A 144,179-nucleotide genomic window follows, 5' to 3' on the forward strand; every position below is an offset into this window, starting at 1 on the left:
TTCCTTGAAACTGAAAATAATTTTGGGAATTAGTTGTATATAAACAACTAGTATATCCAATCATACAAAAATTTTCAACCATATGGTAGACTAGTTTTAGTTCATTGATATTTTTAGAACATTATTATAGCTATTCTTATATATAGGGCTTTTGAAAAAAGCTTGACTGGGTTATAATTGATTTTTCAAATAATTACACATATTCAATGTATACGATTTGATGAGTTTTGACATATGCAAACACCATTAGCACCACCACAGCAATCTATCCATTATCTTTTAAACTTTTCCTGTTTCCTTTGGGGTTTTTTGAAATTTTGGTTTCATTTTCTTGTCATTTTAATACAGTGACTTTTAAAACATTTAGATGCAAGTATGTTTTCCATGGGATAATTTTCCCCATTAATAATTTTAATAAAGATTATTTGACCATAAAGTTGAGGGTCCATTTCTGGGTTTTCTATTCTGTTCCATTGGTCTACGTGTCTTTTTATTTTTGTACCAGTACCATGCTGTCTTGGTGATCACAGCTTTGTAATAAAGCTGGAAATTGGGCAACATGATGCCCCCAACTTTGTTTTTTTCTTTTTCAACATGTCCTTGGCAATTTGGGGTCTTTTCTGGTTCCATACAAATTTTAGAATTGTTTATCCAAGCACTGTGAAAACGCTGTTGTCATTTTCATCAGGATGACTTTGAAAATATAGATTGTTCTGGGCAGCATAAACATTTTAACAATGTTTATTCTTCTGATTCATGAGCATGAAAGGTTTTTCCATCTTTTTGTGTCTTCTTCAATTTCTTTCATGAGTGTTCTGTGGTTCTTAGAGTATAGATCCTTTACTTCTTTGTTTAAGTTTATTCCAAGATATCTTATGGTTTTTGGTGCTATTGCAAATGGAATAGATTCTCTAATTTCTCATTCTATAGTTATGTTATTAGTGTATAAGAAAACAACTGATGTCTGTGCATTGATTTTGTATCCTGTCACATTACTGAATTGCTGTGTGAGTTCTAGTAGTTTGGGGTGGAATCTTCTGGGTTTTCCACATAAAGTGTCATGTCATCTGTGAAGAGAGAGTTTGACTTCTTCTTTACAAATTTGAATACATATTATTTCTTTTTGTTGTCTAATTGCTGTTGCTAGGACTTCTAGTACTATGCTGAACTATAGTGGTGAGAGTGGATATCCTTGTTTTGTTCCTGATTTTAAGGGCTCTCAGCTTTTTTCTCCATTGAGAATGATATTCACTGTGGGTTTTTCATAGAAGCATTTTATGAAGTTGAAGAATGTTGCTTCTATCTCTATACTATGAAGAGAGTTTTATTCAGGAAAGGATGCTGTATTTTGTCAAATGCTTTTTCTGCCTCAATGGAGAGGACCATGTGCTGCTTCTCTCATTAATTTTTTCTATCACATTGATTGATTTGTGAGTGTTGGGCCATACTTGCTTCTCAGGGATAAATTCCACCTGGTCATGGTGGATAATCTTTTTAATGTACTGTTGGATCCTATTAGCTAGGATCTTATTGTCTGAAATCTCAATCATCTATATTTTTATACCTACATAGAAAGCTTTTTTCTACATTGAAAATCTGAAAATAAAAATGCAATATTTTGGAATGCCTTATAATCTTATTTCCTTTTAAAAACTACCTGGAGATATTTTCTTATAATTCACTTTGCTAAGTTTGCTAATGAAATCAAACATCATTTTCATCTTAATTAATCATTTTTATTTTCCCAGATTTGGTTTGGCTCCAGCTATTACTTCTAGAGGACTTAGAGTGGGTGCAGGGAGAAGGGAGATGAAAAATAAAGTGATATTTTGACATGTGGTTAGAATACAGTGGAGAGAACAGGATAGACTTAGGATGTGATTAGAATAGAGTGAAGAGACAGTCACTCAGATCTTCCTTTGAAGTTGCCTCATTTCCTTCCCCTATAAGATTCTATGACCAACCTCCCCTTAATTATTTCAGGACCACATTCATTTTTAAAGACAAAGTACTTTTTTTTAAAAATTTTTTATTTTTTATAAACATATATTTTTATCCCCAGGGGTACAGGTCTGTGAATCACCAGGTTTACACACTTCACAGCACTCACCAAAGCACATACCCTCCCCAATGTCCATAATCCCACCCCCTTCTCCCAAACCCCCTCCCCCCAGCAACCCTCAATTTGTTTTGTGAGATTAAGAGTCACTTATGGTTTGAAAGACAAAGTACTTTTAATTCTAAAATGATTTATTCTGCACCTGGGTGGCTCAGTGGGGTAAGCCTCTGCCTTCAGCTCAGGTCATGATCTCAGGGTCTTAAGATCGAGCACTGCATTGGGCTCTCTGCTCAGCAGGGAGCCTGCTTCCCCCTCTCTCCCTGCCTGCTTGTTATCTCTCTCTCTGTGTCAATTATATAAATAAAATTAAAAAAATAAAATAAAATGATGTATTCTGAGGGGCACCTGGGTGGCTCAGTCAGTTAAGCATCTGAATGCATCCTGAGATTGAAAATCTACAGTTATTTTGTTTACTTTTGTGTAATGAAGTTTCATAAGCTTCCATTTTCAATGCGTATTTGTATATGATATTTTTATCTCTTTTTTTGTTTAATGAAGTATTTTTATAAGCTGTACTTTGCATTTTATTTTAATGACTTTAAAAAAACTATCAAACTTTGTTTTTAGTTTGCTCTCAAAAATATTCAAATTAGAATTTGCATTTGCCAGTTCACTGTGTTGGTAATAATCAGCAGAATGAAATGGTAAATACAGGGAAATGCATCTTTTATGGTTGGATAAACCCATCAATAGGAACAACAAAAAAGACTGCCTATCTTTTTTTAATAAGCTTGAGAAAGCATCTGTCTTACTATAAACAATATACTTCACCAACCATGTAAGAATTTATTTCCATTGTCATGATTTAGCTAGTTGAAAAAAATGGCTTTTACCAGCTTGCAAGTTACTTATTGTTCTTAATAAAGAGAGTTTTTCTTTCTAGAAGGAACAGACTGGTGCTATTTTATACAGTAGAGATTCTTTCTTCAGTGCTTAAATATCATCAACATAAAACCAGATAAGAGAACCAATGACATAAAAATTCTCTCAATATGCAGCATGGAACAAGACTTAGAATTTGAAATCTAGAAATATGAGTTTTTTGTTATTGCCAAAGTTGAATCAAACATAGTGTTAATTGCATGATGGAAAGGAAGAAAGAACTTTATTCTGCATGTGGTAAAAAGATATTATAAGAGAGTATGATTATGTTACCAAGAAATGTAGAAGGTTTCACGCAAAAGAATTCCTTTAACCTTCTGTTCAAGTAGAGATATTTTATTGACACTAATTCAAAGGTTAGGAGTTCAACAAACTGAATGTTCTTGTGAAAAGTTACCAGACAGACAGAGATGATTACCAATATTTTGGCTATATTTCAATATAGGGATAGGTTACAAAGTCAGGAAAGACTTGTAGATGATGTGACACAGCCACATTCTGAAGAATAATCTTTGAATGATTGGATAAGAACATATAGGAAATAAGTATGACAATGAACATGGAAGATTACTTGAAATATTAAGTAACCCTTAAATTTTGGAGGGCTATTGAGAAGAAAAAAGAATACAGTTTAAGGAAGGAGTAATATAAATGTGAATCATTGGGCATTTGACTTATGGATTTAAACACTTAATCACGTGTGAAATAGTACAATTGTACATTATCTGGTGAGTAACTGCATAGTAGACCATCCCAAATAGTGACTTCAAAGAAGAGCCATTTTTTGTTTTGTTTTTATTTTTATTTATTTTTTTTTAAAGATTTTTTTTTTAATTTGTTAGAGAGAGAGAGAGAGATGCAGAGAGCGAGCACAGGCAGGCAGAGAGGCAGGCAGAGGCAGAGGGAGAAGCAGGCTCCCTGCCGAGCAAGGAGCCCGATGTGGGACTCGATCCCAGGACGCTGGGATCATGACCTGAGCCGAAGGCAGCCGCTTAACCAACTGAGCCACCCAGGCTTCCCTGTTTTGTTTTTATTTTTGTTCACAGTTCTCTGGCCCTATAATTTAGGCTGTGCTCTAACTCTTTTTTTTTTTTTTTTTCTTCTTTTTGAGTCTGTCTGGGGTCATTCACATGGCTATAGTCATGGCTCTACCAGTTGACTAAGGGTGTAAGCTGGGCCTTTTTTCCTGATCCTTGCACTCTTGCACTCCGAGGGTTTCAGCTGAGATTCTCATCAGGCAGCCCTGCATCCCAAGAGAACAGTGAACTAGAGCATGACAGTTCTGAAATCCACAGACACAAGGTACCAGATTCCTCTCTCCTTTAAGGAGAGGGCATGTTCCATAATGAGGATGAAATTCTTATCATCTGGCATGTTGCTTAATTTCTGTATGTGCATTTTTTTGTTTGTTTTGTTTTTTTTAACTCTTGACAAAGCATGTGGCTCTTTGCTGTGGACTCTAAGACATTTTTTTCTTCATATTTATAAGAAATGATCTGTATTTCTTTAAAACTAATTAATCTTTTCAGTCTGTTCCCATTTCATAGAGGCTTGAAGAATTGAAGTCTTCTTTTTATTTGGGAGCTTACTTGTTCTCCTTGAGTACAATTTGCAAAACTCTTGCATAAACAGTAGGGCCATTCTATTTATCAGGTTATCAGTCATTTCATTAGACCAAACTTAGATCAAGAGTTCTTTGGAAATTGACATCTCTCTACTTTGGTTGATGTGTCTGTATGAGGTGGAACAACATCCTTAATATTCTCAGAAGACTTTCACCCAGTTGAGAATGTCTCCTGGCCACTACCTTAAACCCTTATGAGGTCTCGACTAAAACTTCTCACAGCCACGCCTTGGTTTTTATCTTCACAGAGAAACTATTTCTTACTTTGAAATTTTCTTGCACCCTGGAGTGTGTAGTAATAAGAACAGTGTTATTTTCCAACCTAGCCAATACTAGGACTGTCCATACTTCTTTTGTTCTGTTTAAAAACAGACTTTATTATTATTGTTGTTGTCATTATTATTATTACAGTTCCACACTCATTGTACATTACAGTAAATGGAAGCACACATTGGCACATTCTACATTGTGTCTATGGATCTCCTTAGCTGGGTTCTTTTTCTTTCTTTTAATATTTTATTTATTTATTTGAGAGAGAGAGAGCATGCACATTTGTGTGCACAAGCAGAAGGAGGAGCCAAGGAGGAGGGAAAGGAAAGAGAACATCTCAAGTAGACCCCACAGTGACCATGGAACAAAATGCTGGACAATCTCATGACCCAAGACCTCAGCAGAAACCAAGTCAGTTGCTTAATCAACTGAGTGACCCAGGTATCCCTCCTTAGCTGGGTTCTTGATGTAAGCTACTACTGAATACAAAACACAGGTAATCCTGTCTCTGAACTTCAGAAGTCCCTTTGCCAGCTTTCATCAACAAGTTGGATGCCATCCTAGCTTTGGCTAGTGACATCCAGTTGCCACCAATGCCAAAGGCAGTATCAAATTTTAGATTTTTATTATGGCAACACCTATTTATAAGCATGAATTTCAATATCACTTCCACTTCTAGGTAAAAGTATACAATTCTTAGTGTTTTTAAACAATAACCACTGTATTCATTGATGATTGTGTGGATAGCAGTTTTCCCAGGTACAGCTGGATGGTCCTTTCGTGGGCTTACTGGGGGGGCATACATTCAGCTGCACTGGGATGGTGGCTCACAATGAGACTAGTTGATGTAGAAGGCTATGGTTGGGTCAGTCTGTCTCTACTCCATAGGATTTCATGCTACAGCAAGCTGATCCGGGCTTCATATAGTCATGTCATGCTCCAAAAGAGCAAAAGCAGGAGCTGAAAGCTTTCTTGAGATATAGTCTCAGAAGTTATGAAACATTAGGGGCGCCTGCGTGGCTCAGTGGGTTAAGCCGCTGCCTTCGGCTCGGGTCATGATCTCAGGGTCCTGGGATTGAGTCCCGCATCGGGCTCTCTGCTCAGCGGGGAGCCTGCTTCCCTCTCTCTCTCTGCCTGCCTCTCCATCTACTTGTGATTTCTCTCTGTCAAATAAATACATAAAATCTTAAAAAAAAAAAAGTTATGAAACATCACTTAAGTCAATAAGTCAGCCTCCATACAAGCCTTGAAGAATAGAACCCTGATTTAAAGAGTGATAAAATGCTATTGCTAAAGGGCTACACACAAGGATGAGAGGAATCGTTGCAAACATCTTTGCAAGTAACCTACCAAGAGAAGTAATTTCTTTTTCAAGATGCAACAGTGGGACATATAGAATTGAAAGAGGATAGAATAGACATAAGGATGTCAGTGAGAAATGAGGGCAGTAAGTTGGGTGAAAAGTAAATAGAAGCTCAACTAGGGTAGTGAGAATTGTAAAGAAAATGACAACATCGATGTTAAAGAAAAAAAAAACAGAATTAATTACTTGACTTTAAGGAGGCATATGCCAGATATCAAGTATTGGAAAATGTTTGAATATTGATCCAACAAGGCAAATTTCAACTTAGTAGGTTTTCAGTAGAGATCACGGAGTGTATTTAGGATATGAGGAGGTTGAGACAGATTCAGTCCCACTGACACTGATGGAGTGCTGTACGGTTGCTTCTCTTTACCACACGCAGAACAGAACAGATAAAGAACACTTTATCAGAACACACAGATAGAGAAGACTTTACCTTCTAATATCAGAGTGCTTGAATAAACATGCCAAATGCATTGGATAGGGTAACATGGATAAGTGGGCACAGAATCAGTAAAACTGTATTACATATCCAGAGAGAAAGTGACTAATTTTGGAGAGAATATAAATTTTACTGGCACCATGATATATCTAAGTGTGAAAAAGTTACAAGTTCTAAATTGACAAGGTAATTTTGTACAATTCAAAGTTGTTAGAAAATTTTTGAACTCAGAGTTTTAATGCATGCGTGTGTTTAGTAGGCTGACAAAAATCTGTAAATGGGACTACATACATCTATAAATGGGACGTAAGAGCTAGAGGGCTAGTAAACTTTTATATATTTCATGATGAAAAAGAAATTCAGTGTTCAGCAGTATTGATTCTGCTAGATACTATGGAGATGACTTCATTATGCCCCACCATAACTCTATATTACTATAGTTTTTAACGCATTTTTTTTTCAAGGTGAGAAAGTAGAGTATGAACAATTGACACTAACTTGTTTAGTTCAGTCAGTATCAGAAGTGAATTAAAGAGGCACCTGGGTGGCTCAGTCAGTTAAGCTTCCACCCTGGCTCAGGTGATGATCTCAGTGTCCTAGGACTGAGCCCTGCATTAGGTCCCTACTCGGCAGGGTTCCTGCTTTTCCATCTTCCCTTCTCCCCCTCACCACCCTGATTTGTGTTCTCACTCACTCTGCTCTCTCTCTCAAATAAATAAATAGATATTTTTAAAATGGGAAAGAACTGAATTAGCATCTAGATGTGGTAAACTAAGTAGCCTATGTGATATCTAATACCTAGAGTTAGCACAGTTTTCAGGCTCAGTTCAATGGCCACTCTTTATTTTATAAAATGTAATAATAGTAAAAAAGATATTTGAATGTTTGTAACCATGGTTTTTATATTAGAGATTCAGTGAGAATTAGATATTGCAAACGTAGAGAGAAAAAAATTCTACCGAAATACTTATTACTAAGCGTGAATGGGGCGCCTACGTGACTTGGTCTGTTAACTGCCAACTCTTGATTCAGGCTCAGGTCATGGTCTCAGGGTCATGGGATTGAGGCAGAGTTGGGCTCCAGGTTCAATGTGCAGTCTGCTGTCCCTCTCCCTCTCTCTCTCTCCCAACTCCACACAGGCACACCTACTCTGCATCTCTCTGTCTCTGTCTCTCTCTCTCTCAAATAAATCAGTAAATAACTTTAAAAAAAGTGAAGGTTGGGTCCCAGTTCAAACCCAAACAATATGTCACATACTTGAAATAAATTTTGGATGACTTTGAATTACTATTTTATTTAAATACATTAAAAAATGTTTGGAAGCAGATTTTCTCCCGACCATGGCTTGCCTTGTCCTATCTTCACCCCATGAGTCTATACAATAAGTTTCACTTGACGCCAAAAACGAAACACAACAAAAGAACAATAATTATAGAAACTAACTTCCAGTAGGGAAATGAACATTAAATGTTTTATTATTAATAAATTTTAAAAATTAAATTGAGAAAAGCCGTGTAAAAAATCCAGAGGAAAACAGCACATTACTTATTGGGGGGGGGGGGGGACAAAAAACAAAACCATGGTTTGAGTGACAGTGAGGTGTTTTTTTTTTAAGATTTTATTATTTATTTATTCGAGAGAGAGAAAGAGCATGAGGCGGGGAGAGTCAGAGGGAGAAGCAGGGTACCCACTGATCAAGAAGCCCAATGTGGGGCTCAATCTGGGGACTGAGCAAAAGGCAGACACTTAACTCTCTGAGCCACCCAGGTGCCCCTGACAGTGAGTTTCTTATCAGAAACCATGGAAGTCAGAAAGAAGTAGCACAATATTTTTCAAATGCTGAAATAAAAATAAACATAAATCCACAATCTTTTTTTTTTTTTTAAGATTTATTTATTTGACAGACAGAAATCACAAGTAGGCAGAGAGGCAGGCAGAGAGAGAGAGGAGGAAGCAGGCTCCCCGCTAAGCAGAGAGCCCAATGCAGGACTTGATCCCAGGACCCTGAGATCATGACCTGAGCCGAAGGCAGAGGCTTTAACCCACTGAGCCACCCAGGCATCCCATAAATCCACAATCTTAAAGCCAGTGAAAATATTAGGAATGACGAGTTAGTGAAGACATTCTCAGAGGAAGGAAAAGTTAGACAATTTGTCACATCAGACCTCTCCTAAAGAATGTCTACAGTTCTCTAAAGAGCAAGAAAATTATTTTTAATAGAAAATTTGAAACTTCAGAAGAAAGAAAGAACATTATAAACAAAAATCCTGTGCATTAGGCTTTCATTCTCCTCTTGAGTTTTTAAATTATGTTTGACAGTCGAAGTAACAATTATGAAGCTATATAATGGATTTTATGTAAGTTGAGAAAAAATTTAAAGCAATTATATTATACATGGAAGAGAGTAAAAGAATTTAAGGGGAGCAAAAGTTTCTATGCTTCATTCAAGATGGTAAAGTACAGACACCAGTGGCCTGGGACAATTTATGTAATTATAAGGTAGCACTTGAGGCAAACAGTAAAAAGCTGTACAAAGAATTATAATCAAGCACACTACAGATAAATAAATTGTTCAAGCAACCTACAGAAGTTATGGAAAGCAGGAGAAGTAAAAGGGAAAGAGAACAAATAAAACAACATACTGAAACGGTAGACTTAGGCTCCAGCAAATCAATGATTACTTTATTACTCAAAGATAGTGATCGGCAGAATGGATTAGTAAACGCACCTTTACAGTAATGCCATGTACAAGAAACTTCAAATGTAATGATATAAGCAGGTTGAGAATATAAGATAAAAAATGATAATCATGAAAATTTTAATAAGAAAAAAACAGAAGTGACTCTGTTAAGATTAAATAAGCCTCAATTTAATTAATAATTAAATAGATAGACCATAGAGTGAAGACATTTATTGAAGTAAGTCAAGGGCATTATATAATGATAAAGGATTAACACAGAAGAAACGTCACTAATCCTAAATGTGTATTCACTAAACAGAAGAATTGGAAATTATATGACATAAAACTATAGAGCTAAAAAGAGAAAGAGGAAAAAGCCACATTTATAGTTAGAGACAACCATAAATTATCTCTTCACAACTCATGGATGAACTAGAAAGAAATTTACCAAAAATATGAAAGAACGCCACAATATCATCAACCAACAAAATATGCTATTCTAATAAAGATGTGTAGTATACTACACCCAAACACAGCATAATGCATATCCTTTTCAAGGGCCAGACAAGTATATCAAGATAGACTGTAATCTGAACAATAAGGTAAGCCTTAACACATTCAGCAGAAATGAAATCATGCAGAGTATGTCCTCCAATGACAGTAAAATCAAACTAGAAAACAATCATAAAAGGATAACAAGAAAATCTCCAAACACTTGGAAACTATACATTTTTTAATAGCCTATGAGTCAAAGAGGGAGGAAATGACCATTCCATGGAACTGAAAGAAAATAGAAACTCCACATATTAACATTTATAAAATATAGCTAAAAGCAGTGCTGAGAGAAAAATGATTAGCAGAAAATTCATATATGAAGGGGGAAAAACCATTTGAGATCTCACTATAAGAATACAGGAAAGGAAAAAAAATTAATTTATATAATAAAGACCCAATACAAATTGGTGAGAGAAAAACACTGACAAACATGGGCATAGGGTTACAAGCAAATAATTTTCTCTAGATCACAATCTAATGACCACTATGCATACAGGAAAATGTTCATCTTCACAGCAGTAATTAAATAAATGCAAATTAAGAAAAAAATACAATTTATTAAGCTATTGAAATGAAGATTAAAAAAATCAATTTAAAGAAACATAGACATGTTGGAAAACCATACTTACTACTGTTCTTTATCTGAAGAAATGGACACTAAAATGCTTATTATACTTCTGCTCAGGTCATGATCTCAAGGTCCAGGGATTGAGACCCACATCTAGCTCTCTGCTCAGCAGGGAGCTTGCTCCCCCCACCTCAGCCTGCCTGCCTCTCTGCCTACTTGTGATCTCTGTCTATCAAATAAATAAATAAAATATTTTTTTAAAAAATCCTTATTATAAATTTGTAACTATCTTATTCTTTTTTTTTTTAAGATTTTATTTATTTATTTGTCAGAGAGAGAGCGAGCGAGAGCGAGCACAGACAGACAAAGTGGAAGGCAGAGTCAGAGGGAGAAGCAGGCTCCCTGCGGAGCAAGGAGCCCAATGTGGGACTCGATCCCAGGACGCTGGAATCATGACCTGAGCCGAAGGCAGCTGCTTAACCAACTGAGCCACCCAGGCATCCCATAACTATCTTATTCTTAAAGTGAATTTGGCAACCTCTATAAAAAGCTGGGAAATACCTATACTTCTTAGCATAATATGTCTTCCTCCAGGCATCTTAATGAAATAACCCAAGGATAGCAGAGTTTACATGTAACTGTATTAATCATACTGCTATTTATAATAATAAGAGCTAATATATATTGAGTTTAATATAGGCAAGACTTTACTATTAAACCTTTATATGTTGTGGAAAGATAGTTAATGCTCCTCAAAAGCATGGGAACATATGATTAGTGACAACATAGAAGCATTACAAAATGAGACAGTCTGTTTCCTGAAGGTAATGGAGAGAAGAAACTTCCAGTGATGCATGTTAGATTTGATATGAGTAAGAAATACATTTTTCATCTGCAAAGTCCATGCAATTTGGGTTGGTGTGTTACTCCTGCATAATTTTACCAGACCAATGCAGTGTACCAACTCATATAGTCCAACAGAAAACCCTAAGAGGTAGGTACAATTATCTCTTCGTGTTACATTTGAGGAAATTAAGATATCCTGTGATTTAAAAAGATGACCAATGGCACACAAATAGAAGAAAAATCATAACCAAGAGTTTGGCCTTAAAAATAGTCTTCTTTTTTTTTTTTCTTCAACTTTATTTATTTATTTTTTATTTTTTTATAAACATATAATGTATTTTTATCCCCAGGGGTACAGGTCTGTGAATCTCCAGGTTTACACACTTCACAGCACTCACCATAGCACATACCCTCCCCAATGTCCATAACCCCACCACCCTCTACCAACACCCCCTTCTCCCAGCAACCCTCAGTTTGTTTGTGAGATTAAAAGTCTCGTGTGGTTTGGGGCGCCTGGGTGGCTCAGTGGGTTAAAGCCTCTGCCTTCAGCTCAGGTCATGATCTCAGGGTCCTGGGTTCAAGCCCCGCATTGGGCTCTCTGCTCAACGGGGAACCTGCTTCTTCCTCTCTCTCTGCCTGTCTCTCTGACTACTTGTGATCTCTCTGTCTCTGTCAAGTAAATAAATAAAATCTTTAAAAAAAAAAAGTCTCCTATGGTTTATCTCCCTCCCTATCCCATCTTGTTTCATTTATTCTTCTCCTACCTCCCTAACCCCCCACGTTGCATCTTCACTTCCTCATATCAGGGTGATCATATGATATTTGTCTTTCTCCAACTGACTTATTTTGCTAAACATAATACTCTCCAGTTCCATCCATGTTGTCGCAAAAGGCAAGATTTCATTTCTTTTAATGGCTGGATAGTATTCCATTGTATATATACACCACATCTTCTTGATCCATTCATCTGTTGATGGGCATCTAGGTTCTTTCCGTAGTTTGGCTATTATAGACATTGCTGCTATAAACATTTGGGTGCACGTGCCCCTTTGGATCACTACATTTGTATCTTTAGGGTAAATATCCAGTAGTGCAATTGATGGATCATAGGATAGTTCTATTTTCAACTTTTTGAGAAACCTCTATGTTGTTTTCCAGAGTGGTTGCACCAGCTTGCATTCCCACCAGCAGTGTAGAAGGGTTCCCCTTTCTCCGCATCCTTGCCAGCATCTGTCATTTCCTGATTTGTTCATTTTAGCCATTCTGAGTGGTGTGAGGTGATATTTCATTGTGGTTTTGATTTGTATTTCCCTGATGCTGAGTGATGAGGAGCACTTTTTCATATGAAAAAGTTGTTGGCCATCTGGATGTCTTCTTTGCAGAAATGTCTTTTCATGAAAGACAGTCTTCTTAACTATTATAACAACTACTATTGTGGAGAATATTTCAAGTTCAATAGATAAAGGAATTAATACATAATCAACGTCTATCCTCTGTATTGGAATCTTATGCAACCATTAGAAATTTCTCTAATTTGGTTTCGATACATTTTGAAAGAAAAATAAATTAAAAATCTAATTAGAAAGGCAGATGTTCTCCACATAAAAACTTTGTAAACTATAAAAGTTAAGTTCCAGGCTTAATAAAAACATATATATATTGAAATTACTCCTGCTAGAAATACCTAGAAAAGGAAGTTAACTTATTATAAACATTGTTTTGAATGCATACCTGAGCTCAAAAGAAAGGAGAACCATCAGCCCAGAAATAAAAAGAGCAGTTTTCATCCACACAGCGGGGTTATGAGTAGGTACTGTTCCTGCCGAGTTGATATGATTAATCACCAAGAGCCTTTGGTATTAATGCCTTCATAAGGAGAAGTGATGGGATGTGTGTCTCCAAGTCAGGGGGTATGAACTGAGAGATACCTCTCAAGCCAGGAATTTTAAAGGAGTAAATCTGATTGGACCCGTGAAAACAAAAACAAAAACAAATAAACCTGAAAAAACTCATCATTCTGCAAAAGTAGAATACATGTCCTTTTCTACTTCCAATCTGACCAACAAAAAAAGTTGCTTCTAAATATATGAAAGCTTAAACTTTAACTTCGTGTGGAAAGTGGTTAGAGATTTGTAGCATATATGTGTGCCGAAGATCTCAAGACGCAAAAACCACACATGGAACAGGTTGGTGAAACTCAGGTAGCTGCTAAGAAATAAAGGGAAGTGCTCCGGAGGCTCCGCATGCATGACGGGACGGATTCTCACAGGGAAAAGTGACAAAAATTGCTGTGGAATATACAATCTCAGGCCACACATAAACAACAACAGCAACAACAAAAACGCCTACAAATCACACGCAGGAGTAAACTTCCAGGAGCATCCGCAGGTACACTGTGCTCACGATAGGTTTCACATGTTTATAAAATTCAAGAACAAGGCACTGTGGAAGAAGAACAGATACTTTTGAAAATGGAATAAATTACACAAATAGAATGAAATAGCCATTAAAGACCCCCCCCCCAAAAAAAAAACCTCAAATAAATTAAGCAACAGATGAAATACATTTAGTGAGAGAACTAGTGAGTTTGTAGAACGATAGAGGGAAATCGCTAAGAATGCTGGTAAGGATTAAAACGTAGAAGAAAGGAAGAGAGTCTCTTCAGATCTTACTGGATTTCCATACATAGGCAAAGGAGCTGGACAAAAACATACTGAGATCATGGCCCATTTTTGTGTGGTAGGATGTGATAAATAATTTCTCACATCCAACCTGCTTAATATATCCTTAGCAGAAAAAGAAGAAGTGCACAAACAGCTAGGTAGAACATTGTGACATTATAAAATACCAAAGAAGACATGAAAAGTTTGAGGACATATAAATGCACTGATAACAGACTTCTTAAGAAGGCATACTGAGGAAATGCTGGGATAAAGTATCTCTTAACCCACAATTCTATAAACTCATTGAAGCTAAAATTCAAGTAAAAGGCTCAAAAAGGGTTGGGGGAAGGCTTGAGATGATTTGTTATTAACAGAGTCTCATCAGAGAGCAAGTTAATAGGTCCTGGGGCACCTGGGTGGCTCAGTAGTTTGGAAGACAGACTCTTAGTTTCAGTTCAGTTCATGTTCCTGGCATCTAGCCCTGTGACAGGCTCCCCACTCTGCAGGAAATCTGCCTGGGGTTCGCTCTCCCTCTCCTGCCCTCCCCCCACTCATGTGTGTGCTCTCTCTCTTTGTATTTCTAAAGTAAATAAAAAAAATGTACTTAGAAACAGGGAAACTGAACCTAGGGCATGCTCTCTCTCTTTGTATTTCTAAAATGAATAAATTTTAAAATATGTACTTAGAAACAGGGAAACTGAACCTAGGGCAGACGAGATTGAATTTAAGAAGCAATTATAAGTTTTAAAAAAAAAGTGATACATTTGAGGGGAGACTTAATAAGCAAAAGTGATGTAAGCACCACCTCCATATCAATAGTGACTCAGTGAGGGGGGCACAGAAACAAGAGGAGTATAAAATACTGTCTTAAAGTAACACAAGAAATGAGGAGAGGGTAAGAGATATTTGAGCTTACCAAGGTCTGCAGTGTTTTAAGGAGGCCAGACATACTATAATTGGTGGATTTTATTAACAACTTAGTTATCATTTAGAGACAGAATATTGAATGGGACATTAGTGTGGAGCCTAGCCTTCAAGCATACGTCATGGTGAGCGCAGCATTTCCTATGGATAAAATTGGTGGTGCAGAAAATTGCTAGTTTGGCCTGCTTCTGGCTTCCCCACAAGATAGCACAGCCGGACAGCAGGAGTTGTGCCCAGAGACTCCCCCATCTCCCCTCACAGGAAGGGCTCATGGGTGAACACAGTATCTGTCAGAGAGAGAGTGCCACTAATGGCAGAGCGAAGTGTGCCTGGACATTCTGATAAACTTCTAGTCTGAGGGTGGGCACTTTTAGCTAAAGAAATATTGCAAGAACCTCCCTAGAAGTACACCTGTGCTTATCTCTTTACCTCTCCTGACTTTGTGTGCTCTGATTTGAGAACACGGAGATAGAGCAAAAGGAGCCTATGACAGGGTCTGTGAATACAACAAACTATTCTCGCATTCTCTCACTGTGGTGTCGGAGACAAGTGAGTAGAGAATAATTGGGTTTGACATGACATCAAAGCTTTAATGTAGAGTGAATGGATTTTTAACACTTGAAAGTGAATAGTAACTCTCTGAAAGACATAACTGAAATTCATAAGAAAATTATGGGTTCTTCCCAAAATGACATCTTTGTAGAAGAAGGCACTTGTTACATGGAGTGTTTGTAGGATCAAAGGGAGGAACTTTCATTCATTCATTCCACAAGGAGACATGTTCAGGGCTCTAGAGTCTCCATGAAAGGGAGTACTCCAAGAGTTAAAATATGTGCAATCTAAAGAATAATGTTTAATTTTGTAACTTAAAAAATAATATGTAGCAAATTAAGCTGCAAAAGGATACATGCAGAAGATCCTTAATATAAAAACTTAAGTACAGGGGCACCTGGGTGGCTCAGTGGGTTAAGCCTCTGTCTTCAGCTCAGGTCATGATCTCAGGGTCCTGAGATCAAGCCCCGCATTAGGCTCTCTGCTCAGCAGGGAGCCTGCTTCCCTCTCTCTCTGCCTGCCTCTCTGCCTACTTGTGATCTCTCTCTGTCAAATAAATAAATTTTTTTTTAAAAAGCAAACTTAAGTACAAAATTATACACACACACACACAGGTAACTAATTCTTGGTAATATGGGCTAATACATTACTATGTCTACTATAAAATCAACTCCAAAATTTAGCTATTTGTATTATTTTCTTTAACATTTTAATATTCACAAAACATAAGTAATAATAATTTAATATATGCATTTTCACAGGATAAAGTGAATTGAAATTCTTGATCCTGACTTATGCATAGTTCTAATGATTTTAGAAAATGTCTTAATTCTGTCTTCAACACAAGATAGGTTTTGCAGTCTAATGCATTTTAATAACAGAGCAGTGCATCCACCTATGGCCCATTCCTTCATGCATAGGAGGAGACGGTGATCGTCATATGCCATTAATTTAAGTATTTATCAATGGAGTGAGTGTAATTATCCACAAACATTACTTACCTATCCTTAACTTTGTTGAAATCAATGTCATATATATTTATAATCTTTTTATCCAAAGGAACTTGTTGATAATAAAACCCACTCAAACAAATCACATAAGATCCAAAAAGGCAATTCTAAAATACTTTATTTTTGAGATGAATTATCAAACTTGATACCTGTCTAAGTTTAATACATGATGAAGTTTAAATTATCAAAGATTTTAGGTAATAATTTGTTTTCCTTCCACGTTGTGGAGACTGATTTTCATTCTTACTTACATCTTTAGAATGAGCTTCTATCCTTGAGGTAGCTTACTACATGGAGTAGTGTCCTTTGTATTTTAATGATGACATAGGATCATAAATATTTAAAATTGCAAGAGAATGAAAAATATAATCTAATTGTCTTAAATATGATAGAAGTGATTCAAGAAGGAAAATTGATTAAAAAATTACTATAGAAAATTAACAAGTGTTTTCCTCATAAATGGAAGTCCTTATGTATTTCATTAATAATAGAATCGGTAGGAAATGAAGATTCTGGAAGCCAACATAAAAATATAATTTTATGAAATGGCTCAGTTACTGACTGCCTTTATCCAAGGTCAAACTTCCCTGAAAATTTAAAGACCTGAAATTCTGAAGTTAATAAATTTTGAGAGTCATTTGCTCCTGACAATATGCCACCTCTTAGTTCAAAGGGAACAAAATACATAATACATACAAGAACTGAGGGATAAAGCTCAATAGAGTGTTTAACTTTATACAGCTCTTTAAAATGAAAAATTTTTATGACTTAAGTGCAAGCTAGTAAAAAAGTAATAAATTAATTTTTCTTTACCATAGACTTGGAGCTTTAAATGAAAGTTGAAAGTGTTCATAAAATATTCTATTGGTTTCAGGCTTTCCAAAGCACTAAAGTAAAAAATATATATATTGGCAATAGTGTATATGTCCAACTGTGGACTTGAGTTGAAGAGAAAATAAAATATGAACATTAACAACAATGTTTATGGAATAAAAATAAATCTTTTGAAAGAATTGTAATCCAGAAAATTAGTCAATTTTCTAATTTTTATTAAAATTAAAAATTTGGTTAATGCTTTTTAATATTTTATCTTCTCATTGCATTTATAACATAATTCACTTAAACAATCACAGGATCCTTTTCTTCCAATGATGAGCTGACAGATTGTCTGTATTGTCTTGTGTGTGTTGATTGGTTTCCACCCAAATACTATATTATGGAAGATCCTGCCTGAAGATGCTGGGTAGGAGCATGTTGATTCCACATTGTTTTATGAGAACATGTGTGAAAAGACTTAGGTGTTCTGAAGTGAAATTAATCACGACAGATGGGAACAATTTTATCCCTATAAAATGAATGCTTGATAAAATTGGCCTAATGTATTATTTTGGCACTAAATCCAGTCACAAAATTTGGTCTTGTAAAATTTGAGGACTATAATACCTTCCTTCATGTCTCCTTCTGTTTATGTTCCTCCATCATTCCCTTAGTCTAATAGTTCTTCCTCAAGAAAAAAAAGTGTGAGATGCCTGGTATAGAGAAAAATGATCCAGCTCATACAATTTTGAGTTCCCATGCCCCAAACTTTTGTGTATCTTTTGATTCCAAAATTTTACTTCTAGGAAATTAGAATAAGAACATAATCATGAAGGTGCCTAAGATTTTGTCCCCAAGTTTGTTTTTGTTTCATCTAGGAAATTGCCAATAATTGATAAGCAATTATTTAAACAAATGGTAGTATATGCAGATAATGGGATTCATTGGCTTTGCAACCATTACAAATACGATAGAAGTCTATCGACTAACATGGGAAGATACTAATAGTATTTTTAAAAATTGGCAATAATTAAAATTATTATTTATAACAAAGATGCTCTTGAATAGGTGGATGGATAAACAGATATCAGTACAATGGACTACTACCAAGCAGTAAGGGGAACAGTTCATTGATTTATACAACAATAACGATGAATCTTGAGTATGCTTTGCTATGTGAAGAAAACTAGAACCAAAAGTTTCTATACTGTATATGTCCATTTATGTAACTATTTGGAAAAGGCAGGGCATGATGAAAAGCAAGAAATATGCTTGTGTAGTGGGTTTTGCATCCTTCCTTTACCCATGTAAAGAGCATGTCTAGTCACTAGTTCTAGGATGACCTTTGTACCTTATTTAGTTGGATCCAAATTCAGCTTTGTTCAGTCATCATTTGAACCCTGGCTACCTACAAATGTAAAAACTGAGAAATAAACACTCACATGACATTAACCTTACTCATGAGATCCATGATATTAAGATCTGTGGCGATTTGTCATAGAGCAGTATTGTGATAATATCAAAATGATAAAGTTTGGCTACATAAAAATATGGGTAAAGTAAATACAAAGAACATTAAAAACAAATAAGACATGAGAATATACTTATGGCAAATACCATATATGGTAGTCTTTTCTGTAATATACAGAGAGTTCCTATGTGTGGGATATAATCATTAAAATCATCAAAATGGACAAACAGTTCATTAAAGACGTTCATAAAGGAGTTCATAAAAGAAAACGTACAAAATAAGAATATATTACAGTGTTTTTAGCTCTTTAAAGGTAAATTCAGACAAGAAGAAGAAACCACTTTCTGCATATTTCATGATTTTATTCTATTTGCAGAATGAAACTGTGGGAATATGAATCAGTACAACAGTCTCTGAGAATGCTTGATGATATGGATCATATTTTAGACACAGTAATTACTCTTCAAGCAATAAATCTGAGGTATGTGTCCGTCTCTAAAGGAACATACATTTGTACAGATAGTACATAATGTACAAATTTTTTATAAATGTACCCATTATTACACAAGTAAAAGCACTTCAGGTAAATGTTCAATATATCTTTCTTATAGCAACAGCAACAAAACCCTATATATCTAAGTAAGGTGACTTTCTGTTACCAGATGCTACATCTATACCTCTATTAAATAATTGGTTAAATTTTTATATTTAATATATATGAAGTTCTAATATATATGTATATATATATATATAAACATGTATGTAAGATGTATGTATATAGTAAGATATATGTATAAATTTAACTGCAAAAGGCAGGTTGCAAATACACAGATATACATACAGACATGTATTTATACATAATACAAATATATGTTTTTAAATTGCATGTATTTTTAATGCAAACTATTTTCAAATGACATAGAAAAAAAGACTAGGATTGATTGTGTCAGAATGTAAGAAAAATTTCAGTCACTAGTTATGAAAATTTGTGTTGTGTGTTCTTAAAAATTGCAGAGGATCAGGAGGGCACCTGGCTAGCTCAGAAGGTGTAGCATGCTGCTTTTGATTTCAGGGTAGTGAGTTCAAGCCCCATGTTGGGTGGGAATTAAAGGAATTATGGAGGATCCCAAAAAGCTTTCATTTATGTTGAACATAACTATTCATATTTATTTTATTATACATTTAAACTGACAACTTCTTAAAATACAAGAATACACAGACATACTTTACAATAAATGTCAGAACAATGACATACATGTAATATACCCTCTACAAAGAGTAGGCATGAAAGAATGAGAAGGAAAAGGCAAATACTGGCTTAGTATTATTATGAAAACAGCTGCAATCTAACTGACCTGAAAGTCTCTTGGGGATCCTAGGCATTCTTAGACCACACTTTGTGTGTTGATTTTCAGATAGTGTCATTCAGATAGTGTGAATTTAATTTTTTATTAATGTATTTTTTTTCATTTAAGAATAATATAGTTAAATTATACATGTTATTTTAAAATTGGAAAAATTGAGCCAATTGTTAAAAAAATAAAAACATTCACTAGAAAAGTAGTCTCTGGTCAAATTTTCTCATATTCTGCATATGATGCTGGAACATTTTTTCTTGTTTTATTCTTTCCCTCCCATTTGTTCTTCCTTTCTCCTTCCAGCCCTTTGGCACTACATTTCCTTTATCTTTTTCTTTTACATAAAACAAATGACTATTACAATGATATTTATTATTATATATTTAAAAGAAAGTGACAAATTGCCTGTTGCTAGAAGCTCATAATTTAATGAGAAGTAATACGTAAGTACAATAATCGTGATTGTCTTTCCTTCTAGTCTCACACTTGGGGACCCGGATTTGGATTTCTTTTACGACACAATTTCTAAATTATGTAAAGCCTCAACTTTCCAGGTATTTCCTCAATCTTTGATGCCCAGTTCAAGTCCTGCATGATGAAGGACAGTTCTCTAAGATTTCTAGCATGCAAAGCTATGTCCCTTCTTCACGAGTCAATGGGAGATCTTCCGCCATTACAATCATGCTTCTCTTCTCTTCCCAGACACATTTAAGGAACTATACGACACAGCAAATGTGGTTTTTTTTTTTAAAAGATTTTATTTATTTGACAGACAGAGATCACAAGCAGGCAGAAAGGCAGGCAGAGAGAGAGGAGGAAGCAGGCTCCCTGATGAGCAGAGAGCCCCATGCGGGGCTCGATCCCAGGACCCTGGGACCATGACCTGAGCCAAAGGCAGAGGCTTTAACCCACTGAGCCACCCAGGCGCCCCAAGCAAATGTGTTTTATAGTTGATTTTATTCTCCAGAGTATTATGTATCTTTCTCAATATTTGCATGGTGCTAACTAAAGGGTTTTCCAATTGTGTATGTGTCTGATACTTTAGAAAAAAGACAACTGAACTGCCATACATTGATAAATGATGCCATTATATTCATTGGCAGGAAATAAAAACTTTTATTGTGTTTAAAAAGAGATGACAAAGTGTCTTGAATAATTTTTTGTTAGGATATAAAGTCCAAATTGATGTTAGTGTAGATGCAATCTCAAAGGTTATTCAAATATGATTTCACTAAGAGGTGTGTTTATAAATTATAATGAATAAGAAGGTATATGGAGAATTTAGGTATTGAGCCTGGAAATATCTTCAGCGATTACCCTTTCTTCTTTGTCTACAGCAGAAGTCCTTTAATTTTAAAACAAAACATTATATGTTTACTCATAATCATAGTTTCATCTGCTGATTTCTTTAAAAAATACATTATTACTATACTTTTATGTGATAGACCAATGTTGTCATAAGGGCCAGAATAAATTCTTATATATAAGCAAATTAGAATGTTATCAATTTCTTATAAAAACCCTATATTTTAACTGCATAATTCATTAATTATAGTGAATCATTAAGTGTAAGAATAAATAGAAAGACTCATTTATAATGTTTTGTGGACATTACTACTATTGACATTTCATTGCATTTCATTCATACATATGTAAGTTTATATATCTCTGCCATATCTATAACTATGTATATATGTGTATATGTATATAGGAAGGGAGAGTGTGTTATAGATATAATTTGAATGTTTTTAGATAACGTCTGCAGCATAACATGACACTTTTTTATTAATTATTTTTATCAATATATAATGTATTATTAACCCCAGGTCTGTGAATCATCAGGTTTACACCCTTCACGGCGCTCACCATAGCACATACCCTCCCCAATGTCCATAATGCAACTAACCTCCCCCTCGCCTCCTCCCCCAAGCAGCCCTCAGTTTGTTTGGTGAGATTAAGACTCTCTCATGGTTTGTCTCCCTCCCGATCCCAACATAGTACTTTCTTATAATTTGAGAAACAAAATTATATATTTTCTGGTGATAATTTGAATTCCTCTTTTAATTTTATTAAGACATTTTTAATATTTTACCTAGTTATTAGTAATTTTTATTTTGTTCCTTTGAGAATTTTTGGTTCTGTCCTTTGTCATTTTGTTGATAGACGTTTGATGGTATTTTTATTGATTAATATAAACAATATTTTGCACCAGTACCAGTGGCCATACATTTGGATTGACAAACAGCTCACATCTACAGTGTGTCTTTCTATGTCCATGCTAGAATTTTCCTGAAATATAAACCCAGGAGCAGAATCACTGGATAAAAACATGTGCATATACTTCATTCAACTAAATGGTGCCAGATACCCTCATATTTGTAGTAAAATTTCTCTGGTGTCTGTTATGTATGTGGATGAAGAAGTAGAAGTATGTATGTATGTGTGCAGTCTTCATGAATTTCAATAAGAGTTTCTGATAAAATTCATTTTTATTGTGTTCTAGGTTACTCAAAATCACATAAGAAAAGCAAAAATAATCTGGTCTAAGTTAAAAAATGCGGCTAGCTATTTTATTTTTTTTTTTAATTTTCTGATGTCTTTGTATTTAAGATTTATTTTTTTCATAAATTATTTCTAAGGCTTTCTATTTTCTTTATTCCTGTTGTCATTTTGATAAATTTATTTTGCCTTGCTCTGTTTTGTTTAATCTGTTCCATTAACAACTTGAGACATAGTTTAGCTCATCTATTTTCATAATTTTGTTATAGGCCATTATTTTATATGGAAGACCATCATTTGTTATACTTATAAGATTAAAAGTTCAAATATATAGCATTTCATGCTTACTAATTGCATGATTGATTTTATTGTTTTATCAATTTTTTCTGTCAGAGAAGTCTTAATTATTCACTATCGTTATGAACAGTTTCACCCAGAAGAGTCCTGGTTAACTATTATTTTTCTAGGTATAATTATTAATAATAGTTTCATTCTTAAAACATCAGTTTAGATCAAAGATTATGTGTTCATTCTGACAAAAATATTTTCTATTGATCTGTCATATTAAGGTTTTCTTTACATGAGACAATATAATAATGCTACATTATGAAAAATAGTAATAGGGAGTGGGTGCTGTTTGGGAAAGTTTCAGGGAGTCTAATACCCAGAGACACCGGGAGCAAGAGTTTGTAGGTGTAAATGCATACAGTAGACCATCTAAGGCCATAAGGAGCTACGGCAAGACTCTTCAAAGTTCAGACACTTAAAAGCAACCATGTAGAAGGGGGTACCAAAAACTACACAGATCCACATAAGACACATTTTCCAGAATGACTTGAGAACTTACAATTAAATACAACCACATGTCGTGTATTAGATCCTCAGAGCTTACTCATCTTAAAACTAGATCCTCACGATTTATTTATCTTATCATTAGAAGTTTGGACTCTTTGACCAACACTTTCCCATGTCCCCAGCCCCAACCCCTTTCCCCGGTGCTTAGTAATCACCATTCTGTTCTCCTCTTCCATGAGTCCTGCTTTTTTATGTTGCACGTATAAGTGATAACATACATGATTTGTCCAAGGTATGATTTATTTCACTTATCAAAATGCCCTCAAATTCTATCCCTGTTGTTGTAAATGGCAAGGTTTCCTTCTTTCTTGTTTCTGAACAAAAAACACATATTTTTTATCCATTCATCCACTGATAACAGTTTATCTCCATATGTTGGCTATTGTGAATAATACTGCAAAAGACATGCAAAGTGGACATACACTCTGAGGTCCCATTTTTGTTCCCTTTGGATATGTACCCAGACGTGGCATTGCTGGATCGTATGGTAGTTCTAATTTCTAATTTTTTTGAGTTACCACCGTAGTGTTTTTCACAATGTCTGCCCCAGGTTGCGTTCCCAGGAACGGTGAACAAGGGTTCCCTTTTCTCCACATCCTCAGTAACACTTGTTATGCCTTGTGTTTTTTATATTAGCCATTCTAGTAGGTGGTATCTCATTGTGGTGCAAAGTAGTATCTCATTGTGGTGTTGATTTACACGTCTGTGATAGTGAGGTTCATCTTTACATGTACCTATGGCCTTTTGTGTGTCTTCTTTGGAAAAATGTCTTTTTAGAGCCTCTGCCATTTTTAAATTGGACTCTTCATTTGTATGAGTTACTATATATTTTCATTTATTTGGAGTTCTTATATATCTTAAATAATAACCCCTTATTAGATATATGATTTGCAAGTATTTTCTCCCATTCTGTAGATGGCCTTTTATTTTGTTGATTTTCTCTTCTTTTTAGGTAGTTGTCAATTTTTATGAGCTTGTGCATTATGTTGGCATAAATAAGAGGAAATTACGCTATCCAAAGTTGAGTTTAAAAATAACCTAATAATCTTATGAGTTTTTAAAATTATTATTTCCTCAGACTATATATTTCTGCATTAAATCATTGATTGTTACAAACTCAAAATCCTCTATTTGTAATTTTCCGTTGTCTGGAGTTTTTAAAAATTGTGTATCTACCTTCAGCTTGGGTCATGATCTCAGGGTCCTGGGATCAAGCCCCACATTGCGCTCTCTCCTTAGCAGGGAGCCTGCTTCCCCCTCTCTCTCTGCCTGCCTCTGTGCCTACTTGTGATCTCTGTCTGTCAAATAAACAAATAATAATAATAAATCTTTTTAAAAAAGTGAACAAAAATTGTATCTCTCACATAAATCCTATCTTTTTAGAGATTGTATTTACTATTTATTTATTCATTTACTTGACAGAGAGGGAGAGATCACAAGTAGGCAGAGAGGCAGGCAGAGAGAGAGGGGGAAGCAGGCTCCCTGCTAAGCAGAGACACTGATGCGGGTCTTAGACCCAGGACCCTGAGATCATGACCTGAGTCGAAGGCAGAGGCTTAACCTACTGAGTCAGCAGGCACCCCACACAAATCCTATTTTTAAAATACTCTTTTCTAATTTTAACAGAAAATATGATTATTCTTATTGGATTATTCCTGTTTAATCAAATATATTCTGTAGATTGAATGCTTTCAAAAAGATTATACATTTAAAGTTTTCAGTTAAGTTATTAAAATATGCTTACATGATTAAACAGACTTGATACTCACTTTTTATTTTGAGGATACTTGGAAAATATATTTGCATGTCACTGAGTAACAACATATTTGACTACTCCTATATTAAACACTGTGAGAAATAAGAAAATATTTACTACATTATTCCTGATCTCAAGTAGTACACTGCAAAGCTTGTTAAATAGTACTAAAATTCTTGGAAAAAGAAAATGCAAATGTGGTGCCTGGGTGGCTCAGTTGGTTAAGCATTTGCCTTCAGCTAGGGTCATGATCTCAGGGTCCTGGGATCAAACTCCACATCTGGCTCCTTGCTCACTGAGAAACCTGCTTCTCCTTCTCCTCCTCCCTGCTCACTATCTCTCTTGCTATCTCTATCTCTCTCAAATAAAAAATAAAATAAATTTTTGAAAAATCAAGAAACCAATAAACCCTTACAAAGTTTGCCAACATGACATATACTCTCTTGTGGGCTGAGAACTTTAGTTAACAGGAAGTAACTGCTCAGTTATCCACCAAAATTATAACATTTATGTGAGAAAATATAATAATTAATATTAACCTGTTTTCACTACCTTCTAAACTCTAGCTTTGGGCACTTTCACACCATTTCATGAAACTGTGCTTATGAGTCCATTTTTTCTAACATATTAAGGCTAAGAGTACTTAAATAAATTGCCCATATTCTTCAGCTATTTGTCTAAACAGAGCTCTGACTCCAAGGTCCAAGACCTTTTCACTGTGCCATTATAATTTGGGCACCTTTGTGAAGACAGTAAAAAGCACAGACTATTAGCAGAAAATGAACTGGGGACATGGGGAAACACACGCACACACAACCACACAAATACACACGCTGACTCTGAAATACAGTTTTATTTGAGTTATACAAAAAATAATGCTAGAGAAAGAAAGAAATGAGGAGTGATATGGTCACAGAAAATGTATTTATGTATGCCCTAACCATCTATGGTCTGTGAAAATATGAAATTCCTCAAGTTAAACAATACAATTTATTTGCAATCTAAAGAAACCCTCTTTCCAGATCACTCTTTCAGACATCTTCTTATTGTCTTAAGATTTGCAATATAGGCAGAGACTGTAAAACTGTATTTACTTTGAAAAGCAAAATATTTCAATTGAGCAATGCACACTACTCAGGCTTCAACTTCAACCTAAGTCATCTCAATGGGAATTGGCAGACAAAACAATGTTAATATTCTCCAGGGTTGCCATGCTGTGTCTGCTTTCTCGTTCACATAGAACTCATTCATCTTCTTGCATGAGGATGGCTTTATGGCTTTTATAATGCATGTATGTATTATTAACATAATTTTCATTGGTAGTGTTCAGTGAGTTTTAACCTGGTGAGTAATAAAAAAAACAAGAAAATAAGCAAATAGTATTTGTTCATATTCAGATATTGAAGAATGACAGAGTTCTTGTGTTAATGACTGTAATAGAAATAGACATCTTGCTGCTCCTTTCTGTTTTGCTGCAAAAACAAAGTACACTTTACTGAATGATAGTGGAAATTGCTATGATATCAGTTCTTTCATACTGTGGAGTTCAAAGGCCTAAATAACTGTATTAAGTACAATTGCAGGTAATCCTTCCAAGCATTTCTTTTTAAAAGTTCTGAGAATAATTGATTTGTACTTCCAGGATATACACAGGTAATAAGAGTGCAGATTTTAATATCAAAAATGCACTTTTATATTTATGTCAAAAACTCCCCCACAAATATCATATCTTCTTTCATACTTCTACTAATTATTAAGGATACTATTCAATTGCAAATGTTTACTCACTAATGACCCTGCCAACCATACAGTTGTCACAAAATACACTTTAAGCACATTCTTTTAGAAACTGATAACTTAATACAGACATTAATGTCAATCAACTCATAAAAGAAACTAAAGCAGTAAAGTTAAACATTAAACTATTACATCACAAGGTTGATGGAGACAGATTTAAATACAAAATTTGAGTATTGACCCAAAAAATGACATGACGAAATAGAGAAAATATAGGATTGATAACTGATTTGTTATACTCCTCTGAGTTTTAATGATACGTTTTATATAATGAAACAATATTATAATGCTATATGAACATCTTCCCAATATATGGTTAAATGAAAAATTATTAAATACCTATTACAATTTCAGAGATGTAAATTTATGGAATAAATTAGAATACACTGTTTCACAATATACACTTTTGTCTACATTGCATGGACAGGCATGAATGTTCTTTATTCATAACTCTATAAATTTTCTAAATTTGTCTTTGACACTTCCTTTATTTTATAAAAATAAGTTAAAATATTAATGTGTTAGAAATAAGTTCTATTTTCAGCATTTCCTATGTAAGCTTTGAAATATGCTAACAGAAAACAAAAGATGGAATATATAAAACAGTGTTGTTTTAAAATTGTTTTGTTTTCCTAAAAAAGCAATTCATTTGTCAGAGACAGAGAGAGAGCACAAGCAGGGGAGCATCAGGCTGAGGGATAAATAGACTCCCCACTGAGCAAGGATATCAATGTGGGCTCCATCCCAGGATTCTGGCATCATGACCTGAGTCCAAGGCAGACCTGCGACCGACTGAGCCACCCAGGTGTCCCCAAAACAGTGTTTTTCACAAAAACAGAATTCCTGTACTTCTATGATTTCTTCTAGTTATGGTATACTTCCAGATTTCTTACAATAATTAGAAATCATTAACTTTCTTTGTTACTTAATATACTTTAATATACTTTGTTACTTAATATACACATAGGTACATATACGTACGCATGTATGTTTTCTGAACATGTAATCAAATGTGAGTATTGACATTTCAAATATTTTGAACATTTAGTTTTGAGAAAAATTGGCGTATTCCCTATTCTTCTACATAGTGATTTATAAAACTAACTCCCAAGACTGTCATGATTATACAGTAAGTTTTGAGAGTAGGAAAAATAAACACTGGGCATCTGAGATCAATGTAAAGTATAAGATTCTGATTAAACCAAATGACCTAGAGTGACCAGGCTGGTGGTATTGAAGATATGGTTTCCTTCCTTGATATTTGGAACTAGAACTTCATTTATTTACTAAAGGATAAAATGTTAGAATACAATTATATAAGATAAATTGTATAGTTTTTTTTTTCCACCTGCATGATACTTTGTTTCAGTCAAAGACAATTTACACAATGGTTAAATAACATGTAAATCTGGACCTCAGGATTATTAGTAATCACATTTTAACTCATAAGACTATTATTGATGATCTCCAAACTGTAAAATTTCCATTTGATGACATATGAATGTGTTCATACACCCATATACATGTACAGAAACTTGGAATTTATCGTGTATATGATTTTTTATAGGTAATAATGATGTTAATTAAGTGTCCACTTAGATTTGGAGAAATACAAATAATTTTAGAAAGATATAAAACTTCAGCTCAGGTCATGATACCAGGGTCCTGGGATTGAGTCCCACACTGGGGTCCCTGCTTAGCAGAGTCTGCTTCTCCCTTTGCCTCTACCCTTGCTCTTGCTGTCTCTCACAATTTCTCTCTCTAAAATAAATAAATAAATAGATAGATGATAGATAAATAGATAGATAGATAAATATCTTTAAAAGTAAGACTCCAGAGATTTACCAAAACACTAGACATCAGTATTACTCTCAGAGCAAGGATTTATCTTTGGAACCTCACTTTTCACAGCCTCCCTGACATACTGGGAAGGAGATAAGGCTGAGAAATTACCCATGGTGACTACCTTAACCGTACACCTTCACCAGAAATCTGGCACTAAGATGGGATTAGTTTCAATAGGAGTGAACTAGAAATAAGTCAAAATGAGAGTCAGGAAAACAAACTGTCTTAACTTTTGGTGCAAGGTGGGGAATAAAAAGTCATCTCTGAAATTTTGTAATCATAACATTGCTCGAATAAAGATTTTCATTTTAAACTACCTATCTACTACCTATGTAATATAAAAACTTCAAATGAGCTAGAGAATCATCCTCGGAACAGATCTCAAAACATTCTGACAGTAAATAGTTTTATCAGATTTGTGTACTGTCCAAACCCACAAAACACATGAGGCCATCAGAGCACAAGAAAGACAAAGCAAAAACAACTGTTATCAAAATCATATCCACAAAGATTTGTTACTCATAGACTACCAGTAGTTAGTTTCTTTTTAATTTTTTAATACTGAGTAGCATTCCCGGTGTAGATGAACCAGGGATTGTTTATGCATTCCACCACTAAGAACATCTAAGTTGTTTTAATGTTTTGATGACCAAACTTAAAAGTGTTATGCATATTTGCATACAGGTTTCTGTATACATATATGTTTTATTTTTCTTTAGCATATATATGCATGATTCTGATTGCTTTTTAAGTGTATGTTTAGTTTTTTATGAAACTATCAAGCTATTTTTAAAGAGTTACTGTACCATTTAGATTCCCAACAACAATGTTTGAAAAATCCAGTTGCCCCTTGCCCTCATCTGCACTTAGTCCTGTCAGTCTTGATCATGGTATTTGTATTTTAAAAGGTGTAGAATGAAGTGTGTCTGGGTGGCTCAGTTGGTTGAGTGTCTAGCTCTTGGTTTCTACTCATGTCATGATCTCAGGGTTGTGGGATGGTGGGAGTGCCTGGCTCCACACTCAGAGGGGAGTTGCCTTGAGAGTCTCTCCCTCTCCTTCTGCCCCCCTCAAATAAATAAATAAATCTTTAAAAAAATAAATAAAATGTGTGGAGATACCTCATAACTCTAGGTAGCATATCCCTAAAGGCTAATGCTACAGAACCTCTTTCTCGTGTGCTTCTTTGTCAACGTAGATACTCTCTTTAACTGTCCATTCAAGTCTTTTGCACATTTCCTAATTTGGTGTGTTTTCTTACAGTTGACTTTTGGGAGATCTTTACATATGTATGACTTTTAAGAATCCTATCTCCTCTTACCTGAGTGTATTTTCATTTTTACATATCTTTGAGTAAAATTGAATGTCTAACTAATAGTAACATAGAAGGTCTAGATAAAATCAATTTGGGTATGGTTTTCAAGAGTTTAGAAAGGGACTAATTAGGTGATTGACAAGTGAACAATTTTGCAAATCAGTTGAATTCAAATTTGTTTCTTTAAACAAAAGTGAAGAAATATTTGTTATCTAGATACAAAATATATCAATAAGATCAATCAAATTCTCAGATCCAAAGAAGTTCGAATATACTGCATTTGATTGAGTGAATATTAATAATCAACTTGAGGTTTATTGCTCTTTCACCATGTTTATGGATTTCCCCTTGAAAAAAAGTCTGCCTTTATGATAACATATTAATTTTACTAATGTAATCTATAAAATAAAGCTAGAAAAATAGAAATAGGCACAATTTCTATGAAAGTACATGTGATCCTATTAATAAAATCTGAGATATGTGGAATTATAGAGAGGGCATAAAAAATAAATTCTAAAATAAAGTATATATACAAAATAATAGCATCACAATATATTATTCAGTTTTTCTCAATGTTGTGTTTCAATTCATGTGAATAATCTGCTTAGACAGTCCTTACTGGTTCATAATTCTTCTTTGAACTTCTTTCCTTGAAACTTCTCATATATATTCCACTTATATAAAAGTAGTTTTTTAAAAATATTTTATTTATTTATTTGACACAGAGAGAGAGAGAGCACAAGCAGGCAGAGAGGCAGGCAGAGAGAGGGGGGAAGCAGGCTCCCTGCTGAGCAGAGAGCCCAATGCAGGGCTCGATCCCAGGACCCTGAGATCATGACCTGAGTCGAAGGCAGAGGCTTAACCCACTGAGCCACCCAGGTGCCCCTATAAAAATAGTTTTTGTCTGTGTATTATTATTGGTAAGAACTTTAAAAACTGAATATTTCTGATATTTTACAATTATACTTGAAGGAAAAGTCTGCTTGTATTTATATATTTCTAAATATTTTAAATAGTTTCACATTTATATACTCAAATTTAATGGTGAATTCAAAGGATGCTATACTTATACCATATAACTTGGAAAAATATAGATATCTAATATTAACTTTTTTGCTACTTAATACAATTTGATGACTTCAACTTCCTAGTTTCTAGAAGTACAGATATAACTAAATTAGCTTTATTCTTCAGGAAAATATATGATATATCAGACTACTTTATTTTTAATTGTAAATTCTTACTTCAGTTTTGTTATACTGCATTATCTCTGTATGTGCCTTCATGGAAAAAGTGATTTGAATACTTTTAAATAATAAGTATTAACATAGTTCCCATCATCAGAAATAAAACTTAGATCATGGAACATTTCAAGGTAACTAGAAACCACAAAAATCATATCTTTTCAAAGGAAATAACAAATTCAACAAACTCAAATTAAAATGGAAAAAATTATAGTATAATAATTTCCATTGATTTAAGGGCATGAGCTTAGAAATGGCAAAATCTATGTGTAGTATGACCCATTTTATTTTACCGCTCAGAGAAAATTAACTGCTCTGATTGAATACATAGAACAACCAAGGCCACACAATCTGTCGCTTTGTATACTAGCAATTTTATTCTTAATTTTCCAAAATATTTCTCCCATCAATATTTTGCTTGTCCTGGAGGATACTAAGCTACAACCCTTCCAATGCTTTACTGAAGAAAAAATAAAACACATAGAAAACAAACAAACAGAAAACACCAGAGAAATTGTTCTATTGAATGGGAAGAACAAGGATTGTTTATTCATTTTTCTCTCCTATTATAGAGGAGACATGAAGTTTGTTTCTGTCCCTGGAGAAAGTTCATGGTATAAGCTTTGAAGTGAAAAGTATAATTAAGACAAAGTGTGTTATATAGCCCAACCAAAGAAATATATCTTTCAAAATAACTGTCCCTTAAAGTTAGAGAATACAGTCTATCTCAGTTGAAACAGCTCACAGTGTTAAATCAATTGTCAGCTTCAACTTGGCTCCAACTTGGTATGTCATTTCGCCGCATATTCCCTCACTGTCCAGCATGACTGGTACTACCATTGGTACACTCACAGCACATTTATAAAGTTCTGACTATTCAAACAGAGGGAATCCAGATGCCATGAGTCATAAAATATAAACAATATGAATTTGCTCTTTGACAGAATCAACTCACGTTAAAATAGTAAATCCATGAAGAGTTGGGAGAAAATGTGTAAAAGAAAAGTAGACTAAGCAGAGTTTGGCATTTCAGTGAAATTTCTCATTTAGCTGTGATGGGTACATACTATATTTTAGATATGGGAGAGTTCATTTCTTCAGAGAACAGTCATGCAGCACATTTATATAGAAAATATACAATTCTCTGTGATTTCATGGATGATTTCTCATGTATATTAATATAACACAAAAATACGTGTAAACCATATTGTAGGAGATTTTTCAAGGAGTAAGCTTATGTTTTGTGCTAGCTGGATACAATATATTATTGAAGCATTTAAAATTTCCTATGCATATTTTTTTCAAATAGAAAACAAGCCAGTGTGCTTTTATGAATAAATATTTTATTATTGTTGTTATTTTTCCTTATGAACAATTAAGGAGAATTCCCAAAATAGAGTTGATGGACTTTAGTCTTAGATTTAGGAATACCAAAATTGCTAAATAAATAGCCACTAACAGATTGTATAGCTTCAGCAAATAGTAAATGTCCTCATCATTACAATTATTATTTTATTAGGTGGTGTGTGTCTTATGATTAAATAGCAGTTTTCATTCATTGTGATTTCTAATTCTGTCAAATGGTATTCTTGAAATTACATGACATGGACTATATTTTTGAAAGTTTGGAAGACAGGTTCTTGAAAGAAGGTATAGTTGGCCTAATTTCAGCTTCATTTTGCAGTTTTGAGTACTCTCTTTTTCCTCATACTGTTGTTGCTTCTACTCTATATGGTGTTGTCTCATTTTCTCTCGGCAGTCTTATCTGTTCTTCAAGGCTAACATCAACCGTGACCTCATGAGCAGAGTATTCCCTACTACCCGAAGAGATATTAATAAACCTTTTTCTTTATTTTGGGGATGCACTGCTATTGTATTCATTATAGTCTTTATTCCATTGACTTAGGACAGATTAAATATGTACCTAAATTCTGAGCTATATATCAGTTTTTCAATGATAGAGAATATGTCTTATTTATTTTTAATTCACTTGTTTCTAATAACAAGGAAGAATTGATAAAATACTTGAAGTGAATTTAACTCAATTTGAATACCATTCTCAGTATTATAAGTCTATGTTATTGTAATTACAAAACTTGGAGAAAATCAAATCATATTGTCCTCATGACTTTGTTTATATCTCTTTTGGAGTCATATCCACTTCTCACAGGTAAGCAATATAAGCTGGACAGATTATAGACAAAGAAATAATACCAAGAGTGCTAAGGATTTAGGAGAAAGAGAGTTTATCAAAAATTTATGTTTATCAAGTAAATGTGCAATATATTTTAAATTTGATCCTCCTTTTCAGAAAAATGCATAGAAAGACTTCTTCTTAGACCCCCCCCCCCAAAAAAATGTCACCAGGCTATTTCTAATAATTTTGAACTTTTCTGGGAACTCCAAGGCAGGAAAATAAGCCCCAAAAAGCAGTGAAGAGAGACGGACAGCTCCTTTTTTTAACAGAGAAACTGAGCCTCAAGGTGGCTCCCCCCCCCCCCACTCATTACATACTTCATCATCCTCAAGCGGGTACTCAATAGAAGTCAATGACTTCAGGACCATGGATAGATACAAGCAGTATACCTTGTAACTGACACATATGTTAATCTATTTGGATAAATATATACCAGAGTATTTTATTTATGTTTTATTTCATTTTGTCTTCATTTTAATTTTGTGAGATGAAGATGAAAAAATTAAGGCTCTTAGAATTTAAGCTTGGCATTTAGACGTGATCTTAAACCTATGCAAGCAGAAACCTGTGATTAAAAATGCTTTCTGCTTTCTTAAAGGAAAGCTCTTGATGATTATTCCACATTAATGATGGTTATGCTAAAATATGTTTTTGCCAGTGTGTTAGAAAAAAATTCCATTTGCCTTAAAAACATATTTTTAAGTATAGGTTGCTAAAAACTGGCTAGTTTCCAATGAAATACTGTGTTGGTCTATGATATAAAACAGGGATGATCAGCTAAAATGAATAATGCCAGAATATTTCAAAACTAAGATAACTGATGACCATTAAAATATCCTCAATAAAAATAATAATTTGGTCTGTTTCCTCTTGGTCTTGTATGTGATCATAATTCCATATGATAAGAACCATGTGAGGAGGATGACTCCCTGTTAAAATTCTATATATAATTTTCCCAATCTGGACATAGATAGGCGATTCCTGAAGCTTTATCTGACAGGCGTTAATGAGGAAAGCTGCATTTTCCACACCAGATCCAGTGCACTGGTGTCTCACCTGGAGTTGCAGTTAAGAAATTGGCCCATTGGCAAGTCATGCTTTTTCATATTTACATCCCTAGTCCTGATGCATTCATTACTAGGTTTCTATATCTGAGGCCATGGCCAGAGGTCTTCTCCAGGCCCCTATGATAAAACCTTATTATGGGGGAATAGGAAGCCCTCAAGGCACTTTTCCCCACTCAGTACCCAGTACATTTCCACACCTAGAACTTCCCTCTCATGCTTTTCTTTTCTCCAGAATTGATAAAACTACTGGGTCTTTTGCTCAATGTTATCTCAGCAATAAGATGAGCCACACATCTGCTTTTATCTGCTTGGCTCTCCAAAGTGGGTTTTTCCATGCAGAAAACACAACAGGGAGAGTTGGGCTCTGGTTTCAGCCTCTTGCTTATTTCATTTTTGGCTTGTTGCTTTTATGGGCTATCCTGACACCTGACAGCTCATCTCTCACTCTCCCTGCTCAGTTGAGCTCCTGACAGCACATAATAAAGAGTCTGAGTCCATTTCTCGATGTTTGATTGCTGACAGCTTTTAAGCCTCATTCCTCTCCCCTTCTGTCTCACATCTGGTCATGCTTATGAGAAACCCAGATGTTCCATCATGTGGTTCCAGGGAGATATTCAGAGCACTCAAACCTGTGTGTATGTGTGTAGGAGGACATCCATCACTGAAGCCCCACTTCATAACCACGATTAAAGTCCTTTCCTTCTCTTTCAAGCCATTTTAAGACTGTTTTGAGAAGATTGACCTTTTCTCCAGAAAGTCTCTTTATATAAGTGGTAACTTATTAAAATACTATTTCACTGAATGTGTGTGTGTGTGTGTGTGTGTGTGTGCGCGTGTGTGTGTCAGTTTTTTATTTAAAGCAAATTTTGGGTGGAGGTACATCTGCTTTTGGAAGAGTGGCTGTAATATTAGACTATAAAAGGAAGCCAAATGATGAACTTCGAGTACTGAGGAAACAGTATCCTAGGTGGAATAACTATATTTGAAAAAGCAGAAATAAAGCTTTAATTTTCCAAAATATTTGAAATGCACTTTAAATGCAAGATACAGGGAAGTTGAGTATTTTGAATTATATGAGTTTATTGAGGATAGAAAGGAGAGAAAGATGAAACCCAGAGTTCTGGCTTGGATAACTTGCTAGCTGGTAATTTTACATATATGAGGTATGAAGTACTTTAGACAATTTAATGTAAGATATTTGTGGGAATAGAGCTGGATTGTCTTATGTACCACTGAATGAATCTGACACTCTGGGGAGAGGGCAGGCTAGAGATAAAGACTCAAGGATGTGTAGAATATAAATAGTAATTGAAGCTATAGGAGGTTAAGGCCATTCAGAGAGTGAAAATAAAAGGGTCTGAGGAAAAACAAAACTGAAACAAAGCCCAAAGAACTAGCACTAAGTACATGGAGAATGAAGAAGCAGAATGGTAAGAGGACATTAAGGAATTTGATCTCAGATAAGCTACGAGATGTCATGAACTAAATTATGTTCCTGTAAAGTTCATATGTTAAAATTCTAACTCACAATGTAACTGCATCTGTAGACAGGGCCTTTAAGGAGGTAACTGATGGAGGCACCTGAGTGGCTTAGTGGGTTAAGCCGCTGCCTTCTGCTCGAGTCATGATCTCGGGGTCCTGGGATCAAGTCCCGCATCGGGCTCTCTACTCAGCGGGGAGCCTGCTTCCCTCTCTCTCTCTCTGCTGATTTCTCTCTGTCAAATAAATACATAAAATCTTAAAAAAATAAATAAATAAATAAAAAAGGAGGTAACTGATGTTAAATGAGGTCATAAGGATAGGACCCTAATGCAATGGAGCCGGTATCCTCATTAGAAGGAGAACAGACAACAGTGCTCTCTCTTTGCTTGCACAGAGAAAGTCATATTAGGAATCTGTGAGAAGACAATCATCTACAAGCCATGAGAAGATGTCTCTTTGGAAATCAAGCTTGGAGGCATCTCGAGTTTCCAGCTTCCAGAACTTAGAAAAAATAAACTTCTGTTGCTTAAACCACCAAATCTGTGATATTATATTATGAAAACCCAAGCAGAATTAGTGAGATGCACTTGGTTCAAGAAGTGATGGGGAGGAGGATTTCAATAAGAACTAGGTACTATAGAAATGCTAGGCAAATTAAGAATCAAAATATCCATTTGCCTGAGAAAGAAGTATTTACCATGTAAACTAGGTAGAGGGCAGTTTAAGGGCATAGGTTAGAAGTGGAGTCAGATTAGAGTGGGAAGAAGAGTGAAAGAATGTGTCAGTTACGAAAAAAAGGGAAGATGTTATGGAACATAGAAACAAGGCTGGAAGAAATGGGAGACAGAGGAGATGGAAGCCTTCTCTTTAGTATCATTGCCTTGAGTATATTAAATGGTAAAGAGGATTAGCCCTGTTGGAGGGAAGTTGTTGAGAATATAGGTGACAGAATGACTAATAAACAGAAAGAAGCTCAGAAAAGGGATTAATTTGCAATATTTTTATATTATTTTTGGGAATGGACCCAGCTTTAACTCCTACATTGTCCAAAAGCTGACTCTGAGAGTCTGGTTCAAGAATAAGATACAAATGATCTATAGGGATAACCTGTAAATTTCACCCTATTTAGCTTTTACCCTTTTGTCTTGTGCCAGTAAGTATATGGTAAAGTATTCAATAGTGGTACTTGAAACCTTATCATTATTACCCTATAACGTATACCTTATACCCTATAACAAATGTAAATGTGAGTTTTAAATCTAAGAAACAGATTTTGTGTACTTTAGAACACTGAAGATAGGAGAATCCTATAGTTTTTCCTGTCAAATGGCTATTACTTTATTACAGGTTACCCCAAAACATAGCTTCTTAACACTACAACTATCAAGTATTTGGTACAAAATCTATAATTTGGGCAGGGCTTCATGGGACAACTAACCTCTTCCCCAGCTGCCATCAGCTATGTTGGCCAAAGTATGAATTGGAAATTCCACTTTTAAGATAACTCAAATGACTGGCAAGTTGATGATGACTGTCATTTGGAAGCTCAGGTTGGGTGGTGGGCCATGGTCCTTAGATTCTGTCCACAGGGCTATCGTCCTGAGAAGCTGGAATTCCCCAGAGTGTGATGGCTAGATTCAATAATAAGTCTCAAAAATGACAGCACTGAATTCAGCCAGTTTATTATGGATTGGTACTGGAAAGTGTACATCGTAGTTTCTATTATATACTATTAGTCAAGAAGTTATAGCATTCAGGTCTAAAGGAGAATGACATAGACCTCTCTTTCCAATGAGAGGAGTTCCAAAGAATTTTGCAGACATGTTTTACAATTGCCACAATTCACAAAAGTCAGCACAGAAGTTTAAATAACTTATCATTTTAACCCCATTATTGAGAAGATATCATTGGAAGAACAATATGTAGGTTAAATGTTAAGTTGAAGGGAGTAGTATATATCTACTGTTAAAAATATAACCATCCATGTGTACATATGTGTAAGTATCTGTTTCTATGTGTGTGTGTGTGTGTGTGTGTATACACAGTTTTTGTGGGTGTAACCATTTATTTCTTTTAAACTATAGTTTATTGCATGTTGGAATGTTTAGTGGATTATATTTTTCCCTTAATTATCAATTTAAGAAGATGAAAAGAATTACAGAATATAAATAATAAAAAACTCTTTCTCCACTTGCCAGTCATCCATCCATAGTTTCATGTCCATGCATCAATATAAATATATTGTGAAAAAGAACAATTTGATTTAAGATATCTTTGGTGAGCTACAGGAACACTTTGTCAAAATCTGAAAGCAATCTTGATTTGCACAGACATTAAAATGGAAATAATTAGGTAAAATAAAGTATTATAGATATAAAGTTACTATAAATATATCCTACTCCATTTTATCCTTTAACAATGAATAGTGAAAAAAAATTTTTAATCAAACTAGTCTTTGAGAGATACAGCTCATTCTTTAACAAATGGGGAAAATTGCCATTTATTCTATCAATTTTTATTTCATGGAGATTTATAAACTACAGAAGTAAAGAGCTCAAATTGCAAATGATAATCTATTCCAACTGCTCACAGAATGATGTTAGATATAATCAATACATGTGACTTTTTAAAAGATCCTTGCTTTGATGTATCTTATGCTGTATGTACATTTTTTTTCTAGAGACTAGAGAGTCTATGATACAGATATTTGCATCAAAATTTGGTTTTAGCAACTGGAGCAATTAGAACGTTGAAACGTGAACAATTTGGGACATGATGTGAACTATCAAGGGCAATAATGGAAACTCCTCTAAATACTGTTTTTCATAGAAACAAGTATCTTTTACAGTTTCTTGCCATCATTATTTCCATTACTAGGGTACATACACTGTCATATATTTCTTATGGTTGTTTTTAGGATTTTTGGAAAACAATTTAACAATACATCCTTTTAGCTTTATAGATGCTATTTCTAGAAATGTATCATGAAAAATAATTTTAAGTGCATGTGGAGAATTAACCACATAGATATTCAATATTTACTATGATGAAAAATTTTCAAATACTTTGAAAGACCCCAAATAGTGAAATAATTGAATATATCACATCTGTTAGAAGAAATACTATGGAGACATTAAAAATAGTAATGCTAGGGGCACCTGGGTGGCTCAGTGGGTTAAGCCTCTGCCTTTGGCTCAGGTCATGATCCCAGGGTTATGGGATTGAGCCCCACATCGGGCTCTTGCTCAGCAGGGAGCCTGCTTCCTCCTCTCTCTCTGCCTGCCTCTCTGCCTACTTGTGATCTCTGACTGTCAAATAAATAAATAAAATCTTAAAAAAAAGTAGTAATGCTAGAAAATATTTAATGGAAGATGAATACTCAATAAAATATATGTAATAACATACAGATGAGTGAAATAGCATATTACATTGCCAAATCTCTAGTAATATTTCACTGTTGTTTTAACACATTTATAAAAATAAGATACCATGATGTTGACAATTTTCTCTGCATGTTGTAATTTGAGCTTAGATGTATTTCCCAAATTTTCTTTACTAAACATACACTAGATTATACCGGGAAAAGGAATGTGTAAAATATGAATATTATTGTGGTTTGCAAAATTTATTTCCACACATATTAATCCTCTCTGCTTTTGGAATCAAGTAGTAAATGTAGAAACCTATTTATTTAAAAATTTCTTTACTGAAATCTTACTGTGCATTTCGATTTCTATATTGTTTTTAAGAAACTATCTAGCTTCCTTTTTTGACAATGTGTTTAAAAGGATAAAGGCCAGAGCTTATATTGCTTCATCCTTTTTTATCAATAACTTGAGGATTACATAAAGGATATCATAGCAGATCCATGATTAACACAAGAAAGGCATTCTTGTCTCCTTAGTGTTACAACTTTTAATGATGACTTAAATGGAATTTATTGTATCAGAATTAAAGTTGGAATAATTTTCAAACATATATTACTACCTTCTCCCTTTGAAGTTCTTTTAATTAAGTATTTAATTTATTTATATGTATCAATATATTCACCCCTTATCTCTCTCCTGAGGCCTGCTTTTCAAACAAGTCAAGATTAAAGCTTCCACATCCAAATTCAATATCTTCATCCTCCTAATCTCTCTAAACATCACTCACATTCTATATTGCTAGTGTAATTAACATAATAGTGTTATTTCCAACTGGGTGTCAGTTAATCTCTTTTGGGTCTCATTTTTCTCATTATAAAATTATATGGTTAACTTTGATTGATTTTAGTTGTTGCATCCTTTATTACATGTGTGAGACAGGAAATGCCCAAGATGAACCTGAACATCTTGTCACATTTGGAAAACAAAGAAAGTATAAAAAATTACTGAGTAGGGTCAAAAGGACACAGATGCCAACCCTGAAGGTGCTCCCTCTGGCCAGAGAATGGAAAACTGGACATCACTGAAGGAAGTTACCGTGATAAAATGATTTAATACATTCCTAAATAATGATAAAATATCACCTCTAGAGGGTGTTAAGGAATCAAGTTGTTATTTTGAAAACTGGTAAATGAAAGAAATTAATTACATCCCTAGTAATATCTCAAATAATAAACAAAGAATAAGAAATTCAGATGTAATACCATTAGAAGGCCACTTTTTCATAACCCATCAATCAAAAATTAATTAGTGTCTAACATTACCCCAAAAAAAGACAAAAAGAATTATATGCTTCCAAATAAAAATATTTGACAGCATCTCTTATGCAGTCCTACAAAAATAATTTGAAAATCCGCCCAATCTTCTAGATCTGACTACAGAAGTCTAAAACATGTTAAACAGTATTTATGACAATACAATAAGAGAAATGCAGTCTATGGAAAGCTTATGGGGCAAACAACCAGCTTCTCTACTTATTTTCAAAGTTAAAAAAGAAAAAAAAAAAAGAAATAGATGAGGAGCCAAGATAAAAATAGACTAAAGAAATATAAACACTAAATGAAAACAAAGAAGATGGACCCAGGATACTTGAGGATAAATACATGATCCATGCATGGGCTATACCTTTGTCATAATTCTGTTTATCTCTATTCCCTATCTAAAAGAAGTGCTGTATTTGTGGAGCATTTGACTTATTTTTAATGTTATTTAAGTGAATTGAATTTACTTTTAAATGTAGTCATGTTAAAAGAAAGCATTCTAAAATGATCGAATTAGTCAGCCATTGGACTACCATGAGAAGGCAGAAGATGTAAAGAATAAATAGAAGATGTCACAATAAAAATACTCTTCCTCATCACCGGAAATACCTTGGAAATGTTGGGTATATTATGGTTACAGAATTTTTATATTACATGATATTCTCAAAAAAAAAAAAATAGTCATGGTCAGGGCTGACAAAGAATGTTACAGCAAATACCATTTTAATTCTAATGATCATGATACCCAAAAGAGGTCTAAAAAGGTATTTTGCCTCAATTCAAAAATAAATACTCTTTAGTAATATGCTTATGATAAATGTCCAAATAAAAATCTGGAAGCACTTTGTAAAGCCGCAATTCTGGGTGGATGTGACAGGCACCAGTATTTGCGTATATCCCATGATCTTTCTCGGCACAAGAACCCTAATTTTGTTCAAGTCAGAAAAGTTCCCATCTAAAAATACACAACATTCAGACACTCTTGAAGCTGTAAGTGTTAAAATGTTACAGATGTGTACATGATGTCTTGGCAGAGATCCTTGGGGGAAGATCTACATGCCTAATAAAGAGATAAAACTCCAGGAGGAGAAACAATTGCTTTCTTCAGCATTCTTTCTTGGAACTAGACATCATTTCTGAAGATAAAGCAAACATCCTTTGATCATAAAAACAACAGGCAAATTAAGACGAGGAAAGCAAAAATAAAAATTAAAAAGAATGGACACAAACAAATTTTTTTTTTTTAAAGTGAAGTCAGGCTTCTTGATGAGCTCATTGAGCAAGTCCACAGACCTTGGAATGTTAACATTCAGACTTCTCAGTAAATGGGATAAAGAACCATGTCTATGTAAGCAGGGCAATGCCTTTCATATACAAGCATTCCATCCAGTTAACAAAGTACTACTAATGAAATTAAGAAAACATTTGTTGTATCTCTACTTTATGCTCCTGACTTATGCCATGGTCTCCCCAACAGTGGGTGAGACAGACATGGGGTAAATCAGATTCTTTCTTTAAGCAGATGATTAAATTTTAAAAAGTGATAAACTACTTTTCTTTACCTCCTGGTCTTTGGTCTTTCACGGAGAGAACAAACTAATATCTCCCTTTGAAGGACAGCATGCAGGGTAATTACTGATTTGGAAATATGTTTTTGAACACTAACAGCGAGGAACATCTAATTCCTTCTGGTCTGGCAACAGGGGAAATATTTGAGGCTATTGGGTGTCTCTTTGCTGTGTCAGCCAGATGTGCCACAGTTGTGCTCAAGATTGAATGATCAACCAGGTTTCTAGATAGTGCAGAGAGTGATAAATGTGTAAAATTATGGGAGCAGGAGACAGGAGCTGATGATATTCCTGGCATAAAAAGGACATAAGTCAGGGAATGGCATGCTTTTCCTATGAAGGGCCAGATGGCAAACATTTTAGTGTTTGAAAGTCAAGAGGCAGGACCAAGAATACTATGTAGGCATTTATATAACAAAAACGAAAACATATTTCCACAAAATTTTTATTGGCAAAACTCAAAATATAATAATACTAGGTGATACAACTTTATTGTTATACAGATCTGTAATAAAATGGAATCTATTCATGGACATTCAAATTTGATTTTTCTATAATTTTGTGTGTCACAAAATACTCTTCTTTTAATATTTTTAAACCAGTTAACAGTATGGAAATCATGTGCAGTACATATGTTGTGATCCTTACCGCAGTGGTTTGTCACTTACTGATTTTTAAAATCTAAACTATTTATATTACCATTTGACAAATATTATTTAATTTTACACTACATTTGTGAAAGCAAAGTTCTCAAAAAGACAGAAATGCATGTTTAATGAGAAGTTAAGTAGTGGTAACACTAATTCAAAAGAAGAAGACACACATTAAATGAAGAGTTAAATATTAGGATCCAGTTCAAAAGTTTGTAGTTATTTCAGGAAACTATTCTGAAAGCAAATTGTTTAATTTGTTTAATAGTTTAATTTTTTAATTAATTTTAATTAATATGGAGCAGAGCTGTTTATCTCAGTTAATTTCACTTTTGGAAAAAAAAAGTGTTTTATGTATGTATAAAACGTCAACATAGCTTTTAAGTCCTTTTACAGAACAATTGCATGCTCAGAAACTGCGATGGCATTAGACGCAAATTAAAAAAATATATATGCTGATAATGTTTCCTGTAATAACTTTTTAAATCTAAGTTACAAATTTAAAGTAAAGCTTTGGGAAGTTTATTCTATCAGAGTAAAACCTTTGACAATGTTGTGAATGCTATTATGTATTCATTTAAGTAGATGTTTCCTTCTGCAGGGAACTACGGATTAAAATATTAGATGCACAGGCATCCTGATAAAAGTGATGTTCTTTATAAACAACTTAAGTATCCAGAAAGGTTACTAGATTATTTCTGTCATGGCTTTTAAATGATTTTTTAGCCTTTCATTCAGAAATAATTACAGAGTCACAGAACATTGCAAAAAAATATATATATAGTTATGTCCTATACTCTTTGCCAGATCTTATCCAATGTTAACATCTTGCATAAATATAGAATAATACTGAAATTTAGATCAAAAATACCAAATCAGGAAATTCATATTTATAGCATCAACTCAACTTATTCACATACCCAGTTATACATGTGCTCATTTGTGAGTGTGTGTGTACAATGTGTGTACATATCATCACATGAGTACCTTCTGCTAGTTACAAACACAATCAAGATATCTATCTGTACCTCCTGGTACTCCCTGATAGTTACACTCACCCTTTATCCCATTCCTAACCTCAGATAACCTTCCTGACAGGTGTGTAGTGATTCACACTATGGTTTTAATATGCATTTCCCTAATGTCTAGTGATATCGAACATATGTGTTCCCATATACACTTTTGCTAAAGTATCTGTGTAAGTCTTTTGTTCATTTTTACTGTTTTGAGGATTCTTTCATATTTCAGATACAAATCTTCCATCGGGTATGTGGTTTGCAGATATTTTCTTGCAGCATATAATTTTTTTTAAAATTTTATTTATTTATTTGAGAGAGAGACAGTGAGAGAGAGCATGAGCGAGGAGAAGGTCATTGGGAAAAGCAGACCCCCATGGAGCTGGGAGTCCAATGCGGGACTCGATCCCGGACTCCGGGATCATGACCTGAGCCGAAGGCAGTCGTCCAACCAACTGAGCCACCCAGGCGTCCCTGCAGCATATAATTTGACTTTTTAATCATTTTAACCGTTTTTCAGAGAGCAAATGTTTTTGTTTTGATTTGTTTTTCCTTCAATTTTGATTAGGTTGTATATAGGAGTTTTTTCTTTGGTCACAATTTTGATATTAAGAAATCTGGGTCTAGTACTCTGCTCTAAAGATTCTCTCCTTTTTACTTTTCTTCTTGAAGTGTTATACTTTTTGTTTTGACATTTAAATCAGTAGGATGGCCCTTTGGGAATTTTGATAAGTCTTTTTTCCCCTTTTGCCCAGACTTAGCCACATGCTCCAGAGTCGTTTGTCAAAAAGGCTATCCCTCCTCCATTAAATACTTCTCTGTTAAAAATTAATCGGGTATGCTTGTATAGATCTATGTCTAAGTTCTCCATCTGTCCCATTGCTCTGTGTGTCCACCTCTTAGCCAGGGCCACACTGCATTTATTACTGTAACTATATAATAACCCTTAACTTTGTGGAATAACATTTCCTCCTACTTTTTTCTTCTTTTCCAAAATTATTTTGACTATTCTAAGGCCCTTCCCTTTCCCTATAAATTTTGGGATAAGGGTAGTAGATTTTTTTCATAAGTAATTCCACTAAATTATAGTCGTATTTTGTTCAAAATTGTTTAGAAGGCTTTTATCAGACCCATTCAGTCAGTGAAGTCCCCCAAATGACAGCCTTTGACTGTCCTAGCAGATTGTAGTTATTCAAAATATGACTCAGACATAAAAGGACATTGAAATATATCTGTATACAACCGAGGATACACTATAGAATTACATGATGAAAGCTCAAAAGGTGTGCAAGATTTAATCTGAATTTTTTAAATTGCGATGTACCACATTAGAAATGTGAGAAGAATGCTTTTATCTAAAGCATGTTTAATTGAAAAAAATGTATCATGTACTGGAATTGAATAAAATTAAGAAGGCCCACTATATGCAGCATCTAGATTAAATGAAACATTCAAAGGGCACTATATATTTTATTTGATGAGTATGTCCAGAGAACATATTTATCAAATGCAGGTAATTGGAATTAAAACATGATAGTACCTGTGAAATGCTATAGGTTAGAATCTATTTGCCATTTACTATTAAATATTAGAATTTAAAACTGTGTCCATTCAGCAGAATCATCTCTGAGTTTTCTGTAAGAATGATTTCTCAAATAAAAATAATAAGGTATAATAGAGATAAGTCAGGTGTCAAAATTTTATTAGTAACAAAAAAATACAACTTTGAAAGAGATTACAGCCAATTTTATAAAGCAAATGAAAAATAATAAGACTATAGTAAAAAAAATTATTTGAAAAATACTAAAAATATATTTTAAAATGACCAAATTAAGTGAATATGTACCCAAAATAATCACTCATCTTACACAATTTAAATGTTAAAACAATTAATATAGTTTAATTTTCTCTATATAGGTATAGATTAATTTTATTTTAGAACTAGCATTAATTTCAAAAATCTGTATAAGACAAATTATGAATCAATAAATAATTAGTCAAATATATATATATCAATATATATCGATATATATCAATATATATAATCAATAAATAATTAGTCAAATATATATATTTGACTAATATAACTATAATATTTGACTAAATACATATATATATAATCCAAATCTGCTACAGGAAGATTACCAGTAATTTTAGCTAAGCCCATTTTTCCCAATAATCTTGACATCTAAGAAATACCTACTACAATTCATTCACTAGATATCTTAGTTTTACTAGAAACTTGCAGATCTTCATACTGTAATCTTTGAACATGAGGAATTTAGCATCATTGTCAAGAACCCAGTTTTTGAAGTAAGAAGGTTTAACTTACTACTAACTGACTCTACTAATTTACTAACATCTCTACTCCTCAATTTACCCATAGGGAAAAAGAAGTTTGGAAACTACCCATCCATTAAGACTCTTTTGAAAATGCAGTAAGAGGAGTGCCCAAGTGGTACGGTTGGTTAAGTTTCAGACTCAGGTTTCAGCTCAGGTGGTGACCTCATCCCCTGAGATGGAGCCTCACTGGGCTCTGGGCTTAGCATGGAGTCAGCTTGGATTCACGCTTCCTCTTTCTCTGCACCCCCCTTCTCCCTGCCCTGCTTTCTCTCTCTCTCTCAGATAAATACATCTTGAAGGAAGGAAGGAAGGAAGGAAGGAAGGAAGGAAGGAAGGAAGGAAAAAGAAAATGCAATCAGAAAATTTCTCTAAAGCATTTCAAAGTTGTCTCTACGACATTTACCTTAGTGATTAGCACATAGCACTCAATAAGCCTTATTATTTTTATTGGTAGGGTTCTGTTTAAAATGGATTAAGTTCCAATGTTCCTGATACAGCATCTACCAAGTTGTCATTTATTTATTTGTTTTATTTTATTCTTAAATAAAGAGAGGGAGAGAGCATGTGGAGAGGGGAGTTGGGGGGAGGAGGAGAGGGGGAATCACAGAAGTGATTAAAAGTGACTTAATCTCACAACCCTGAGATTATGACCTGAGTTGAAATCAAGAGTTGGACTCCCAACTGACTGAACCACCCAGGTGCCCCTACCAAGTTGTCATTGAAATAATTTTGAGAGTAACCAAAAAAGATGAAAACTCATGAGCTATTAAAAAGCTTATCTGTAAAACTACATAGTGTCATATTTTTAAAGATCTCCGCTTTATTATACAGATGAACTTTATTTATACTGTAAGAAAGGAAACATTATTTTTCCTCTCCTCTTTTAGGTTCTTGCTTGTGAACCCCTAAATTAAAAGAGAGATTAGCAAGAGAAAAACAAACAGAAGTTTAATAATATATAGACCTTCTGCATACATGGGAGAGACAGAGAAAAACTGAGTAACACCTGAATAATACCTCCAAATGGCCCACGTCACCCCCTTACCATCTCCAGGTAAAGACAAAAGAAGATGGTGGAGAGAAGAGAGCCAGTTATGGGAAATCCAGGAAAAACCGTAAACAAGGTTAAGTTTGTTATATAGATTTATGTGGCTGCCTTCTGCACTGATTAGGTTTCTAGACATTTAGTCAACCTTCTCTTCTAGGTACAGAGAAGGAGACACACTAGAAAATGAAAATTTCCCTTATAAATGCAAGTATCTCTTACAAAAGTATAACTTCTACTTAGTTTTCAAAGCTTTTCCTATGTCTGCTGTTTCTTAAAAATAATCAGCCTAAAATAATCCTGACACCAAAGAGATATACGTGGAGGTGACACATTCTGCCTCCTTTCGGTATCCACACCCGTACAATTCACTCAGTGGCTTATTGAAGATCTATTTCTTGTAAAAGAGACTTCCTGAAAAGAAGTTAAAGATTGCACACCTATTTTGTACTTTCTAAGCCTTAATTCAGTCATAAAGCACAGACCTCCCCTTAAAAAAAAATTATTTATTTTAGAGAGAGCGTGAGCAGGGGGAGAGGGAGAGGGAAAGAGAGAATCTCAAGCAGACTCCCCATTTAGCATAGAGCCCCGACGTCTGGATCCTAGCACCCGGAGATCATGGCCTGACCAAAATCAAGAGTCAACTACATGTGCTTAACCGACTTTACTCTCAGAGCCCTGCCCCCAAATCTCTATTCTGTATTCCTTAAAATGGAAATCAACCTGTAGGAACTTATAGCATCCTTGGAAATGCAGGGTTGATTTTAAGTAAAACAAGCAAGGTTGAAGCAAGGTGACTACCCTAGTTTTGGTTCATGCTGGAGCTAATATTTAAAGATTTAAAACATATGAAAACTAGGCCATGGATGCAAGACCATATCTCTCAACTGGAGTTACAGTAACAGACATGATTCTTCAGGTGAGAACTTGATAGGAACTGTACACCTCAAGCAATGGAATATTTACAGAACTAAAGAGGAATTGGGGTCATGCTCCAAATATGGCGTGTAGACAAGGCTACAAGTCAATAAATCTTTGAGAGAAATCTTGGCTGGCCAAGGGAAATATTTAAAGAAAAAATAAACAGCAGGTGTCATTGGTAAATCTATGGCAGAACCAGATTTTAAAGTGTATTATATGAGTACTCAGCAGCAAAATCTGTTTCTAGAAATTATCTGTTAGTGAGTTCAGGACACAATTTTAATTTATTTGTCATTTTTAATGCTATGCTCGTAGAGATAGCTTCTATAATAAAAGCCCTGCGATCCCACTGAGAAAATCAAGTTGAGCTGAAAATTCAACAGGATCCAATTAAAATTTAACAGAACATGAAGAAAAAGTAAAAAATTAAAGAAAATTGGATGATCTATGGCAGGATTGCAGAAGAATTTAAACCCAGTGACAGAATACATTTCTATACTTGAGGTAATAAAAGGCAGACTTTATACTATGGAAATCAAGTTTCAAAGCTCTGTTAGGATGAGAGCTTGAGCTGACATTTGCATGTCCCCCTCTCAATACAAACACAAAGAAACATGTGCCTGGGGAAGCTTCAAAAAGAATCGGAAATTCTGTTTGGGAACAGAAACAAGGCAAGAAATAAAGGACAGGAAGTGGGAGCTGATGCCACCTCAGTGTGATGGGGTTTGTCTCTGTTTTTGGGCCTGGTCATGGTGCATTGCATTCTAAGGGCATGCGCAGCTGGAGACCACACAGGTAGGAAGCAGAAGCCACTCCCCACAGTAATCCCAGAGCCTTGAAATACCGCCAGCTATGTGAAAAAGAGGCTAGATTTGGTGTTTCTTCCCAGAATGGCAGCTTGGGTGATTTGGTCATTTTTTGCTGAAGTCAAGTAGAAGAGCTGATAAATATTACAAAACATTCTGACGGGATCCAAGAGCTAACCAGGAAGTGAAGAATAATAATGTCAAGGAACAGGACAGGTTAACCTAGAGATAGGAGCATGGTATTTTATTTTATTTTATTTTATTTATTTATTTATCTATTTATTTTTGCATAGGCACATCCATTGATTTCAATATGAAGTTTAGAGGAAATGATAGATAATCTGAGAAAGATAGCTGATTTAATCACATTTGGAAAGGGGAAAAAAAAAAAAAGCAGTGGGTTGTGGTAGTCCTAGGAGGGCCTGGAAAAGAGTACAGTCAGCGTGTAACTACTTGAGTTTGATTTGTGTTTTTAAATTCTCCAAGGTATGAATTATTAATTTGGTTAATTTGTCAATGAATAAATAAATAAGGAGTGAGGGGAAAAAAAAGAAAAAAATAGATATATACCAAAACAAAAGTAATGGCTTTGGAAAACCTAATACATAAAAGAGATATCACTTGGTGGTATTTTTCAGCTCTACATAGATTGTATAGGCATTATGTTGAAATAGTTTTCCTATGCATAGTAATCTTAATGTTATAAAACAGAGAATCTGTTAAAAGTTGTCTTTATCTTTAATTTACATTCCAAAATCTATTAATATAATCCCTTAATGTTTAATATTTATTGAAAAAATACAGAAATGGGTGCGATATAACACCTATCCCTTTTTTCTGGAGAAATTGATATGCCACATGACAGAGCATGTCTTTCTGCCTCTCTTTCTCCTCCTCTACACATTCACACACAAAATCAAGATTATAGACCTACTGAGCAGATGGCCTTTGACTTGGAGAAAATTGGATCCACGGATAACTTTCTGAATTTATTTTAGATTCAAACAGTCTTTAGTATGCACAAGTCATTAAAGTACCAGTCTGGGCCTGGAGAGGTTTTCCTTCAATATTTTATAGGAAGGATTTTGATCTATGATTTATCAGTCAATTGACAGCACTAAGGGCAGAGAGGTTTTCTTTCTTTTTTTTTTTTTTTCCATTAAGAATCAATTCTTCTGGTAGATAGATTTTTATTTCCATCCTCATTCTGCCCATTGAAAAAAATCTGCTTTGGTGCATGTCTGTCAATTTGAGTGACCAGGCACATAAATGGTATAAAATGTAGGCATTTTCAAACCATGAGAAGTACTGCAATGTTGCAAAATACATAAAAAATGAATAAATAAAAACTACTACCAAGCAAAAACTACTACCAAGCACCTTTCATGATTTGTAGGTGCTTTGAATGCAGGAACCATTAGAGAGGAATGCATTTTATTTATCTAAAGGTCACCGTTAGGTTTTATTTCTTTATACATCTTGTCAGCTCGTACATAGATAAAGAAATTTGATGGACAAATGCAACTATATATTTGCGGGAGATCTGTAGTTCTTGTCTTTGCAATATTTGTTGAGCGTCATTTATTTCATTATATTTTGTGATTGATTGCAAGTCATGTTAGCCAGTATATTTTTCATTCCTCCACTATGAATGAATTTCAAATACATTTTTCACTCAGTTTACATTGGCTTGAAAAGTTAATACTATGGAAAAGAAACTATCAAGTATTATGAGAAGATATATTGTGCTACTATTTATTTCTGCATACAAGGCTGACTACAAAAAGCTAGCAGTATAGAACTAGGTGGAGGCTGTTGGGTTTTAGATGAATATCAAATAATTTGAAAATAGTTTTCTTAGAGTAATATTCTCTTTTCTTAAGAATCATGAGCTTTAGAAGCTCTTCAGTCTTTCAAACTGCTTCCCTGAGAAGTTGTTCGGTTTTCAAGGAGGTTCTATTATAATGATGCATTGGAAATACAGTGGACTTCCACCACTAGTGTCTAAAGACACTGCAAATAGCCTATTTTATCAGGATTTTCCCATTGATTAAATAAAGCATTTCAGAGTCTTTATTCATGTGATACATGAATATGTTCCTCCTAAAACTGTAGTAAATATAACCCTTACATTTATAAAAATTATTGAGATGTCTTACCACAGTTCATATAAAGAAAAGATTATATATATGTTTTAATATGCTACATCATGGTCCTAGTTTATTAGTCCCCTCCCCCACACCATGATCTTCCTAAAACAGAGCTTTTTGCTGTTAACTTTTGAATCGATGTATCTTTTGGAATTGAACCTACTTGAAAGTATGCAGTTCATCATTTTATTGTTAGGATCATTAATTGGAATGTACCCACATGTTAGCTCAATAGCTTTAACCAAATTCTACTCCAGCTTTTAGAAAGTTCTTTTTCCAAAAGCATCTGTTTCAAGGCAGGACATACTGCATTGCTGCTCTTCTTTCCTCCCAGGGGATACAGAGGTAAAACAGGGTATTGTGTCCTGTATCTTTGAACTGCCACTTTGTGGCAAATCCCCATGTTGAGGATTACATGTGATACATGTGCTGTGCGTGTTTGTATTAGGGAGTGAGAAATATTAATATTTAATATGTATGAATGGATGGCTCTGTGTTTCCCCCAGGAAATGCCAGTTGGCTCCAAGTTGAGAAAACAATGCTCAAAAACATCCTAAGATAGAGGCAGAACCAAAGTGTTACGCAAAGAAGATAATACTTTAAAAATTTAGAATATCTTGTGGTCTCTTGAGGGATACACTTTTCCAGTAACCATGGGGATTTGATTCAGCTGGGGCTATTTTGAAAAAAAAATAGAAAAGAAACATATGGTGATATAAAGAAAACAACTAGGAAAATAGGAGAATAAACTGTGGATAAAATATAAGATGATTTGATAATATTCAGCCTACTGTTGGAACTCATTAAAAACATCTTTTAATATTGACCTGGTTTTTACTTTAGATGTCTGTAATTTCATACTGGTGAACAATTTTTAGTGTAAAATATTGTTATTATGAATTTAAAAAAATACTATGGTACTAAGAAAACACTGCCACATACCACTGAGTTATGAATTATGAGAGGAATCACTGCAAATTAAGGAGACTGTATTTCTGAGACATGAACTGTAAGAGAACTATACTCCTTCCAAAAGTGGCACATTTTACCAAGTTATAGTGCCAAAAAGTATTCTGGTCATGTCATCAATCTTTTAGTCCTCTGATCATTTAAGTGTTCCCCGTCACCTTCAAAACAAAATCTCAATGTCTTTGTAATCTGATTCCATTTATTTTTACTTTCTCATCTCTCACCACGCCCCGTCATTCCAGGGCTCGTTTCGTCTCCTACAAAGAGACTAACTTCTGCCTGGGGAACACAGAACAAGTTGTATTCTTTGGGGATCCCTTGGTCCATTCACCTGCTGCCCTTTTGATTTGTACTGATTTATCCTGGCCCCTTTATTTTGAGATCCACGTACTGAGACATGGTTTAGCTGACAGTGCTCTCCAAGGTTTCCTCAAATACCGAATACACCGGGGTTATGTCTTCTGTGTGCATAGTGATGTGGACATGCTTGTTTCTTAGAGTCTGACACAGTGGTAGTTCCTTAGGGTTATCCCCCATGACTTTAAGCTTCCTGAAGGCAATGGCAGCTTTTACTGGTCTGTATTTCTTTAGTGACCATCCATGTGCCTAAGGCAGAGTGGAAGACAATCACTTGATGAAGGGAGAGAAAAAGAGAGGAGCAAGAAGAAAGCAATGAAATATGGATAGGTATAGTAAGGGGGAAAAATCTTATTTCCAAGAAGGAGTTTAATGTTTTTCAAAGATTTATTTATTTGAAAGAGCGAGACAAACACAGGGGGGGTGGGAGGGAGAGTGAGAGAATCTTCAGGCAGACTCCCACAGAGCCGGAAGCCAGATGTGGGGCTCAGTCCCACCATCCTGAGATCATGACCTGAGCAGAAACCAAGACTCCAACACCACCCAGGTGCCCTGGGAGCTTATTTTAGTTTGAGAAAAGAATGTTAATATTAAGGAAAGAACACCGGCCTTGACGATTGCATGGGCGGCATGTCTTCCCTTCCAGTGCTTATTGGTCAAGTGAACTTAGTCCCCTGAATCCTCGTGAGCCTCAGGGTCTCTGGAGAACTGAGGGAGCAGCGTGTGTTCATCCTTCTGCTCCTTGGTGCATCAGGTTCACATCTAATGACATCTGTCTATGTGCTGCATGCATATTTTTAATAAAGAGAGCAATCACAGGGCTTTATTATTTCTAAACATATTACAGATTAAACGTAAGATGAGAAAAATATAAATATTTAACTTCTATGGAGCCTATGTGTAAAAATTTTTAGATGATGAGTCATTTTCTAATTACAAGCAGTCTTAAATGGAAGTTATAAATACTCTGTAATTAAATATTTTTTGTGTGTTCTTGAGCGAGCACTTTGGGCAATTACAGAACAGTTATCAAGAAGAGTGGTTCAGCACAGAGCTGCGTTTGCCTATCCGTGTCACAGCCCTCCATTTCTGCTTTATTAAGCATAATTCGTTTTTGTCTGGGAATCCAAACAAATACTTCAGACATGTAGCCATTAATTATAAGATGAAGGGTTTGGCCAGAAGTTATATTGTAGAGCATAACAGGACTTTTTTTAAAGATTTTATTTTTAAGTATTCTCTACATCTAATGTGGCATTTGAACTTACAACCCTGAGATGGAGAGTGACTTGTTTTACCAACGGAGCCAAACAAATGCCCCCAAACTTATTTTTGATGTGCAGTTTTTAATATCACAAATCTGAGGTGACCTGGGACTTTGTCTAGAATATTCTATCCATTCAAATTCATCCATCTCAAATATTTTCTATTTCTGAAACTATCTGGAAGCCTATACATTCAAAATGAAAAACTAATTTGTGATGTTCCTTAATACTTCAAGGAATATTCTTTTATATCTTGGATAATTGACAGTGTGTATAAAAGCAAACAATTTAATTTGTTACACTGTCTTTGTCATCTTTGTTGCAGAAACAAATGACCAAAAAGTTTCTAAAGATTTATTTCTGATTACATAGAAGTTTTGAGTCTGTGGTAGCTCCACATTTCTTTTTATTTCAAAATCGAGGTTGGAGAATCTGCCCACTCATATGGGATATGGTATTTTTTCTGGGAGAGGAAAAAAGAGCAAGAGCTCTGGCAAAACCACAAGGTAATTCAGGCCTTAAGCACTACATCATGACTGTAAAAGCTGCCTTGAGGAACTGGCCTATTGGTCCTTCTGCTCACATATTTATGACCCAAGTAAGTCAAACAGCCAAGTTCATGTCAGTGGGGTAGAGAAGTACATTTCTTCCACAGGAAGGCACTGCGGTTGCCTGGCGACACAGTGATATATACTCCACTTAGAGAAAAGAGGAAAACAAGAGTAATAATGCCAAGAACCATGTCCTTTCTCTCACACAGATATTTGCTTCTCTTTGGCCACATGCTAAATATTACCCACTCTTCCCCAAGGAAGATGCCCCCAAAATTCAATCCAGGCATGTTTATTAGATTCAAATTTCAGAATTCGTTGATAATCTCTATATCAGGTCTGAGTTGGGCTTTCTTATTCTGGTGGCTTACAAATATGGGGAGTGTGGATGTGTGGGGACACACACACACACACTGCAGTCCGATACCTACATACTCAATGAAATAATGGAGTAAGGGTCAGATGGCTACACTCAACGGTGTTATTCAGAAAGGTGGTAAATGACCGGCATATAATCATCACTGGTCACAGTAAATTCTGGATTTTTGTTGGTTTATTTTTCAAGGAACATAAAAACACTTCTTCATTATGACCTAAATATGTTTCCTGGAACCTCCCCAATCTGTTCTTCCTGGTGGCTCTTGCTTCTACCTTCCGGACTCTCCTTCCTTACTCATTATATAAATAAACTTGGTCATATCTGAAGAGGGCACTGAAGATCGTGCCTACATCTTGCTTGGTGGTTGTAGAAATGTTCAATCCCAGAAGCTGCCTTATACCTCAGATGGTGACCATCTCTTTTCATTCATGTCGCCAGTTCTGTTGACAGTGTGGCTCTCTCAATAACTCTATTTTTTATCTTTTTGACTCCAGTCATTGCCATTTGCAAGCCAGCACACTCACGGTGCCTTCTGAGGTTGCCCCTCCCCTCTTTTTCTGTCTTTCATTACTTACAGTTAGTTTGGGTTTATCAAACTTCACTGCGAAGACACCCTTTGGTCTGTTTTCTGTGACACATTTCGTTCAGCTGGAATGATTCCCTGGGAGCTACCTGAATCTGTCCAGATTTTTTAAACAAGAGCAAGATGACGATCATCTTAACTTGGTCTTTGTTCTTGCTTAATTATTAATTAGTCTTTGTTGTTCAGAGTACTTCCGAGTTTTGTGCTTAATTGACAGCCTGTTAGAAATAGTTGATTTTTTCAAGCCTCCAAGATCTTCATTGTCCGGATTACCTCATGCCTCTTTTACTCCTCGCCAACTAGTGAGTTCTCTTCTGATCTCGTCTCTTTTGACAAATTCAGCTAATAACAAAGGCACACATTATAAGTTCTATGTCTTATCCTTTTGCCAACAGTCACAAGTTAATTAGGTATATTAGAAGGCTTAAATGTTATTGTAGAAACACCATTACCAATTTCATTAATGCATAAAATTTTGTCAGTTTGTAAAATGGGTTCCCATTTTCCGTCCTCTAATTATAGTTTATCTGATGCCCAAAGCACAGCCCAGACCCCAGTGCTATATACTCTGAGCCTCTTTGTTTTTCCATGTGGCAATGCTTCACTCCTTGTACAATTTCTGAACTACTCACCTTGGTAGTGCAAATACACCATCCCGGAGTATCAGAGGCTCCTACCAGCAACTGTTTGTTCCCCTAATGTTGACGGGAATTGTGACCACTCTGCCCATGCTCCATGTTTGTCTTCAGTTCAGGATGGTCTCACACGTATTTATACCGTGATGCTGGAAAGGCTCATTAATGTTTTACAGTTTTCTGTCCCCGAACGGTATCATACAACTTCAATCGTTAGCCCTGTGTTTGTCCTTGGTATCTTCATTTCCATCCAGTTGCATAACGTTCCAACTTTCTATATAGGGGCTCAGCTTTGCCGAATTATGTTAGCCTGGCAGCATATCAGGAGCCAAATTTAGTACATTTCATCTGGAAGAGGCTTTGATGCCCTAGTCTCATATACAGTGTAAGTGAGTTCCTGTCATTTCAGTGGAAATGAAGTCGGATCCTGAACTCCTGGAGGTTTAGTTAAGGTTCCAATTTCCTGCCTCGCATTTGCCATCTGTCTCCCATGGAGCCTGGATCCTATTCTTTTCCCTTGTGGATGGCTTAGTTTTCTGAATCGACAGGGCACTTGTAACAGTAGCACTACTCAAATATATACCCCAAACTCTGCAAAGTTCTTTTTCAAGCCCTTCCAGCCTATCTTCATTAAATCTCATTATTTCAGAGAACAGAGATAGACTAAGTTGAGATTAAGTTTTCCATTCCCCATAAACATTACAGCTTCAACCCTGATCAGCCCATTAAAGGCAAGCTTTATTCTAGAAAACTCTATTCCCAGTTTACCCTGAACTTGTTATCCCACTTAGCATATGCTTTAGATAAAACTGTATGGGTTCTAACTTTGACGCAAAACATGCTTGTATTAATTTCAGTCTGACCACCCACAGCCACTGGAATTCTTGTAAGATATTTAGTTTTCAATAAATGACTTTTTTTTTTTTTTTACTAGCATAACTTTAAGACTCTAATGAGGATACATCTGAGAATGTTCAAGGGTTCCCCCAAAGTGGGTGGAATATAAAATGGTTTGTATATGTTTGTGGGTGTATCATTTGGGCCCAATGGTTTTAATAACTATTTGACAACTAGCAAGCTATACTTTTGTAAAAGCATGACATGAAAGCTTGTATATTATGGAGCTTACAAGAAAGAGTGTAGTAATCCTACTTGATACTCTGTCAATAATGATCTGGTGTCTTGAAATCATGGGCCACACCAAATGTCACGACGCTCACATCTGTACCATCTTGTTTCGAAGGCATGTGAAAGCGTGTTCTGATCTCCAACCACAAATCAGCATCTGTGCTCCCCTTCCTGCACGGTAGGGGACATTTCGACTTAACAGGTTCCCGACCCTAGCGTAAAGGGCACTCTTCACTGTTTTCCCTTCAGTCCTTCTGCCTCCTGATCAACCCTGGTGCATGGCATGGCATGCCCCCTTTTTGGAAACTGTAAATCAGAAACTCCTCTGTCAATGGCATTGACTCTCCATGTCATCCCTCAGTCGTGTCTATAAATTAGATCCTGGGTACGTTTGAAAACAGAGAATTATGTTGTTAGCGAATAAGTTTAGCTGGCCATATTTAGCTGAGCAGAATAAATAAATTTAGCTGGCCAGAATTTGCATATTTATTTGGGTTTGCAGCTATTTGCCATAAATTTTAGCACATCTCATGAAGCAGTTGAAAATTTAGTTTTCAGATACACATGAACATTAAACAGGCCTGCTCTGTATAAAGATGTAAAGAGGAAATATATGGATCTTGATAGAGGTATTAATTAGGAATAAACTAAATCACTGAAATAAATAAAATGAGATAAAATTAAAATAAAAGTAAATAGCTATTGCAACCATTTCCACACTTAAATCTTGGAGAACTGTGAATATTTGAAGTGTACATTCCTCACAGATTCTCAGGGTCTTTTGCATGTTATTAGTAATATCAGTTCTCTGGAAGTTTAACAAACATCAGATCAGTAAAGTAACACACACGACATGAAGAAGAGTCTCTCCAGGTAGCTATCAAGTGACATGCATGACATCACTCAGGCCATTTTTAAAGGTTTAATTTTCTATCAAAAGTCTCAAAGCCAGACACACGGATTTATAATTTTCAAAATTCCAAAAGTTGACCTAAATATTTTGTCTCGCTGCATTTTCAGTATTAGAATTGCATACATGGGGTCCCCTGTCTGACTCAGTCAGTAGAGCTTGCAACTCTTGATCTCAAGGTCATGAGTTCAAGCCTCATGTTGGACATAGAGCTTATTTAATAAATAAACCAATGAAAATTTTAAGAAATTGCATATGAGTAAAGCTAAATTGTAGTCAAGTTGAAAATATAACCTATCATTTAGCAAATCTTTAGTTCCTCGAGTATGCATTCTATGTCTTCCGGTGGATCATGGACCTGCTTGTATGCCCAAACTGGAAAATACCTCTTAGGAATCTGCATTTGGGGAGCTGGATGATGTAGCTCTGTGTGTGTGTGTGTGTGTGTGTGTGTGTGTGTGTGTGTCCGTGTGTGTGTGTGTCTTTGTGTGAGATTTCCATACTTCTGGACTGATGAGAAGATCTTTGTCTAGATTAGAAACATTTAAGTTCAGTGTTAGTACTCTGTCTTTTCTCTCTCTCACCTGAGATTTCCTACAAATGAGCTGTTCTTACTTGCCCTCATTTAATTGGTCGATCTCTCCTACAAGATTGACATATATTTACATAATGAAAAGAATAATGCTACAAACTTCGCCCTCCGTGAAGTAAAGTGCTAAAAAGAAATCACAGGTTAATAATTTATCACTTCTGAATATATTTGTTTTAATTTACGGTTTTCATGTTCATCTTAGAAAGGCCTGTCATATTCATTATGTAAAGCACATCTCGAGGTGACAGTTCCCGTAGAAAAATATTGTCACAGGTGGATCGACTAAGTACTGAAGACAGAACCGTCTGCCACACTGGGGCGTGCAGCTCTAGCTGTTCATTAAGCTCTCTCTGTCTCCTCCTGCTATTTCCCCACCAAGCTCCTTGAAAGGGGCTCCATGTGTCCACTTCCTCAGCTCCCGCTCATGTTTTAAATGATCAATACTCAGCTTCGCACTGTGCTCATGGCATTCTCATCAATGACCGTGTTGGATCTGGATGATAACTTGCGAGGCACAGTTCATTTTACCGGGCATCTTAATCTGCGCTGTTGGAATTACTCCCGCCGCCAGGCTATCCCCTGAGACATTTACTGACTTCTGGACCCGACCTCCACCTGTGTGAGCAAGGCTGTCCCGACCCCCCGCTAGCAGCCGCAGCTCCGCAGGGGAGAGCACAAACACATCATTGCCGCCACAAACCTCCGTGGCCTTCCCCTACTTTCCAAATCACTCGATGGCATAGCCGTCTGCCCACTTCTTAGAAGAAAATGCTTTACGGTGAGTTTCACTCTTTCTCATTCCCAACCAAAATTGGGGTCGTCGGTTCAAGTTTAGTGTCTGAGACTTTCTGTTCGATGGTGTCTGCGCTCCCCTCTTACTGCAGGTGTCCTGGTTCTCGCGGTCTCTCATTTAGATGATTTCAGGACCTTGGAATCCTGCCACACATAGCCACCAAATTTACTATTTTAAGAAGCAAAATTCCTTCCATTTTTGAACAGCCAAGTTCTTTACCCCACAGATAAAAATCCACGCTCCTTAGCCTTTCGCAGTTTGACTCTGGTTTTCTGTTTAAATATCCAGCCACTAACCTTGTAACCCTTCTACTTCCCAGCCCCATTAAACTTCTTCGAAACCCTTTCCCTTTGTGTGTTTTCTTCTTTGACACTTTGCTTTTAATGGCACTAAGCCCTCTGCTTTTCTCAAACTTATCTGTCACCCAATTTAAATATATGTTCATCGGGTGAAATCTTGCACGATCCCTCTGAAAAATCGAATTACCTGACTCCTCTTTCTCCCATAACATTTATGCCCTGGGCAGGCTGGGTTGGGTCTAAGCTGCTGAAGTAGAGCACTCCCTCAGCTAGCTACAATTGTAAGCTGCTTGAGGACAAAGGACCTACTGATTCATATTTGCCTCTTCTGCTCCAAGCACTTCAAATGAGCTGATTAAAATCTTTACTATACTGCCTTCCGCCTAATGCCTGGACCCACGTTCTGGGACCTCTCCTGTGCACGCCCCAGTGCATCCTTCCCACTCTGATCAGCTAGAGGCACATTCTCAGCCGGCCCCTGGCTCACGTCCTAGTTGGGTGGTGATACGTGAATAGCATTACATGAGTGTTGCCTTGTGCCAAAGTCAGACCAACTAAGTCTTCAGATTAGCATCTTATTCAAATCACATCAGGTGTAACTTTCTTAGAATATCTATGTCTCACCTTAAAATCATTCTTTACCATACACGAATCTGAGACGTGTGCTGGCGGCAGCTCCTGAGGGCTCATGTTAAGTCTTTGGGAATTTTGTGAATAAGCTATAAAATTCAGACATTATTTACAAATAAAATTATGTAAAATTAAAATTAAATTATATTGAAAACAGAAGTAAAAAATACTCAAAACTTTATTTTGTAGTCATTTTACTATTACATGCTTTTGAGGTTATTTATATCTATTGCAGGAAAACTATATAATATTGTGCTCCTGTGTTCCTGTATATCCTAAATATTGCCTCCAATCGTGTCCCGCAGCTTGAAATCAGTCATAATGGGAATATCTATATCACAGTACATGATATCTGAAAACTGCAAACCAGGCCTTGAATTATTGTTTCAACAAAACAAAACAAAAAACAGAAATGATCTAAACTGCAGAAAATGATGTAGAAAATGTTAATAATGCAGTTTAAGTGTAAACGCGTGTTGTGTCTGTAGCCATTGCTTTGAGAATAACAGAAATTTGAGAATATATACTTCAAGTTTTAAAAACTGTTTTCTGATTCAGGAAAGAACCTATTCATTTCATTGTTGAATGAGTATATTTTCAACCCACAACATCATTGTTTCTCTCTTTTTTTTTTTTACAGTTATTAATTAATCAGTGATTTCCTTTTGCACTCACTAGATGAAAATACCAAATAACATTCATATCGGAGTGATAGTTTTTCATCAATGGAAACCATACTCAGTTGGCTACTCATACAAAGATTCAGCAAAATCAATGAAAGCATTCCTTGAGAGTCAATTAGCAGATGGAAATGGTAATATAAATCATTGTATATTAAATTAATTTCTGAAGAAATGTGTGCTACAAAGGCTTTCCCTTTCTCTGCTGTTTCTCTACTCCAGTTATTCAAATACAATCATAGCGACTCCCATAGGACTCTCACTGCCTTAAATCAACACCCCATAATGCCATAAGATGACCTTATTTTCTAGTGGGCAACCTAAACCTTCCTTTGACAAAATGTTTATTGGCCCCATTTGAATAAAGAGAACCCGCTTGGTTCCGTGAGTTAGGGGGCCAGGTCCTACTCAGGCAGTTCTCAGAAAAGGAAGTAAGGACTTGGTAGCTATCTTGAGATTTTTCTTATTAAATTCTACTTATTTTTAAGCAGATTCAGTATTTAGCCTAAAATATGTCCCATACTTATTTGATTAGAAGGAAAGCCATAATAAAATAATATATATTTAGGCCTTTTAATCTTACAGTATTTAACTTGATCCATTTTTTTTAAAAATGTTTATTTATTGGGGGGCAGGGATAAGGGGAGGAGCACAGAGAGAGAGAGAAGACTCCCTGCTGAGCGCTGACCACTGAGCCCAGAGCCTGTCTTGGGGCTCCCAATGGGGCTCCAGGAGGGGCTCAATTTCCCTCCTAACCCTGAGATCATGACTTGAGCTAAAATCAAGAGTCTGAGGCTTAACCGACTGAGCCACCCAGGTGTCCCTAAATTGTTCCGTTTCTGAAAGCATGACCCTTACAGTGAAGAGGTGCACAATGGGACACTTCCGAATGTACCACTGTGGCATAAAGGTATTTCAAGTTAAAAGTAATCAAAACCCAGGGGCGCCTGGGTGGCTCAGTGGGTTAAAGCCTCTGCCTTCGGCTCAGGTCATGATCTCAGGGTCCTAGGATGGAGTCCCACATCGGGCTCTCTGCTCAGCAGGGAACCTGCTTCCTCCTCTCTCTCTGCCTCCTCTCTGCCTATTTGTGATCTCTGTCAAATAAATAAATAAATAAATGTTTAAAAAAAAAAAGTCATCAAAACCCAGCTCATGCAGGGAAAGCTCTCTGCCTCCCCAGCAACTGTTTAAATTTACTTTGGAAAGTAGAACCTCTACCAGGAAGAGAGCTAATAACAGACACTCCTCTTTTCCTAAGAAAAACATCTCCATAGGGCAATCTTAGTTTTTCAAGTCCTCTCCTTTCATCTTCCTGTTAATAGCCTTCTCCCCTTTGTATCCCCAGACATTTCCACCTCCTTAGCTCAGGTCAGCTTCATGTTGCCTCCTTGTCTTTGGTCTCTGTGGATGCGCCATAGATACACTTACTAAATTTGATTTTCTCCTGTGAATTGTCTCATGTAAGTTTGGTTCTAAGTCCAGCTAGAGGGACCACAGGGCAGAGGAAGGTCATCTTCCCCAACAACAGAATCTTCAAGGCCACTGTGTATTACATATAAACCAAATAAAATGTAAAATTTTAAACCACCATTATTTGTTATAATAATTTGTCTATAGTTTAAGGCAATATCTAAATGGAAATTCTCACAATGGAAAAGTCAACTAATAGCAGCTTAGGTGCTCAATGAAATAAAAAAAAATGTTTCTGATTAATTTTCATAATGACAAAATTCTTAAAATCATTATTTCTTCAAATAAGCATGAGGAATAATACTTTATTGTTCTGGAGGTCATCAAGGCATGAGAACTTCTAAGCAAATATAACCACCAAGACTAAGTAATAATTTATGGTCATGAGTATATATATGAGTCATGAGTATGTGTGTATATATATTCCTAATTTTATATATATATGCTGTATATATATATATACATACATATATTCTTAATTACATTTGAAAACCAAGGTACACTGTTGATATTGACATAAAATACAATTCATTATTTTTAAAATATTGGTATGTAAGAAATAAAATATTATTTTCAGGGAGAGGGTCAGAGATGGTTGGTTTACTAATAATTCTCAATATGTCAAAAAAAATGGAGACATTTTAATATCTTTTCCTCTTTTAAAATTTTAAGCACACTGAAATGCTACAGATTTGTCCTAACGACCAAAGTATGTGGATCAGGTACCTAGTTTTCTAATAAATACTTACATGCTGTCAGATATTCTTGTCAAGATGCCACACTTGTAAGTAAAAAGCCATATCCTTCAGATAAATAGTAGGTATCTATAATGAATACTCAGGGACAGCAATAGTTACTGTCTACTAAAATTACAACCCAACTGTTATTTTACAGTTTCAGGAAGCACCATAGCTCATAATAGCAGTAATTTACATGCAAACAGACACAACTGTGTTATTTTACTACCAATTACAGTCTTATATGTATTTCCATGTCACTGTCTACATCTGAAAATGTAATTAATTTGGAGGTTTAAAGAATACAAACTAGTACACCACAAGAAAACATGTTAACAAATGCTGGATTTCTAAAATGAGAAATTAATGCATATTTATTAAATTCATATTAATTATGAATAACATTACAATCAAGTGTGGTGAGGATACAGCTTGCCTTTCCACTATCTAACACCATTGATAGAAGATCATGTGTTAAGAGAAATGAAAGGAATGTTTGGAGTCATGTAACTTATAATACATTCTAGCTCCTAGGCTGTTGAAGAGCTTAGCTTCATCTTTCGCGACTTTTATGGGAAACGCTTTCCTTCAATGAAGCTAGTCCACTAACTAGTCTGGATGATACATAGATGAATACCTCAATTTTTTTTTTTCTAAATGAGTAGAGAACAAGCACACAAACACATATCAAAAGAAAAGAAAAAAGAGTATAAACCCTCACTATGACCATCTTCCGTAAGGAGGACTATGATGACGATAAAGTCAATCTCTTGAAGTTAATTTTGTGATCAGCTACCCATTACTTTTCAGTAACTGGGTAACATGGGCACAAAATTTTCTGTAAATATTCCCTGCATATCTGAGGAGTGGTATTTCCAATTGTCCCCACAGACACCTTTTCTTATAGGGAGGAACATGGCAAGAGGAGGTTCAGGATGGGGTTAAAGTCCAAGGGGCAGCTAATTACAGGGCCCAGGACAATCTTTTCTCCTGCCTGAGTCTAAGGGGGTGCCTTGTAGTTTGAAACTGCCAGCTATTAGGCTTAGTACTTGCTGCATGGTATAATGTCAACACTGTTTATTGTTTAGTTTGGACCTCTTTTGGAGCAATGTATTAAATATAAAACATGCATTTTTAATGAAAATTAACCTGAATTTTCTTTCATCAATAAAGTTGAACATAAAATTTGCACAAAATTATTTTTAACATTTACAACCCAGTATAGAGGTCCTAGGGATATTACTAAGCATATGAAAATTAGAAGAGAAAAAAAAAATACAGAGGAAGCATCAACTTCTACTGCAAAAATTAATGCTAGGATGCATATTGCTCTGTGAAGCATAATTTTTTATATAGATCAAATGGTATCTTATCATAATTTTAACTCATCTGCAATTCTAAGTTTTGTTGTATATTCAGGAAAATTGAGATAATAGCTTTAAAGGTGCTGGTTCTATTAGCAATAGAAGAATTTAAAAATTCAATAATATAATTCAAGAAATCTAGTTAATTTCAATAATGATTGATGTTTTTCAATCTAGTTCATAGACTCAAAATAAATCTTAGTAAAGTTCATCTCCATAGGGTGAGATACCTGATATTTTATGAATGCTACTTAAATTTAGTTAAAAATTAAACAATGAATGGGGCGCCTGGGTGGCTCAGTGGGTTAAAGCTTCTGCCTTTGGCTCAGGTCAGGATCTCAGGGTCCTGGGATCAAGCCCTGCATCGGTCTCTCTGCTCAGTGGGGAGCCTGCTTCCTCTTCTCTCTCTGCCTGCCTCTCTGCCTACTTGTGATTTGTCTGTCAAATAAATAAATAAAAATCTTAAAAAAAATTAAACAATGAAGATAAAACTGTTTATTTCAAGATGATAACACTAAGAAAATATTCCATGAATTATTATATGGTAGGAAAATATATGCTCACCGAATTTTTAAAATCTTATAATAAAACAAGAAAATGAAATTAAAAGACTTACAGATTGTAACCCATAACTGTATGGTCAATTAGTCTTCAAGGAAAAAAGGAATATCCAATGGGAAGAGTCTCTTCCACAAAGGGTGCTGGGAAAACTGGACAGCAACATGGGAAAGAGTGAAACTGGACCACTTACTCATACCATGAACAAAAATAAATTCAAAATGGATGAAAGACCTGAATGTGAGACAGGAATCCATCAAAATCCCAGAGGAGAACACAGGCAGTAACCTCTTTGACATTGGCCAAAGCAACTTCTTTCTAGATATGTTTCCAGCAGGGAAATAAAAGCAAAAATTAACTGTTGGTATTACATCAAGATAAAAAGCTTCTGCACAGCAAAGGAAACAATCAACAAAACTAAGCTGCAACCTATAGAATGGGAGAAGATATTTGCCAATGACCTATGTGATAAAGGATTAGTATTCAAAATATATATAGAACTTAAAAACTCCACACCAAAGATAAATAAATAATAATAATACAATTTAAAAATAGGCAGAAAACATGAATAGACATTTTCCAAAGAAGACATCCAGGTGAACAACAGACACATGAACATCTACTCAACATCACTGATCATCAGGAAAATATAACTTAAAACTACAATGAGGGACGCCTGGGTGGCTCAGTCGGTTAAGCATCTGTCTTCAGCTGGGGTCATGATCCCACAGTCCTGGCATAGAGTCCCATATTGGGCTCCTTGTTTCTCCCCCTGCTTCTGCTTTCTCTCTCTCTCTCCTCTGTCTCTCTGACAAAGAAACAAATAAAATCTTAAAAAAAAAAAAAAACTACATTGAGATATCCCCTCACGCTTGGTGTCAGAACATCTAAAATTACCGCACAACAAAAACAGGCATTGACAGGGCTGTTAGAGAAAGGAGGGCCTTCTTGAACTTGGTGGGAATATAAACTAGTGTAGCCACTGTGGAAAACAGCATGGAGGTTCCTCAAAAGGTTAAAAATAAAACTACCCTAGGATTCAGCAACTGCACTATTAGGTATTTACCCAAAGAATACAAACATTTAATTTAAGGGGATACAGGTACCCTGATGTTTATGGCAGCATTATCTACAATACTCAAACTATGTAAATAGCTCAATAATCCAAGTGTCCAATGACTGATGAATGGGCAATATATATATATATATATAATTAAATTATTATATTTTATATAAGTATATATTATGATTAAATTACAGTCATATTATATATAATGATAATATATTATTAAATATTAAAATTATAATAATCATATATAATATAATTTTATATACTATGCAATAAATAATTATATAATATAATCATTAGATTATATATTATATTATGATAATATTATCATAATATAATATTATTCAGCCATAAAAGGAATAAAATCTTGCCATTTGCAATGACATGGTTGAAGCTAGAGAGTATTAGGCTATGTTAAATAAGTCAGAGAAAGTCAATCATCATATTCACATATTCACAATCATCATCATTCACATATAGAATTTTAGGAACAAAACAAAGGAGTAAAGAGGGAAAATAAAGGAAAGGGAGGAAAACTAAGAAACAGACTCTTAACTGTAGCGAACTGATGGTTCCCAGAGAGGGGGTGGGTGGGGCGATGGGATGAGGGAAACAGGTGATGGGGGTGAAGGAGTGCACTTGTCCTGATGAGAACCCCGTGTTGTATGCAAGCGCTGAGTCACTGTATTGTGCCACTGAAACTGACATTACACTGCATGTTAACTAACTGGAACTTAAACACATTTTTTTTAAAAAAAGACATACAGATTGTGAAAAAAAAAAAGATCTTAAAAACAACTATTTTCAGATATGATTATCTATGTGTAAAATCCCATAGGATCTGTTAAGAAGCTACCACAGCAAAAAAGTGGGTTTAACGAGGCCTTCAGAATACAAGATAAATATACAAAACACAATACTATTTCTATACCCTAGAAATGAAAACTTAGATGTTGAATATGAACATTTACAACCACACCACAGATATTATAAACCCTACAAAACATGTGTAAGATTGGTCTGCCACGAAGTGCAGAGATAATCAATATATATGGTTAATTGATTTTCTGTAAAGACCCACAGGAAAAATACTATAAACTGAAATATACTTGGAATTGATTGTGATGCAGACATAATTCATAAATACTTCCAAATAAACTACACTTTTCACTGCACTAATTGAATTAGAAACCATCATTCTCAAAATGTGTAGATTCTGTGTGCAGTTTGTTGTTACTAATTTTAGTGAGGAAAGTTCTATTGAACACAGAAAGATGCTTTACCATGTAATTTATTTCCTGCTTTCTGTTATCAATTGCAAATTTAACATGTAAGGGCTTGGAAGTCAACTAAGTGTCTTAAAAATGTTTTAATTTTTATTTTAATGCGTTCTCTGGTTTTGCCATTTTGCTGACTGTTAAGTTCTTTAATTAGTTAATAATTTTACCTCCAAAAAATTTCAGTTTTTAAGATTTATTGAAATATAACTATTTCAATAAAAATTAGGAATATGAAAATATTGAAACTGATCAGTTTACTATCAAGGGCATAACTAAAAATATTAAATGATGAGTTATAAACTGTACATAAGCATGCTTCATCTAGCAATCATAGATTGAAGAAAACAGAAATGTTAAGCAAAGCACAAATGCCTAATAAATAATGCTATATTAAAACAACAACAAAAACTGAGTGCAATATTCAATTTTTAAGTATCACAATTGGGGAAAAAATCTTTCAAAAGAGATCCTTCTTGAAATTGGATAAAATTATATTTTATAGCATCATGGAATTAATATGAGCCCTACACTTTTTATAACATCTAAATTTGACAAAACATGCAAAATAGTCATCTAATTTAGCAAGTTTTTTTTAATTGAAATACTATTTGTAAATAAAATGCAATCTAATGAAAGTGAAACAGGCTACACCTGTGAAAACACTTCATATTAATAATATTTACACATTTCAAAAAAAAAATATATATATATATACTTAGAATTTCCTCTGACTTTACCCGCTAAGCTGTAGAGACAGTGTTTTCTTAATTAAAAAATTATGGTCTAAGTAAAGAATAAATGTGTAAGTTATTTAAAATTTGTTAACCATAAAATGCAACTCTGAAGACTGTTGTAGGCGATTTTGTAAGAAATAAACAATAAGACAATTTAAAAACATCATTTTTACAAAGTACTAGTGTAGAGTATGAAAAATTGGGTCAGAAGAGACTATAAATTTTAAAGTATGGAAATATAGTTCAGATAATAATTTTATTAATCTATTTTTAAAGCTCATATAATCAAAACATTCATGTAATTTCAATTTAATAAATGCATATATATGTTAATTTATAGAAGAAATTTATTTTTAGTGATGTTTTTGAATATGACTGTGTTTATAATGAATGTTGTAAGTCCAACATTTTGTTCAATAAATATTTCACAAAATTTTATAAATATAGAAATTCTATTTTTGAACTTTCTTCCACTCTTTCAAGTGTCTAGTTTCGGATTATACTTTTTTATTTTTAAAAATCCCTTTACAACTCTAATACTGTACTTAGGTCCAGAAAAGATTTTTAGGATAAAGATTGAAGTCCCTGGTTTTGTTTGTTTTTAATTTTCATTTTCATTTTTTAGAGACAGAGTGCAAAGGGGCAGAGAGGGAGAGTGAGAGAGAAACCCTCTAGCATGCTACAATGAACACAGGGTACATAGGTTTCTGCAGTTAGTGTTTTCATTTTCTTTTCATAGAAGTGGAACTGCTGACTCACATAGTAGTTCTATTTTTAACTTTTTGAGGAACCACCACACTTCTTCTCATAGTGCCTGAACCAATTTATAATCCCACCAACAGTGCGCAAGGGTTCCATTTTTTCTAAGTGTTTGCCAGCATCTGTTATCTCTTACCTTCTCAATAATAACCACCCCAACAAGTGTAAGGTGATACCTCGTGGTTTTGGTATTTCCCTGATAATTGGTGATGTTGAGCAACTTTTTTTGTATCTGTTAACCATTTCTATATTTTCTCTGGAAAAATGTCTCCTCAAGTCATTTGTCCATTTTAAAATTGGATTATTTGAGTATTTTTTGTTTGTTTGTGGTTTTTGCTATTCAGTTTTATGAATTCCTTATATATTTTGGATATAAAACACTTACCAAATATATGGTCTGCAAATATTTTCAGCTATTCTGTAGGACGTCTTCTCATCGTGTTGATTGTTTCTTCTGCTATGAAGGTGTAGTTTAACATAGTCCCACTTCAAATATTTATTTTTGTTCTTTTGCCTGTGCTTCTGGTGTCATATTTAACAACGTATTGCCAAAACCAGTATCAAGGAACTTTCTCCCTATGTTGTCTTCGAGGAATATTACAGCCTCAGGTCCTACATTTGTCTTTATCCATCTCAAATTAATTTTTGTGATTGGTCTAAGACTGGGATCCCATTCATACTTTGTGTGTGGGTACCTTGTTTTCTCAACACCATTTTTAAAAAAGCTGACCTTTTCTTCATTTTGTATTCTTGGCATTCTTGTCAAGTTTTAGTTGAATGTGTAGGTGTGAATTCATTGCTGGACTCTTGATTTTGCTCCACTGGTCTTGTGTCTATATTTAATGCCATCATCATAGTTTTTTAATTATTATAGCTTTGTAGTATAATTTTAAATCAAGAAGTGTGAGCCTCCGGTTCTGTTCTTTTATTTATTTTATTTTTAAAGATTTTATTTATTTACTTATTTGACAGAGAGCGATCACAAGTAGGCAGAGCAGCAGGCAGAGAGGGGGAAGCAGGCTCCCTGCTGAGCAGAAAGCCCCGATGCGGGGCTGGATCCCAGGACCCTGAGATCATGACCTGAGCTGAGGCTTAACCCACTGAGCCACCCAGGTGCCCCCAGTTCTGTTCTTCTTTAATAAGACTGGTGTTTGGCCATTTGGGATTTTTGCTTTTGTTTGAATTTCAGATGTTTTTTTGTTTTGTTTTATTTCTTTGTTTCCTGTGAAAAACACCACTGGAATTTTGATTGAGATTGCATTGAATCTATAGACAGGCTTTAGAAAGTACGAACATTTTATTAACATTATTAACATTTTAATACTTTAATCCTTCCCATCCATGATGATTTAATTGTGTCTCTCTCAATTTCATTTCTCAATGTATAGTTTTCAGGGTACAGATATTTCCCTTCCTTGGTTTAATTTGATAAATGTAATCTGGTTCAGCTGCTGTGTTCATCTTCCAGAAAGAATCTCACAGACATACTGAGGAGCAAGAGTGCCAGACTATGTCACTATATAATGTAGATTCCATTTAGATAAAATTTAAAAATTGCTAAAAATCCATCCATCAATCAGTCGATCAATCTATGGTTCCCTTTGGAAGAGATGGGCTAAAGGTATCAAGATTGTGGTTTGGAAGACTATTCTATATCTTGATGAGCAAGGGGTGTCTTACATGGAGAATGGGCAGATAGTAGCTTTTTGGAAGATGAGAGGTGGGAATCTCAAAGCTGGGCATTTGAAAATTAATGTAGTGCATGTTAGCACATAGGATGGCAATTTGAGCGAGAGCTGTGGTAAATGCATTTGATGAGGTTTGAGGAACTTGGAAATTGAATATAGCAGTTGTGCTCAAATGTTTAAAAACCAATTCAAAGTCTAAGTTATTATGATTTGGTAGTAAAGAGGTCATAGGTTGAGATAGCTCAAAATTTCTTGCTACCTACATGCAATATATATAACAACTTTTATACATGTCTTATTATATATATTTATTTATATATATGGTTTATTTCTTTAAACCTTAGGGGTAAAATCACTTGTCCTATATTTCTGACACTTCTAGGAATGCTTACAAGAAAGGGAGATATGACATTTAGTGAAGTCACATAAAATAATCACCTGAGGAAAATTTATGAAAAACATTATAAAGTGTTACACTCATAAATCAAATATTTCTTTTTAAAAAGATTCATGCTTGTAGCTTTGGTTACATAATGTAGACTTTAAAATATCATTTCTACTTGCAACTTTATCTTATTTATACATTAGCAAGATAAAATGTGGTATCCCTGTTAGAACAGTGGTGGCCTGCTTATGTAAAGTTGAAGTCATTTAACATTCAGTAGTGGTTCTTTGCGTTAAAGAGTGACATGTTCTCTTGAAAACTCCACTGTTTATGGATCATTCAGTTCCACAGTCTGTCCTACTTTTGATAGAATAATGGCTATATTAAAATTGTCTTCCATCTATTGAAGTTAAGGAAGTTATACAAAAGTACATATTTAAAATTATGCATTCACATCACACAAGTAAAACATTAGCTAAAGTAAAACATTAGCTAAACATGAATTAAAGTAAAAATATTGAACTAAATTATTGCTGTTTGCATATGAAAATTCATGTGAATAATATTTATTGGTCTTATTGTTAGAGGCCTATATTATAGGAAAATGTGGAACAAAATATAAAATATAGTGGCTTACTATCTAGAATATAGGGAATAAAGTAATCTTTAAAAAATGTGGCTTGTACCATGAGATTAGGAGTGAATAAAAGGAACGGGTTTACTTCGAGATTTGACTACTGCTGTCTTTTCTTAGATAATTGTGGTTCATACAATTGTGCGCTCGGTAGTTGGTAGAGACTCTTACCTCTCAGAATTGAAATACAGTTAATAAGGCTTGTGATTGATTTCCAAATCATTCATAGTCTCAAAACCACATGGAGTTGATTTCATACATTTTTAAGGAAACAAAATTATTCTTTTGTCTCTTTGTTAGTGATATTTTAGCTATGTTGAAATTACAGTGCTTTTGACTATATTGAATGGATCCAAGATTATTTACACATATATTAAGTATGTTATAGATTGACTAACGTAATGCATATTTTATTATCTATTATTCTAAGATATTCAAAGGAAAGTATCCTTCACTACTTTAAATCATTATAAATCACTATAACATATATGACTGGAAATCTATGGAATTATGTTCAGTATTTTTAATAAGAATAAATTTCAGAGCATGATGTTATATAAAAGTAAAATATGTTTTATTTGTTGTCTTTAATTAAATTACTTATTTTTGTGTAGCAAACTAATATTCACCAGGATAAGCAGCCTATAGAGTAAAATCAATTAAGTGGCAAAGTTTATTATATGTTAAAGTATTCTATTTTGTGTAAAAGAGAAGTACAAATTAGAATGGATTTGCTAATCATCACCCTTATACAATGGGTGATATTTTGAAATTTGTTTTCTGGATTGACTATGTTATTTTAGAACTAGTCAAAAACAAAGCAACATTATAGATATTCACACGATGATTACTCCTGGTCATTTTAAACTCCAGTTTCTATAAACATCCACAAAAAAGAATACCCAAAGGAGTCATCACAAAGGAATAAATGGCTTCTCGCTAAGAAAGAAACTCAAAGCTTAGGTCTGTATTTTTATTAGAGAAAATAAAAATCAATATCTCCTGTGTGTATCTGTGTGACTATAATAGAGATTCATTGTTGTACATGGACCGTGACCAGTAATGTCTACTTTGGTTACGATTCTATAATGTCAATCGTTTGGCATTTCATACAAACTTTTTTTTTTTTTTTTTCAAAAACTCCTGCTTTTCCGTTCTCAGTATTTGATAAAGAGAATGTCCCAGAAGGATATTTGGTCTGCAAATTGTCCTGCTCTTGGCTCTGGACAGTGTGGGCCTGGGGCTGAGGCTTGGCCTGGGCTCCACGAGACCCTGCCACAGTCAGCAGAAGGTGGACCATGTTATGCTTGATGTTTCAAGGATGTCAGTGGCAAATCATAGTAATTTGGGCAAAACTAAAGTACTTCATAGGTCTGTAATATGACTTGTCATTGCTACTCATAATAAAACTCAACATCTGTCATCGGACAGTCCATGAGGCTGTGGCAATCTAGAGCTAACTGGCATATTTTTCACAGGTTGTGGCCATTGTTGCAAAGAATGATAAACCTGTTATTCCCAGCTGTTGCTTTTCCATTAACATGTCTGATTTGCAATAATAACTATTATAAACTAAGCATCTGCTATGTGTTAGGGCCTGCACTCTCGATGGCCCACCCCACTATGGCCACCCTAGTCTCCTTCTGCTTCCCCAGACACACTGTGTTGAAGCAGTTCAGGCCTTTGTACTCGACGTTCTGTGGGCCTTGAGGACTCCGAGGTCTCCTCTGCTCCTGGCTGGACCCTTCTTTTCATTCGGATGTCATCTTCAGAGTAGGGCTTACCTGGCATTCTAAGCCACAAGTTCACTTTCTATGCCTCCACCTTAATTTAATGATCACTATGTTTTGTTTTCCCAGTTGTTTATTTTCTGTTATCTGTCTTCTCTCACTACAGTGAATATTGCAGGGGTTTCCTCACTACACTCATCACTATGTTTAACTGGTAATTACTGGAATGGCTCTCTTACCTTTGCCTTCTGAATGGTAAGGACATGGACCAGCTCAGAGCACATTCCGTTGGCAAGTTTGGACTACGTCTGCATTCATTCATCTCTCCTCACATACTGTTGGTTTGGTAAGTGAATCCAGATCACCTCCCTTTTTCCTTTCTCAGGGACAGACCAATGAGTACTGCTCTGCATCACTCCAGGTAAGACTCTATCCCTCCCACGCCCATCTTCCATCCCACTGTCATTCTGCTCTGTCCTCACCCTCATTCCCCACTTCCGGCCAGTTACTTCGGACACTTCCACGTTCAATGAGTTTAGTTACATATGTTTCAATGATTGTATCCTTCTCAGGGTGAAAGAAACATATTCATCATATATATATATGAAAATTGATGCAAGAAATGTTTATTAAAAGATATTTTGCTGTGGATTTAAATATGCTTGTTAGTTGATGAAATTCAGAGTAATTTTTAGAGAATAGATCAAATGGCCTAGAGAGTTTTTCAATTTTCTCAGTCTCCCTGGCACATTTTATTCTCAGGGTAATCATAGACTAAATTCTTACAAAGTCATTATATGAGATAAAGTCAAAGTCATTATATGAGATAGCTCAGTAGAAACTCAAAATTCAGGGCAATACAATAAACTAGAGAGAACCATTAAATTTTCTCAACAACAAGCAGGGAGCACCTTCCTTTGCCAGCCTAACTAGCTTCTACATGATCTTAAACGGCTGTATGTTTTGAAACCATTACCAAAGAAAGACGATAGTTAGAGACCTTTGGAGTGAATGAGTAATGTTCATAATTAACACAGTAGAAAAGCTCACTGGGTTGATCTTGCATACTTGCTTCCCGACTAAAACAGCATTGTCTTTTCTCAAAAAGAAGAATTAAAACAAAACAAAGCAAGCAAATAAATGCAAAAACTATAAAACCAAGGCTCTCTTGTGACTCTTCAGAAGCACATGATCCCCAGGAAGAGACATCTTGCCCAAGATCTTTGGGATAAGCCAGTGACAAAACAAGGCACACTGCTGCCTGAGACCACCAGAATAAGACCACCCAGATGCCAGAAGTCACTAAAGGCAGTATGTTTACTTGCAAGTTTTGCTCTTTATCCTCTATGATATGTCCTTTCCTCCTATTGATATAAAGTTCTAAATTATAAGTAGACTCCCTTTTCCTTAAATCATGGTATTCCAAGGACTCTTATCATTGATAATCATAAGGTTATATGATACCAGATATAAAGTTCTAAATTATAAGTAGACACCCTTTTCCTTAAATCATGGTATTCCCAGGACTCTTATCATTGATAACCATCAGGTTATATGATACCATTGTCATATCAGATGGTTAAAGAAAGATTATTTTAAAAAGTACATGAAAGCATTCTTAAAGAGGTCAAAATACTACCATTATAAACACGATACAAGAACACCATCCCCTGAATGAACAGTGTTGCCTGTTGGGGTTGATGGTGGTCCATCCTTTAGCTTAGACTAAAACCCACCAGAAGAGGGGACTAATAAAATAAAACTATGGTCTCTGGTAATAGCTAAGCTGTGTGTGTGTGTATGCGTGTGTGTGTTTGGAGTAGGTGTTCGTTGTGGTGCGAGATGAGAACTTATATAGGAACTGCAACTTGCAAAACAGACAGATATATTACTCACAAAATAGATAAACCTACCAAGAAAAACATGATCTGCATTACAAACTCTGCAATTAGATTCCTTTAATATCAGCTTGATTAGACCCATGTGTTCCAGGACATAAAATAATAACACAGAAAAATCCTCCCCTATCTCTATGTGGACTCAGGTGTTCTAATGAGATCAATAACCATTCTAGCACTTTACTTATTTGATATAACCTGACCAGTCCCTGCAAAGAGAAGGTCTGGATAACTTCAGCTTACCAAATCCTAAAACTATCCTTCCCTAACTTCTGTGAAATGCCCCAGTCATTGTTGTGAATATCATCTCTTGCTGCAAATTAAATAAAACTACATTTTTGAAGTCACAACTACATTCTTGGTGGTCTTTAGTTGGTGATTTCTATCATTTGTTAACAAAAGTAAAATTCAGTATAATCATAGAATTGTTGTAAAACATACATTAGATAAGTTCCAACATCGTAACTTCAGAGTTTTAAGTGACCACAAAATTCTGTACTAACTTATTTAAAATATTTTCCTCTTTATTGCTTTTAATTAAATCTTGAACCTGGTGAGTGGTGAGAAAATTAGATGATTTTAAAGAATGGCTAAAGGAAAATATTTACAAGAAAATATTTTCCACATTCCCACCTCTGTTTAAAAGTCTCAGCAACTATAATCATTAATGAAAATTTATATTTATAAAACAAGTCTTACTTTATTTTCCTCAACCTGTAAGACTGTCTTTACAGCATTGATTTTTTAAGAAGCAAATGAAAAGGGCTCCTGGGTGGTTCAATGGGTTAAAGCCTCTGCCTTTGGCTCAGGTCATGATCCCAGAGTCCTGGGATGGAGCCCCACATGGGCTCTCTGCTCAGCAGGGAGCCTGCTTCCTCCTCTCTCTCTGCCTGCCTCTCTGCCTACTTGTGATCTGCCAAATAAATAAATAAATAAATAGATCTTAAAAAAAAAAAAGCCAATGAAAAAAATTAAATTAAGATGTTTTAATGGAAAAAAAAAGAAAAAAGAAGTAAATCTGATATCCACATATCAATTATTCTCTCCCCTACAATAAAGCAGGAGTAAAAAGGCGTAATGTAGTAAAGAGTGCTTTTTTTTTAAACCCAAATAACTCCTTTTAAACCTCCAGAAAACTCTAATTTCCCTGATGCTATTTAAATGCTGACTTCATAGTACTACCTGATACCCCAGATATTTATTGTCTTTTAATCATGCTTAGGAAAAAATCAGAGAAATTATGAGCTTCAGACAAACCAAAGTAAAGCAATTATATGAATTATCTGATATTGAAAATGTGTGTAATTTAGGCTATTATGATTACACATAAAATGATAAAAGCTACCTTTTCCCTCTTAGGGAAGTATAAAATGTATAAAACAAAGCTTAGGTAGCAATTATGAACTATAGTTAGGAACTGAATAAAATGCAGTCCTGGCTTCTTGCATTATCATTATGATTATTTTATTTTTAAAAATATTCTTACCAAAACTTCTAACTACATTTTAGCCAATGTAACTAATGATGAACTAGAGAGAGTTAATGATCAAGGTCTATTTCAAGTTAAAAGCTTTGACCTATAAACAACATATTTTAGGAAGTTTGGGAAGGCATAGGTGAAATTATATCAATTAGCATGTTTAATAAAAAGAATAAAAAAAAAAAGACTAATTTTTTAACCTTTAGTTTCTATCTGAATCAACACAAAATCTATTTAGTTTTATGAATAATCATGTCATTCACTTCATTTCCCCAAAATAAATAACTTGAGAGTGGAAGAGTGTGAAAACGCCCCATTTGCAAGTAAATCTTTATTTTAATTTTGAACTCACTGGTCCGTTTGATGCAAGAAAATCAAACCAAGGAATGAAAATTTCCATAAGCATTGCCCATTAGCATACAAACCATCACATACAGCAATGAGAGCTCAGGGAGGGTTTGCTCCTATTTTAAACCGCCACACTTGTTCCATTAATTCCGGGTAGTTTTTTGTGTGTGGTTGATATGGTAAGGGGGGAAATGCCCTAGTTTTGAGAATTCATCATGTCACATTAAATTCCCCAAATTGCTTTCTTTCTTGGAGTGAAACTAAAGGTGTACCTCCATCTAAAAGATGGGGGCCTGGGCTGCTGGTCTGTGCCATGAATGACCAGACTTGACCGAAGCACTGTGGTTAGTACTTGCCAAAGAATAAGACTCCAAGACATGAGCAAAATCACGTGTCTGTCCTACTGGTGCCGGCCTGCAGGCTCGCAGAGGCCAACAAAGCAAGACTGCTTTCCTTTTGTTCTGTCTTCCAAATCTTGCAGAGTGCCTTTCTGTGGAAGACTCTAACCAGAACCTAGCTGGGAAAAGAATCTGGGGGATGCAGGGTGAGTTTGGAAGCATAGGCACGCTTCTGACCTTCCACAAACCATGTGGTAAGGCCATCCCCTTGGAGAGTCAGGTCTATCTTCATCTTCGATTCATATTTAAACTTCCAAGCTCATCAGCAGCAACATTATAGTTTGCCACATGGGGTTCTAGAAAGATGTGTATATTATAAACTCAGAAATGAGAGACCAGAACTTCTTAAAACTCTCTGTACTTTCCTGTGATGCATGTCATCGACTAGCCCAACTCTCATTCCCTTTTGATATCATCTACCAGGAGGACCACAACCACCAGTTTAGCACATCTAAAATCTTCGTAGAAGGGGATGAGCTTCTGCAACTCGTCACAAGGATGTAGCTGGTGTTTGGAAGTTCCATCTTCCAGAACCAATTTCTTGTTCCCTTGGCCCTCAGCGGGAGCTTCATCCAGTCGTCTTCCTTAACTTCACACACTGAATGAAATCTTCATGGAAATTTTGGGTCATTAGTGATCTTACTGATTTTACTGATTTACTAAATTACTGATTTAGAGGCGTTATTGCCTTTTTGTTAATTTATAGTACTGGACAAGGGCATTACTAAGAGATACTACCAGAGACACCTGAATTCCAGAAGTTCTTCTGTCAACCCCATTTTGGAGTAGCAATTCCATTCTCCCTTAATAAACAGGATCCGTCAACTGTGGTCCCCATTTATGGCTGGTTGCTAAGCCATAAGTGAAAATGGAGCAGTCTCAACATGGGGTTCAGAGCAACTCTTGTGCTCCCTGGCAGAAACATATCTTCTTTAAGGTCTAAGGTCTATACACTTGCCGTGTTCAAAGTATAGGGGAGAGGAAGTGTGATATAATGAAGACGGCATATGTTGATATTCCCACAGCTGTTCAGCCTCTTCGCTCCTTCCTGGCCTCTGAACGACAACTGGACAAGCCGAAAACAATGCCAAGGTTTTCCCAGCTTAGATACACTGGTGGAAGGTCCCCACCACACAAGTTCCTGCTCAGGTGTGGGAACACTCACCCAGCTTCCACTCCCTAAACGCAGTGGAAGCACTCATCCACTCTCTTTTTGTGTGTCTCCCAGGTCATTTTTGGACCGTTTTAGAAGACCTAGTGCAATGCCACAGAAGAGTGATAGTCAGGCATCTTTACGTTGGTCCTAACTCCAAGGGAAGAAGATTGATGGTCACTATTAAAAGTGATTGCTTTTTTTTTTTTTCTTTTTGGAAGATTTTCTTTCTCAGAATATCAGTTAGATTTGTCTGTGTATCGAACCACATCACAAGCCACTAATGTAAAACATTTATTTATTTAGAAGATGATTCTGTGGGAGGAAATTTGGGTTGGGATAGGCTGGCCAGTTCTTTGCTGGTCACTATAGTTCTTTCTGAGGAACTAAACTCCATCTCAGCGTGAAGAGACCTCCTTATTCCCAATACTGCATTTTGCCTTCAAATGTATCTTATATTAATGTAGGCACATCAGTTGGATCTTTATGTATATGGGTATCTTTTTTCTACCCTTTTACTTTACAATTTCTGCATGTTTCAGATGCATCTCTTATAAGCTGTAAGATACAGCTCTTACAGTTTCAGATGTACCTCTTATAAGCAGGTACAAATTGTTCACACACTTATTCATTTAGGCCGTCAGGCATTTTCTTTTCTAAAAAATATTTTTCAGCTTTATTGAGAAATAACTGATAAAAATCGTATATGTTTAAGGTATACAATGTGATGGTTTGATATACATATACATTGTAAATGATTACTACACTCAGGCTAATTAACATATATTACGTCACAAGGTACCTTTTTTTTTTTTTCTGTGGGAGACACTTAAAAACTACTCTGTTAGCAAATTTAAAGTATGCAGTGCAGGATTTTTAACTATAGGCACCAGGATGTATATTAGATTCCCCAGAACTTACTCATCTTGTCTGAAAGTTTGTACTAACAAACTTCTGTTCATTTCTAATAGCTCCCAACTTCCGAAGGTCACCTCCATTCTCCCCTCAGATTTTCTGAATTCTAATTTTTATGGCTGAATAATGTCCCATTATATAACTAGATAGGCATTTTTCTATAATGAAATTTTACTCAGTCAACCATGTACTTTCCCATAGTTCATTGCCCATTTATTTAATTAGGCTTCGATAATATGATGCCATTTTGTTACTCTTATTTGTCTCCAATATTTTATTTCCCTTCCTGTTTATTGGTTTAAATTCATCCACCATTCCATTTTTTTCCTGTTGCTACACTGGTGTTATGGTGTTTTATTCTATTTATGTTAACCTAGACATTTTAATTTTATGCTCTTTTCATTCATTTAGTTCTATATGTACATCCAAACATCACAATATGTAGTTTTCTATTTATTTTTTAAGATTTTTTCTTTAGGTAATCTCTACACTCAACATGGGGCTTGAACTTATATCTCTAAGATCAAGTGTCATATGCTCTACCAACTGAGTCAATCAAACACAATCATACCTGCCCTTATCACACATTTATTTTGCTTTTATAGTTAGACATAGTCAGCCTTCTAGCTGTATCTTCCCTGTCTCATCCTCTCGTCTGCAGTTTTTCTTCTTTTGTTTTTCTGTACTTCATTCGTTAGGGTTGTCTTATGTATTTTCTCAGTTCACTAATGTTCTCTTCAGGTAAATCTCACTTCCTGTTATGTTTGGCAACCGAGTCCTTAATTTTAGTGAATTCTTTTAGTCATTTCTTTTTCAAAACTGGAGTATCGGGTTTTGTGGGTTTTTTAATTTTTATTTTTTTTATTTTTTACTCTTTGAGCTCTTTGCTGAAATGCTTACACTTGTCTGTTATCTCCTCAGCAAGCGTAGTTATTTTACAAACTGTATCTGTCAATTCTTTTTTCTTAAGATTTTATTTATTTTTTGACAGAGAGAGACATGATGAGAGAGAGAACACAAGCAGTGGGAGTGGGAAAGGGAGAAGCAGGCTTCTTGCGGGGTGGAGAGCGTGATGACAGGCTTGATCCCAGGACGCTGGGATCATGACCTGAGCCGAAGGCAGATGCTTAATGACTGAGTCACCCAGGCACCCCTGTATCTGTTAATTCTATCTGGAGTACCAGCGGACCTATTTGATTCATCTAGGAGCTATTTTAATTACACTATTCATAATTCTATTTGTTTTGAATAAAACTTGTTTCTTTTCAATTACCATGTTCATTATTACTATAATCAGGACTCTCCTACTGTCTTATTTAGGACATTTCTCTCTCTCTCTCTCTTTTTTCTAATAGGGAAAATTATTAGAACTGTGAATCTTACGGACTTAAGGCCACTTCCTCAATTATTTTATTATAAAAGTCTTTAGAGGTTCTCATCACAAGAAAAAAAAATAATTAAAAATGAATTCCCTTAAGGAACAAAACAAACAAGCAGAGGGAAAAAACGAGAGAGAGACAAACCAAGAAAGAGACTCTTAAATACAGAGAACAAACTAATGGTTACCAGAGGTGAGGGTGGGTGGGGGGATGGGTGAAAGAGAGAATGGGGATGAAGGAGGGAATTAAGGAGTGCCCACCTGTGAGGGTGAGCCCTGGGGTGGCGTGTGAAATCGTCGAATTACTATATTGTACACCTGACACTAATATAGCATTGTATGTTAACTATACTGGAAGCAAAATAAAATTTAAGAAGTGAATTCCCCGATCATAGGCAATGCTGAGTGAGATGTCATGATGATGAATAAGGTATTTAATAAATATATGGATGGTGTTGTTGGCAGAATTAATACAGGTAGAGAATGCAGTTACAAATTAAGAGTAAGTGTCTATTTTACTGTGGATAGATTACTGCTTCTGCCATGGTGGAAGGATTCCAATGTAATCAATCTTAATTTGCCACCATTTGGCTGATCTTTTCGTCAGGAGAATGATGCCATATCAAGGAGTCAACAGTGTTCTCTGTTGTTGACATATCGGATATGCAGTGGTAGTATTAGTCAGATCATCCCCAGTAAGACAAACACTGTGCAATCATTTTATCCCTGCCTCCCTGGCCTTTTAGTGAAAACCAGGCCAGCTGGGAAAGGAGGCGGACTAATTTCCATTGAATGGGTCATTTATGTCTATCTGATCACTGAGACCTCGTTCTGTGGAAGATGCACTTCGATGATCAATGTCGTGGCCATTAAAGTTTTTAGACTCAGTTCCTTTACTGGGCATTGGCCCTGGATCTCGTGATCATTCCTCCATTGTCACTCCTGCCAAATCTGTGACCATCAGCTAAGCCATTAGCCAACATATCAGTGTAGCTCCAAAATTTTAGTTTTCTTATTGGCAAAGTAGACACACAGATTGATTGAATCTCTCCATTGGGAGTATTTCCTTACTCATTTCCTCCAGGGACATCCTTTTGAGGGACTGTGGGAGCAATCAGGGTAGTTTTAGATTGAATCGGCATGCGATATAAAATGATAATAAATAAAGCCCCAAATATTTAATTTCTCATTTTACTGGTCATAGACAATTCCACATAAATCTATTGATTTGGGTTCAGGTAAATGTGGTCATAGGAGAATAGCAGATAAATACTATGGGAGCCTGAACCATTGTTTATGAGATTTTTATCCCTTTAGAAAGGATTGAGGCATGATATATTATACTACCTTCATACTTTGGTAGTGGAATACTTAACCTTATGCTTTCATAGAAAAGATTACATGTCTTTTCTGATAGGCAGTTCAGACCACAAGGTTGCTTCGTGACTCAAGTTCAAACGTTCTGCATCTACCAGTGCCCACCATTAAGCCAGCAGCTCTTGTACAGGAGAATCTTTATTGATAGAAAAGAGCACGGTTTCCCCAAACTACAGTGTTAATTTTATCGGAGCTTGCCAGAGGCTCCACATGATGTCCACATCTGTTACAGACCCTTGGAGCGTCACTGATCTCGTTTATAGAGCTCAAGTGGCTTACCACTTTTCAGTGACCTCAACTTTTCCTTGTTTTGGGCCACTGAAATTGTCAACCTTATGGTTTATTTAGTAAATAGGTCAAATTGATCCACTACACTATGTTACATAACTTCCACAACCCAGAGAATTGCTAAATAGATTAAGACAGTCATTACTTCTTGATTATCAATCAGATATCAATCACATATCTAATCAGTATGTGACCAATAGGACAAAATAGTGTCAAGACCAGACTGATATCGAGATGATCAAGGTTAGTCTATGACAGTGATGAAGAAGATATAACACTGATTTAAGACAGAGAACTTACACTTCCGTTCCTACCAAGTGAAAGAAAACGTCTTTCTTATTTCATATAAATAACAACACATTTTTCAGTTAGATAACTTTATCTCAGGTACCAGAGGTTGTGTTAATTTGCACCTGCAACGATAAGACATCAGTGTAATTGGAGTTCTCACCTGGTTACTTGACATTGACTGTCATTCTTAAGATATATTTGCCTTATGCAAAGGCTAATAGAAAAGCTAAAAAGAGGGGTAGTAGAAATCATACTGTTTTTTCAAGTCTTTTTGGTCTTAACGTTGCGATTTCCTGAGAAATGTGGCTCTCAACTCACTTGATTATTCTGATAGAGAGGAATTTCCACCAGTTATGTCTGACCCCTGATTTATATTGTGATTTTTCACATTTATTTTTTTAAAGATTTTATTTAATTATTTTGAGAGAGAGAGAGAGCATGAGAGAGCAAGTGAGCACAAGCAAGGGGGAGGAGCAGAGGCAGAGGGAGAAGCAGGCTCCCTGCTTGGAGCCCAGGGCAGGGTTAGATCTCAGGACCGGGGATCATGACCTGACGCAGGATCATGACCTGAGCCGAAGGTAGATATTAATTGACTGAGCCACCCAGGAGCCCCTATGATTTTTTTGTTTCCAGTATATCCTTTCCCTTTATATTTTTTTGTTGCCAACCCCATGTGAAATTTTCCATCTATCCAAGCACGCTCTGTGTCTTTCCCACTATGTTTAAAAATACTTAAATTTTTCTTTTCATTACCTTACTTTATATTATCTATCTTTCATCACTTTAATTATCTGTCACATTACAGTTACTTTACATTATCTATCTGAAATCTATATTTGAGTCATTTCTGGGTCTGGCTCTATTGACTACTTTATCTCTTGGCAACACTCCCAGCTTCACCCTGCCTAACTCTATTTTGTGGCCCATAATTTGTTATTAAATGCCAAATATCATGTGTTAAAAATAGTAGAAAATAAGTTAATTAACATTTATGCCTAGAAAATAGGATCCAGGTCACCAGACTGGCACGGTTGGCTAAGTGAAGGGCTCTTGGTTTCAGCTAATGATCTTACGATCTTTCATGATCTCAGGCTTATGGGATCAAGCCTCACATCTGGCTCCACGCTCAGCATGGAGTCTGCCTGTGACTCTGTCTCCTTCTCCCTCTGCCCCTCATGCTTGTACTCTCTCTCTTTCTAAAATAAATAAATTTAAAAATATATATATATGGATTCACTTTTGTCAGACTGATAGTATGATGAGTCAATCCAGCCAATAGACGGGTTGGGTTTAGGTTTTGTTGTTGGTATAAAACTCTGAGTGCCTCATGTGCTTTTTCAGTGTTTGGGTTATTATCTTCTTGTCCTTTGTAACTTAGGGTGCTATAGTTTTTCCCACTGTCCCCCTCAACCTTCAAATTTCAGCTGTCCCTGTATGTTGGCACCAATAGAGACAATTACTCATGTTTGTGTCTCTCCTCTGTTGGTAGATTGTTTTACTTTATTACTTAGCAGTAGGCTTATAGCAGAGGCAGGAGAGTTTCTTGTCCAAATTCCATTTAGGTAGGGCTTTTTTACCAAAATCCAGGGATGATTTTTTTCCACTGTTCATGACTCTCCCTCATCTGTCAAATTGCTGCCAAATTCTGCCTTGTATCTGTTATAGGTCTTAGGCAAGAGAGGGTCTCCTGCCCTTCCCTGGATTTTAGCAGAACTTGTCTTTGTACTGTTGTAGGATCTTGTGTCAGTAAGATTTTGTTTTGGTTTGGTTTTCTTTGCTTATATTGGCTTTTGCTTCTACATTTCCAGTAGTAGCAATGGATCTCTGACTGGTCCCTAGACATAGGAAGAAGAAATGTCTACCCACATACCAATGACAGATAGGTTTTGCTTTTAATACTGACCCAACTGTGTTCCTGGTGTTGAGAGAGTTTTGTGGTCCCAGTCTTTTAAGTCAACAAATGATGCAGAACCATGAGGAAGAAATTTCTGTGAGTGTGAAATCCTTCTTACTTGTAGGACCTCCAGGTGAAATTCTAAACTAATCCGCTCACCACACTCAGTCTTTATAATTTTAGCTGATTTCTTCTTACCCATTTCCACGGCAGCCACCTCTTCTCCTTCACCAAAGGTAGAAGTTTCTTTTTCTGCCTTTTCTTCTATAGAGTTGTCACTCTAGTTTTCAGTTGCCTTGGTTACATTATGATCTTCAGCTACCTGATGAATTAAAGGAAAGCTAACCTTGTGTAGATTATCTTTTCTTCTTTATCTTTAGATGTTAGGATGCCATAACTTTGCGGCTTTCTACTACCAGCAATACGTTTCATGCCGGAAAGGGGAGGCTAACAAAATCATTTGAAAATTTGAGAACTGAAAAAATATGGAAGCTTAGAAATTGTAGGGAAGTCACTCTCTATGGTCTTAACTGTGATTGTACTACAACAGTGCAATCTCACCAGGGCGTCCGGAATCCAGGCAGAATCCCAGCACATCAAGTAGCTGACACCTTTACACCTGCTTGCGGTTGGCACTTCAGACTAGTCTCTTCTACCTTCTTAAAGCCACAGATTCTTGGCAGTGTATGTCCACAGTCTTCCCAGCAAGAAAGACACACAAGTGAAGTTTTCAGATTGATGCCTTGCATACAGCAGGCCTCAGTCCATTGGTGTGAAATACACTGAGTATCAATAAATCACATCAGGCACATCTCAACCCATTAAACTGTCATTTCCATTATAAGCAAATGATTAAATATCTGAATGTATTTACTCAACTGATCTTTGAATAAATGTTACATGTTTTATAATCCTTAAATTATATTTAGAGTGTGCTGTAATGGCCTTGCAAATATCACAGGATATACCATTTTTATTTTATTTCAGAAGTATTAAATGAAAACACCAAAGGGAACTCAAGCTAATCAATTGTTAAAACTACACTTTGCTTGGCAGGAGTTGTTTAGTATATAGAATTCCGTAACTCATTAGCTGAGGATCCTAGGCATTTTTAATAAAATAATTATATAGATTACAAAATGCTCTATGTAAACAATTTTTTTTGCTAGATTCTATGTGTAAAATACTGTGTTTATAACAAGCTTTTTGTTTGTTTGTTTGTTTGTTTCTTCAGAGCCAATGCTATGAAGTCTAATGTACTCTCCGCATCTTTGTCCTCTAGTTCTTAAAACTGCAATACAGGGGCGCCTGGGTGGCTCAGTGGGTTAAGCCACTGCCTTCGGCTCAGGTCATGATCTCGGAGTCCTGGGATCAAGTCCCGCATGGGGCTCTCTGCTCAGCAGCGGGCCTGCTTCCCTTCCTCTCTCTCTGCCTGCCTCTCTGCCTGCTTGTGATCTCTGTCTGTCAAATAAATAAATAAAATCTTTAAAAAAAACTGCAATACAAAGTTAATTCATTACTATAGAATGCAACAGCATGGATGTTAAAAAACACTACACCGAGTAAAAGCAGCCAGACATAAGAGGATGTCCTATACGATTCTATTCACAGTAAACTCAAGAAAAGCCTTATATAGTCTATTGTGAGAGAAAACAGAGGAGCTCTGCCTAGGTCTAGGGCCAGAGGAGGATCCGCTGGAAAGTACAAGAAGGAATTTTTAAAGTGATGGAAATACTCTATATTCTGGCTGGGGTGGTGCTCTCGTGGGTGCGGACATGTATCAAGATTACTGAAATGCGGTCTTTCATACGGATGCCCTTTATATAGATTATATTTCAACAAAGTGTGTTAAAATAGACAAAAAAGGAAACGAAGAAAAAGAAAGGTCAGGTTCACCCGGGGTGGCAAAAGCAGTTTGGCGGAGGAGGGGACACAGAGATACTGGAAGGTCCAAGTCATGGGGATGGGAGACAAGGGGACGCGGTTTTCTGGAAAACCCCGTGTTTTCGGAAACGCTCCCAGCGTGAGAAGTGGATCTGGATGATGGTTTTCCTCCAACCTCCTGGAGGAAGGGCGCGTGTTCCGGAGACCCGCAGCCGTCCGGGAGGGAGCCGAGCCCCGCGGAGGCGCGGATTCAGCCCCGCACCGCGGGCCGCAGCCGGTCGGCGGGAGCGCGGGTCCGGGGCCCGCTGGGCGCGGTCCGGGCCGCTCGGGCCCCCGCGGCCTCGCGGTCCAGGCGGCAGGTGCGGCGGGAATCAGGCGGCCCCGGCGCCCCCGCCCGACAAGGTCGCGCCCCGGCCCGGCCCCTCCCGGCTCCGTGACTCCGCCGCGTCGCTCAGACTCGGGTCCCGCGTCGTCCTCGGCGGCGAGAAGCTCCTGCGCGCGTGGCCCGAGGGCGCCCGGCGGGTGCGTCGCGCCGCGGTGGGCACGTGTCCCCGAACGCGCAGGTGTCAAGCCGCGGCCTTCAAAGCGACACCTTCGCGCCGCTCCTCCCGGTCACTGCTTCTCCCACTCGTGTTTCGCGAGAAAACCTGCGAACCGAATCGGCGGCGCCACGGCCACCTCGGGGGCGTCGGAGTCACCGGGCGGGGGGGGGGGCGCCTCCTCGCGCGACCCGAGCGGCTTCAAGCGCCAAGATCCGCCCAAGGGGGACGTGTGAGGCGACTCGCGGGGGTCTTGACCGTGACCCCGAACCGCCCCGGCGCGACGGCGGGATCCGCGCATCCTCCGCGCCCAGCAGGAGGCTCGCAGGGTCCGACGACGTCCGGGGTCTTCAGCTGCGGAGCGCGGCGCGGGCGGCCCAGGTGCGCTCGGGCCACGTCAGGGCCTAGAAAAGGGCGCGCGGCGCGGGGCGGGCGGGGCTGGGGCGGGGCGGCGCGGGTCTCGCGGGGTTCGAGCCCCGAGCCCCGAGTCCCGAGTCCCGAGTCCCGCGTCCCGCGTCCCGCGTCCCGCGTCCCGCGTCCCGCGTCCCGAGTCCCGGACGCCCGGACGCCCGGAGCGGCGGAGAGAGGAGGAAGGAAGCTTCCCTGCGGGCTCCGGGGGTGCGGCCCTGCCCCGCGTCCGGACAGACAGACGTCTGACCGTAAGTCCGCGCGCGTCTGTGGTCCTGCGGGGCTGTGGTTCCAGCGTCGTCCGCGGGGACGGACCTTCTCGGTCCTGGGGTCTGACCCCGGAGAGGGGAGCCTTTGGCCCGGGGACCCGGGGAGGCTCCTCTCGGGGGAGTGGGTGGCGCAGGGCAGAGAACTCGGGCGCTTCCGCTCCGGAGTCGAGATCGGCCCAAGGGCGTCGGTTCACTCGGCCTCTGTCACAAAGCACACACCCCGCCGTGTTGAGAAACCACCAGACGCCGGGGTTACAAATCCGTTGTCTGCCTGAAAAGACACAGTAAAAGCACAGGAGACTTCTCTTCCCAGAGCAGAAGAGCTGAAGGCGGAGCTATTAAAACGAGATATTGGGGCGCCTGGGTGGCTCAGTGGGTTAAGCCTCTGCCTTCGGCTCAGGTCATGATCTCAGGGTCCTGGGATCGAGTCCCGCATTGGGCTCTCTGCTCAGCAGGGAGCCTGCTTCCTCCTCTCTCTCTGCCTGCCTCTCTGCCTACTTGTGATCTCTGTCAAATAAATAAATAAGACTTTTCCTTTTTTTTTTTTTTATTCCAACACCTCCCCCAAGAACTACAAAGCCGTATTTGTGCACTGTAGCTGCTCAATTTAAACTTTCCAGAAAGTTCTGGAAGGTCTTTTGTTTTTGTTTTTTGTTTTAAGGCAAGTGTGGAAAATAGCATGATCAAGCTAAGACAACTTTTCAGTCTGTCTGCAACTACAACATTAAGTCGAAAGAATAGCAAAATCAACACTTACATACCATTTGTTCTTATATACCCAGGATCACTAGTTAACAGTCTTTTTTTTTTTTTTTTTTTTAATCTCTATCCTTCTAATTTCTCTGCCAACTTGTTTATTGTTTACCTTTGGAATTACTAAGTGCATCTATGCAGAAATTTGGAAGGCGCTTAGAAAATCTGAGTTTTCCTGTGGTTTATGGCGATATTAATGAAGCTTATTACACAGTGAGGGAGAGTTACTATGTCCGACCAGATGGCGAAGCTTGAAAACCCTGAAGAATGATTTTGTCAGGGAGTATTGTTATTTAAAAAAAATCTTAGAGTATGTTTTTCCTCTACAGTAAAATAATTTTAAAAAGGCGGGGGGGGGGGCAGTGCTGTTTGTGGCAATTTGTTGCAGCAGCCATAGGAATCTGCTATGGGTATGTTGGACGACTTGGGTGAAGATCAGCAAATTTCTCTGCAGATGTCTGTAGAGTCACCTTGAACCGAATGCTGTATTCCTGATCCAATTTCCCTGAAGCTGCTCACTATTATGACCCCTTTAATTGGAGGTTTCTTTGAAATTCAGTGACTCTCTATTCCTCCACCTTTCCTCCCTGTAGGTTGAGAGGGAAAGGCCTCTATTTCCCCGGCCATCAGACAACTAGCAGTATAAAAAACCATATAGCTTTTAACTACTCATTTTTTAAAAAATATGTGCTGTTGGTTACAAGGGTCTCGCTGAGCTAGCCATGGAATGACCCAGGGCAAGCTTATCATTTCTAATGGGATAAACATAATGTTCTGTGTTTTAACTGCAGCTGGAGAGGAAGGGAACAGATTTTTTTTTTCCCTACAATCTCATAAACCCATTTATACTTAAAGGCCACTTGAGACTTAAGAAGGAAAAGGTGGGAGAGTTTGTTTTAGAAAAGTGAAATTAAAATTTACACATGCCTCCTCATTCTAGACAGTGAAAGATATTTACAGTAACAACTAACTACCTTTAAGGAAGAACAGTTCAAAGGATTGTAGTATATTTTTTGCTGCCTTGCAAGTTATTTGAAAGGGCTGAGTGTGTTCTCACTAATGATTTTGAGACGAACACTGCAGGTTGAATCATTTTAGTTATAATGAAACATTGACTTACAAAACTAGCTTTTACAATGGTCATAATTGCAGAGGCATGGTTTACAGAGAAAAATGCTACATTTAAAAGTATTTTGAATTTTTTGCTCTAAATGTAAGAGGAAGGATAGAGGAAACGGTCCTTTTAAACATTTGTTTTTAAATGAAGCTAGATGGAAATTCTTGAAAGTACTTGTTTCAAGGTACGTTCTTGAAAGATGAGACTACAAGGCTTCCAGACACTCAGAATCTTGGCCTCGGACAATTTCTTGACCTTGACTGCAGGTTGAGAGAAGTCAGCTGGAGAGATTTTAAAACCTATGGGCACCTTATTCTTAGTACCCGAGAGATTGGCATAATTGGCTTGGGGTGTGGCCTGAGTAAGTGTTAAAGGTTATTGCTCCCTGCGGGCTACATCTTGCTTTTCTTACCCGGATCTGTACATGGCTCCATTCTTACTTACCCTAGGCTATGCTCTCTCTGTTAAAACAAATTTTGGCTGGCTGAGGCTTACAGAGCTTTATTTTCAACTTGACATTCCTCTCTTCATGAAGCATGCACTGACTCCATCTAAGCCTGATACAAAGAATGGTTGCCTCAATTATTTTACAGACTATTATCTAAGTATCAAAGACCTCTGCCATCAATTTTATCTTCCCATAAAATTAAGAACCCCTCAAAGGTGAATAAAGGATCTAACAGGAATTCACTGTGAGGAAAATAAAATGACCAATACGTATGGAACAATCCTCAAGTTAACTACTTATTTAGAAACCAGAATTTGGGGGGGGAGGTTCATTGGCAAAAATCTAAGTCTAACAAAAGCAATGATAGAAAAATTTACTGTCCTAGATTACTGGTAGAGGTGGGAATTCTGGACACTTTATAAGAAAAATTGGCAATATCTAATAAAATTTAAAACATAAGCTGATTCGGCTACTTCAAATCTATATGTAAAATCTTTAATTTGTTGATAAAAATGACATTCAGACAGACATTCACTCTAGTAGTATCTGTAGTAGCAAATGAGGGAAGAAAAATTCTAAAAAGCAATACCTATAGCACACAATTGGAAAAAATATAATGTTTAGTTAAAAGAATTAAGTACATTTTTAATCTATATAAGTAGTACCAAGTGCAAGCTTTTTGAATGAAAAAAGCAAGATGAAGTTGAAATGGTATTATAATACTATAAACAGTAGAAGATAAGAATGATGTTACATAGATGCACAAAATTACTTACATTTTCCATATATATTATCAAACTCTCTACTTAGTAGCAAAACTTATTGAATGAATAACTGGTACTACTATTGTTACCTTCTATTTCTTTCTTTCTTTCTTTCTTTCTTTTTTTTTTTCTTGACCCATCCCAAATGGCCTATTCTCACCTCTGTTGAAATCACTGTCCAGGTCAGTTACCTTCATCTGGTCAAACACAGCAATCTTGTCCTAGTTCTTGACTGACTGTTCATGAACACAGGGGATCACTGCCTTCTTTCTGAAACGTTTTCATAACTTGTTTTTCAAGATAGTATTTTTCTCTCCAAAGGTCAATTTTTCTTTCTAATTTTACCTCTTCAATTAGAAATTATGGATTTCTCAGATTTTTCCCATGGTCATCTGTGGTTTTATCTATACTTATTCCAGGTGATCTCCTTCCCAGTCCTGTTATATAATATGTACACACTAAACTGACCCTAAACATTTAACTCCAGGACAAAATTCTCCCCCTAAGGTCCTCTTAGGTTAAGTCACTTTTTATCACACTCGCTTCAACCATATAGCAGTTTCTCACTGGGAAATTGAAACAGTTTTCTAAAATGTGTGAAATTAGTTTCTCAAACAGAGGGGGGATAGAATATTAGTGGTTGAAAATTGACTAAACATGGGGATAACTACAAATCCACAGGAAAATTGAAAAACATCAGAACCTCTCCAAGGTACAAATTGATGAAGATAGTTTCTTTAAAGCAGCTAAAAAAATACAGATGGAGGAGCAAAAGTGAGAAGGACAGCAGACTTTTCAGAAAATATTTAAGGGAAAGGACAATTAAAGACTTTTTTGATTTACAGAAAAAGTGCCAATCTATAATTTCATACGGAACTCAAAATAAATACGTGTTTTAAGGAAGAAGAAAAAAAAGCTAAGTCAATAGTTCTGAAATATAAGAAATGTTAATCTCTTCTAGGAGAAAGAAAAAAAACCTGATGTGCTAGGATCTCTAGTATCCACAAAACCGAACGTGAGGAAGCATAAATATGTAAGTAAACATTAATGACTTCTTTAAAATCTTACTGTGGTAAAAGATACATGAAACAAAATGGCTCACTGTCACTATTTTAAGCTGGTTTGTGTCGTTAAGTACATGCCCATTGCTGTGCCTTCATCAAACGATCACTGCCACCCATCCACAAAACTTGATCTTGCAAAACTGAAATGCTTTACTTGTTAAAAAATGAATTTCCCTTAGAACTGCTTTTGCTGCCTTACTAAGGTTTTGGGACATTGTATTTTTACTTTGATTTGTCTCCATGTATTTTTTTCTTCTTAATTTTCTTCAATGATGCCTTGGTTTAATTAGCATGTTGCTTAGTCTCCACATGAGTTTTGTGTTTGTTTTTTCCTTCCAGTTTTTCTTGTGGCACATTCCTTGTTGGATATGATTGTGATTGGAAAAATACTTCATAGGATTTCAATCCTTTTAATTTCATTGAGACTTGTTTGGGGGCCTAATCTGTGCTCTATCCAGGAGAATGTTTATCCTGTTCTTTTCTTCCCCCCCGAGAACTGCAGAAATTTCTGTAGAACTTTCTCCAAACCCCTGTACCAAGAGACCTAACCTAACTCGTGGCTTCTGACAACATAATGCTGTGTCGGTAGGATGAATCCAGCCCTCCTCCTCCTCCCCTACTCTGCATCCCCAACAAAATATCTCCCTGTGAAAGCTCAACATTGCCAGGAAACTTTATTATTCTAGTCAAGACCTAATGATTTCCCCTAACCTTCCTTGAGTGTTCACTGAAAACGGCTCACAATTTTGAAAAGGTAGGTATCTTTTGTGACTCAGATACTTGGTCTTGAAGACCTGGAAGCCATTCCTTTGAAGTGAAATCTTTGGGAGACCAAGACTTTATCCTTCTTGTCCAGGTAACAGAGCTGGCCTATGCATATTGATATTGACTGACTTTGTATTTGTTCACTTATCTCCTTCTGTTGAACCACCTGTAGTGCCACCTCTCTCCTCCTTCCTCTATAACCCCAACATCACCTCTGCACCTCTGAATGGAATTCAGCTCTTTCCCTTACTTTGCATTGTGGCTGAGCAAAATTTGTTTATATCATATTAACTACTGTCAGGCTGTGTTTATCCTGGACACCCCAGCCCCTGGCAACCACTGTTGGGCTTTCTATTTCTTTGAATTTATAGTACATACCTCCATAAGTGGGATCATTCAACATTTGTACTTTTGTTATGGCTTATATCTGTTAGCCTAATGTCTTCAAGTTTCAACTATATCCTAGCATGCAGAATTTCCCTTTTTAAGTTGGAGTAATACTCATAATGTGTATCTACCACCTCCGTTTATCCATTGTTTATCCATTATCTGTCATTGGATTTATCTGGTTTCCTTCTACCTTTTTGCTATTGTGAATAATGCTATTATAAACAAAGATGTACAAACAAAACTGAAAGCATCTGCTTTCTAGGTTTTTTGGGAGTATATACTCAGAAGTTGAATTGCTGCCATATTTTTTTTTTTTTTTTGTGGCTTCATCATTGTACTTTCCCACCAATAAAACACAAGGGTTAGAATTTTTCCATGTTCTTGACAATAGTTCTGTTCTCTTTTTTGTAGTACATCATAGTAGATGTAGTGGTTTTGACTTACATTATCTTAGTTAATGATGAACATCTTTTTAGGTATTGGTCATTTGTATATCTACTTAGGAGAAATGCCTACCTAATTTTTTTGTCCATTTTTTAATCAGATTGTTTCGTTTTTGTTTGAGTTACAGGGAATTAATATCAAGAGAATGTATAAACTATCAAACATGTGGTTTGCAAATACTTTTTCCATTACATGGGTTACCTTTTCATTTTGTCACTAGTAAGCTTTGCACAAAAAAATCTACAATGTTCAATCTACATATATTTGCTGACTATGCTTTTGGTTCTATCCAATAAATCAGTAAAAAATCTTCCTTGAAGAATTTCCCCCATGTTCTAAAGAGTTCTATGGTATTAGCTCTTAAATCAAGGTGTTTGTTCCATTTTGAGGTAATGTTTGTATATGGTATAAGGTAAGGTTTCACCTTAATTACTCTTTTTCATGTGGATATCCAATTTTCCCATCATTTGCTGATTGATGAAACTTGTCCAATCAGTTGACCATATACACGAGGTTTTATTTTTGGGGTCTGTATTCTCCTTCTCTATATGTCTTTTCATAACATACTCTCTATGACCTACAATTTATGCTTAGATTACTATAGCTGTTTTCTGTTTGTTTTTGTTGAGTTTTAACTAACTTTGTAGCAAGTTTTGCCATCAGAAAACGGGAGACCCTCAATTTTGTTCATTTACAAGACTTGTCACTCTTCAGCTTCCCTTGAGATTCTATGTGGATTTTTAGATAGATTGTTTGTCAGAGCCCTTGGGATTCCTATAGAGCTTGCATTGAATCTGTTGATCACTTTTGGTAGTACTGATATCTCCACAATATTCTTGCAATCCATGAATATAAGATGCCTTCCTGTTTGTGTAACCCTTAATTTCTTTCAACAAGGTTTTAGTATTTCAGCATGCAAGCCTTTTTTGCTTCCTTGCGGAAGTTAGGTCTAAGCATTCTTTTTGATCCTATAAATGGAATGGTGTCCTTCATTTCCTTTCAGACCATTAATATATACAAATACACTTTATTATTTTATCCAGGGCTTGACTTAATTCTAAAAGGGAATTTTTTTTGCATGTGTAAAATTTATAGATGATATGACCTTACATGTACAAAGCACTGAAGAGGTAATTTTATTTGGATGCCATTTTTGTTTTGTTTTGTTTGTTTCGTTTTGTTTAACTGCTCTGACTAGGACATCTAGTGCTATGGTATGATGGAAGTGGAAGAAAAGGCTTTCATTTGGTTCTATATTAAAATGGTTTAACATGTGAACATTATAATTAACAATTATAGGTGTTATAGCTTATGTAAATGCAAAACATAATGGAATATAATGAATGGGAGAGGGACTAGAACTACTTAGTTTTAAGGCTGTTGCTGTGCATGTGAAAGGTATACAAATTGAAGACACATTTAAAATGTATATTGTAAATATATCTCAAAATAAAGTGCAGCTAACAAGCTGATAAATTTCAGAGTACTTTTATCTCCAAGAGGGTGGAAAGATGTCGAAAGAACAATGGTAACAACAAAAAAAGTGGATGACAGATTTAAAGATATCTTTTCAGTTATATTAAAGTTGAATGGCCTAATACTCCAACTAAAAGATTGTCAGATTAGATTAAAATCAATTGTATCCTCTCTCCCAATACTCATTTGATAAACAAAAGATATTTGATAAGTTAAATATGAAAACTAAAAGACTATAACAATTTATTAAGTAATGTTTGACTAAATTAAGGTTACATAGGCCTCAGAAGAATTATTACAAAGGATAAGCAGGATCATTTCATAAAACTGTCAGGTATAAAGAATCTACAAAAGACTTAACTGTATTATGCACAAAATAAGTCTGAGGAGGAAATCAAATAGAATTATACAGAACCAGACAATTCAGTTACAAGTGTGGAATTCAGCACTTTGCAATTCATACATAGACAATGACCCTGAAAAATGGTGGGGAAATCTTAAAGTAACTCCCCCTATATAAGGCTTATGGAATGATCTGTCGAACAGCACAAAAAACCTTTTCAGGGCCCATCAAATTCACTAAACTAGCTCATATTACCCAAAACTAATGTAAAAATGTTGTGTCCTCTACAATCAAACAAAATAGAGAGTAAAACTGTGTTCTGAGCTGTACCATTAGTCTGCATTTTAAAAGGAATAGAAAATGAATGTGTCCTGAACTTCTTTGAATTATGCTAGAAATGAAGAATGCCAAGATAATCAGAAAAGCACCAAAGGGAGGGAAATAACACGGCACACTTCTAAAAGATTCACGGGTCATAAAAAATAAAAAGCACATTTAAAAATATTTTAAACTAAATAAGATGTACATGACAACTTCTTGGATGCAGTTAAAGTGGTGCTTACAGGGATATTTATAGCATTAGATTAAAACAGAAGAAAAAGTCCAAGATGTCAATCATTGCTGTCAATTTGAATCATAAGAAATTAAATTCTACATCGTGAACTGAACACTAGATGAAAAGAAGGAAGGAAATACTAAAAACCAAAACACAAAATAAAGGCTAAATAATTAATGAAACCAAAAACTGGTCCTTTGAGATCAATAGGCACAATTGCCAATAACATCAGAAGTGCCATTGATATTTAAAATAAAAGTCAGCAAACTGTACAGCATTTGGGCCCAATTCAGCCCGCAGCTTGTTCTCTAAAATTTTATTGGAGCCCAGCCATACCCATTTATTTTCATGTTGTCTGTCACTGTTTTTGCATTGCAATAAGAGTTGAATATTTGTAAAAGAATTAGGGTGCACAGAGCATAAAATTATCTGGCACTCTCTAGAAAATTTGCTAATCCATGTGTTTAAGTAATAAGGAGCATTATATACAAATTTATACCAACTTCACTAAAAATTGATGTGAAATGGGAAACTTCGAGAAAGGCATTAAACTAGTATATCTCACTGTAAGACCCTATCCTGACTGCATTTTATCACAGACCTATCCATAAAAGAACTTCTGAATAGTTAAGATCCATAATAAAAAGAATAATACGAACCACATAGACACACATAAGCACACACACAGTACAGTAGAACCCATTCAATTCCTTTTTGGAGGCCAGCATAATCCTGATACTAAAACAAGACATATAACTGTACAAGAAAGGAAAACTACAGCCCAAGTCCTCTCCAGCACATAGACCTAAAAATCTTGAACATTTTAGCAAATTTGATCCAGTAATGTAAAGATTAATGGGTTTATCCCAGGAACGTGCATTAGGCTTATCTGAAAATCAGTGTTATTCACCTTAGTAAATACAGAGATAGTAAGTGTCAAAATTAATCATCCTTGATAAATTTCTTAAGATAGCATTAGAAGGAAAAGTCTTCAACATGATGTAAAGGATTTACATGGAAACCTAAATTGCATTGTACTTTTTGGTAAAAAATGAAATGCCCTCCCTATAAGAACAAAGGTTTCCCTTTTGCTTCTTATTTTTGCATTGTCCCCAAAGCTCTAGCTATTGTAATAGAGGAAACACAAAGAAAAATGAATTGACATTGGAAAGAAATTAAAATGTATCCATTTGCAAGTGACATGATCTCCTGAGTACGAAATCCTACTATTATATATATCTATAACAGACACACACAGGCACACGGACAAATGTTAGTGAAACTAAATAAGTCTGTAGGATATAAGGTCAATATGGAAATCTCCATAGTATCAGGAACCCACTGGAAACTGAAATAAAAAAGTGCTATTTAGCATCAAATGACAGTAGTATAGAGAATATGCTTCAGTTGTACAATGAGATATTGTTGAGAAAATAAGGTAAAAAAACAAAATAGATACCCATATTCATAACCTGAAATATATTAAAACTTTTTATTCTCCCTGAATTGATCTCTAGTTTCATTAAAATCTATTATCTGTAGCCCACTAATACTTTTTTTTGAGTAATTGACAAAGTGATTCTAAAATGTAATAAAAATTACCTGGAATAACCAAAACAATTTAAGACTAAGTTGGAAGATCCACAGTGCTCAATTTAAAGGTTCACGATAAATGTATGGCAATTTCAACAGTTGGACATTTGTCTAAGGATAGACACACAGAGATCTATTTTTAGTTTGCTGGCTTCCTTGTGAAGATTTTAATCTGTTAAACACCTAAATAAGACTGCCAGTACAGGGATATAATTCTTCCTCTGGAGGTGTCCTTGACAAGATATCTGCTCTACCACGTTTGTGGAGATTCTTTCTTTCCTATGTGGTCCCCTGTCCTTCAGGGTTTTCACTCGCTTACTTCACCAAGTCCCACACTCTACCTCCTCCAGAATCACACATGTGCTTTATCACAGCCGACTTGCCAATCCTGCCCTGCTTGACTTCAGTTATCATCCTATAACTGCTCCTATAACTCCTCCTAATTTGTTTTCTAGGCTGCATTTTCTCTGGAAAAATTCAGGTTCTTGATTGGATTTTTCATAGTTTTCCTTTATGGGGAATCCTGTTTGGTACATCTGGTAGTGAGGGCTCCTAAGTAGCAATCTTCTTGGTATAGACACTGTAGTTAAAGTGGGAAACATTATTAAACCTCATTAAAATTAATGAGCTGGAGTCCATCTCCTTTCATTTGTGGTGGTGAACGTATTTCAAGGAGAGAGTAGCTTCCACTTTCTTAGGAAAATGCTTTCAGACCAACCAACAGATGATGAGAGATGAATCTATCACCAATTGATAAGATGATTTATCATGGCAATTGGAAAGAGAAGCCCAAGATATCCAGGGTCTCTTATAGCATATTCCAAGAACTTATTCTTTTTTCTCCTTTTACACAATTGCTAGACCTTACAACTTACATATTATTGACCTTGCAACTTAAATATTATTGAGTTGAATAAAATAGGAACTATGATATAATACATTTATAGTCACCAATAGCTATAATAATCACACCTGATTTTTGTATTATATATTGCAAATTTCAATAGGCAAAAAGTTGAAATGTAGTATATTAACTACATTTGAGTTGTAGTTGAAGCTGTAACTTGAAATAGCCATATTTCAACTTTAAGGAAATTTAATAGCTTCAAGTGTCTATGAACAACTATCAAAAATATAAAAAATAAACATCTGTTTCCAGCAACATGGTGGACAAGCTATCTACAAGCTTGGCTTTCACATCCTAACACAAACATTCATAAATGCTGTGTAAGAGCTACTAGCGTGCAACGGGAAGCCAGAGCTGTCTGCTGAAGCTGTAGAGGCAGGGGGGCCTCTGCCAACCTTAGTAACCAAAAGGCTTGCATTTGAATGATCATGCATCTAATGAAAGATGAGGCTTGGATTCTAGACAGAGTATTAACTCGGGAATGAGGTTTTTGCACATGATGAGGGATCTAAAGCAATGACTTTTCACTCTTTTTCCATCCCATAGCGTAAGAAAAACTCATAAAATCACACTGGTGTCGACAGATGTGGCTGTTGGTACTGGCCTGTAACCCATTCTGCATGATGGGATATTGACTGGGAACCTCAGTCTTACTGCACCACTTACTGAAGGATGAGATAAAAAAATATATATATATATATTTCCATCTGCGAAAATTGAGACTAAGAAGGTTATTCTGATTCTGCGTTTACTGGAACCGGGGAGGAGAAACTCACTTGAGAATGTAGAACCAAAGACTACTTTCACATAGATGTAGGTCTTAAATTTGTAAAAATCTATCCTTAGAAGTTAGCACAGTGGGGCTTTTCATAGATAAAAGCACACATTCTCCAAAAGGACATATCCTCAACCTAAATCTTCAAGGATTTTCTAAGATTAATTACCACCAAATGTTGATTATAAGTGCTAGTTATAGCATGTGATACCATTTACATAAAACTGAAAATTTTAGAAACCAATGCTATTTTGTGTTCAGGTAAATAGGTTCTAAGAGTGTAAAAGTTGTGCATGGGCATTGCATAAAACAAATTGAGGATAGTGTTTTTCTGTAAGCAGAAAAGTTAATGAGATCAGGAGATATTTGAGCCATATTTGTAATATTTAATTCTTAGTTGATAGTTACCATGTGATCTTTCCCTTTTATTTGCATTGAGTCACATTACAAAAGTATTAGGCCATTTTAGAATGAGAGTTTCTCTCTTTCTGTGGAAGTCAAAGATAACCTACCATGCTAGAACCAAATGCTAGGAGCCTTCAGGATCCAAGACAGGATCTAGAAGTTGAGTTCTCAGATGTTTAAGAGGATGGAATTTGTACAGAGAGGCATCAAGTGGAGTCTCTGGTCATAAAATCAGGGCAAGAGATGGTCAGGATTTCCTTGAAAAACAGTAGTGAGAATTATGATTCGTTTTCCCATGTGAAATTTTGAACTGTTTTCCCATAGTTCAAAGCAACTGCCAGGAATTAAGAGGTTAGTAGCCAAGTAAGAATAAGGGGAAAGCACGTGCAGAAATAGGATCAAAATTGCACCACCAGTATCCAGCCCCAACGCGATAGGACTGCTGTTTTAGAAGACTATCTTGACCATCGTGATGGAGAAACTAACTGGGTATACTTGGCCAAGGTGAAAAACCTCCATCATTACAAATCACTGGCTTCTAGAAGTTAAACTGAGGGGACACTGGTCATTCAGAATGTAGTGTGTGTTCTTAGAAATCTAAAAGGAAACTCTCTCAGTGTAGGCAAAAGCCATAGAAGGTAGGAAAGATACCATCCAAAGAAATTGCCACTTCCTGTCACAAGTAGAACCTCAAATAGCAAAAATCATCTGTTAATTTAAGTATAAAAGAAACATACTGCAAAACTATTGGGTAGTTCAGTTTTACTGAAAAGCTATAGAAATGTAGGAGGCTTGACAGGAGCCAAAATAAACCATAACCAGAAAACTTTGGGCCATCAGGCTCATTACTTCTGCTGGAGACCACTTGACGCTATAGTGTCTTTGGAGTCAGCATGCTCTTCAAACTCGGAAATTTCCCTTACGCTGCCATGGGCAGAAGATTTCTGAATAAGGTATGTCAGAGCATAATGGACCTCACTGATAACCATTCACCATTTAAGATAAAATTTGTTCCTTTCTTGAAACTCATGAATCTTTACTGGGAAAGCATTACTTTTTTGGTCTTCTTCTATATAACTTGAAAAATAAAGTCAGAGCTGAAACCGAGTATGGTATTCAGAAACTTTATAGATTTTGTGTTTTCGTTGAGATTACTGTGTCAATATAAGAAGCCCAGTTCATATTGGCTTGGCTTTAGGCATAGCTAAATCTAGGGGGCTTGAATCAAGGCTTTTGGTTTTTTTTTTTCCTTCATCTTCGGACTGTTTGATTTGTGTTTTAGCCTTTTCCTCCTACTGTAGCTAGACTTTTTAACAGATGGACAATTAAGCAATATGGTTTTCACCAGCTGAGATTCATAGTAACTTCTCTACCCCAGTGGGGGTAAAAATGTAAATACTCTTAGCCAAAACTTGTAGCAAGGGTTACCGGACCTGACACATGTTGGTGGTGATGGGCCCTTTCTGAGCCAGAACAAAAACAAGAAAGTGAGGCAAAAAGATATGATAATTCTACTAAGCTTGGACCACATCCAGTGCCTGATGCCAAAGAGTTAGGTCAAACCAACCAAACTACATAGAAAACAAGAAGAGAAGGGAAAAAAAACTATATGTTAAAAGAAACCAATATGTTCCTACGAGATGAGCAAATATAATGGATTCTGGTCTACCAGGACAAAAAATGTCTAAATGTAAAGCATTATCCCTCGCTCCATGTACTATCTGGTGAGTGGTTTGTGTGCAGTTCTTTTCTGATGAGATTTTTAGGGTCATTGGATTCTTCCTTTCTCTCCCTCTCTCTGTGTGTGTGTATGTGTGTTTAATACAGTTTCTTTAACTTCTGCCAAAACATCAGTAATTTCAAATGATACACATAAAAATTTGGGTTTGGATTAAGGGATCATAGTTTGATTTTGCTATAGCGTTATCAATATAGTTTTGTACAGTAAGTTTGATTTATGTGAACCTCAAACATCTTAAAATTTTCATGTAAGATTCAATGTATCTCCTAGTTTTCTTAAGCCAAAATAACTTTCTTTCTATGGCTTTTCAAAATCCCCTAATTTGAAATCTACATATATACAACACAGAGTTCATAAGTTAAATGAATGTTTTGTAATGTACTTACATGTTATGTTCCGATGATTCTAAAAATCACTGTGAGTCTTCTCCGTGGCCTCTCCTTCACTCCAGATTGTATCACATGGCCACCATAGCTTCTTTGTGGTCATTTGGTAAATATTTTTGAGTACTTGCAAAGATAGTTTTACTCTGAATTTGAAGATCAAACAAAATCCTAGTAAGACTGGAACATTTACATAATCCTTTTCAAATGTATAGACTTGTTTACATCTGGGTTTTAGTGTCTAATAAAACTGAGAAAATAGTATTCATGTTTATTTCCCTTAGGATAACTGGGGAGAATACTGGCTATTATCACTCAGATTTCTTCATACTGACTGTTATCACTCAGATTTCTTTCATGGAATCTTTAAAACATTCCATTCTTTTTTTTTTTTTTAAGATTATTTATTTATTTATTTGACAGACAGAGATCACAAGTAGGCAGAGAGAGGAAGGGAAGCAGGCTCCCCGCTGAGCAGAGAGCCCGATAAAACATTCCATTCTTTTTCTTTTTTTTTTTTTAAAGATTTTATTTATTTTTCAGAGACAGAGGGAGAGAGCGCGAGCGAGCACAGGCAGACAGAGAGGCAGGCAGAGGCAGAGGGAGAAGCAGGCTCCCTGCCGAGCAAGGAGCCCGATGTGGGACTCGATCCCAGGACGCTGGGATCATGACCTGAGCCGAAGGCAGCTGCTTAACCAACTGAGCCACCCAGGCGTCCCAAAACATTCCATTCTTGAATAAGTTTTCTGGACAATGGTCTGAGTGTTATAGGTACTTATGAGTTACAAATGAGGTATAATAAACTGTATTTATTTAAAGCATATGATAAGATTCGACATATGTGTACACTCATAAAATCAAAACAATTAAGAGAGAAAGTGAGTCCACGGCCCTCCAAAATTTCTCATACCACTTTATAATACCTTTCTCTCCCCCATCTCTAGGCAACTAATGAACTGCTTCTGTCATATCTAGAACCTATCTAAATAGTCACACTGTGTGGCTTCTTTCACCATATTTTGAGATGCGTGCATGTTTTTATTATAGCAACTTTTAATTTTTTATTGTTCAGTAATCTTGCACGTAAATATATGGCAAAATTGGTTGATCTAGTCACATTATGAACATATACGTGCTTTTAGTGTTTATTAGGAACAAACCTGTGACTTAGTTAAGTGTCTGACTCTTGATTTCAGCTCAGGTCACGATCTCAGGGTCCTGATAGTGAACTCCCTGTAGCTCTGGGTTCAGTACAGAGTCTGCTCGTGCCTCTCCCTTTGCTCCCTCCATGCTCACTCACCTGCTCACTTGCTCCCTCATTCTCTCTCTCTTTCAAATAAATAGTAAAATCTGAAAAATTGTAATCACCACTTCGCAGCTGTATGGATATTTTCATGGCTGTATATTCTTTCCTCTTGAGTAAATACCTAGGCTTGGGACAGCTGGCTCACATAGTAGATGTATGTTGCACTTGTGAGAAGCTCTTTTTTTTTTTAAAGGATTTTATTTATTTGAGAGCGAGAATGAGAAAGAGAGAACATGAGAGAGGGGAGGGTCAGAGGGAGAAACAGACTGCCTGCTCAGTGGGGAACCCCACGCGGGACACAGTCCTGGGACTCCAGGATCATGACCTGAGCTGAAGGCTATTGCCAAAAGAAGCTCTTTTTTTTTTTTTTTTTAACTTATTTATCAGAGAGAGTGAGCAGAGCAGCACAGGCAGACAGAGACAGAGGCCCAGAGGCCGAGGGAGAAGCAGGCTCCCTGCTGAGCAAGGAGCCTAATGTGGGACTTGATCCCAGGATGTTGGGATCATGACCTGAGCCAAAGGCAGTCGCTTAGCCAACAGAGCCACCCAGGCGTCCCTGTAAGAAGCTCTTAAAGGGGCACCTGGGTGGCTCCGTTGGTTAAGCACCCAAGTCCTAATTTCAGCTCAGGTCCTGATTTTGGTCAGGGGATCAAGCCCTGTGTCAGGCTCTGTGCACAGTGGGGAGTCTGTCCGAGAGTCTCTCTCTCTCTGTCCCTCCTTACCACCTCTCCACACTCTCTCTCTCTCAATAAAATATTTTTTAAAAATCTCTTAAGTTGTACACCAAGTGGTTGTAACATTTTACAAGGCTATCACCAGTGTATAAGGGTTCTAGTCCTCCCATATTCTCACCAACAGTTAGTTTCTTTCTTTTTTACTTTAGGCAGTCTAGAAGGTGTGGTGTCGTATATATCATTGTGAATTTAACTTGTATTTGCCTAATGACTAATCATGTTGAGTATCTTTTCATACACTTTTTGCCATCCACATATGTTCTCTGGTGAACTATCTGTTCAAATAATGTCTGCCTTTACCTTGGGTTGTTGGGTTACTCCTGAGGTTTTAGCATTCTTTATGTATTTTAGATATCATCCTTTTAATCAGGCACATAACTTGGAGAATTTTTCTCCTAGATTGTGGTTTGGCTTTTCATTTTATATAACTGTATGCTATAAAAACTAAAAAAATTAAAATTTTTGAGGAAGTTTATGTTACCAACTTATTCCTTTCCTGGACTATTGTTTCTAAGCAATCTTGGCAAACTGAATTTCAAAGATGTTTTTCCTCTCATGCTTCCACAGGTTTTAAAGCTCTACATTTTACACTTGAGTATATGATCCATTTTAATTTTCTATATTATAGAAGATAGGGAGCAAGGCTTATTCTTCTGCTGATGAACAAACAAATTTTCTAGCAATATTTGTGGAAAACATTGTCTTTTGATTCCTGAATTACACTTGAGCATTTGTAAAAAGTCAGTTTTGCATCTGCATGGGTCTGTTTCAGGACTTCTAACATGTTTTAATGATACACTTGTCTATGTTGACACCAATTCTAGTTTACTATAACTTTTAAGAACTTGTAGTCTGATGACATTTTACAGTTTAGTTCTTTCAGAATTGTTTTGGTTAATTCTAATTTTTTAGGATTTTCATATGAATTATAAAATTACCTTATCGATTTCTAAAAAAAATCTTGTTGGGATTCTTATTGGGATTGCATTACATTTATAGATTACCTTTGGGATGATTGACATACTAACATTGAGTTACCAGACTCAAAAATAAAATATATATATATATATATATATATATATATATATATATATATATTTGTATTTGGGTATTTTAAATTTATCTCAACAGTGTTTTACAGTTGTTGGTGCAGAGATCGGACACACCTTTTGTCAGATTGATCCCCAAGAATCTCCTATTTTGGATATGAGCAAATATATCCAAACTTAATGTTGCTAAGTTTTTAAAATTTCAGTTCTCAATTATTCATTGCTAGTATTTGGAAATGTAGTTTATTTTTTCTCCTGTCCTTCAATATTACTAATCCTTCTCAGACTCCTGACAGCTTTTTATAGATGGCATCAGATTTTCTGCATAGTTACACATGTATATTAAACTTATAAATAAGGATAGTTTTGCTTACTTTTCAGTCTCTATTTTTCAATGACGTGTTAACCTGCCTAAAATTCCCAGTTCAAATTAGACACAGTACAAGAAACTGTCTTTCTCTTGATCTTAGTAAGTAAGCACTTTCCTTGAGGAAAAGTTTTTTTTTTTTTATTACAAACTCATTTTCTGTAATATAGCTGTTCAGATTTTTTGTTTTTGAAAGAATTTGTCAATGTCAAGTCACTGGAGTTGAATATATTGGCACACAATTGTTCCTAATATTCCCTTTGTTCTCAATTTTTGCAGAATATGATCTGTAGTTACAGTTTTATTTAATCCTGGTAGTTCATTTGAGTCTTTGTTCCTGGCAAGTCGGACTAGAGTCTTAACAGATTATTTCTCTAAGACCTAGTTTTGGAAAACATTGATTATTTTCTGTATATATATTTTTAAAGATTTTATTTATTTATCAGAGGGAGAGAGGGGGAGAGAGCGAGCACAGGCAGACAGAATGGCAGGCAGAGGCAGAGGGAGAAGTAGGCTCCCTGCTGAGCAAGGAGCCCGATGTGGGACTTGATCCCAGGACGCTGGGATCATGACCTGAGCCGAAGGCAGCTGCTTAACCAACTGAGCCACCCAGGCGTCCCATGTATATTTTTTTAAATTTATCTGTTCCCATCATTAATATCTCATTTTCTCTGTTTATTTTGATTTAGATTTGCTCTTTTTCTAGTTGCTTAAAATGAAAGTTGAGGTCATGAATTTGGACTTTTTTCTCATAGGATTTCATTTTCTGAATTTTTGCCTATGGATAACTTCAGTGGTGTTCTACTTTATATTGTTACACTTTGTGCTTTCATTTACGCTCAGTTCTAAAAACTAAATTCCTTCTTGATTTTGCTTCAACCCATGTTAGTAGTGTTACTTAATTTCTATTTACTTAAGCATTTTCCAGCGCTCCTTGTTAATAGTTTGTAATTATTTTCCAGTGAGAAAACATATTTTGTAGGAATTGGAACCTTTTAATTTTGAGACATGTGTTAAGGTCCAGGAAAGAGTCCATCTCAATAAATGTTCCCTACGCTTGAGAAGAATGCAGAGACTCTGCTGCTGAGTAGCTTGTTTCAAAACTGTCGGTTTGGACAGGTTAGGTTGATAGCATTATTGAAGTTTACCATACAGGTAAAGATTTCCTGTCTGTCCATTGGTCAGGGAGTACTGTTAATGTTCAACTATAGTTGTGGAAGTATCTATTTCTCTTCGCAGTTCTATCAGTTTTTGTGTTGTGTGTTTTGAAGAACAGTCATGTATATGAAGTTTAGGATTTTTACATTTTTATGAATTGACCTCTCAATGAAAAGGCCTTCCTTTTGGGTTATATTCTTCTGAAATCGACTTTGCCTATCAATGTAGCTATAACAGATTGATTTGGATGAGTTTAGAAGGTTTATCAGGTCTGTCCTTTTACTTTTTGCCTACTTAGATAGTAATAGTGAAAGTACCTTTTGTTTCAAGCAGGAGAAAGTTGTGACAGGACCTTTTATCTAACAACCTCTGCCTTTTTAATTGTAGTGTTCGTCATTTATATGTATTAGGTTTCGTATGCCTGAGTTTAAGTCACACTCAAATTTACTAATGGAGTTTATGACTAGCTATCTTTAACTTAAGCATGGATGGAGGTAAATATTATTTCCACCTTTGGTTAAGCGTCAAAAATAATGAGAATTGGACAGCCCGTCAGAACACTGAACATAAAAATAAGCCTCTTACCTTCTGATATTTGCCTTTATAAAATGTTAATCTATAAACAACCATAACAAGATTTTAAATAATTTATTTAACAAAATTATAAATTATTTTCTACTATAGAAGTAGAGAGAAGGGGCGCCTGGGTGGCTCAGTGGGTTAAGCCGCTGCCTTCGGCTCAGGTCATGATCTCAGGGTCCTGGGATCGAGTCCCGCATCGGGCTCTCTGCTCGGCAGGGAGCCTGCTTCTCTCTCTCTCTCTGCATGCCTCTCCATCTACTTGTGATTTCTCTCTGTCAAATAAATAAATAAAATCTTTAAAAAAAAAAAAAAAGAAGTAGAGAGAAATAAGATTTATCTGAAAACATCTTGGAAAATTCTCAACTTTTAGAGACCATACCCTATGCTCTGCATAAAGCTAGTTCAACAAATGCTTGTTAAATTGCTTGTGTTTTCTTGAATATCTACTCTGATACTTTTGGCCCATGCATGTGCAAGTATTGGTTTTCTAGATTCCCAAGATTATATCGAAGCTTCTGGTCCATTCCAAAGTTTAAGCTGGCAGCACAGCAAGAAGCAGTCAGCTCAGCCACTCACAAATACAGGAAGACTTTGGCCTCACTTGTCCCACTCCCAATATTGTCTAATCCTACAAGCACACTTTCTGTGGCTTGTACTGTGAATTTAAAGGAACAGGACTTTCTTCTTCCACTAATGACATACATAAGGACTCTCTTTACACTCCCATCAAAAGAAGGTAGCAAGTTTGGGGTGCCTGGGTGGCTCAGTGGATTAAGGCCTCTGCCTTTGCCTTGGGTCATGATCTTAGGGTCCTGGGATCAAGCCCCGCATCAGGCTCTCGGCTCAGCTTGCTCTTTCTCTCTCTCTCCTTGCCTCTCTGCCTACTTGTGATCTCTGTCAAATAAATAAAAAATCTTAAAAAAAAAAAAAAAGAAGGTAGCAAGTTTAGCAAAGGAGTTAAACTATTGTAAAACAACTAAGTGATTTATAACTCCAGTGAGAAATTTAACATTTTTACTTTCATAGTCTCTTTGATCTATTTTATACCTAAGTAATTATGTATATTGCATGTATGGTATCTAAGAAATTAAGCCATTAACAAAGTTACCAATGCACATGTGATATTAAATCTAATGGCAGTGATTTTGACATATTTCAATTATTATTAGATGAGATGAATATTACAATTTAATTTAGAAGGCAAATTTCATAGTGCCTGTGTTGTGAAGATAAGCTCCTGAGGGGATAGGTTCTTTGGTTCAGCTGATAGCTATAACTGTTTGGACCACTTGTGTACAGTTCTATAAATAATGAGATCTTTAAAGACATAAAACATTGAGTAACTTGGTTCTAATATCTAGAGGTCAATTATGTTGTAAGAAAAATTAAGTCAGGACATTCTCAGAAAAAAAATATACTAGCTGTGCAATCCTTATTATGAAGACATAGAGTCACATTTCTGACAAAAAGATAATCCTTTCTAATAATTGTGTCAGCATACAGAACAATAGAACACTTAGTGAAGGATACACAAATGATTATCTGCCTGTGCTTCCCTAATATGATGGTCTGACAATTGCTATAAACACTACTCCAGATAAGAGTTTCAGATTTTTTTTTCGCTAATCTAGAGGACAGCTCTAGCCAAGGTAACCAGCCAGTTTCTAGAACCCATGGTGACCACATCATATCTCAACAATAACAAGTCTTGCTAACTCAGAACTTTCAACAGCAGCTGCTGCTGCTGCTTTTTTTTTTTTCTTTCTTTTTTTAATGAGAAATTATAGGCTGAGAAACAGTGTCCTAGGGTTGTGTTGGAATGCAATGTTTGGAAGTAGGAGAGGGTTCCTGGTGCATGTCATAAGTTCTTAAAATTATATTAAGTTTTACCTACACCTGAATGTGATTCTACAAGGTGAAATGGAAGAGGTAGAGATCTTGAGGGAGAAGGACTAAGAGGACAGTGCTTATGAGATTATGTTGAACTAGAACTTGAGACTGTGCTTCTGAAATTTTCCAATGAATATGGAAGGCCTGAGATTTTGATAGGAACAATCTAAATTCAGGTGATTTCGAACAATCTCAGAGAAGCATCTAAGTGATGAGTTGGTATCTGTGTGTTTTAGGCATCAAGCTGAATAAGAGGAAAATGGTGTTGGAGTAACTTAATGTTCTCAATTTAATACCCAAGTATTTGGAAGATCATTTCTAATTCAGAATCCCATCATCACAGTATCTGGTTTCTTCCAGTGTTTCTTACAGAAGATTGTGTGCGTATAGCCATCTTTAGAAAAATAAACCCACACAAGAACAGCATATAGTGTGTAAACTAATGTAATGTTGACATACCTCCACTGAGAGGTGTGTTCTGTGTTCCCTGCGTTCAAACCTGGGTGGACTTCTGAGACTCCTGCAATCAGTGGAATGTAGCAGAGTGATGATGCATGGCTTCTGGGGCCCTGCAGTAAGTAGTCATATGGCTTCTACCTAGGTATCTTTTCCTTGGAAGGCTTGCTCTTGGACTGGAAAGACCTCCTGTGGTACTATTATGGCTGACATGCCCAGCTAACTCCCCAGCTGACCATCAGCACCTATAAGACATGAGAGAGAATAAGCTTCCAGATGATTCTAGGCTTGGATTTGTGTATTCATCTGTGTTCCAGACACCATGGAACAGCAGTTAAACAGTCTCATAGGTCTTACCTGAATTCATGATGAGTAGAAATGGAGAGATAATAATTACTATTGATAATGTCTGAGTGTTGGGGTCACTGGTTGCACAGAAGTAGACTGATGCTTCTGTCTGGCTCTGGCAGTGAGTTTGAGTTGACAATAGTGCCTGTGCTTTTCATGCTAACCACCACACTTGTCCACCAGCCCCCACAAATTCAGCCCTGCCTACTTCTTCAGTGAAAAGGTTTAGGTGCTCTGATGTCCAAGCTAGCTCCAGTGTCAGGGAGGAACACTGAGTTTGCCCAGAAATAGATGCCCAGAGTGGTGATTCCTTCAACTGTTAAAAGTGTGGTACATCCAGTGGTGAAAGAGAAATATTAGATCCAGTAGCATTTTAGGTCCCATTTATATGTAATTTCATTACAAATGGTTTCTTACTTATATTACCCATGATTAAATAAACTTTTTCCCAGTTTTTTTTTCATTGAGTTGTAACTGACATAATATTAGTTTCAGGTATATATCATAATGACTTTTTATTTGTGTATACTAAAAATGACCAGCATAATAAGTCTAGTTAACATTTATCACCATACATCATTATATTTTTTTTCTTATAACGTAAGATCTTCTCTCTTAACAATGTCCAGATATAATACAGTATTGGCTCTAGGCACCATGCAGTACTTATATCCCTAACACTTATTTTATGACTGGAAGTTTGCACATTTTCGCCCCTGCCACCCATCTCGCCCACCCTCCCATCCTTTTTCAGAGGTATTGAAAAATAATTGACATGTATCACTGCGTAAGTTTAAGGCCTACAGAATGATGGTTAGATTTACACATAGTGTGAAATGATTAACACAATAGTTTCATCTAAACCCGCCTTCTCACAGATTAAAAAAAAAAAAAAGAATAAGGAAAACATTTTCTCCTTGTGTTAAGAACTCTCGGGATTTCCTCTCAACGACTTTCCTGTACGTCGTAAAATGCTGTTAACCTGTTCATGACATCACTAGAACTTATAACTGGAAGTTTGTATCTCCAAACCTTCCCTCCCCCATCCCTCCCCACACACCTTGATAGATGACATCTGGGAAACGTGAGAAAGACCCCCATGTTTTCTGAGTGGTCAGTTGGAAGGGACTTGGTACTGTTTATTAACAGTACGAATATAAATGGAGATGAGAAGATAAAATCAGGTGTCTTTGAGAAAAAAAAAAAATGCCAAGCACACATGGTGTGATAGGTATGAATCTCAAGGGAGAGAGTTAATGTGGATAGTATAAACTGTCACATCTTCTGCTTAGACCCGGAAATATAAACCGTAGACATGAGAGAGACCATATCAGGAGAGCTGTTAGAGGAGAATTGCTCCAAAGAGGCACTGTTGACATTATGGGCAGGATGGGTCCTTTTTATGTGGGGCTGTCACATGCATTGCAGGATTTTAAGCACCACCCCACCCCATGCCATGAACACCCTTAGTTGTCACAGCTAAAATGTTTCCAGTTATTGCCAAATGTCCCTTGGAGCAAAAACACCCCCAGTTGAGAACCACTGGATTAGAGTAAAAAGAGGGGAAAAGATCCCTTTTAATATTCTTTTTTTTTTTAAGATTTTATTTATTTGAGAGAGAGAGAGTGAGCAAGCATGAAAGGGGTGAGGGGCAGAGGGAGAAGCCGGCTCCCTGATAAGCAGAGGGCCCGATGTGGGACTTGATCCTGGGATTCCAGGATCATGACCTGAGCCGAAGGCAGTTGCTTAACCAACTGAGCCACCCCCTTTTAATATTCTTACGTTAACTATATCTGCCTATATTCTTAAAATGAAGATCATTCTTGAAGTTTCTACAAGCTGACAAAACAATTAAGCCACATAAGCAAAACCTAATCTAGCTGTTTTTCATGAATTTAAGCAAAACTTAGGTTATTTTCTGTAAATGCCCCTGATAACCATAAAATGAGTCATCGATCCAAAATGGTGTAAAATAGGGGTGCCTGGTTCGCTCAACCACTAAGCCTCTGCCTTCATCTCATCAGGTCATGATCCCGGGGTCCTGGAATCCAGCCCTGCATCAGGCTCCCTGCTCAGCAGGAAGCCGGCTTCTCCTTCTCCCACTTCCCTCTTTTGCTATCTCTCTCTCTCTCTGTCAAATAAATAAAATCTTTGAGAAATAAATAAAACAAAATAGTGTAGAATCGTTATTTTTAACCAATCCTCTGCTGTCTGGGAACTCCACTGTAAGAACCAACCACTGTGAGGGTAAACAACTTGCTCATTTTTCACTTTATAAGCCTTTCTGTAACTTCATGCCTCGTAGCTTCATGCCAGTTCCAGGTTTGAAGTCTCCTTGTTTCAAGTTTCTTTCTCATAAGTAAAATAGTCATCAAATAGATATCTTTGCATTTTTATTTACAATTAAATTTTAAAATCTTATTTATTTATAAATATTTATTTATATTTAATATTTATCAATTATATTAATAATAATATAGAATATTATAATATATAATATATGAATACATAGTAATATATAATATATGAATCTATAATATAAATAATATTTAATATATTATATAATAATATTTAGTACATAAATATAATATATAATATAAATACTAATATATAATATAATCTATAAATCTATAGTATAAATATTGATATTTATTATAAATAAATATATTTAAAATTTATAAATAAATATTTATTGTTTCTGTAAAAGCTTTTAAATTCTTTACTGTCCATAAAGTCTCTTTTCAGAAACTATTCTCTGAAATCTATTCTCCAGTGTATATTTTTCTTTGTATGAATGGCCTTTAATTTAGTGGCAATTTATACATAGTTGATCAATATTTTGGGCAAAACAACTATACCATTCTTTCATTATCTGGGCCTTAATTCTGTTCAAGTTCTTTCAGGATAACTGGTGTGATTGTTATTCCTCAGAATAATTTGGATAATCTTAGAAAATCCCATTTAATATGAGATACATAATTTCGTTAAAAACATTTTTCTATGTTACTGTAGTTGAAATGCTCTAATCATAATTAAACACAGAAAGCTCTTCAGAAATACCTGAATCATCTACTGTAATTAAATATGTGGCATATTTAATTTTTATATGGTGTGGACAGATTTATAAATGATGATTTCAAATAGGCAATTCCAAATTGATTTATGTAACAGAGAGCCCTCAATTATAATGTTAACTTTCTAGAAATATATTTGATTCATGATAAAATTAGTGTTGCAGAAGAGAAAGTTAAAATACATTGACTTGATTTATAAAACTTAGTAGTAAGCTATTGCTTGGCAGTATAAGGTTTTCTATTAAAAATAGCCTAATATCTTGAGAGTATTTCAGTAATGTTTTCTTACATATTGTTAATGTAAATATGTTAATGTAAAAAATCGTTAATGTAAATATTCCTAACCACTGAACAAATCACTCTAGTACTTACATTATTCATCTGTTTTTTTTTTTTTCCCCCTTTTTGGGAGAGTGTGGTCAAATATAAAATATCTTTGGCTCTAAGAATTTTTCTATTAACTATGTTGTCCCATGGATTGCTATAAAGTTGTTTGTAGTAATCTTTTTCTTTAAATAATTGGTTGTATCAGTTGCAGACTTTTTTGTAACAAATCACCCTAAAATTTAGCATCTTAAAATAAGCCACTTATATTCTCAGTTTCTGGAAGTTGGGAATCAGGGCATGGATTAGCTTCATCCTGTGACTCAGATCTCTTCACATTTAAGGTGTCAACCAGAGCCAAGTCTTCCCAAATTTCCACAACTTTTGTCTCTCAGCAGTTGTAGGAACTTTTCAGTTCTTCTAGCATCTTTGAACTGCAGGGCTTTTCTTCTAGCATCTTTGAACTGCAGGGCTGGTTTCATTTACTTGAGCCAGCCATGAAGTCAAAAGACAGTGTGTGCAAAGGACTGTTATGGAAATGCAATCACATCCTTTGTAACTTACTCTCATTAGTGACTTTTCATGAATGTCATTATATTTCACATACTACAAACCAGTCCTTAGGTCTAGCCACACTCAAGGAGAAGGAATTATATAAAAGTGTGAATACCAGGGGACACGGATCACTAAGGGCCATCTTCAAAGTTGGCTTACTTCTTTGTTAATTTTTTTTTATAAACATATATTTTTATCCCCAGGGGTACAGGTCTGTGAATCACCAGGTTTACACACTTCACAGCACTCACCAAAGCACATACCCTCCCCAATGTCCATAATCCCACCAAAAGAAATGGACTAAACATTTTTTATAGAGCTCACCTTAAGAATATCAGCACATGTTGCATCACCACTTCCTCATATCAGGGAGATCATATGATAGTTGTCTTTCTCTGCTTGACTTATTTCGCTAAGCATGATACGCTCTAGTTCCATCCATGTTGTCGCAAATGGCAAGATTTCATTTCTTTTGATGGCTGCATAGTATTCCATTGTATATATATACCACATCTTCTTGATCCATTCATCTGTTGATGGACATCTAGGTTCTTTCCATAGTTTGGCTATTGTGGACATTGCTGCTATAAACATTTGGGTGCACGTGCCCCTTTGGATCACTACGTTTGTATCTTTAGGGTAAATACCCAATAGTGCAATTGCTGGGTCATAGGGCAGTTCTATTTTCAACATTTTGAGGAACCTCCATGCTGTCTTCCAGAGTTGGCTGCACCAGCTTGCATTCCCACCAACAGTGTAGGAGGGTTCCCCTTTTTCTGCATCCTCGCCAGCATCTGTCATTTCCTGACTTGTTGATTTTAGCCATTCTGACTGGTGTGAGGTGATATCTCATTGTGGTTTTGATTTGTATTTCCCTGATGCCGAGTGATATGGAGCACTTTTTCATGTGTCTGTTGGCCATCTGGATGTCTTCTTTGCAGAAATGTCTGTTCATGTCCTCTGCCCATTTCTTGATTGGATTGTTTGTTCTTTGGGTGTTGAGTTTGCTAAGTTCTTTATAGATTCTGGACACTAGTCCTTTATCTGATATGTCGTTTGCAAATATCTTCTCCCATTCTGTCAGTTGTCTTTTGATTTTGTTAACTGTTTCCTTTGCTGTGCAAAAGCTTTTGATCTTGATGAAATCCCAATAGTTCATTTTTGCCCTTGCTTCCCTTGCCTTTTGCGTTGTTCCTAGGAAGATGTTGCTGCGGCTGAGGTCGAAGAGGTTGCTGCCCGTGTTTTCCTCAAGGATTTTGATGGATTCCTTTCGCACATTGAGGTCCTTCATCCATTTTGAGCCTATTTTTGTGTGGGGGGTAAGGAAATGGTCCAATTTCATTTTTCTGCATGTGGCTGTCCAGTTTTCCCAGCACCATTTATTGAAGAGGCTGTCTTTTTTCCATTGGACATTCTTTCCTGCTTTGTCGAAGATTAGTTGACTTTAGAGTTGAGGGTCTATTTCTGGGCTCTCTATTCTGTTCCATTGATCTATGTGTCTGTTTTTGTGTCAGTACCATGCTGTCTTGATGATGACAGCTTTGTAATAGAGCTTGAAGTCTGGAATTGTGATGCCACCAACGTTGGCTTTCTTTTTCAATATCCCTTTGGCTATTCGAGGTCTTTTCTGGTTCCATATAAATTTTAGCATTATTTGTTCCATTTCTTTGAAAAAGATGGATGGTACTTTGATAGGAATTGCATTAAATGTGTAGATTGCTTTAGGTAGCATAGACATTTTCACAATATTTATTCTTCCAATCCAGGAGCATGGAACATTTTTCCATTTCTTTGTGTCTTCCTCAATTTCTTTCATGAGTACTTTATAGTTTTCTGAGTATAGATTCTGTGTCTCTTTGGTTAGGCTTATTCCTAGGTATCTTATGGTTTTGGGTGCACTTGTAAATGGGATTGACTCCTTAATTTCTCTTTCTTCTGTCTTGCTGTTGGTGTAAGGAAATGCAACTGATTTCTGTGCATTGATTTTATATCCTGACACTTTACTGAATTCCTGTATAAGTTCTAGCAGTTTTGGAGTGGAGTCTTTTGGGTTTTCCACATATAGTATCATATCTCTGCGAAGAGTGATAATTTGACTTCTTCTTTGCCGATTTGGATGCCTTTAATTTCCTTTTGTTGTCTGATTGCTGAGGCTAGGACCTCTAGTACTATGTTGAATAGCAGTGGTGATAAGGGACATCCCTGCCGTGTTCCTGACCTTAGTGGAAAAGCTTTCAGTTTTTCTCCATTGAGAATGATATTTGCAGTGGGTTTTTCATAGATGGTGATATTGAGGTATGTGCCCTCTATCCCTACAACTATAAGCAACTCTACGCCAATAAATTTGACAATCTGGAAGAAATGGATGCATTCCTAGAAACATATAAACTACCACAACTGAACCAGGAAGAAATAGAAAGCCTGAACAGACCCATAACCAGTAAGGAGATTGAAACAGTCATTAAAAATCTCCAAACAAACAAAAGCCCAGGGCCAGACGGCTTCCCGGGGGAATTCTACCAAACATTTAAAGAAGAACTAATTCCTATTCTCCTGAAACTTTTCCAAAAAATAGAAATGGAAGGAAAACTTCCAAACTCATTTTATGAGGCCAGTATCACCTTGATCCCAAAACCAGACAAGGATCCCATCAAAAAAGAGAGCTATAGACCAATATCCTTGATGAACACAGATGCGAAAATACTCAACAAAATACTAGCCAATAGGATTCAACAGTACATTAAAAGAATATTCACCACGACCAAGTGGGATTTATTCCAGGGCTGCAAGGTTGGTTCAACATCCGCAAATAAGTCAATGTGATACAACACATCAATAAAAGAAAGAACAAGAACCATATGATACTCTCCATAGATGCTGAAAAAGCATTTGACAAAGTACAGCATCTCTTCCTGATCAAAACTCTTCAAAGTGTAGGGATTGGATTTCCAAGAACAATTACTTTCCACTTCTGAGAAGTTTTGTTTTTTTTGTTTTTGCTTTTTTGGTTTTTGGTTTTTTTTGGACAACTATGCCCCAAACATGAGTTGACTTCCCTTGTTAAAAACCATAAAATTCTATTCTTCTTCCCCACAATAGAGGACCCTTGTAAAGACAAATAAAGGACTATTTTTAATACTGTGGTTGATTTTCTTTCACAGTTTATTTGCACATGGTCTGTCCTTGGTCAGTCTTCATTGAAGATTGTCAGTTTTGGGAATACTTTTTAGTTTTGATGATCACTTCTACTGTATTTTCTATTTCATTTTTACTCTTTTTATTTCATGGGAATTTTTAAAACTTTTTGTCAAATCAGGTCTTATGAGGAGCAGATGTCAAGATGAAATTACATGTGTATAATATATTATGAAGTAATGCTTTGGAAGGGTAAAGTGAAAAGAATAAGGATCAGGCAGAGACCCCAGTGTGGATGTGGTACCTATGAAATGAGAGAGGGAAGGAAGGAAGGTTTGAAAGGAGGCGTTTCTAGCTGAAGCGCAGCTCTAAGGAAATCCCAGCCAGGATGGTAGGGAGCGCCAGAGGAAAGATTGAGCAATGAAGCAGTCTGTTACTGAGCAAGGATGGTCCAGCCCTTATATCACCGCCACAATCAGTTACTGGTTTTTTTGTTTGTTTCTTTGTTTTTAAAGATTTTATTTATTTGACAAAGAGAGATCACAAGTAGGCAGAGAAGCAGGCAGAGAGAGAGGGGGATGCAGGCTCCCCGCCGAGCAGAGAGCCTGATGCGGGACTCCATCCCAGGACCCTGGGATCATGACCTGAGCTGAAAATAGAGGCTTAACCCACTGAGCCACCCAGGCGCCCCCCAGTTATTGGTTTTATAAGAGCAGGAAGAGTGTGGACCTGAAGTGAACACTGCGGCAGATAGGAAAATGGCAAACTGGAAGATTTCTACCAGCCACTCTCCCTTGGCAGGTACCCTCTACCCAGTAGCTATTCGTGAAGCTCAGCATGAGTGCTACACCTCCAATGACACCACAATGCATCTTAAATATTTTTGAGATACAGCACCCCTGCATTTCCCAGAGTCCCTTTTCCCTGAGGGAATAATGTTAGAGTTTAGATGAACTAAGTCCCATCACTGCAGTTGGTCATGAATCATCTCTTTCTTTAATCTTACCTTTTATATGGGCTCATACAATCACCTCTGCTGTTTTTTTTTTTTTTTATTTAAAAGATTTTATTTATTTGACAGAGAGAGGGATCACAAGTTGACAGGCAGGCAGAGAGAGCGGGGAAGCAGGCTCCCCACTGAGCAGAGAGCCCGATGCGGGGCTGGATCCCAGGACCCTGGGACCATGACCTGAGCCGAAGGCAGCGGCTTAACCCACTGAGCCACCCAGGCGCCCCACCTCTGCTGTTTTTAATGGCTTACTTGATGATCTGGTCTGAACTCTCATTTGTAAAGACAGTGAGAAGACCTTGGGAATGATGTCATTCTCAGACCTGGCCTGCTGCATGGTCCATTCACTGTTAGAGTTGAACTAAGTGTGCACCATGTGGTATAAAGTGGATTTCCTGAGACACACCGGCAATTTCTCCTTGCCTCCATTGTGTCAAAACTGCACTGCCTTCTATTGAGGAGAGTAAATTATCCTTGCCAGTTACTGTGGGGCTACCTTGCCTGTGCAGGATAAAGGAGAGTGTAGAAGTCAGTGGGTAGAGCTTCAGGTCTGACACCTAATGAGAGGGATGGATGCAGGATTGGATAGGATTCCTCTCAGACCAAAAAGTGGAGAGTATTCCAAAGTAAAGGTTGTCTGTTAGAGTTGCCTCTTGCTGTGAAGGAATGAGCTGGGAAGGGAGGCCCGATGCTAGTGTCCCTGCTGTATTCAGTCATTGTCTGTGAGATCCTGGGGATAATATGCCCTTGGCATGAACACAATGGATGTGACAGATCCAACGTTACAGCATCTGCGGTCTGTCCAGCAACTTCCCCCTCACTGCAGAGTCATGTGAAGATTAGTACCCCACACACCAATGCCTCCTGAGGCTCACGTCCATCAAATGTTTATTCTTCCTAGGCAGAGGCTTTTATAGCTTTAATCTCCCCCTAAATACTTGGATGGTTGCATCTCATCCATTTTTAAAGACAGTATTTTTTCATTAGCCTTCTTGTGTATTTTCTAATATTAAGAACTCTCTAAATATTTAGAAGAATTTATATTAAATTTTTACTTCTCTAGGATTCTTTTCTAAATTACATATGTGTGTAATATATTAATATACATTAAATATTATATCTAAAATATGTACTATATACTACATATTATAATGCATATATATAACATAATAAATATTATATTATATATATATTTAGAGAATTTATCCAATATGATGATTCTGATTGTTGAATATTTGTAGGGGCTGCTTTGAGTGCTAAATACACGCATGAAAATAACATTTTTTTGAATCGTTGGTTTTACTATTCTTTATGTAGGATACACATACTATTAATTTTATTCTTGAAACTCATATACTTAACATTTGTTTCTTTTTGATCTTTCAGTTGTTGAAGGCCTTTAATTCTTCTCTAGGAAGATGTATTTAAAAGTCTTCTGTTAAATCTATTAACTTCAAATTACACAAAACTAGAATCATCCTGTTACATATGTAAAAACTCCAAAGTGTTCTATTTGTAGGGTGAATTAAACACTTTAATACTATGTAAAGATAATAGTGTTTCTAATAATAATTCCTTATTTAAATGTATTGTGTCTGATATTAACATATTTAGATTGATTTTTTAAAATTTGTTTTTGCAGTTTTTACAATTAAGATATGTTGGTGGTAAATTTGCTCATGTTAAATTTTTAATATGCAAAACTTTTTTCTCTTCGTGCTTTAAAGATGTTTTCCCACTGTCTGTTAACTTTAGCCTTTGATGTTTGGAAATTACTTCTCTGTTTTTTGTTGTTTGCTTCCTCTTGGTTTTATTTTCTCTGTCTTACTTGTAGAACAATTTCTTGATAACATAGCTAGTTGTAGATTTATTTCTATCCTGTTTGGTACCTGTGGAGCTTTTGAAACTGATGGATTCTGGGAAATATTTTGAGATTTTTATCAAACACTACTGGCTTTTGTTATCTACTCTATTACCATCTTCTGGGACTCTGATGTCACACTCTTAGTTTACTTTTGGTTTAGTCTGACTAAATGGTCCCATTTTAGATGTCTGTTAGATGCATTCTGAGTAATATCTTCAGTTCTATTTTTAAGTTAACTGATGCTCTCTTCAATAGTACCTAATCTAATGTTTAAACTATTATATTACAGAAGTTTCACACACACACAAAACCCACACATACCCCTAATACTTCTAGAACATTTTCTGAAATTACATTTGTTTTGATTTTAAAATGCTTTGTCTTTGATAGTTTATTTTTTCTTAGTCATACTTTTTATATCTTTTCCATTATAAAAGAAATAAAACTTATTTTACATACTTCCAATATCTTAGGTCTTTGCTTGAGCCTCATTACAAAACTTCTTTCTGCTGACAGATTTTGAAGACTATGACCTCATTGATTTATTGCTTGCTTTTATATTTTTCAACTCATGTTCATGTTTTTAATTTTGTCTTTTGGAAACTCTTTGAGTCCTGAGTTGAGGGTGCTTTTCTTCTAGAATGTGTTTTATTGTGTGTTCTATTGACTATTGGCAATATTACCAACACAAGAAACTAAAATTTTCTTGGTGTTTATGAGCCAAACAATATTCAAATTCAAAATTCACATGAGAAAGGGTTAAAACTTTTTTTGGGCGGGGCATTTTTTTAAAGGTTTAATCCATAGCCAGGTCTGAGAGAAATAATATTTCTTACCATCTTCATTTGTGAATTATTTTCATTTTCTTGATCTTACATTTTATTTTCCTCTAACTGAGCAACAACATAGACAAAAGATGAAGTGTAGATCCTGAACCTGGACTACATTGACACCTGTCAACCATATACTAACACTTAATTCAAATAAATTACTTCACTCTCTCTGCTTCAAATCCTTCAATCTGTAAAATCAGGATTATAATGATTATTATGAGGATTCAGTGATTTAGAACAAAATTCCTAGAACTTTGTTCCTAGACAATGTTCCTAAAACTGTGTCTGGACATTAAATGTTGTCAAACACATAAATGTGGTAGTCCTCATTGTACACTACGTATACTGGAGAGCTCAGATTTATGTCTTCCTTTCTAAAAGTTTCTGTTGTAATTGCAGTTAGGTAATATACAGGGTTAAATTAGTTTCAGTTACACAATATAGTGATTCAACCATTCTGTACAACACTCAGTGTTCTTTGCAAATGAGCTCCTTCATACTAATCATCCATTTAACTCATACCGTTCTGGTAACCATCAGTTCTCTATAATGAAGAGTCCGTTTCTTGATTTGTCTCTTTTCCTTTATTCATTTTATGGCTGAATAATACTCCATTGCTCTACATCTTCTTTATCCTTCCATCAGTCAACAGACACTGGGCTGCTTCTAAATCTTGGCTATTGTAAATAATGGCACTGTGAACATCGGGATACATAAATTCCTTGGAATTAGTATTTTTGTATTCTTTGGGTAAAAACTCAGTAGTTCAATTGCTAGAACATCCAGTAGGTCTATTTTTAACTTTTGAGGAATTTCCATACTGTTTTCCACAGTGGCTGCACCAGCTTGCATTCTCACCAATAGGGGAAGAGGGTTACTTTTTCTCCACATCCTCAACACTTCTTGTGCTTTTGATTTTAGTCATTCTGACAGGTGTGGAGTATTATCCCATTGTAGTTCTGATTTGTATTTCCTTGATGGTGTGTGAGGTTGGTGTTGGGGAAAACTGAACAGCAATATGCAAAGGAATGAAACTGGACCACTTTCTTATAACATACACAAAAATAAATTAAAAATGGATGAAACACCTACATGTGAGACAGGAATCCATCAAAATCCTAGAGGAGAATGCAACCAGCAACCTCCTTAACATCAGCAGTACCCTTTTTTCCTAGATATGTCCCCTGAGATAAAGGAAACAAACAAACAGCAACAACAAGAAAAAGATTGAAACTAAATCCAAAAACTCCTGCACAGCAAAGGAAAAAAAAACAAAACTAGAAGGCAACCCACCAAATGGAAGAAGGTATTTGCAAATGACGTCTCTGATAAAGAGTTAGTATCCAAAATATATAAAGAACTTAACAAAACTCAACATCCAAAAAACAAATAATCCAATTAAAAAACAGGCAGAAGACATGAACAGACATTTTCTATTTGGATGATCAATCCTTTGACGTAAGGGTGGTGTTAAATTACCCTAGAGTTATTGTATTACTTTCAGTTATATCCTTTATTGATAGCTGCTTGGTGTTTGGGTACTCCCATGTTGAGTGCATAAATATTTGTAATTGTTAGATCTTCTTGTTTAGGTTTTTCCCTTTATGATTATGAAGTGTCCTTCGTTGTCTCTTTACAATCTTTGTTTTAAAGCTCATTTTGTCCAATATAAGCACTGTTACCCTGCCTTTCTTTGAACTTTGATTTGTATGATAAAGCTTCTTCATCCTTTCACTTTAAATCTGCATGTGTCTTTAGGTCTGAAATGAGTTTCTTGAAGACAGCATATAGATGAGTCTTGCTTTTTTTTATCCACTCAGTAACCCTGTCTTTTGACTGGAATATTTGGTCCATTACAGTCAAAGTAATTATTGATAAGTGTGTTGCCTTTTTTTTACTTGTTTTACAGTTGTTTTTGTGATTCTTCTCTGTTCCTTCCTCCCTCACTCTCTTTTCTCTTGTTTTAATGGCTTTCTTTAGTGATATCCTTGGATTCCATTCTCTTTACTTTTTGCATATCTATTATGGGTTTTTAAACTGTGGTTACCATTAGGTTTATTTATAACATCTTATGCATATAGTAGTCTGCATTAAGTTGATGCCCACTTAAGTTTGAACTTATTCTTAAAGCAATAAATGTTACACCTTTCCCCTAGGTATTTTAGGTATATGATGTCATAATTTACATCCATTTATTTTGTAAATCCCTTAACTGATATTTATAGATATACTTAATTTTGCAGCTTGTCTGCTTTCTACTTTTCATAATCCTGCTTATGGTCTTTCTTTGTCACTTAAAGAATCCCCTTTAACATCTCTTATAGGGCTGGTTTAGTAATAATGAATTTTTTTAACTTTTTTTGGGGAAACTCTATTTCTCCTTATATTCTGCATGTTAGTTTTGCTGGGTAGCATAGTATTGGTTGTAGAATTTAATTTTATTTTCATTTATTTTATTTTTTTATTATTCTATTTTATTTATCACTTTGAATATATCATGCAACTCCTTTCTGGCCTGCAAATTTCCTGCTAACGATCCACTGAGGGCATTATGGCATTCACTTGTATGTCACTCTTCTCTTGCTGCTTTAAAAAAATTTTCTTCATCACACTTTTTGCCATTTTAATTATTGTTTCTTGTGTGTACCTCTTTGGGTTGAATTTGTTGGGGGCTCTCTGTGTCTCCTGAACCTGCATTTGTTTCTCTCCCCAATTTTAGAAGTCTTCAGTTATTATTTCTTCAATTAATTTTCTCCCCCCTCCTTCCCTGTCTTCTTCTTCTGGGTTCCTTTAACGTGAATATTATTGCACTTGATAGTACTGATGAGTCAGTCCCCTTAATCTAGTCTCATTTTTTAATTATATTTTTCTTTCTCCTGATCAGCTTAATTGTTTTCATTACTTTGAACATGGATCTTTTTCTGCTTCCTCAAGCCTCCTATTTATTCCCTTTAGTGTATTTTAATTTTAGTTATTAAGTTCTTCATCTGATTGTTTCTATTTATGTTTTCCGTCTCTTTGTTGAGGAACTCACTGAGGTCCTTCACTGTTTTCCCAAGAGTCCATTGTGTGTCTTTATGGACATTACTTTAAATTTTCTGTTAAGTATAATACGTCTGTTTTATTTAGCTCTCCTGCTATGCTTTCGTCCTATTCATTCAATTGGGACATAGTCCCATTTCCTCATTTTGTCTAACTCTATTTCTATGTTAAGGAAACTCATTAATCTCCTGATCTTGAAAGTAGTGGCCTTACAAAGAAAAGGTTCTATAGTGTCTTGTAGTGCAATGCCCCCTGTTCACCAGAACCCAGTGCTTCAAGTATGTCTCCTATGTGTGTTGCATCTACCCTTCTATTGAGGCTGAGCCGTGTTTGCCTTCAGTGAATTCATCTGTGATGGTTCTCTACCTATATGGGGCAGGATTTGGTCACTCTGCCATTAGTGGGCCAGTTTCAGGTGCCTTGAGTTTGAATTGGGTCACACCAGGCATTTGCAGAGCTGTTGTCACAACAACCACAGGTTACTGTCTGTTTTTCCCTGAGAGACTTTCATTGTTTGGTGGGACTTGTAGACCAGATATCTAATCCCAGCTCACTACTGGGGCCGCAGGGTATCTGTGTGTGTGGTTATTTTCCCCTCTTCCCAAGGCAAGGGTCACTTGAGAGTGATGCTAGACCCTGTTGGGGATTCTTGTATGATGCCATACTTGTGGAACTGCTTTAGATGGACTTCTGCCAAGGGTGAGTTCACAGGAGACTGCAAGGATGGGTATATGGTATTAGCAAGTTTTACACTGGTCTTCTGTGGGAGCAACCTGGAGTGCCTTAGAAAGTTTCTGCCAAGAGTAGGTTGGATGGCAGGTCTATAGGAGAGAGCAGGGATGGGGTTCAAGGTGTTAATATTTTTTGTGGATCTGCTGGGTAGGGGTGGATCTGTAGCCATTCTGGAAAACTGCCAAGGGTGGGTTTGATGGTCAGGTCCTCAGGAACTGGGGCAGGCAAGGGGGCACCTTTAGTAAGCTAGGTGGAAAGGGTTGTCCCAGTTTCTGCAGGTGTCTGTACATCTAGGCTGGGAAGTTGGAGAGGGAAACAGTGCATGCCAACTCTTTTGTTCTTGGAGAAGTTTTCTAAAGATCTCTGCCCCTCTAGCATATGTGTGAGATTAGTAAATAAATCTTCCTGATTCCTCATATCAGGGAGATCATATGATAATTGTCTTTCTCTGATTGATTTATTTCGCTCACATAATACCTTCTAGTTCCATCCACGTTGTCACAAATGGCAAGATTTCATTTCTTTTGATGGCTGCTTAGTATTCCATTGTGTATATATACCACATCTTCTTTATCCATTCATCTGTTGATGGGCATCTAGGTTCTTTCCATAGTTTAACTATTGTGGACATTGCTGCTATAAACATTTGGGTGCATGTGCCCCTTCGGATCACTACATCTTGTGGGGTGGTTGGGGGGTAGGAAAGGAATAAATGAACCAAGATGGGATTGGGAGGGAGACAAACCATAAGAGACTCTTAATCTCACAAAACAAACTGAGGGTTGCTGAGGGGAGGGGGATAGGGAAAGGGTGGTTGGGTTATGGACATTGGGGAGGGTATGTGCTATGGTGAGTGCTGTGAAGTATGTAAACCTGGCAATTCACAGGCCTATACCCCTGGGGCTAATAATACATTATATGTTAATAAAAATATATATTAAAAAAAAATCTTCCTGTATACTGCAGCCATTTTTAATCTCTTCCTTCTTCTATGTTGTACCTCAGTGGGGTTGTTTGTTATGCTGTCTCTTTAGGGTGGGTATTCTGTTTCCTATTGCCCTCTGACTTTGCCAGAGCCAAGCTGCTGATTTTTCCAAGTTCTAGGTGTTAATAAGTCTCACTAATTGTAAAAAAAAAAAAAAAAAAAAAAATTGGCAAAGTTAAACCCCTGTCAGTCACTTTGGCTCCTGCCTGCCTCTGTGCCCTCCTTACCATTTTCAATGTGGTCTCCTCTCTCCAATTAACTATGGAGGGTCTGTTCTGCCTGTCTTTAGGTAATTTTCTAGGTTATTTACACTGATATGGGCATTAATCTATATATATTTGTAGGAGGAGGTGAGCTTAGATACTCCTGCTCCTCTCCTTCAGAAATCCCCTAGGATTTTATAACAAAAATTATATCAACTCAACAAACCCTTCTAGCTATTGTCCCAGTTTTATGTTCCTTTTCACAGTAAAATTATTTTTTAATTGTCTTGATAAGGATCTATTTTGTCATCTCATTTTTTGTCCCCCTTCAGGTCTGTCCAACTTACCAGATAGGTTGTCATGACCTTTACTCCCTGGGCACTGTTTTGCTAAATCACAGCAAGCATATTGTGATATCTAGCAAAAATATTCTTGTCTTACTTTGAACTCTTATTTGATAGCTCCTTCCTAATTGGGATAACTACTTTAGTTTCTGTAACACCAGCCAGTTCAAGTTTTTATTTATACATGCAATTTACAAGATTAATTAAGTGTCAGGTACTGTTCTAAATGCTGAAGATATGCCAAGGAACAAAATAAGTGTACACACACATACACACCTCGTGTGTGCGCATACATAAGTAAATTTTTTAACCATGTTAACCATTTTAAAGTATACAGTTCAATGGAATTAAATACATTCATAATGCACTACCATCAACACTATCTCCAGGATTATTTTTTCAGATGAAAACTCAAACTCTATACTCATTAGACAGTAACTTCCCAGTTTCTTCTCTAGTCCCAGCCAAGCATCATTCACCTTCCTGTCTCTGTGGTTTGACCTATTTTAAGTACTTCATAGAATTGGAATCATGCAGTATTTATCTTTTTCTGACAGGCTCCTATTACTTAGCATAATGTCTTCTAGGTTCATCCATGTTATAACACATGTCAGAATGTCCTTTCTGTTTAAGGCTAGTTTTCCTTGCTGGTGATACCTCATTGTAGTTTTTATTTGCATTTTCATAATGATTAATGTATTGAGCATCTTTTCATGTGTTTATTGGCCATTTGTATCTGTTCTTTGGAGAAATTTTTTATTCAAGTTCTTTGCCTATTTTTGAATTGGGATGTCTGTTGAGTTTTAGGAATTCTCTATATTTGGAATGTTAATCCTTTATCAGACATGTGATATGCAAATAATGTATCCTATTCTGTGGATTGTCATCTGATTCTACTGATACTGTTTTTTAGATGCACAATGAAAAAACAGAACTCACAAAGTGCAGTTTCTTTTGTTGATTACACTGTTGATGTCTTATCAGTGAAATAAATGCTGTATCTAGTTTGCCCTTTGTTTTCTCTGCCTTTCATGGATACATCTTAAATTTATGTCTTTGACTCATTTTGAGTTAATTTTTTATATAGTGTTAGGTAAGGGTTCAGCTTGATTCTCTTGAATGTGGAAATTCATTTCCCTAGCACTGTGTGTTAAAAAGTACCTCTCACCATTGAATGGTCTTGGCAACTTTGTCAAAAATCATTTCACCATATATATGAGAATTTATTTCTGAGCTCTATATTCTATTCCATTGATCTACATGTCTATTAGCCAGTACGACATTGTTTTGATAACCATATCTTTGTGCTATGTTCCGCTTCTTGGACCAGGTATGAGAAGTAGAGAATGAGTAGATACTACTGGGTTAAGACCAGAAATTGAGGCATCTGGGTGGTTTAATTGGTTAAGCGTTTGCCCTCAGCTCAGGTCATGGTCTCAGGGTCCTGGGATCGCCCTGAGTCGGGCTCCCTGGTCAGCGAGGAGTCTGCTTCTCCCTCTCCTTCTGCCACTTCCTCTGCTTGTGTGCCCTCTCTCAAACAAATTCTTTTTAAAAAGACCAGAAATTGACCAAAATTAGCTGCAATTTACTGTGAAAGACTTCCTGTAGGAGTTGCAAGCTTTCAGTAGCCTCCAGCGTTCCAAAATAGTTGTAGAAGACAGATTCTGCCAGTGCAATTGCTGTCTAACTGTGGAGACAGATTCCCAGTGCTTCCTACTCCATCATCTTCTCAGAGCCCCGTGTTTGTGAATTAGAGAGTATGGAGGTGGTGTGGCTGTTTTCTTCCACCAACATTCAGTTTTGTGTGAAAGAAATGCTAGAGAATTGAATTTATCAGACTTTGTTTGCTCCACGCAGATAAAATGAATCAATTGAGGTCTACAAACATGATGGCATTCTTTAAAAGGTTTATTTTGGGGGCACCTGGGTGGTTCAGTTGGTTAAGCATCTACCTCCGGCTCAGGTCATGATCCCAGGGTCCTGGGATTGAGTCCCACATTAGACTCCCTGCTCAGTGGGGAGCCTGCTCCTTCTTCTCCCTCTGCCTGCTGCTCCCTCTGTTCCTGCTCGCTCTCTCTCTCTCTCTCTCTCTCTGTCAAATAAATAAAGTCCTTAAAAAATTAATAAAGATTTATTTATTTGGGGGGAGAGAAAGAAAGAATGTGGAGGGATGGGGAGGGGCAGAGGGAGATTGAAAATCAAGAAGACAGTACTCTGTGTGCAGAACCTAATTCAGGGCTTGATCTCATGACCCTGAGATCAGGACTTGAACCAAAACCAAGAGTCAGATGCTTAACCAACTATGCCACCCAGGCACCCCATGAGGGTATATTCTAATCATTTTTTTTATTACCTTAGTATCCACCCTTCTGAGCTCCTTTCTACTTTTCTTCTTCACCTCTAATTATTAGCACAGCCAGATCCTTGTTCCTGAAAATTCTCTGTTCCCTGTCTTAACTCTGTCAGTAAACATCCTCATCAAATCGCATGTTTGAAACACTATAACTGATACATCTAGGTATCTGAGTTCTATTGCCTTCTCTAGCTCCAGAATTATGTATGTATTTGGTCGTAGAATGGTTTGTACTCCCTCAAGAGAATAAGACAGTGCTAATCCCCCTTCCTGAAAAAGACCATCAGCAGTGGCAAATTATTCCTCATACCCTGAATATTCTCCAACATCATTTTCTGTTGATGCTTGCAGACTTACCACACCTATATGCTCTAAAAATATCAAGATTAACTTTATGCCATTTATCTCAGTTTATTCCACCTATCACAAGAAGTCCAGGACCTCTTAATTGATGCTTGGTCCTAGGACTCCAGAAACTCTTTTCCCAACCCTTTCTTCCATCTGTCCCAACTCCTGAGATATTTCCCTCTGTCATTTTTACTCTTATTATTCTGAAATATCTGTTTCTATATCTATAAGAGCTTTTCTGCACTATTTGCTTCTATAACTTTGGTTTCTCCTGATGTCATAATTCCCTTTCAACATTCTCCATTGGTGAGGTATTCTCACCCCAATCCCTCCTAGAATGGAGTTAGAGATGGAGTAACCTTTCTTCTATCAAACATTGCTGCTTCTAGAATGTTCTCCCTTTCCATCACTTAACCTCCTCCCAAATGGGCTTTCATGTTGTCAACTTTATTACCCTACACCCTACTTGTTGCTATCTAAAGAAATTTAGTTGTTCCCACTTATTTCTTGAAAAAAAATTAGCTCAAATTCATTGACCTCTGAACCCCTTGACAACTTAAACTCTGAAGTCTTCTTCCACTCCATTTTAGCCACTCATTCTTATGGTCTTACCTAGACCATGTTATTATTACCAATAACTGAAAAGTCAAAATCCTACAGGCAGGTATCCTATGACTTTAGTAAATATTTTTAAAAATTATGTAATTGTCTTAGATTTATGGAAGAATTTAAGGATAGTACAGAGTTTCCATATATCTCAAACCCTGTTCCAATATGATTAACATCTTCTTGTAGTATGCTATATTTGTTAAAATTAGTAAGCCAATATTTGTACATTATTAAATAAAGTCCATTCATGATCCATATAGCGTTAGGTTTTTTTAAAAAAAGATTTTATTTATTTTAAAGAGCATGAGCAGGGGTAGGGGAAGAGGAGACAGAAGGGCAGAGGGAGAGGGAGAGAGGAATCTCAAGCAGAAAGATCATAACCTGAGCCAAAATCAAGAGTCCGATGCTTAACCAACTGACCCACTTGGGAATCTCATGTATCTTTAGTTTTTATCTAATATCTATTATTTTTTCTTCTTATACCCCATTCAGGACATGACATTATATTTAGTAGTCATATCTCCTTAATTATCTTATTTGTTGATTATTACCTTTTCTCTTATTATCTCATTATCATGTTTGCAGAAACAACTTCAACCTTAACAAGACCAAAATTCCATTGATTATACCAGCATTTCTCTATTCCAACCACCCTTTTATCTGTATTTCTTAGCTGGATTAAACTTCATGATAAATGATAATAAATAATTAATTGTTTCTTATATCTTCAATTCTCTTGCCCCCTTTACCCTTTGTTAACCAAACCACTACCCCAATTATGTTTTCTTCCCTAACCCTCCACTGAAACTGATTTTTGCCAAAATTGGTCAATATGGAAATCACTAACAAGTGATTTCCCTGTTGCTAAATCAAATGGTGAGTTTCTCCTCACTCATTTTAGTTGGCATACCAAACTGATTCCATTAACTACCTTCTTCCCTTTATAAGATTTTCTTCAATTACTGTCTATTCTACCTTCATGTTTTTAATTTCCTCCTATATCAATAATCTTCATCTCAAACAACTTGGTGTTTTTCTTTTCATCTCTTATTTGGCCTTGAAATGCCCCAGGGTTCAGCCCTTGGAACATATCAGTTCCTAGCCACTGCTGATCATATACCATCTTGTGGTTTCAAATAGCATCTAAAAACAACTCCCAAGCATATATATTTCCATCTTAAATGTCCCTTATATTCCACACTGACATATCAACTAACTTTCTCAATATTTTGTGTGGATCTCTAACCAGCAACTCAAACTGGCTATGTACAAAAGCAAACTCCTGAACACCCCCCCAACCTACAAAAATTCATACATATAAAGTAAAACTTCTTTGCAGTCATTCATCTTTACTTTGATTATTGGTAACTGGATATTTTAAATTAGACTAGAGAATTTGATATTATCCTGAACTCCTCTTTTTCTCTGAGACTCCAAATAAAATACACCAACAAATCATGAAAGCTTAACCTTCAAATAATGCCAAATCTAAGCACTCTTCATTAATACATCACTGAGACATCCGATCCATTACCACCTTCATCTCTTGCCTCAGTTATTGCTAGTCATTTTGATTCTGTACTTATTACCTATGGCACATTATAACAAGTCTCAAATGAGTCACATCATGTTATTGCATTTAAAACTTTACCTGTTTTTCCATATCTCCTTAGGCAAAATCTAAAATTTTAGCAGAAACCTAAATGAAACTGCACATGCTCATTGTCCATTTTTACCTGTCTTCATCTCTTACTCATTTTCTTTCTTCTTGTATGCCTTTATATCAGGACCTGGGCTTAATGTTTCTTACACCTGGACACCTGTTTTCACAGACATTTTCATAACATGCTCCCATGACTCTAATGGTTTAAAATGACTATGTTTTTGCTGCCTTAAAATCAATCTCAATATCTTCCTGAGCTTTTCAGTGATCTTAATCAGGTTAAGAAGTGAATCTTCTTGACCAGAAACCTGTAAAATTGAACACTAGTATGGTATGTTTTCTCCCAAAACACAGTATATAATAGTGGAGCAGGGAAGCGTAACTAACTTACATACTCCCATTAAAAAGTGCCAAGAAGGGAAGGCACTTAGAAGTCACTAATTCATGGTAATACTGAAATCCTGGGCCAATTTTGTGATGTCATCTTATACTGGGCCTCAAATTTTTGAGATCTATCATTGATCAAATTTCCTCCTCTCTCTCTGCCTGTCTCTCTGCTTCCTTGTGATCTCTGTCTGTCAAATAAATAAATAAATAAATAAAATCTTTAAAAATAAATAAATAAAAAGTACAGATACCAAACACAGACATACCCATATTAGTATTTTGTTTCAACTATTTTTTTTAAGATTTTTATTTATTTGTTTGACAGAGAGATCACAGGCAGAGAGAGAGAGAGAGAGAGAGGAGGAAGAGGCTTCCTGCTGAGCAGAGAGCCCGATGTGGAACTCGATCCCAGGACCCTGAGATCATGACCTGAGCCAAAGGCAGAGGCTTAACCCACTGAGCCACCCAGATGCCCTCAACTTTCTTATCTTGTGCACAAGTTAATGCTACTAGATTTTCACAGGTGTAAATTGAACTGATTATTCATATTGCTTGCTGTTTACATCCTCTTATAAGAGTTGTCTTACTTTCCTCTGCTTGGTCCCAAAACCGATGGCACACAGTTCGTGGTAGAAGAGCAACATCCCATCCCAGCTCTAGTAACAAATGTTTCTAATTTCTTTTCTTTTCTTTTTTTTTTTTTTGGCTAAAATACAAATCCACTGGTTTATAAAGACCTTTATTTTTGTGTTTATGACTAAGTCAGTCTCAGTGTTCATCTAGGGTCTAGGGAACACTAAAGGAATTCAGCTATGTTTATATCCAGGCTACAAGAGGTGTCAAATCCATTGCACTTGTATCTCTTTTTCTGACACAAGCAGCTACCCAAGGCATGCTTTTTCTTGTGGAAATATCAAGAAGATCAACTAAACTATGTAATCATATTTATATTTTAGCAGAATTATACAAACTATGTAATATATTGACCAGTGCACGTCACATGGTGGGGTTATCATTATTGTGGCAGAAATATATATTATCTCCACAGTCAAAGGCACTTCAAAATTAGAAGTCAAAAATGTAAATGTAGAGGTGCCTGGGTGGTGCACTCAGCTGAATGTCCGACTCTTGGTTTCAGCTCAGGTTGTGATCTCAGAGTTGTGCGTGAGTCCTGCATCAGGTTCCACGCTTAACATGGGGTCTGCTTGGGATTCTCTCCCCCTCTCTCTGGCCATTGTCTCTTAACGTACTTTTCTTTTCTTTCCCCCAGGGCCTCTTTCTACATGCGTGTGAGTCTGTTTCACTTTGTTCTCATGGTTCTAATTTTTTTTTCTTGTCCTTTCCTTTTATAAGCTTGGTGGTTCAGTTTAAATTTTTACTAATGACTTGCTTTCTAATTCACTAATCCTGTCTTCTGCATTTCTTACATATTACTAAACTCAAAGTGAGTATAAATTCAGGTAGTCTATTTTGCCATTCTAGAATCCCTATATTAGTCTTTATTCCAGATGGTTACTCTCAGGTGAATATATGGTGCATATGACAGAGGGACATGTTTTAAACAGTGATTTAGAAACTTTAAAACAAGGGTTTTATTTACATACTGACTATAATTATCTATATTATGATAATAGCTTAAATAAGGCATCATAAGTCAATACTTATGTATGTATATATACATATATTGAGATACAAGAACAAAACTTACATCCTTGAATTTATAAGACATATCCATATTCATGAAAAATTGAGGGCCAATATTTAAAAAGCATAAGATAAAGTAGAAAAGCATTTGATGGTACTTTGAAAACTAGAGGAATTCCAATACTATAACATGAGCTAATGGGAGGATAAGATTCATGCAGGAGACCTCAAAGATTTCCTAAATAAGAAATGTACTAAGGGATCACTCTAGACAGGGTGATATGGCCACTCTTCATAAACTGAGTAAATTAAATTTAAAAGACAAAAAAATATTAAGGAAAATAATGCTTACTTGTGTATTTTAATTCAGTAAATATTTAAATGTTAAACCCATTTAAACAATCTTAGTGCATTGTCTGTTTATGATGCTGACATAACCATTTAAACTATTCATACTTCACAGAATTAAAGAACATTAGCTTTTTAAACCTGTTTTTACTCTTAAATGCTATCAACAAAACTGTCTACTCTCACAAGTCTCTGATTAGTGGGCAGTATTAGTACATCTGATTTTGAAAAGATAAGCTAAATGCATTTGTATTTTAGTTATAGGAAAATATGCAAGTGTGCTTGAATATCCAAGTTTGCTTTTTTTTTCTTTCTTTCTTTTTAAGATTGATTTACTTATTTTAGAGCACATGAGCAGAGGGAGGGACAGAGGAGAGAGAATCCCTAAGCCAATGCTGGGCTAGATCTCAAGACCTTGGGATCATGACCTGAGCGTAAACGAAGTGTCAGATGCCTAACTAACTGAACCGCCTAGGTGCCCCTCAAGTTTTCTTTGGAAAAGAGTAGTAAATATAAGATAAGCAGTGTCTGGACACACTTTCTTATTCTAAATTTGTGTTGGATAAGTTGTGACACAGTAATATTTCAAAAATAAGAAAATGGTACTTAGCTGTGAATTTACCAACTTTTCCTTCTCTCTTCTATTTCAAACCCACTTTTTTTTTTAAAGATACAGAATGTTAAAACTCATGCAAAAGATGGTAGAAATATATCAGTGGAGACCACTTTCAAACAGGGACAGTGTTTAAAAGAAAAATTAAAAGCCATCTGTTTGTTAGCCATCTCTGTATTTACATATCTCTTTATCCATCTGTGTTCCATAAAATCTGGGTCACATATGTTTCTTGTAGTACCCAAATTATTGTAAGTTTTATAAAATGTTATTTGTTTAGGTGTAGAAATATTTGTGTCCTATTCAGCTGTAAACTAATTCTGAGAATAGACCAAATTAGCACCAAAATTCACTCTTCTTTCTACAAAATTACAACTAACAGAAAAAGTGAATAGTATTACATTGCCCTGCAAATCATTTTTTTTCATTTGGGGTCCCATTCTGTGAATATTTAGGCATACATACTGAAATGTGACAAAATGTGCTTGCTAAGGTCAAATCTTTTAACAATTTTTTAGGTATATGTTATATAAATATAACTGTTCAATATATCCTAAAACAAGGTGCTCAAATTATAAATAATACTTAGAAGTGCATTTACCTTATTACTTGAAATGAGAACTTGTAAAATTTGTCAAAGCCATAGTAAAATAATAGTATGAATATTTAAAAAGTCATTATTAAGTATTATCAGATTAATCTCAAAGGATTCTGGCATTTACTTAGCAAACTTGAAGTGGTAATATATTGGTCCAAGGCATGTTGTTTGAATAAGAACTTTTTCTAAATGGTGTAAATATGTGGAAAACAGTTTTGAGATTTCCAATATTCTACCATGATTTACAAATTATTACACATTAATTGAACAGTTATTTGGTGGAAATAACTAGAACATAAGTACAAGTTAATTATGGACATTTCTAATATATAAGAGGTAAATGGAAGAAATAATATAATAGTAACAGTTCAACAGTGATTAAAGTCTGAATTTCAATTTTCCCCTTTTCCATTGAGTGAAAATACTTATCTGAAAGAGATGCTTGAAATTGACACACAGTAAACATTACATATCTATACAAACCTATTTTTTCTTATACATTTTTCAGACAAAATAGGCACTAGGAATTATTACCCTATTAGTTCTATAATAACACTAAACTACTCCTATCACAGAATTATAATGACATATGTCACCAAATAATGCACACATCTCCAAAGTCATGCAGTATGAGTGATGTATTTAACCTTAAAAAAGAGCTATTAAAGTACCATGAAATAAATGATATGAGATTTCCCCATATACACTTGATGAAGAACAGTATGATTGCATTTGATAATTTTATTCATTAGAAATTAACAAATTAGACTGAAATAACTCTCTGGGGTCCCATGTAATAAATGCCACCTTATTTTGTAAGAGACCCAGGCAGAATTGAATTGTGATATGAATAGATTTTATTAAAGGTCCTAGGTATCATTCCAGGAAGCCAATAAAAATTTAAAGGAAAAAATAGAAGTTTTCTTTTAAGTTAGAGCAACTGCTGAGAGAAGCTAAGCTTCACAACAAAATTAAGGAGAAGCTACAGAGATTTCCCATATACCTCATGCCTCACACATGCATAAGCCTTCTTGTAATTAACATTTCCTACCAGGATGTTCTATTTCTTACAACTGAATGTACATTTACATATTCTAAACATCAAAAGCCATACTTGATGCTGCTGTTCGTTCTTGGTGTTGTATATTCTGTGGATTTGGACAAATTCATAATGTCTTATGTCCACCATTATGGTAACATACAGACTGTTTTCCTTGTTGTTTTGCCTGTTTATCCCTCTCAGCCCACCTTAAATCCCTTGTAACTATTGGTCTTTTATTATCTGCCTAGTTTTATTTTTTCTAGAATATCATATAGTTGAAGCTAAGCAGGGTGTAGTCTTTTTAGCCTGTCCTCTTTAAGTTAGTAATAGCCATTGAAGTTTCTTCCATGTCGTTTGATATTTCATTTCTGTTAAGTGCCTAGTAATATTCTACTGTCTGGAAGTGTGTTGTCTTTCACCATTAAACATTGTTACCTGTGAGTTTTCAGTAGACCCCGTTTATTAGTTTGAGAAAGATATCTTTATTCTTAGTTGGTTGAGTGGTTTCTGTTGGTTTGGTTGGTTGGTTTTTTGTTCGTTTGTGTTTGTTTTAGAGAGAGAGAAAGAACAAGTGTGCATGAGTAGTGGGGAGGGGCAAAGGGATAGAGAGAATCTTATGTGGGCTCCATGCTGGGGTGGGATGCAGGGCTCAGTCTCACAACCTGGACATCGTAACCCAAGCCAAAATCAAGAATTGGATACTTCACTGACTGCCACCTAGACCCTCCTTGGTTGAGTGTTTTAACTACGAAAATGTGTAAGTTTGTTAAATGCTTTTTCTGCATTTATTGCGATAATCGGGTGTCTTCTTGTCCTTCATTCTATTAATATGTTATATTAATTGATAAAATTGAATGTTAATCTTGCATTCCAAGTATCAATTCACCTTAGTTATATTGGATAGGACATTGCAGTAATTTAAGTATTTTTCTGTCCATTTAAAAAGTATGTTTATCTGCATTTTTCTTCTGATGCCTTGATCTCTTTGGTGTCAGGCTATTACTGGCCTCATACAATAATTTGAAAAGTATTGCTCTTCCTTTTATTTTCATAATACTTTATGAAGAGTTGGTATTAATTTTAAAAATTTCATAGAATTCATCATGAAGCTTAAAATTATTAATCCAATATATCTATTTGTTACAGATCCTGTTTTATTTTCCATTTCCTCTTGAGTCTTCTTGAATCTGTTTTCATAGTTTGTGTCCTTCTAGGAATTTGTCCTGTTCACCTAACTTGCATAATTTTCTGACAAATAGGTGTTCATAGTATTCTCTTATAATCTTTTAAAATTATTTATGGTTGTTAGTGATGTATACTTTTTACCAATTACCATACCAGAAATATGTAATAAATTATAAGTAATTAGCAAGATTGGTGAAATCAGCATACATAAAAAGTGGTATTTGAATGCATAATGATGGATACTTAGAAATTAATAGAGGACAGATTGAAGGTTGCTGGAAGGGAGGTGAGTGGTGGACGGGTGGTGGGGATTAAGAAGGGCATTTGCTTTTGTTTTTTACATATTATTTATTTATTTATTTGACAGAGCAAGATATAGGGAGGGAGAGAATACAAGCATGGGGAGTGGGAGAGGAAGAAGCAGGCTTCCCAATGAGCAGGGAATCTGATGCAGGGCTTGATCTCGGGACCCTGGGAATAAGATGATCATCTAATATAACAATATGTGCATGAAGTAGATTGTCCAAAGACATCCAATAATGCATTGTAGTCTGTGTGCCACAAGCAGCTATTGTCAAATATTATAGGCAAATCATTGTGTAGTGTACATAGGGTGTGCACTTTTGATTATGCATATATCCTGATTTATTCCCTAAAAAAGTACATCCAACTTTTGTATAACATGAACAAAATATGATTATGTGAAAAAGACAAAGAATAGGAAATAGTATACAATTAGAAATTTTTTTCAGCTTTACTTTAGCTAAGGGTGGAGCATGTCTTTAGTTCCAGTTTTTCTTCATCCCATGCAAATAGGAAAATTCAATCAGATAAGTATAACATCAATGCAGACTAAAAGTACTTTTGATAAAACAACACTCTAGAAAACAGAAAACACTTTTCTGACTTAATTTTTGAAGATGGACTTTGAGAACATTTCATAAGGTGTTGCAATTTAATTTTGATACAGATAGGGGATTACTGGGATAAACCAGAGCCCAGGACTCTCCCCAGGCTTTAATCTTTCCCTACAGTCCACTGAGAAATTGAAAAGTGTAAGTCTGATGGTAAGGATCCTAAGTTTCTTTGAGAAGGTTGGAAACTTTTTCAGGTTTTTCCCCTGCTTCTCTCATTCTAGGTAATGAGTGAGCACGCCAGGCAGTCATCTAAAACATTTACAGAATAGCCGCCCCATCTCGTCCAGCAGTTGCTGACCAATGATGAGGACACTCACAATTGTATATAATGGTATTGTCACATGCAGAATTTTTTTAAGCCATTCCCTCATATATGTAGTAAGCACATTTTCAAGGCACACAGTTTTAGGAGGTATAACTTACCCTACCCTCCCACCCCTTAAAAAGAGACAGTAGTGTCCTCTCCAGGCACTTAAAATCAATTAGAGAGAAAAAACAGATAGTATATAAAACATCACAGCATATTATGTTTTATAATTACATATTTTATATGTTTGCACTTGTAAAATGTTCTTCAAACAGCCAAAAACTCATTAAAATTCGTTGTTACTAAAGATACATTTCCCAAACATGCCATAAGCAATATCTGGAAAATAACTGATGCACTATTACATTTAAAAATGTAACTAAATTGGGGCACCTGGGTGGCTCAGTGGGCTAAAGCCTCTGCCTTTGGCTCAGGTCCTGATCCCTGCGTCCTGGGATGGAGCCCCAAATTGGCAGGGAGCCTGCTTCCCCTCTCTCTTTCTGTATGCTTCTCTGCCTACTTGTGATCTCTGTCTGACTTGTGATCTCTGTCTGTGAATTAAATAAATAAAATATTTAAAAAAAAAACTAAATTCTTTAGAGACATATTTTAAAATTGAGAACAAATCCTGATGAACCCATGGGAAGTAACTATCAACTTACATTTAAGCAAAATGTGGATATGAATTGTTTCAGTGTATTTTCTAAAGAAATTTAACTGAGTTATGTTATTAAACCACATTTTTAACTATAACCATGCCATTAAAATTTGACATAAAAAATTGGACATAAAGTATATTTTAAATATTATGTTCAATTTCCATAGACCTTATCGAGCTTGTAAAGGGAGATATAACGACCATAGTGATTTTTTTAAATGGTCTACCTAAAATATAAATATATGTTTGTTTTATTATAGTATAAATATGACAGTTTTATTAGACATTTATATGGAACATTTTTCTTCCCCAAATATATATACAATGTGCTTTACATATAGCATATTTACATATATTATAAAGTATATATTTATATATATATGTATATATTCATGCAGGATGACATAATAGATGCGACATGTTCATCTCTATGCAGGTGAAGAAGACTGTGCTCTTGTCCTTGATTTAATATTCACAGAAAACCAGCCAACTTAAAGAGTAATATGAAAATATTTGTGTCAGCATTTTCAGTGTAATCATGGATTTCAATACAGCAGTGTACAATTTAATGAGAATCCCTTCAAAATAAATCATAGCACTAGGGTACTGTAGGGAAGTGTCGCTCATCATTGAAAAGTTCCAAAGAGAGAAAGTCATTTTGGATAAACAAAATAGATAGACCTTCACAAAAAAATGAAATGTGAGCTCGGTCAGCTTGTCTGCACCTTCATGCATTTCTAATTATCCGCATTACAAAGTTAATATTGTCTGCTTTAAAAACCAGATTAAGACCAGAAATCTATTGCCACAAAGACATAGCACCCTTTGATCTGCTACTCAGTTCAAAGATATTGCTGTAAATAATCTTCAGTGTTCCCAAGCCTATTTGTTTATGTATATGTAGGTATTTTTTGCTTGAGCATAATTTTATATTTATGAAGCAAGCCAATTCTCTGTAAACAAATATGAATAGAAAACAAATACTGCTAGCGTCAAGTGAGCGGATTTTTGTTTTGATCACCTAAATTCTTTCTCAGCTTTATTTGCCTTTTGAAGACTACTGCTTTCTTTATGAATTATAATCCATGACACACTTAGTGAAATTTGATTTCTTTCTTGTGTCAAAGAAAATTTTCTGTTCTGTTGAGAAGTAGGCAGACATCCAAAAGTTTAATTCTTTGTATTATGATTGATCAATTTTTGGGTTCCTCTTAAATTGTCTAAAATGCAAAATTGTTAATCAGTACATCAAAGTTGCTCTTCAGTTTGTAACAAAACCTGACAAAGCCATTTACTAACGGCACAGAATAAAGCAAGACAAGTAAAGGAATACCATTAGATCTTAAAGCCGTTTTGTTAGTAGCCCGTTTGTTTGCTTCCCACAAAGGTGAGAAGGCACAATAAGGTACATACACTAGGTTTACAAGGGTCTTCTTAGTTATTTCTCTAACTTCTCCCAAATCCGGATTTTTTTCCAGAATTCAAGAGAAGCTCTCATATTTAGATTCATAGCTCTAATAGACTTTGCTATACTGAGGATTCAGATCCCATACTGAAAATTTTATAATTTCTCTCAAAATAGACATCAAATTGGCATGGAAATATCCTGCCATACATACTAAAATATACATGTATATATCATAATAAAAGAAGAGAGGGTGTCCTAGATACTTGATATATAAAAATATGCGATGCAAATGGAATATTTATATAGCGTAACAGTGTGCACAATAAACCAGTAAGTTGCTACCTCCTCAGTCCATGCTTCACTGATTTGAATTTTAACTGAGAATTTTTAGTGTTCAGCTTAAATATTATCTTTTAATGAGACTTTAAGAAGTGATTTGCATAATCCTCAAGCAAAACATGCTGGTTATTCAAAAGAGCCATCAGTATTCTCTTTCAATGTTCATATTAATGCAACTTCAAAAAGGACTGTTTATGACAACCAGACAAGAAAATAGAAATAGTGGTTAATCGCTGTGTAATTACAAAATGTCCCTCATTATAATCCTAGCAATGTTTTACTCCAGACTTATACACCTATTGCCTTGCGGGTGTCTTCTATAATTAATTTATTTTGCTATCCCTTTTTAATACCTGTAAAATATAGAACAAATAGCAAGGTGGTCTAAAATACAAGTGAAACTTATGGCAACTGAGCTGTTTTTTACTTTGGGGGTTTTCTTAGGAAATATTAAATACATGAAGTGCATCCTATCATATCTTCATAATTCTTATTTTATTTTGACAATAAAATTAGAAAAGGTGTCATCACTTTATTTGAATTGTTTTCAACTTACATGCTGGAATAGTCAGAGATTGGTTGCATATTTTTTTAAATTTCAATTTTACACTTCATAAATATTTTTCTGGCTCCATTTCCAGAGGTCTAATGTAAGATTAGTAAACTATTTTCATTAATATTTGCATTTAAAACTAAAAATATTAAAACCTGCACACACCTATATGTAGATGACCTAAAGATTTATAAAACTGGTTAATTATAAAAAAGTAACCATATTATGGTTCAGAGACACAAAGTGGGTATGCTGTGTATTTGGAAATCCTGTGGGCCCAGTCTTCATATATTTTTATAAAATTTCTGAAGTTTTGAAGAATAATCAGAATGAATATTACTGAGGTTCTACCACTGATGTTTGTGCAAACTTGAACAAATTAATTTCTTTGTAAATTTTGTTTACTATAAAATGGGAATAATAATGCCTTAAAACATGGGTGGACAATATAAGAATTATATTATTAAATCAAAGCACCCTGCACATAAAATACCCTTTAGTAATATTTTTTTACTAAAATATATATTTTGGTATACACAGAGACACAGAGAGACAGAGAGAGAGAGACACACACAAGTAGGGAGAATGGGAGACAGAAGCAGGCTTCTTGCTGAGCAGGAAGCCAGATGTGGGGCTTGACCAGGATCCCAGGATCATGACCTGAGCTGAAGGCAGTCACTTAAGGACTGAGTCACCCAGGAGCCCTGCCCTTCAGTAGTATTTTATGTAACTTTATTAGTCATAAGTTTTAAATTATTTTAAAACAACAACAACAACAAAACTTCTTGCATGTTATCAAATGGAATTAGCGGTGGTCTTCAGTGCTCCCACCTGTTAGCAGTGTGACTTGACAGTTCACTTGAACTCTGAGCCTTGGTTGCTCAGCTGCAAACAAAACCAAAAACAGTGGTACAGCTATGAGGTTATTTGGTCTGAATTGCTGTAAACTGCACATCGGTGGGAAATTTGTAGATTATGTTTCAATTAATTTATCTTAGTTGACATTAGCATTTATCTTAGTAAAGAAGAACTTCCAATATCCAACTGTTCCTTGCCCATGGGCTTCATGGCTGTTTCCTTGTTTTTTAGAAACTTGGCAGAGAGGAGCCTGGGTGGCTCAGGTGGTCTTGCATCTGACTCCTGGTTTCGGCTCAGGTCATGATCTCAGCATCATGAGACTGAGCCCCTTTTTGGCCTCTGGGTACTTAGCACAAAATCTTTCTAAAAATCTCTCCTCTCTCTCTGTCCTCTCTGCTTATGTGTGCGCTCATGCTCTCTCCCTGTCTCTCTCTCAAATAAAATTTTTAAAAAACTAAATACAAATAAATAAAAATATAGCAGATACTAAATGTGGGAAAATAAGAGGGAGAATGAAGGACATTTACTTTAGTACTTTTGCAATAATTACTCTTAGCCTTTGTTAATATTCTAGTATTTTCCTCATTCCTATCCATTGACTGTGCATTTATGTATCTATTTCCTGATCATCTTTACTCTCTTCCCATCCATCTGCCTTCATACTTGCTTTCTTCTTTATAGCTCACTCATTCCCTTTCACCTCCCATTTAAAAAAAAATGGGTTTTTATGCAAAGAATAGGATTAATTGTATTTATGACTTCATAAAGCCTTGAGACATCCAACGCATCATTCTGGTTTCATTTTGGTTAACTTCGATGTTTTATTCGTCATTCAATATGGAGTAGTTTCATCGGTTAGTATATTCTAAATTCCCATGTGTTGTAAAGCAAAGTCAGCAGTATAATAAATCTAAAAATCTGTTTTAGCTCAATTATTCCTAGACTGTTGTTAAAAACATACATCCTAAAGGAAACCACCATAAATCGTTTTGGCAAATACTCTTGCCACCTCCTTTAACAAAATTCAAAGACATTAATCTATAAAAATAAACACACATACATTTGCCTCATGTTCATTATTCATGGATTTCCTATTTGTAAGTTTGCCTATTAGACAAAATTTATAATTTGCAACCCCCAAAATCAGTAGTTGCTGTATTTTGAAATCATGCATGGACATGGGCAGAACATCAAAAATTTGAGTCACTCCGTGACACGTTCCCAGCTAAGGCTGAACAAAGTGACACTCCGCCTTCTTGTTTCAGCTCTCAGACTATAAATCAGTGTCTCTTCCCCAGTATATAGAGTGCCATGCTTTTCACATATTTCTACTTTTTTTTGGTGATTTTGCTGTTTCAAGAGTCTCATAAGTTTAGTGCTAAAGCTTTGTCCAGTGTTTTTAAGAGCAAGGAGGTCATGATGTGCCTTATGGAGAAAGTAACTTATACCCCCATAACAATGTATAATACATGCATTATAAATATGTATTTTATTTGTATTATGTTATATGTGAAGGATACCCTGTTATAAAATAGTCCTAAATACCATTAACACTACTGCCATTGTTTAAATAATATATAATACCTATAAAATACATAATGTCACACATATAAATATACATATTAATAGGATACATAACTTTATTAGTCATACGTTAAACTATAAAACCATAATTATGAATAAAACTTTCTGCATTTTCCACAGTGTATTTAGCTGTGGTCTATAGTTCTCTCGCTTACTTGCTTTGTGACCCTAGAAAATTAACTGACCCTATCTGAGCCTTGATTTCTCGGCTCCAAAATAATGGACTTTAACTAAGGTGTAAGTCCTAGTGCTACTGGCCGCAGTTCAATGTTAATAAATAAATACTGTAATACATCCAGGGAAAGGAAGAGGAAATTTGCTGACCTGTACACAAGGCCTCTCTCAAAATTGCTGAAATCACATCTATAGCGTGTAATGAAACTATGGAAAAAGACTAAAGTTGTGGATTCATGAGATAACTGATAATGTATAGTGGACAGCATTGTTGTGAGGCTGAAAACAAAACAATTTATGGTCACATTACCCAGGGTCAGGAATATGTTAAACACTTCCCTGCTGATGTTGACTGGTTTGCATGTTTCAAAAAGTAATCTGGCCAAATAGCCTTAGCAGGTGAGGTCAGTTCTGCAGATCAGGAGGCTGATGGAGGGTGGGGGAATGACCTGATGAGTATTACACAGAAACAGGATTATGTGCAAGAGCAGATTGTCCATGCTGAGAGTTGCTCATCTCACAAAGACATTGACAAAACAACTGTACAGTGAAAATGACCTCCCAAATCTCTGGCTTCATCACTCAAAGAGAATGA

General features: G+C 35.9%; 1 long non-coding RNA gene across 1 annotated transcript; it reads left to right on the forward strand.

Annotated features, from left to right (window-relative positions):
• The first annotated feature begins 47,424 nt into the window (after nt 1-47,424).
• On the forward strand, nt 47,425-86,283 carry LOC309855474. The gene is made up of 3 exons (XR_014306823.1): nt 47,425-47,515; nt 73,729-73,908; nt 86,217-86,283. It is a non-coding gene; the product is annotated as an uncharacterized lncRNA (long non-coding RNA).
• Nucleotides 86,284-144,179: the final 57,896 nt, after the last annotated feature.

Source organism: Mustela nivalis, assembly GCF_964662115.1.
Source record: "Mustela nivalis genome assembly, chromosome: 20".
In the NCBI taxonomy this organism is placed as follows: domain Eukaryota; kingdom Metazoa; phylum Chordata; class Mammalia; order Carnivora; family Mustelidae; genus Mustela; species Mustela nivalis.